General features: G+C 46.0%; 10 protein-coding genes and 3 pseudogenes across 17 annotated transcripts in view; 5 read left to right on the forward strand and 8 right to left on the reverse strand.

The window, feature by feature from the left end:
• The first annotated feature begins 1,745 nt into the window (after window positions 1-1,745).
• On the forward strand, window positions 1,746-5,320 carry LOC133891137 (tubby-like F-box protein 11). 3 transcript variants are annotated; one of them, XM_062331862.1, is made up of 6 exons: window positions 1,746-2,366; window positions 2,989-3,076; window positions 3,161-3,290; window positions 3,421-3,600; window positions 4,154-4,625; window positions 4,879-5,124. In XM_062331862.1, the coding sequence occupies exons 1-5, from the start codon at window positions 2,043-2,045 to the stop codon at window positions 4,617-4,619; spliced, it is 1,188 nt and encodes a 395-aa protein (XP_062187846.1). In that variant the 5' UTR covers window positions 1,746-2,042; the 3' UTR covers window positions 4,620-4,625; window positions 4,879-5,124. The 3 variants fall into 3 exon arrangements, with proteins under 3 accessions (XP_062187846.1, XP_062187845.1, XP_062187844.1); XM_062331861.1 differs by lacking the exon at window positions 4,879-5,124 and adding an exon at window positions 5,170-5,320 and having other exon boundaries at window positions 2,989-3,290; XM_062331860.1 differs by having other exon boundaries at window positions 2,989-3,290.
• Window positions 5,321-5,474: 154 nt separating this feature from the next.
• Window positions 5,475-7,899, reverse strand: LOC133891136 (inactive beta-amylase 9-like). Its single transcript, XM_062331859.1, has 3 exons — window positions 7,263-7,899; window positions 6,654-7,148; window positions 5,475-6,560 (listed from the first exon to the last, which is right to left on the reverse strand). Exons 1-3 carry the CDS (start codon window positions 7,479-7,481, stop codon window positions 5,670-5,672), a joined length of 1,605 nt encoding a protein of 534 aa, XP_062187843.1. The 5' UTR covers window positions 7,482-7,899; the 3' UTR covers window positions 5,475-5,669.
• A 2,031-nt stretch (window positions 7,900-9,930) lies between these two features.
• Window positions 9,931-12,300, reverse strand: LOC133891216 (zinc finger protein CONSTANS-LIKE 15-like). Its single transcript, XM_062331931.1, has 4 exons — window positions 11,449-12,300; window positions 11,138-11,359; window positions 10,481-10,797; window positions 9,931-10,284 (listed from the first exon to the last, which is right to left on the reverse strand). Exons 1-4 carry the CDS (start codon window positions 11,938-11,940, stop codon window positions 10,191-10,193), a joined length of 1,125 nt encoding a protein of 374 aa, XP_062187915.1. The 5' UTR covers window positions 11,941-12,300; the 3' UTR covers window positions 9,931-10,190.
• Window positions 12,301-13,147: 847 nt separating this feature from the next.
• LOC133891217 (uncharacterized) lies at window positions 13,148-16,027 on the reverse strand. Its single transcript, XM_062331932.1, has 2 exons — window positions 15,587-16,027; window positions 13,148-15,396 (listed from the first exon to the last, which is right to left on the reverse strand). Exons 1-2 carry the CDS (start codon window positions 15,958-15,960, stop codon window positions 14,742-14,744), a joined length of 1,029 nt encoding a protein of 342 aa, XP_062187916.1. The 5' UTR covers window positions 15,961-16,027; the 3' UTR covers window positions 13,148-14,741.
• Window positions 16,028-16,549: 522 nt separating this feature from the next.
• On the forward strand, window positions 16,550-20,379 carry LOC133891121 (probable nucleolar protein 5-2). 2 transcript variants are annotated; one of them, XM_062331839.1, is made up of 10 exons: window positions 16,550-16,612; window positions 16,799-16,884; window positions 16,988-17,029; window positions 17,583-17,762; window positions 17,841-18,005; window positions 18,195-18,395; window positions 18,494-18,790; window positions 18,959-19,159; window positions 19,239-19,373; window positions 19,738-20,379. In XM_062331839.1, the coding sequence occupies exons 2-10, from the start codon at window positions 16,807-16,809 to the stop codon at window positions 20,125-20,127; spliced, it is 1,689 nt and encodes a 562-aa protein (XP_062187823.1). In that variant the 5' UTR covers window positions 16,550-16,612; window positions 16,799-16,806; the 3' UTR covers window positions 20,128-20,379. The 2 variants fall into 2 exon arrangements, with proteins under 2 accessions (XP_062187823.1, XP_062187824.1); XM_062331840.1 differs by lacking the exon at window positions 16,550-16,612 and adding an exon at window positions 16,653-16,699.
• A 7,059-nt stretch (window positions 20,380-27,438) lies between these two features.
• Window positions 27,439-32,127, forward strand: LOC133890490 (probable serine/threonine-protein kinase At1g54610). The gene is made up of 7 exons (XM_062330874.1): window positions 27,439-27,972; window positions 28,075-28,359; window positions 28,439-28,756; window positions 29,436-29,663; window positions 30,262-30,362; window positions 31,231-31,348; window positions 31,496-32,127. The coding sequence occupies exons 1-7, from the start codon at window positions 27,589-27,591 to the stop codon at window positions 31,775-31,777; spliced, it is 1,716 nt and encodes a 571-aa protein (XP_062186858.1). The 5' UTR covers window positions 27,439-27,588; the 3' UTR covers window positions 31,778-32,127.
• A 2,344-nt stretch (window positions 32,128-34,471) lies between these two features.
• LOC133890492 (protein GAMETE EXPRESSED 1-like) lies at window positions 34,472-36,976 on the reverse strand (annotated as a pseudogene).
• Window positions 36,977-37,280: 304 nt separating this feature from the next.
• LOC133890491 (uncharacterized) lies at window positions 37,281-43,623 on the reverse strand. 2 transcript variants are annotated; one of them, XM_062330876.1, is made up of 11 exons: window positions 43,342-43,623; window positions 42,191-42,304; window positions 41,169-41,320; window positions 40,478-40,571; window positions 39,845-39,915; window positions 39,673-39,779; window positions 39,098-39,219; window positions 38,764-38,852; window positions 38,410-38,469; window positions 37,949-38,100; window positions 37,281-37,819 (listed from the first exon to the last, which is right to left on the reverse strand). In XM_062330876.1, the coding sequence occupies exons 1-10, from the start codon at window positions 43,535-43,537 to the stop codon at window positions 37,987-37,989; spliced, it is 1,119 nt and encodes a 372-aa protein (XP_062186860.1). In that variant the 5' UTR covers window positions 43,538-43,623; the 3' UTR covers window positions 37,281-37,819; window positions 37,949-37,986. The 2 variants fall into 2 exon arrangements, with proteins under 2 accessions (XP_062186860.1, XP_062186859.1); XM_062330875.1 differs by having other exon boundaries at window positions 37,996-38,100; window positions 43,342-43,620.
• A 2,979-nt stretch (window positions 43,624-46,602) lies between these two features.
• LOC133890412 (GDSL esterase/lipase At2g23540-like) lies at window positions 46,603-50,717 on the reverse strand (annotated as a pseudogene).
• Window positions 50,718-54,065: 3,348 nt separating this feature from the next.
• Window positions 54,066-57,435, reverse strand: LOC133889973 (cysteine-rich receptor-like protein kinase 19). Its single transcript, XM_062330400.1, has 7 exons — window positions 56,569-57,435; window positions 56,101-56,202; window positions 55,826-56,007; window positions 55,390-55,603; window positions 55,016-55,253; window positions 54,755-54,908; window positions 54,066-54,625 (listed from the first exon to the last, which is right to left on the reverse strand). The coding sequence occupies exons 1-7, from the start codon at window positions 57,380-57,382 to the stop codon at window positions 54,338-54,340; spliced, it is 1,992 nt and encodes a 663-aa protein (XP_062186384.1). The 5' UTR covers window positions 57,383-57,435; the 3' UTR covers window positions 54,066-54,337.
• Window positions 57,436-90,959: 33,524 nt separating this feature from the next.
• LOC133890413 (premnaspirodiene oxygenase-like) lies at window positions 90,960-97,924 on the forward strand (annotated as a pseudogene).
• A 16,795-nt stretch (window positions 97,925-114,719) lies between these two features.
• Window positions 114,720-119,425, reverse strand: LOC133890810 (probable serine/threonine-protein kinase PBL7). 2 transcript variants are annotated; one of them, XM_062331374.1, is made up of 5 exons: window positions 119,030-119,425; window positions 117,301-117,500; window positions 116,966-117,158; window positions 115,983-116,362; window positions 114,720-115,877 (listed from the first exon to the last, which is right to left on the reverse strand). In XM_062331374.1, the coding sequence occupies exons 1-5, from the start codon at window positions 119,124-119,126 to the stop codon at window positions 115,362-115,364; spliced, it is 1,386 nt and encodes a 461-aa protein (XP_062187358.1). In that variant the 5' UTR covers window positions 119,127-119,425; the 3' UTR covers window positions 114,720-115,361. The 2 variants fall into 2 exon arrangements, with proteins under 2 accessions (XP_062187358.1, XP_062187359.1); XM_062331375.1 differs by having other exon boundaries at window positions 116,966-117,155; window positions 119,030-119,421.
• A 14,688-nt stretch (window positions 119,426-134,113) lies between these two features.
• Window positions 134,114-140,375, forward strand: part of LOC133890034 (DNA polymerase zeta catalytic subunit) — a 14,165-nt gene continuing 7,903 nt past the window's right edge. For all 3 annotated transcript variants that reach the window (XR_009903985.1, XM_062330475.1, XM_062330476.1), the window contains exons 1-12: window positions 134,114-134,319; window positions 134,410-134,492; window positions 135,492-135,549; window positions 135,966-136,015; window positions 136,088-136,194; window positions 136,839-136,881; window positions 137,484-137,552; window positions 137,752-137,856; window positions 138,012-138,183; window positions 138,259-138,350; window positions 138,435-138,860; window positions 139,186-140,104. Coding sequence is in view for 2 of the 3 variants with exons in the window: in XM_062330475.1 (XP_062186459.1) it covers window positions 134,190-134,319; window positions 134,410-134,492; window positions 135,492-135,549; window positions 135,966-136,015; window positions 136,088-136,194; window positions 136,839-136,881; window positions 137,484-137,552; window positions 137,752-137,856; window positions 138,012-138,183; window positions 138,259-138,350; window positions 138,435-138,860; window positions 139,186-140,104 (2,254 nt within the window). In the remaining variant the exon portion in view is untranslated. The remainder of the gene's footprint in view (window positions 134,320-134,409; window positions 134,493-135,491; window positions 135,550-135,965; window positions 136,016-136,087; window positions 136,195-136,838; window positions 136,882-137,483; window positions 137,553-137,751; window positions 137,857-138,011; window positions 138,184-138,258; window positions 138,351-138,434; window positions 138,861-139,185; window positions 140,105-140,375) is intronic.

Genomic DNA, 140,375 nt, shown 5'->3' on the forward strand with positions numbered 1-140,375 from the left:
GAAGCAATTCTCCACTTGACTAGATCTATAGTAGTAGATACACAAAAATTCGTCTAGTTCTTAGCATTAGATCTATCTACACACCCCATTGTACTAAGTGATCCTGAGAATAATCAGTGCAAGACAGAACGTAGGGATATTATCCAACTCGAAGGCTTGAATATGTATAAATGTGTCTCTCTTTATGATACTCTTCGATGACTATGCAGGTATCCTATTTTTTTATATTCCTAACAATAGGCAGTCGTGTATAAATCCTCAATAGCTGACGCCGACTATGGGAATACGAGCAGATCAGTCGACATCAGAAGAAATCATGCTTCCCAGTACAGCTGATTCAAATCTCAGGTCCTTCAGCGACTTTGGCCCTAACATCTATGCCAGGTCGGATGAGTTACCGGAGATTAGTCGGTCTTTGAAGGCAATCTAAGGTCAGCCGACTTCCAGGTCGATTGGTCAAGGTGGTCTTTCAGTTGATCGCGCTAAGGGGCATGTTCATCCGACCTTTGTACCTATTCCAACTACCGGTGGTGAGAGTTACCGAAGAATGAAGGCTCTGATAAGAAAATCCCAGAGGATGAGCCCCGGTTTACTAAGTTCAATGCTTCTTCCTCCTCGGATTCATCCTGCGATGAGGAAAAGTATCATGAGGTAAATGCCTTCAGAGTCGAGAACCCAGGAGACGGGGATAACTCGAGAAATCCCCCCAACCCAGTTGCCAAGGACGATCTCTGATTTTTGAGGAGGCCTTCGAGGGGTCTAATCATGTCAACTCGCTTCGGAAGTCTTGTGCATCTGATCTAACATAGTGGATAGAACAGGAACCCTGAGGAGTTTCTAAAGTTTCCAACAAAAATTCAAAAGTCACAACTCGATTAAGTTGAAGACTATTCCAAGCAGACTCGTTCCATGTAGTCAAAGAATTTCCTGACTATGATGAAAGTGGTCCGAAGGAATTCCCATTAGGATGAAAGACCAACGACTCTCTTCTAAGTAGTGTTGAAGGGCTAGCTGAAGAGGATATAGAGTTAATATTATATATTCTATAAATATCGTATATCTATAAAAGGTATATGATGATCACCCATATTCTACTTGATTTGAGGTTAGTCGTAGCCGCCACGGAGTATGATACGGAGATATGATATAAGGGAATCTAATCGTGCTGAATAGGGAAGTTATCTCGTATTTGGGAAAGATTCATAGGTATTCGGGAGTCTAACGATCCGAGTAGATTACGTCTGGAGGAGTTCGAATAGGTTACCTTCAAGTTTCTCTAACTTATAAGGTGGGAAGAGGGCACGTCCAAATTAATCAATCTGATTCGAGGCCAACACAAGCAACATGCACCTTCCAATCTCTAAAATCGTGAACCTCTCAAGTCTAATCGGATACAAGATAAACACTCGTTAAAGACCCACGCTAAAAGTAATTTCCTATTCAACTAGATTTTTAATAGACATATAAAATCAGTCTAATTATAAGGATAGAAGATCAACACTTATTAAAGATCCACGCTAAAAGTAATTTCCTATTTGACTAGATTTTTAGTAGACATATAAAATCAGTCTAATTCTTATAATTAGACCGATATACAAACTATATTATACTCTATAATTTTAGGAATAATCAAGAATAAGATATGACATAATACTATTCAATCTGTCTCTCTCCTCGCGATACTCGGATGTTGGAGGAATAAAGGGAATAGTAGCAGCATCCCTTTCCTTTTGGGCAGGGAAACAGCCAAAACCCAATAGACAGGGAGTGCTCCACGTCCCTGTCTCTACCAACAAAGTCACTCGCATCCCCAATTCCCTCTCAGCTCACAACCTCTCCTCCATCCTCGCATCCATATCAACACCAGCAAAGGAAGCTTCCCATCTTCCCACCTGCACTCTGCACTCTGCAGATTACTCATGCCCTGAATCCTGTGACGGTTCATAAAGATTCCATTTTTATCGATCAACCTTGTTTCAGTTGAAAGGCGTGATATTCGGTGCTACTTCGGTTTAAAATTGGATCATACGCCTTTCAGCAGCATGATCCAGGACATGAAGGGTGAGATCGGCGCCATCTCCCGGCGCGGCCTGTGGTGCCGGTCGCACAGGCCGGGGCGCGTCCGGCGAGTGGCGGCGATGGGGCTGGACGAGGCGGCGCTGCGGCAGAGCTGCTGGGCGCAGCTCCCGCTGGAGCTCCTGCGGGAGGTTCTAGCGAGGGTCGAGGAGGCAGAGGCGCGGTGGCCGGGCCGCCGGGACGTGGTGGCGTGCGCCGGAGTCTGCCGGAGCTGGAGGGGCGTCGTGAAGGAGATCGTGCTCACCCCCGAGGCGTCAGGGAAGCTCACCTTCCCCATCTCTCTCAAGCAGGTATGGTTTCTCACGAACTCTGAACCTCTGATTGGTGGTCATGCTGTTGATTCTACGAACTGTGCTACAGTTTCATGTGATCGTGGTGTTTTCTATCAAAATTCTTTGTATCACCCAAGTTCACCTTGAATAGTAATTGATAATGACGGTGAATTGGTCATATTTGCATCCATCCATATGCTTGAAGTTGCAACAGTCAATCCTCCATGTCCCGTGTTGCGTGCGATGCGAAGGTGGTGAGCCTTCGTTGTCGCTGGAAGACATCAAACAATTTTTGGTAGACTTCGTATTTGTTTAATTTTCAGTCCTGGAGTGCAAAAAGGTTGTTCACAGTATTAGGTAGGTCGATAAATTATCCTGTATTCAGAGGAAGTCAGATTAGTTGACAATTCTTGATGACCTGTTGGTTGGGTCAATTCTGGGACAGGGTTAGCATGAAGTATCAAATGTCAAATGTTACTTTAGTGCGCGAGTTGACTTTTTATTACAGTTGGCTCTTGGCTGTGTGGAACAGTGGACAGATGACATAGAAATGACGGTTCATTTGAGTTTTTATGTACTGTAATATTTGTTGATAGATTTATTTTAATTTTAACTCACTGTTTCACCTTTGTATCTGCAGCCTGGCCCAAGGGATGCCCCTCTTAAATGTTTCATTAGGAGGAACCGGACTACTCGGTCATATTATCTCTGCATTGGACTCACTGATGGTATGGGTTTTTTTTCCCAAGCAGGCCTCTTGGGCATGTACAGTGTGAATGTATTCATTGTTGATGGAATTTGTTTTTCTGCAGCATTAGCTGATGATGGGAAATTCCTACTTGCTGCACGCAAATATCGTAGGCCCACATGCTCTGAATACCTAATTTCTCTTGATGTGAGCGATATGTCAAGGGGGAATGGTACCTATATTGGCAAGCTAAGGTTAGTCTCCAAGAAGCAAATATGGTACCTGAAAGCTACGACTTGCTCTATTTTTTCAATTCTGTGCATGAGATCAAAAGTATTGTTACGACAGAGACCTCAGTGCAACATATTTTGCTCTGTTAAACAGATCAAACTTCTTGGGAACAAAATTTACTGCCTATGATGCTCATCCACCTTGTGCTGGAGATGTGATTTCAAAGGGTTCGTCTGCACACATGATCAGTTCAGCTCAAGTTTCTCCCAGGGTGCCTGCTCGGAATTATCCAGTTTCGCACATTTCTTACGATTTGAATGTCTTAGGTTCTAGGTATGGCAAACCTTGTGTAAAACTTCTGTTCTGCCAATTTTACGTTCATGTTTCTTTCCGAAAAAATGTTCAACTATTGAGTACACCGCCATGTGAATTTATTCTTATTTCTGTATATTAGAAATCAATGGAGTATTGCAACTGCATTGGAAAGTCTGTTTGTCCCTAGTGATCATAATTGTAGAGAACTTCTGTTACTAGCTTGTGAGCTAACATAAATCAGAAGAAATGTCTGAGTTTATGACATGCTAATCAATTAAAATAATTAGATCCAAAGGCATAGTGGAACAGTTATGTTTTCAGGACTTCCTTAGGATTATACAGTGTATCTAGCATTAGCGTGCATCTTGCTTGAAGAAACATCTTGCTCTATAGTAATATGATCTTTGATATTTAGCTATAGTCTTTAAAACCAGATCTTGGTAGTTGGTAAGTAGCTACGGGTTTACTGTAATGCAACCGAAAAATAGATTAGCTGCTTATTGCTGGTTTATCACATAAGAGCCGAGGAAGTTTGACTGTCTATCCTTCGGCGTACTTTTATGTTTTGCAGAGGGCCAAGAAAGATGCAGTGTGTTATGGATTCTATCCCTGTATCAGCAATCGAAGAAGGAGGGACTGCTCCCACGCAGACTGAATTTCCATCTAGTGACAACTCTTTTGCATCAGTTCCATTCTTCAGATCCAAATCCGGTCGATTGGGTAGTTCAGCTGCTCAATTAGCCACTCAGAATGAAGATAAGATGGTGCTGAAGAACAAGTCTCCCAGGTGGCATGAACAACTTCAGTGCTGGTGCCTCAATTTCCATGGGCGGGTAACAGTTGCATCAGTAAAAAACTTTCAGTTGGTGGCTTCAGATGATAGTGATCCAACTAACCAGGAGCATGATGACGTGATACTCCAGTTTGGCAAGATAGGGAAGGACTTATTCACCATGGACTACCGTTATCCGATATCAGCATTTCAGGCATTTACCATCTGCCTGAGCAGCTTTGATACCAAAATAGCTTGCGAATGAGTCAAGGTGTGATTCTTTCTTGCTTGTTTATGTTGGGATGTGTCATTTGCTGATGGTCCACCTTGGAAGCTGCAAATTTCGAACTCTGCTGCAGACATAAGAAAAGTTGGCTTCAAGCCTGTTCTATTGTGTGTCAAAGATATCTAACCTGCACTTTAGTTTTCTTGCAATGCATTGCATCACCTACCTGACGTATACACTCATATGTTCATATCAATCTGCACCGCTTGATGTATATTTAAATGTCATTTGTCTGTAGGCACTGCATGATCGGAGCATATAGTTAGAAAGACAGCAAGACTACTCCGTGCTGCGGTTTAAGAGAGTTCAGTTATCATAGAGCTTGATACTTCTGTTTAATAATGTCATGGTGTAAATAACAATCTATCTGATCTTGGTTTGATTTTCTCCCCAAAGAAAGACAAATTCTTTATGACTGTTGGTAGATCAGCAATTTACAGTGTTCTCAAGTATTATTAATATCAAAGTTCATATAATTATTGTTCGTTCAAAAAAAAGTTTGTAAACTTATTTGGCTATAGTTATCCAGTGAGAAGAAACTTCAAGAGCCCAGTGTGTGGAACGCCGCAGTGTTGTCTTGTGGTTGTAGCTTCAAGTGACGGCTCTGGTGATTTATTTCGCTTCTGTCCAGTGTTTTAGTTCAGGTTACAATTGAAAGATCATATTTGTATCTATGTAGCTCCATTTGAAATGACCTTTTCTGAGATTTTCACGAGGTATTACATCTGAATGAAGATAAGGCTTCAAACATGATTTTCTCCCGGTTTTATTCCATGTTTTGACAATATTGTAGTAGTATACTCTCGTATTGCTTCTAAAAAATATACGGTCTCATCTGGAGACAGTATAATCATGATAAACTCTCCAAATACAACAGCATCATCAAATGAAATGCATATACAATACAACCCTGATCCACTAATACTTGGATCATCTCTTCTCAGCTAAACACTGCTACTAGTGCAGCTTCACAAGTATAATTAAGTGCACGTCAATGAAACAGATGACAGACAGAGACATATGTGGTGATCAAACTGCTCGCGCCTCCCTCGCGTTGGCACCGCCGAGCATGGCCATCTCGCTCTCCTCGTCGCCCGGCGCATCCTCCTCGTCCCACTCGCCGCACACGACGCTGCGCAGGAACTCCATGAACTGCGGGAAGTGGTCCGGCGAGAAGAACTCGGCGCCCATGCGCTGGTACGTGAAGTGGCAGGGCCGCATGCGCTCGGTGGTGAGGATGTTGCTCCGGATGCGGGAGAAGCTGCTGGTGTGCGTCATCACCAGCGACGCGTTCTCGCCAGCGATGCGCACGCAGTACCGCCGGCACGCGTTCTTGATCTGCACCAGCAGCCGGTCGGGGCTGGACCCCGTGCTGTGGTGCTGCTTGTTCATGCACACGTCCATGCCCGGCACGATCATCGTGCACCCGTGCCGCGCGAACATCTTGGCCACGGGGCTATACCCGTTCTTCTTGTTGCTCTTGTAGAACCCGGCCGCCGCCTCCGCGGGCCGCGACCGCGCGCCGTGCCACCAGTGCATGAACGGCACCTTCGCGGACAGCTCCACCGGCTTGTCGCCGAACACGGCGTTCGCCGCGCCGAGGACGCGGTCGCCGTGCCCGACCAGCTGCCCGGCGTACCACGACAGGAAGAAGTCTCCGTACGGGCTCTCCCACGAGCCGCCCTGCTCCTTGAAGAAGTTGCACGAGTCCGGCGACTCGTGGTACCGCGGCGCGTCGTGCGGCCCTGACAACCCCCACATCGCGTGCCCCGTCTCCTTGGCGTGCTGCCTCAGCTGCGCGAGCATGTACTTGTCGTAGCACTGGAACTCCCCCACCCCCGTGAACCTCCGGGCGTCGCTTCCCGGCGGGTACGATGGGTATCGGAGCACGCCGTTCGCGCCCAGCCCCACCGTCACATCCTGCAATTCACGCAAGAACAGATCACATATAAACACTAGCCAGCTAGCCGTGCCGTGCCATGGCCGCGTAATGCAACATGGTGCTGTCTTTACGGTTATGGTGGAGTCGAAGAAGTCCTCGAACGCGCCGGCGAAGCTGCGGAAGAAGGCCTCGTAGAGCTCGAGCGGGGACTTGCCGTGGATCACGGGGAGCTCGTCGACCGCGAAGGAGAGGCAGTCCTCGTGGCACCCGCCGGAACGGTCAGTGAAGAAGATGTCAGGGTCGTCGTCGGCGGCGCCGCTGACCCAGGAGGGCAGCGTGGGGAGGCCGCCGCCGGGAGAGCCGTGGGAGCCGAGCGACACGCGGAGGCTGAGGCCCTCGGCGCGGACCATGTCGGCCACGGCCTGGTACCCGGCCCAGTTGAACCTGTCCGGGGACTCGGGCTGCGCCACGGACCAGAACACCGGCAGCTCGACCCCGTCAGCGCCCAGGAGCCTGACGGCCCGTATCCCGGCCGCGATGGCCGCCGAGCTGTTCACCGTCATGCCGTCCGTGACTGAGTCGATGGGCAGGCCCACGAACAGCCTCGCCGGGGCCGTGTCGTCCACCTGAGATGACATTGCAATGAGCAGACACCAAATAATCGCAAAAAACTTTGCATCTCAATGCGCATACCAATTCGCAAGTCCTAATCGAAGCAATTTTGCACTCGACTGAACTACCTCGTGGTTGCTGTTGTGGTCGCCAGCGCCATGGCCGAAGAACCGCCCGAGCCCGGCGGCCCTCAGGTCCCTGCTGCCGCCACCTTGCCTTGCCCGTCCGAAGGCGACCCTATTCGGCGCACGTCCATCCAGCCCCCGGATGCCGTGGCGGCGCCTCGCCGGCGCCGAAGCCGTCGCCATCGCGGCCGCATGCTGCATCATCATCGGCACGGTCTCCATGGCGATCAAGTCAAGCGCCCGTCTGATCGGCCTAGGCGGCGGTGTGTCACTGTCAGGGACCGGAACGCCTGTGCATGCACGAGCGCGAAACGGCAAAAAGGATGGGGACGTGTCCCGGACTCTGGGTTACGTACGCGCATGCAGCTGCACGTCGTGTTTGCGCTGAGCATTCGTCGTTGGTCGGCGGCCGGCTCGCCTCGCTTGCTTCGCTTCCCCGGCGAGTATTTATGGGTGGGACGCGATGAGAAGGAGACGGGGGCAAGGGCAAGACAAAGGGACGGTCATGCGGCAGGCGCGTTGGCATGGCAGCCGCGGAACTCGGCGTGGACGTGCGTCCAAGGGTGAGCCCGGCCGTTTGCCTTGTTCGGCCGGCGACGCGAATCCTGTGGCGCGCCCGCTTGCTTCGGTCGGCCGACGATTCGGGGCGCTTTCGGACGGATGATCCGGGTAGGGGAAACGGAGGCGTTTCCGGTCGATCCGTGCTACATTTTGCAGGGGTGATCCACGGTTGCAAGCAAGGTCACCGACTATCAGATCAGGTCGTGTTCCAAATTATATGTCTCAAACTTGACCGACCTTTGATAATATATTTAAATTTAATCACCTTTCATCGTATATTTCACATGATCTAGTTTATCAAAATTTTATTACAAACTAGTCCCACAACATATAATCAAAGAATGATTAAATTCAGACATATTATTAAAGGTTGATCAAATTTAGAAAAAATCTGATTATTTGATTTTTTTTTTCAGTCTGGTTGCGAGGTAAAAAATCTGATTATTTGTTTGTTTGTTACCAAAAAAACATTTTTTCTTCTCTGTAAGGAAATTAATGCAAGTCATACCATCAAGGATTTTGCTCTGTGCGAACGTGCCTTCAGCACGATGGTAAGGCACCGGCGTTGTGCCGAATTCAGTCGGGCTTCAAGTCCGGCTGTCGCACGGGAGTTTCGATTTATTTCGGATTTCTCCAGTTTCTCCGGCGTGGTGCTACAGAAAGGATTGCGACGTGCTCGTCGTCTTCGGGATTCTTGGGTCCTGGTGATCTTTGGATGGACGCTTTCTTCAAGCTGTGTGTAGTTGTAGGGCTAGCATGTGCGTGCGTTAGGTGTGCGTGGAGTGGGTGCGTGTGTGAGGGGTGAGTGCGCGCGCGTTCATGTTCAGATACTACAGCTGTATTCAGTGGCGAAGAGTAAAAAAAAAAAGGATTTTGCTCTGTCCGAGGCATGAGTAGATTAGTTGTGGACTCTTTCATAGGTTGGATCATGGGTGGCTGACCTTTCACCGAAGAGCAAAGGCCCTGATGGGCCTTCGTTTTACCGTCGATGACTATTGTCTGTGGAGGGCACCTATTACACAACTAGACCGATTGTGACAACAAGATCAGTCAGCCCACTAGGCCGATGAACTAGTTATCTTTTTCTTTTTTCTTTTCTTTTATCTATAATTAAGTTCTTGAATAAAAAATTATAAATTTATGAAAAACTAGATTCTATATTTTAATAACATCAAAAAACTTAGTACGTATGAAAAAAATGTAAACGTAATTCAAGAACTTAATTATAGATAAAAGAAAAAAATCAAAAAAAGAACAAAAGAAAACTGGTTCATGGGTAAGGCTTTGTGCTCACACTGTATGGGTGCCCTTGTGACTGTGTTCATGGAAGACACCTCGTGCACCGTGAAGTCTAATATAAAATGATTGATACCCTTTTTATTCTTATAGATGTTTTTTAACTCAAACACAAAGAACAAGATTGGCATTCAATTATTCTTACTATGACATGTTTATGACTTTTTTATTTCTCTGATTTCCCAATAATAAAACATGGTTTACTACACTTATCAACTAATGAGCACCGAGGGGACGATGTCCCCTTAGTATTTCATTAAGAATATGTTGCATCTTGAACCTAGGCCGGTTCAATAAGACCGTGCTCGGTTGACCATGTATGTCCACCCCCGGTCACATGACGTTTCAGAATATGTTGAAGAAGTAAGGAATCTACAAGAGGACTTTGACAAGCTATCGGGTCCCAAATCTGTGGCACACATGATTAAACTCGAACAAGGACGACTAAAAATTCAAAATTTAACTGGTTTGGGGGAGAGAAATCTTGGATCAATTCGAACTATAATACAGATCTTTCGGATGAAATACCCCTCAGCCAAACTATTACTCTCTCGATTGAAGAATGCAAGGCGTATTTGTTTAAAAAAAAACAAAATTTATAAGTTTCAACTGACAATTAACTAAATTATATAGATATTTAGTATACAGAATTTATTCTAATATATTTATATTTAAAATGGTACTGGTTTTGTAGTATTTGATAACATATTATAAAAAATTAATGATTAAATTTACTTTTGATGATTTTTTTCTAAATAAAATACGTCTAGAATTCTTGGACGGAGAGGTTTATCCTACGAATAATAAACAAAAGGGTTGGATAGGGATCAGCTCTACAAAATACTCAACGTAGAGCAGCTAACTACCACTTATTACTGTTGCACAACGAAACGCCATGAGTGGCGGCAACAACACGCGTGAGCTGTTGTAACGCAGACAAAAGTACGAATAATGCACTGCATGCTGTCGACATCCTATTCATGAATAGAGAGGTGGCCTGTGGAGGCACGGTGACATGCACGTACGGTCCCTCTCCCTCCTCCTCCTCCGTGCCCACCCTAGTCCATCCATCGATCAGATGCAGCTCGACTTGGCGAAGCGCCCCTTGATCCGCAACCTACCATCGGCGCTGGCCTTGCGCGACTCGTACCGGATCTGCTTGTCGAATCTGCAATGCAAAACGACATGAGATCATGCAACAATCTTTATGATTTCTTCTTCTTCTTCTGCTTCTTCTTCTTTTTGTTGGTAAAAGATTGTCGTCGTCGTAGCGTGCCGGGTGCCCATGGAAGGCCGCCAGGGGTGTTACATGAAAGTTTGGTAGGCCTGGCACTCGTTGGCACGTGACACTGTCTCGCTCTCACCTTCTGTTCTTCCTCTTCTCCTTGTAGCGCGAGATCACGGTGCCGCGGTCGGGGTAGGCGACGTCGTAGCCGCCCTTCGGCGTCTTCGGTTGCGCGGGCAGGGCCTGCGGGGTTGCTGGGGCTCGCTTGCCGTTGTTGTCCACGTCGACGGTGCTGCCGTGGCTGTGGCTGATGCTGGGGCAGATCTCCGATATCTCCACGAACGAGAACAGGGATGGCTCGGTCGTCGAGCTCCCCGGCGCCGGAGCCTGCTTGTGCGCTTCCTCCTTGCACGCGTCGGTAGGCTCGTCGGTGCAGTCGGTTGCGATCAATGCTTCCTGTTGTGTGTCACCAGATGAGGGTGAGAACTGAGAAGACAGCTGATCAAGGTGTTTCTTTTCTTTTTTTCTGTGCTACTACTGAAACCTGAAATACCTTGCCATTGCGACACTGTACTGAAAAAGATTTTGCTGGCAGTTCACATAAAAAAAATCAAAGTTCATAATCCGTACAAGTTGTTGGACGCAATTAATTCGATGGTACCAGAATATATTCCTCAGCAGTGACCATTCATGTTTACTCACTTGGAATCTAGATGCCAATAATGCCTTTTTGAATTTCTAATTAACTTTCTTATGATCCGAAGTTCAGAGTTCAAGTAAAGTGACTGAATCAAACCTCACAAGAAGGCACAGCCATGCTTGCTGCCTCATGGCAAGCGTCGGTGTCGAAAGCCCCGAAATCGCCATGCCCAATGGCATACTCTGGTGACGCCCATGAAGGCAGCTGCTCACCGTCGGGTGGCTCTGCCTCCGTGTGAGGAGCCGCCGCCTCTGACTTGGCAAGCTCCCCGAGTTGCCGGATGACTTCTTCGTTCAGCTTTCCGCCGGAGCTCCGGTTCTTGCGCACGACATCAACCATAAGAGACGAGAAAAAATATTACTTTTTTCCGGACAATGAACAGTGGTTGTTGCAGTGGTGGTGCGTACCTTTGGAGACGATGGCGTGAGGAGAGGCTGGAGGCCATGGCAAGAAGTGGGCACGATCACGTCCTCCAGACAGAGCACCTGGGGCTCCTCACAGGCGGGCCACCACCCATCGCCCACCGCCTTCTCGCACCCACCTACGCCGAGGATCACGGCGAGCTCAGCGATTGAGGGGCACCCGGTGTACGTCTCCACCACGCCACGGTCATGGAGCGGCTGCGGCTCGCCGTCCCGGTGGTGCTGGTCGAAGTCGCAGTCGGCGCAGAGGAAGCAGCGCCCCGCGCGGCGGCGGAACGTGGCCGCGGCGGCGCAGCACGCGGCGCAGAGCGGTGCGCGGGCGTGGCGAGTGGAGACCGTGTTGGCGCCGTGGACGTGGCGGTCGCACGGCAGGCAGAGCCTGGCGGAGTCGGCCCGGCAGTACACCACGGCCGGCAGGCCGGTGCAGAAGTCGCACGGGGCCGGCGGCACCGCCGCGTCGGCGTCCGTGCCTGGCATGGCTTCTTTCTCGAGACGGCTCTGACGCTCGCGAGCCCGTGACGAGAGCGCGGGTGCTCAGTGCGAGCAGAAGCGACAAGACGGGGGCGGGGAAGAGGTGCGCGCTTTCTCGACGGTCTATAAGAGGAAGGCAAATGTGATTTGCAGTGAGTACAGATTTGACGGCTCGAAAGGGATAGAGAGATGACGAGGGGAGTCAGACACTCCCTACACGCTCGGCAAGCCTTTTCGCGAGCCGAGAGAAGGTTGATACGTAGGACTCACACTCACTCACATGACTTGTCAAGGCTGGAGATCGTTGTCTCGCAAAACAACAAACTCTTAAAATTAAGAGGAGAGGAGTCTCTCCATCGCGAAAAAGTTCATCTAAAAAGCGATCATTTTTTTTATTCTCACAATGTTCGAATTACCGCCGGACGCGCGCGAGACGTCCTCGCTCTAGGGGTATTCTCTTTTTTTTCCACTCCGAGAAAGTTACAATTACTCATTTACCATCATATTACATATGTATAGACTCATGACGACCCGTATATCATCCTCAATATCAATTATCACTTCTTTAAAGTAACAACTGAGCAATTATCCCTCACTCTAGCCATCTGCACACGATAGAGGACATAGTTCCGATCAAGGGTCTCTTTGGACGGCTGATTTGCGGGAACTAGCACCGAGTAACCCCAGCGGCAGAAATTTCGTCAGGCTTCGACGCAGACAGGCATCCTTCTGCTGAAGGATGTTGTCGACGTGCACGGGCTAAAGTACGTTTGGTTGGAGAACGAGTTTGGTTGAAAGAAGTTTATTTATATTTTATTAGATAGGGGGCGATTTAATTTTTTATTTAGTAGTAGGATATGGTAAATCCTATTTTGTTTTATGAGATGGATAGAACTTAGACGAGGTTAGTTAAAATTTTATAAAAACTCGTTTGTTATATATTTAGTTTTTTTTTTATCAAAAATATAATTATGTGAGATTTTGGTTGATTTAATTGTAATAAATACAATTGTATAATTGGATCGCAAACTTGATAAACGGTTTAGGAGATAATATAAACGTGCTAAAAATATATATTTACTTTAATCAACTAGAATATGCCACATCAGCAGAGATAAATCTTAAACAGAATATGAGTAGCTTCATCCGGCCAATTTTACGGGATAAGTTCATCCAACATTTGAGGAGAATATTCCATCCAGTTTATCCTCTAACCAAACACTAAAAAACTAGATGACTATATTAAATCCATCTCCTATCCAGAGATATCCCTACAACCGTCAGATAAAAAAAGTCCAACAGTAATACTGGGTACAGGACAGGTCTGAAGCACCAGAATTGCGCAAAGATTAGAAACGAAACACCTCTTAATATGAACTACTGTAACTGAACGGGCAGGTAGGAAGGGCAATGCCAGAACGCAGGAACATTCAAGGAGTCTGGTGTACGTACTCTTCAGAAGATGGACCCAATGAACAGTACTTACTAGGCCCACGATACAGGAATTAAACCAGAAATTGACAGCTTGGACCAGGCAGTCCACCTGCCAGAATCTCACTAAATCGTAACTGAAATCAAAGCAAACACATAAATCATGAAGGGAAGGCATATGCTGGGCCGAAATGATGGTTGATCCTCTCAAAATGGACAAATCATTTTCAGGTTGCAATAGCTCCCATGAATGATGATGCTTAATTAGACACGAGCATCTTTTTTTACTAATTGACTGATAAATGACTTGTTAGAAAATTGACTGATAAGCATCCGATGGTTGATCCTAAGTGCTTTTACTGTGCTTGGGAGGTACCGTTAAGTTACGCTCTACACCAAAATTTGGTACCTCTCGTGGTATAATTTAATGGTACCTCTTGATACCTTCCGAGGATGGTAAAAAGTCTCTAAATTATTACAGGAAATGGACATCTGTGAGACAGATGGACATGAATTCTAGAAAACAGAAACTTTGCAGTTTTGGCACACTATGGTATTTGGTAACAGAGTCGTGAATCCTGTGATGCACATAAGTCATCGCTCATCACTCATCAGATGCTTACACCATACATGAATATAAATTATAAATCACCATCATTGGTTGATAAAGCACGTCTTAAACCATATGGAATATCTAAATAAGAAAAATCTACGGTCTTGACCTGAGCATACGGAACTGAGCACACTGATTAAAAGTTATAGCTGAAAACACTAACGATAACTGGGTAACTGTTGAACATCACTCGACATACGATAAGGGAACCAGAGGTTCATCCTAGAATTGATTCACATTAATCTTTGTTACCAACAAGAAAGGTAAACAGGTAACTGAAATATATTGCTAACAAACACATATGAAAATCCGATGACCAGCACGAAAACTATGGTAATTGACATGTAACTGAAACTATCCTAACTTTGAGATGTAAACAACCATAATTGAAAAGCAGTGTACTTAGTCACCACACCAAGAGAAACTATCCTAGAGTTTGACGCCAGCTACCAAAAAAATTCTACCAGAAACATTGCTAAAGTTACACTACATCCAATGATTAGTGCTAACTAAAGCTGGAGCCTTCAACCACCATTCACCTAATGTAACTTGGAAGCCTTAAGCACCACAGTGTCTCTCAATCATGACTTTTGGTGCACATGCTTGAATTAATCCCAGAGCAAGCAATGGTCTCAATCTGATGTCAAGTCCCATTAGTGTACAAAAGTACAAGGCGTGACTTGCTCTGTGCTTAAAACCGCCAAAACAGCTAAAATAGAAGCCAAACCTCAGTCTATCTTCCTGTACAATCAAGCATCAAGATCTAAACTTTTGGCCTTTGGAATTCAAACCAGATCTCGTAGTGGTTAAACAACAAACTATCATGAGTGTGCTTCCCCACATATTCAAGCCCCAATTTCGCAAGCCGCCGTGTGCACTCATCACCACCGAATCTTGAGCAAAATTTAATGTTATGCGACACAAAAATCCGACCTCTCTGCGGCCTCAGCTTCCCTGCAAGCCTCTCAAGCCCAGTCCAAACAAGTTTATCTGGAATATGGAGGAACACAGCGCTTGCATAAATGAGATCATACATAACCGTATCCCCGAACTTGCTGAAATCCATATCCTCCTCTCTCACAATCATTGGCCTCTTATACAGCAAGCCCTGCGCTGGCAGTTCATACCGAAGCGCAGCCATGAGAGACAGCTCGTCACGCTCGAGGCAGTGGAACCTCCCAGCCTCGAGATACCGAATGAAATGCAGACCAACCCGAAGCGTCCCACATCCAATTTCAAGAACCTGGTGCGTGGGCGTGAGGGCGGAGGCATTAGCAAGGAACTCGAAAATATCACGGCCACCGGCCCACGGCTCACCGTAGTTGCTGTGGTGCTCTTCGACAAGGAGCTCACCCGGGCAAGGCAGCGAGGTGTGGTTGCTTGCTTCTTTGTCCGGATAGTGAGAGATCCCATGGTGCCTAAAGTGTAGTTGTAATACTAATATGTTAATTTCACTTGTTCCTGTCCTTTTACAGGAATGTAAAAGGAGCTAACTTTATCTTATCAAAACACGGTCAATCTAATCCTCCACAGGACGCAATCAACGTGCATTGGGTAATTGAAAAGCGGCGATCTGAAACTATGAGCGGCCTTGAGGTGTAGTTATACCTGTTGATGTCGAAGAGCTGCTGCTCGCGGGTGCGGGGGTTGATGCCCTTGCGCAGGCGGTGCCAAGCGTCGTGAGACGCCTCGGCGCCGTCGGCGAGGAGGGAGTTGGACGCGACCTGGGACTTGAGCCATGCGACGTCGGCGGGGGAGGTGGTGACGGGCGCGCGGAAGGCGGTGGTGGTGACGGTGGTGGTGGTGTGGGTGGTGGCGGGCGGCGAGCAGGCGCAGAGGTTCGCGGAAGTGGAGGAAGAGGAGGGGGAGAGCGAGGGGAGGACGAGGAAGATCAGCAGCGCGGCGGAGGAGAGCAGCAGGAGCAACGCCGGCAACGTGAGCAGCCGCAGCCGCGCCGAGGAGGCGCTCGACGGCAGCGCCATCGCAGGCAGGGCTTGGCTCGGAGCGGATCGCAGATTGGGCTCCCGTCTCGTGCGCTTGCTACCTGGTCTGGTTCGACCACGTCCACCGACCGAAACCAGGGGCTTATCTGCAAAAAGTTAGATCACGCCTATTTAGGGACTATTCTTTAAAATATTATTTCAATAATAATAATAATCTCTACTATATAAAACAGTTTCCGTGCCAGCCCTTCCGCTATCCTCCTCATTTTTAATAAAAATCACTAAATTTCTAATAATTTATCACTCACGTGTCGCCTGGTTCGTATCAATTACGGGCCTGTTTGCTTCAATTTTGCTAACGAATTTGTGACAAACTAATCTTAGTAGAAAATAAACGTCTACCTTAGATGTTACTGCACGCCTAACCATAATCGTGGGAACATTGAAGTTGGTGACCTAATAACAACTGTTTATTTTTATAATTTTTTATTTTCGAAATATAAAAATAAAAAAGCTATGACAACTAGCCCTAATGGGCTTCTAGTTCAGGCCCAGTATATTTTGTTCTAACCTGAGAAGTGGACTGGCCCACAATGGCAGGAGCCCAATATAAGCGGAGCCCTAAAACCCTCGCCGCTCTCTTCCCTTCCCTTCCCTCCCACTCGCGCGGCGCCTCCTGCCTCCCGATCAGGTAAAGCCCTCACGCCGCCGCCGCCGGTGTCCGCCCGCACGCCCGACCGGCGGCGTCCATAAAGGCGCGGCCTTTACGGCACGGCTGGTGCGCTATCGCACTGTGCGGGTGGGGCTTCCCTTATTTCTTCGTTCGGCTTGGTGCGCTGACGCGTGCTTGGTTGCTGGTTTTCGTGTGGGAATTCAGGTGAGGAGATGTTGGTGCTGTTCGAGACGCCCGCGGGGTTCGCCCTTTTCAAGGTGCTGGATGAGGGGAAGCTCAGCAAAGTTGAGGTGGGTGGCTGCTCTGTCTCCTCTTTATCTGTCTCAGCCCGTGTGTTCTCGATGTGTTCATATGGTTTTTGGTGTCTAACGATGTCGTGCCTTTGGATTGTAGGATCTGTGGAAGGATTTTGCCTCATCGGAGTCAGCACGGCAGGTAGAATGATCCGTGGCTTTTGCTTTGACGTTTGAGCTCTTATGGGTGTAGCGTGTTCTATTTTTGTTGACTTTACTGCCTTGTCAGTTTATTGATGTTGCAGTTTATCATTGTTGTGTGCATTAGATTATAGTTGGACATTTGGATGGTTGGAATGCTGCTCGCTTTGTGTATCTAGTTACCTGTCTTCGTCAGGTTGAGAGGCTGCAGCCGTTTCTTGTTTTTTCAAGTGTTGGCATGGCATGTTCACCGCATGGCTTCAGTTCTGTTACCATGGTCTTTCTCTGTTACTTAGACCACATATTTTTAGCTTATTAGTTGTGTGAGGCCATGCTCGAATGATTTATGGATTTGTCAAGTGCTTGGCATTACTGTCTTTGGACATGCATTCCAGTTTCCACTGAATGGTCATCACTCAAAAGTGTTACATTGTTAGACTATAATTCTCACATTTTCATGAACATTGTCTGTAGAATGCTGTCTTGCTTTATATCATGCATTTTATTTAGATCACTGATCAAATGCTCACTTGCTATGATGAATTTTATATCAGGTGGTTGAGCTTAAGGCTTTCAACAAGTTTGAGAATACATCTGATGCTCTTTCAGCTGCTACTTTGCTAATTGATAGCAAGCCTAGCAAGGGCCTGCGCAAGTTCCTGCAGAAGCACTGCGATGGTGAAACGTTGGCTGTTGCTGATTCTAAACTAGGAAATGCTATCAAAGAAAAGCTGGTTTGTTAGATGCCTTGGTTGTTTTTCTCCCCTTTCACATGCAATGATTAATCACTGATAGAGATGATGTGTTTGCAGAAAATTGACTGCCTTCACAATAGTGCTGTGATGGAATTGATGAGAGGGCTGAGGAATCAGTTAACTGAACTTATGTCTGGACTTGCTCCACATGACCTGGGTCCGATGAGCCTTGGACTGTCCCACAGTTTGTCTAGGTATAAGCTGAAGTTCAGCCCTGAAAAGGTTAGCCTGCTGCTACTACCTTCGTGCTACTTTCTCAGACCATTGTTGTGATTCATTCCTCTTTATTACAACCTGATCTGGTGTTTTCTAGCATATGCTCTGGTTATACTCATGTCAATTACTTCTTCATTTTTCCCCATGTGTGCAAGTACATATACACCAAATTTGTGACCATCTCCTGTTCTACAGGTTGATACAATGATCATTCAGGCCATTGGATTGTTGGATGATCTTGACAAGGAGCTTAATACCTATGCGATGAGGGTCCGTGAATGGTACGGTTGGCACTTTCCAGAGCTAACAAAAATTGTTGCAGATAATATTCAGTATGCAAAAGCTGTGAAGTTAATGGGCAGTCGGGCTAATGCAGCTAACCTTGATTTCTCTGAGGTAAGTTGTGTCAACATAACCATACATTTTGTTTTGTGTTTGCCTAAAGCTCTCCTATAACTGAGTCCCCCCCCCCCCCCGCCCCCTGTTTCTTTTAGATATTGCCGGAAGAGGTGGAAGCGGAGCTAAAGGAGGCAGCTGTGATATCCATGGGCACTGAAGTTAGTGATATCGACCTGTTAAACATCAGGGAGCTGTGTGATCAAGTCTTAGCTCTTTCTGAGTACAGAGCCCAGCTCTATGACTACCTAAAAAGTAGGATGAATACTATTGCCCCCAATTTGACTGCACTTGTTGGTGAACTTGTTGGTGCTCGCCTTATTGCACATGGTGGTAGTTTGCTAAATTTGGCAAAGCAGCCTGGCAGCACAATTCAGATACTGGGAGCAGAGAAGGTATGATGAATATTCTTTTCATTGTGTAAATTTACCCCTGTAATGGTTGAACTTGTATGTGCCACATGCTGTCCACTGTCATTTTTTTGTTACTATTTTAAATTTCCAAACGTTTGATTTTGATGCAATCATAAGTCCTGGGGACCTGAACATCTTATCTGTCTGCAGGCCTTGTTCAGAGCTTTAAAGACAAAGCATTCTACGCCAAAGTATGGTCTCATCTATCATGCATCATTAATAGGCCAGGCTGCTCCAAAGAACAAAGGGAAGATCTCTCGTTCACTTGCCGCTAAGACTGCGCTTGCCATAAGATATGATGCTCTTGGTGATGGCGAAGATAACTCCATTGGTCTTGAAAGCCGGGCCAAGGTACCTTTTACTGTTGTCTAGAAGCAATTTTGACACCGAATATTCCATGAGATATGCTTCATATTGAATATTTGAACAGCTTGAAACACGGCTTCGAGTCCTTGAGGGTAAAGAACTTGGGAGGTCTGCAGGTTCCACAAAAGGGAAGCCCAAGATAGAAATGTATGAAAAGGACCGTAAGAAGGGTGCTGGGGCTTTAATTACATCTGCCAAAGTAAGTTGTTTCATGACCTGCCATTTTTTTGCAAGTGAAGACCTACTGATGTATCTTTTCAAATGGAATAGCAATATTTAATTGAAAGATTACCTGGGAGCTACACTGTTTTTTTTCCTTTTTTCAAAATCTTGATAGATCTGGTTGCTAAAATAAATTGATTTAAGTGACTTTCATGTTCAAGTAGGATACTGTATAAATTTGTTAGTCAACACAAAAAAGTAATTTCACATTTTTTATGCAACATTCCAGTCAGTGCCACAGTTGCCTTCCCATTTTCTAGCAAATGATTTTCCTCAGCTACAGCTTGAAATTACTGGAGTTCAAAGCATTCATCCTGACCCTTTGTGTTTCGCATTGTCAGACTTACAATCCAGCAGCAGATTTAGTTATCCCTGAAGCAACACCAAAGAAGTCAGAAGTGGCTTCAAAGAAGAGGAAACATGAGGAGGTAGAGGCTGCACCACCAGCCGAACCTGTGGAGGCGGCTACTGAAGAGGATAGAGAGCCGGAGAACGAGAAGTCAAAGAAAAAGAAGAAGTCCAAGGACACAGGGGAGTCTCCAGCAGTTGGTGCTGATGGTGGCGAGAAGAAGAAAAAGAAGAACAAGGAGACTGAGGAACCTCCTTCAGCTGATGCAGATGGTGAGAAGAAGAAAAAGAAGAAATCCAAGGACCAGGACGCCCCGATGGAAACTGATGAGTCAAGTAAGAAGGACAAGAAGAAAAAGAAGAAAAAGCACGCCCACGAATGAGTAATTCAAAAAATGGCCAAGCTTGTGCTGTACTATCTCAAAAATTTTGGTAGCCTCGATTCGAGACTTGCTGTTATGTAGAATGGAACAACGCGTTAGGATAGGCGCAATGAGTCTACATCCCCAAAGCTTGGAAGAACATGAAGTGTTGAATCTTATGTTCTTCACATCTATAATGGCTGGGAGGTTCATTTTGTGTTAAGTATGTTTGAAGGGCATGCAATCTTAGATATCAGTGATATCTTCTCTGCATCTTGGTGTATGAAATCCCTGATAACAGCGGGGCCACGGCGCCGGCGAAAAGGTGCTTGACAATGATCGGTCACTTGAAGCCAGTTACAATCGCAAATGGATCAATGCTCCGACGGCAAGGGCTATCCTGCTCACAGCAGGTAACAAGACGTTCAGTTAACAGGCAGCAGCAGCAGCAGCAGCAAGAAAGCTCTGCACTTGCGTTGACATGTTATCGATCCTAACTTCTCCCTCTCATTTCTTCCTCAGAACGTATTAGAGAGTAAAAAATTTCTTGCGACGATGCGGTTCTATATTGCTCATCGCCACGATTTTTTCTGGAATTTCTGCACGTCCGAGTCACCGACGAAATGGGGGCAGGGAAGTGTGAGAGCGGGCGTTCCTTTTGCAAGAGCAGAACCCCTGTTTGCATTTGAAATACCGACCACCCAAGGCTGAAATTTCTCTTCTTTATTTCCCCCTACAGATCGTATTGGAGTATAAAATTCTCTAGTACGATGCAAAGTGGTATATTACTCATCTCCATTTTTTCCCCGGAATTTTGTAGGATGCTTCTATGCTCTATTCTCAATCGTCCTTATTTTTCCAGGATTTTTTCACATCTCTGCCGTGCACGCTTATCACCTGACGATGCATATCAGAAGCCGAGACGCGCCTACATACATCTGCTGTGCTACCTATACGACTATACCATCTTTGCCTCGCCATTTCTGCTCTTTGGTCGCTGCTGACAAGTTCAGTGCTGACTCCAGCAGAAAACTGATGTGCCATTAGGGTACAATCGGGCCGGGTAAGCTGGCTTGGCGAAAGAGGAGGCACATCATACAGGTAGAGATTAGAAGAGAGCAAGCAGCTGAAACAAGCCTAGCTGCCAGGGATCGACCAGGACTATGTAGCATGTATTGACATGAAATCAATCGATGTGCCTCGTTTGAATTCAACATTACCTGGTGTATATAATCAGAAACCTTCAAGTTTCACGAGCTGAGGGATTCACGTGGCAAGAAAATTCAGAGAAAAAATGGTGGGGGGTTTCATTTTGTCTGAAATATGTGTTAAGGGCAGGCTGCAGGCATTCTTAGATATGAGTGATGAATTATCTGCTCTGAATCTTAGGTGTGTGAGATCCAGCCAGCCTATTCAGCGCTTAGATGTGCTCTGTGTATGAAATGCAATCAGGAGATTCTTGGGGGATATTGTCCCAGCATGCGTGGCTCTTAATCGAAGATCCTTGGGGGATTAAAGTAGTAATGGTCAACCTGCAATCTGGTTTACTTTTAAGTTCAACCTATCCAACCTGAGATAGACCTGGTCCAAACTAGAAAAAGGTTGCTGGGTGACTGGATCCTAGCTAGCAAGTCAAAAGGGAGCATCAAGCATGACAAATACTAAAAGTCTCAGCAGTTGCAGCTCAGAAACTAATCCATGATGCAATCACACAACTAACCTTAGCAGCTACACATCACTGAGCCTGAGCAGTGATGGAGTTGTGTTCCTGCCAAGAACAAGTTAGTTTGCCAAATCCCTTTCGTTGTAGTGGTTGGCCTGAAACTGAAAGGAGGCCGAAATTTCTCCAGGAAAGTCAACTGGAGGATCTAAGATCTGGATGGCCTAAAGTGGTCAGAAATTTTATTGCTGGTGCAAATGGAGGGGGCAGAATCAGTGATAGGATATCATATGTGTGTGTTGGGCCAGAATGTCAGTCACTGTGCTGGTTCAGTTCAGTTCTTCACTCCTTGGCAGTTGCCCTGAAGGTGCCACGGAATATACCCAGGGAGAAGGAAGGGGACGAGCAGCTCCATCATTCATACGTGTCAGGGAAAAACTTAATACTGCTCATGACACTACTGAATCATCATGCACAGACACAGATGCTTGACACGGCATCATTTTAACCATTTGCTTATCGTAAAACTGAACCTTCTTCCATGCAAAAAAAATTGAACCTTCTTATTTGGGATTCTTGCGAAATTACCGTGAAATGAAATTCCTATATATGTTCCGAACAAGCAAATAAATAGATGGAGTCGCATGCATGAGCCATCAGGTCAGGACACTCCTTGGATTCGGGCTTTGTGTTCCTCCTTTGCAGATGTGGCAACGGCTTGGAATTTACACGAGGAGGCGTCGTACGGCCGAGTAGAAGATGCGGTGTTGGTGGAACAGCGATTTGTTGCTGTCCCCCGCCGTTAAGAGTGGCTCCGTACTCCAAGGCCGGAGCAAGCGAAGCTACTGGTGTGCGGTGCAGACATGTTCTTCTCTTCTAAGGCACCTCCTCTCTTCTTTCTCCTTCCTTGGGATTCACACTGACCAATTTCAGAGATGAATATTGAGACAGCGAGAGAGAGAGAATGGTGACCTTCTCCTGCTCCTTGTTTTCTCCTTTTGTTAAACAGTACCCAGTTCCAGCACAAATGCAAAATATAGTCAAGTGCACATCCATCTGATGCAAGATTAAACTGCACAGCTAACCACTGGACGATGAACAATATAATGGTGCACGTCAGAGCGTTTTTGACCCACCTTGAACTTGAAATGCATCATGGTATGTATGCATCAGGACGGCAACCAGAAACTGTTTTTTTTTTTTATAAACGAATTGGCATGGGAGCTACCCGTTATATTAAATAGGAGAAACAAAGTTTACAAAACTACTAGAACAAAAGAGGGAAAAGCCAACCAAAAACGCTAGTCAGACAAGGCAGAAAGACCTATTCTCTCGAAAAGAGGCGCTCTAGACGTTGCGCTCTTACAGATGACTAAATATCTGCCTCCTATCTGATCTTCTGGGCTAAGGTAAATATAGATTGCTCAATATTTCTAAAAATCCACCTATTGCGCTCTTTTCAAAGTTCCTAGCATGTAAAGACATTAAGAGATTTTAACCTCTTTTTGGGAATGCTTGAGCTTGATAAAAGAGATCTTCACCATTGGATCATGGAGGTTGAGTGTATCCACGATAAAGAATACAAAGTTGGTTGATCGATCCGATATGCAATGAGGTTACAAACCTTTTTTAGAGAATCTGCACTCTGTGAATAAATGGTAATGTTTTTCACGGTGCGTCTATAGAGCGGGCAGCATGACCATTCTCTAAGAGAAAGTCTGTCAGCAGTTCAAAATATGTTTCGGAGAGCCAACCAAACAAAAAGAAAATTACATTTTGGAGGAACCGAGTTCTTCCAAATGATTACTAAAGTTGAGTATCCGAGACATCATAAAAATGTGCTTTATATGCAGAAACGGCCGAGTATTCCCTGAAGAATAGAGCTTCAGGATTCGCAGACAAACCCTTATAAGCCACATGAAAAGCTGTGCCATGGAAAAGCTGGAATTCTTTGAAAAGAATTAAATCAAAAGGAAGTAAGAGATAAATCAAAAGTACTCTGCACTTCGGATACGACGGCTTCTATTCTGGACTCCACTCCAGCCTGAACAAATGTTAAAGACGTGCCCACTGCGCCACAATTGCCACTAATCCAGATAGCATGCGTTCGTCCTAGTTTATCATCAGTTCGTCAATCAGCTGGAGGCTATCATGTTCCTCTTTCTCTCCATTTTTAGTCCTCATATCAAACTTAGGGATGTTAATAGGGATTCGATCCCCGATTCCCACAGGAAATTCCTCTATTAAGAGACGGGGATGGAGAGATTTCGTCACACGCAGGGATATAAATGGTACAAATTATATCACCGTCGGGTCTAGCGGGGACGGGTATAGGGAAGCATTCTCCGTCCCCGTTTCCCCGCAGGGACCCGTTTCGGCCCAGCAGTGGTGGCCTAGGCGTGCGCGACCGGCCCAGGCGGGAGCTAGATGCGCGGTCCAGGCGGGTGCTAGCGCGCAGCCCAGCCAGGCACAACCTGGTGCCGTGGTATGGTGCGGGTCGGCCCAGTGGGTGGCCTTGGCTCAGTGGGCTGCCTCGGCCCAGGTGGGTGGGGACGGGTTCCCCGTCGGGTCCCCATTCCCCGCGCGAGGATTGGGATGAGGATGGGGAGAAAATAGTTCCCGCGAGCGGGACCGGGGACGGGAACGGAGAATTTTTCTTCATGCGGGGATGGAGATGATAAGCCATTCCCCGACGAGGAATTCCCCATTGACATCTCTAGTCAAACTCAATCAGAACATCGGAGAGCATTATAATGCCTCTCTCAGGGCCAGTCATCTCGATGATAGAACCCTGTTGCACGATGCCATGTATTGAGCCTATTGTTGATAGGAGTTCTAGCCAACCTCAATGAGAAAATCTGTATCATTGCAGATGGTGTTGATGTGAAAAAGTTGTCACGTTAAATACTGAGTAACTCGTGTGCAATATTTGGCTAGCGGCACTCAGGGCACCCTGGTTGTGGTATTGCGTCGTCGAACTTTCGTCGTCACTCATACTCGGGAGAGACCTGTCAGAGTGTGAGTGACCGACGACTTGTCCTTAGTTGTCAAGATCAAGAATATGAAGCAATATAGATGGAAAAAGAGGAGGGGATTATAGGAGCTAGACAAAAGATGAAAGCTAATTTAAATTGTGTTTGATCTATTTATTGATATCTTCAATCGACCATGACCATCTCATATTTAAAGAATAATAAGTCTTAGCCATAAGAGATCATGACTTCTAATTTAAACCGAACAAGACTAACATATATAATTCGACTATACCTACCTGATCTCCAAACTTTCTGTAACTAACAGATATTTCCTATTTGACCATGTAAAACTCTCATATATTTATCCGAATACACTTTAATGTAGTTCGGCCATCTTGGATTCGGCCAACTCTTCCATCTGTTCAGAGAACAACCACAGGAAAAAACTGTGGTCATTGATTGCCTGGTAATTGATTGTGACCACTGATCGTGGTCACGTAGGTAATGTTCATTGGTTAGAAATATTGTTCATCTGATCAGAATACTATTCATCTGGTCAGAGGTATTATTTATCTGATCACAGTACTGTTCATTTGGTCGAGATACCATTCATCTTGTCATAGTATTATTCATTTGGTCATGGTATTATTCATCTGATCATCCATTAAACTAATCGTCGCTGCACTGTAAATACCAAATCTTATCATCAATAGATGGCATATGCAATTTTCTTGACCAGGATAGCAATCTATGGCCTTCAAAAGCACCTTTATCTCCAACCAAGTCTCATTACGGTCCACAATATCAATAAGGTAACAACAATCTTTTCCGCTTTTTTCTTGTATATAGCATCATCACAGTGGCGACTATGGCGTGCAAGGGTGGGGGCACCTAAGCGTCCCCTCCTCCGCGTTCTACTTGGTACTAACTCTTTACCAAATTTGTTTCCTAGGTAGAGGGGCTTCCTCGGTCATTTATATATATATAAATATTTGTATTATTATAAAATGTGAGAAAAGAGAAGGAATAAAAAAAGAGAGCTATACCTATATTTAATGTCCTTTTATTTTTAATTGGATCTGTGTTTGTGCTTTGTTTCTCCGGAGAGACAAAGAGGAAGAGGTTTTGTTCGTTGCGAGAAACGAAGAGGGAAAGGTTCTACCGGGTGGTAACTTGAATTACAACATTAGAAAGAGTGGGGAACCGTAGTTTTCTCCTTGAATCTTTACAAAACACAGTGATGAAGCCCAATAGGGCTACCTTGGTGCACTGGCACCTGGGCCCCAAAATATTTTACTAGTTATAGGTCTATATCTTACCATTTATGTGTCATGTGTCTCAAGTGTGTGCATCAGGTATTAGTCTTTTACTCCGCAAATGCATAACAAATTCATAATATGTTGAGTGGTGTACCAAGATAAACTAGGTTCTAGCTTCGCCCCTGTCACATCAGGTAAGAAAAACATGGATAGCATATTTGTTGTCAAGTCAATTCACATCTTATTTTGTTATTGTTTAAAAATGAACACTATTTTTTTTCACATCTTATTTTGTTATTGTTTAAAAATGAACACTATTTTTTTTTTCAAGTATAGGAGAAAGCGATTGATGCGTGTTCAAAGTGAGTTACATTGTTTTGGCTCTTCCATCATTCAGGATGAATGGTGACAACAAAGTACAAAGCATTTGAAATATAATTTATATGAAAAAGGCAATTAGCCCAATTTCTCTTAAAAGGGGGGCATGTGCTTAAAGTACATAATCCTACTTATTCCCTTTGTAGTTAGATAATCCCATATTATAGGCGTCCTGTCTCCTTCCCCATGAGACAAAACCCCAAGGATCTACAACTGAAAAATATCAGGGGCCCTCCTTTGCCCTTAACTTTATTCTTTTCAGAATTGACTGTGGTCACATCCCTAGGGAAAAGAAAGAAGAAAACATCTCTCAAAAACCCTAAAAACATACACAAAAGCAATCAAACAAATCATCACTTAAAAAAGAGAGGAGGCTGGGCTTCGATACTTCATTTACCACATTCTCTTACTAGCATATATACCACATTTTCTCTTTCTTATATCTTTTTGTCCTATCTTTTATTTTCATACCACAATTTTCTCGCTAATACAGATTTGTTGCTCAAGTTGTCACCGACAACCACAATATAACCATTGCTTATGTCATACACGACAAGATATAACCACACATGGTATTTATCAATCTATAACGTTTGTAGGCTTACGCTTAATCACAAAAACAATATATATATATATATATATATATATAATTTTTAGCCGGTCTAGAAATTTCCTATCTCCCAATCGCCTCTGGGACTACAACTATATAGCTTGAAATTAGAATATCGCATATGTTCTTTAATGTATATATAATGGAAGAAGACTGAAAATAGCAATTTTTGTTCATTTGGAAATTAGACGCTGGAGAAAAACAAAAACGCCACTGAAAAGCAAGCCGTATTTTTCAGTTTTTATCCCTAGTTAATTTACTCCCCTGCCCCTGCTCAATTTCTATTCTGCGAGTGAGGGTTACGAGGTTCAGGTGCAGACCCGTCAGAGTCAAACTGCCGTTCCGTTCCGTTCCACACCCCCTTCCTCCTACCAGCCCCGTCCGTCCCGTCCCGTGCCGTTCCCCTCCCTCGCAGGCGCAGCTTTACTTTACTGACCCCCCCCCCCGCCCACCATCACCACCACCTCTCCTTCCGCTTCCCACCTTCCCCACCGCCTTCGGATCGCGTCGTCCTCCGGCGAAGCCTCTCGCGCACGCGCCCGCCTTCGTCCCAATCCATGCCCCGCCGCCGGTGATCGCCCCACCCCTGCCGCGTCCACCATGGGCTGCGTGCACGGCCGCCCCTCCACCTCCAGCCCCGCCGCCGCCGTATCCTCCTCCCGTCGCCGGAACCCCACTGCAGCGACTGTTTCCCAGCCGCAGCAGGAGGGGGTTTCTTCTTCTGCGTCGGCGGAGGCGGCGCCGGAGCGGGCGGCTGAGAAGGCCGAGAAGGCAGCGCAGGTGAAGAGGGAGCGGCGGTCGAGGTCGTCGCGCTCCGCGGCGGCAGCGGCGCATGCCGAGGTCCGCCTCGGGGGGAGCTTCGCAAACAAGGCGCGCGGCGAGCAGGTCGCCGCCGGCTGGCCCGCCTGGCTCTCCGCCGTCGCCGGCGAGGCCATCAACGGCTGGACTCCGCGCCGCGCCGACTCCTTCGAGAAGATCGACAAGGTGCGCCCCCTCCCCCAAGCTCTTCGGCCTCCCCAGCTTCGTGATCCATGTCGCGCGAGCGCCCCAGGATGAAAAATTGCATCTTTTTTTTCCCTCTCTCAGATCGGCCAAGGCACGTACAGCAATGTGTACAAGGCGCGGGACTCGCTGAGCGGCAAGATCGTGGCGCTGAAGAAGGTGCGGTTCGACAACCTGGAGCCCGAGAGCGTGCGGTTCATGGCCCGCGAGATCCTCATCCTCCGCCGCCTCGACCACCCCAATGTCGTCAAGCTCGATGGGCTCGTCACCTCCCGCATGTCCTGCAGCCTCTACCTTGTCTTCGACTACATGGTGCACGACCTCGCCGGCCTAGCTGCCAGCCCCGACATCAAGTTCACGCTACCCCAGGTCAGGATCCCGTCTTGCTGACACAGCATCGCATCCAGTTATGTGAAATGCGGCTGATTGAGATGTCTATGTGGGGCAGGTCAAGTGCTATGTGCATCAGTTGTTGTCAGGGCTGGAGCACTGCCACAACCGGGGAGTGCTGCATCGCGACATCAAGGGGTCAAATCTGCTTTTGGATAACAATGGTGTGCTCAAGATTGCGGATTTCGGTCTGGCGTCGCTCTTTGATCCCAACCATAAACAGCCAATGACGAGTCGGGTGGTGACACTGTGGTACCGGCCACCGGAGTTGCTGTTGGGTGCGACGGATTATGGACTTGGCGTCGACTTGTGGAGTGCTGGATGTATCCTTGCTGAGTTGCTGGCTGGAAAGCCTATTATGCCAGGACGGACTGAGGTTAGCTAAAGAATGCTTAACTATTGCCCTATATTGTGCTTGAAACACCTCCTGGTATCAACATACATCGTTTAAAGATTCTGTTTAGCATGGCTGTGAAATTTTTGTTATCAAGGAAATCACAGTTGATTCTGTTTAGCTGAGATCCTGCTGTAGTACTGTTCATATGTAGGCAAACCTTGAAATTTTCTACTTCTCATCCAAGTTATACTGGCTTTATAATTTTGTTAGATGAAATTGTTCGATGATAACTTAACCTATTCAAGGCTGTTGTCGTGCAAGCTGGCCTTGCTGATGAAAATGATAGTTCAGTTTTGAGCAAGTTCAAGTTCAGATTTAATAGTTATTCTACGAACGTACTGCAGAAGTATACCTGATTCATGGGAATAACGGAACATATCAGTCATCTGAAAACTTTGATCTGCTTTGAAATCAATCCTTAGTGCCATTTGCCACCTTTGTTACATGTTAAAATCCTGAATCCCATGCCTTTCTCCAGAGCTCGTCCACTTAAATATTGTTCACACCAAGCAATTCAATTAAATAATTTGGAAATGCAACTGTTTTGAACTGTTTTTATGTTATACATTTTAGTGATGGTCGAATGTTCGGCCGCAATTTATTTTCATCCATTGCTTCTCTCAATGTTTCTTCTTTCAATTTTGTCTGCATCTTTTAGGTGGAACAGCTGCATAAAATTTTTAAGCTATGTGGCTCCCCAACGGAAGAATATTGGAAAAAATCAAAGTTGCCTCATGCAACCATATTTAAGCCTCAGCAGCCATACAAAAGGCGAATAACGGATACATTCAAAGATTTTCCTCAATCAGCACTTCGACTGATTGAAACGCTACTTGCAATTGATCCAGCTGATCGTTTAACGGCAACTTCCGCATTAAAAAGTGATGTAAGTTGTCTTAGTTTTTATCATTCTGTTCCTACTTTTACATAAATGAAAACACAGACTTCACTTAATGGGTAAATTACCTTTGAGGATGACATTAACGATAGCATATTAATTCACCAGGAACATTTGTACCCAAAGGGTGACAGTAGTAATGATCTAATTTAACTTGTTGACCACTTTGGTTTCTCCAATCGATTTCAGAAGAGATTATGCAGCAGCTGGTTAACAGGTCAACGTTTAATGTTAGTCCTTCAAAAGAAAATGCTCAATGTTTCCAGATTTCCAGAGGGCAACAATCGTTTAATGCTTACTGGGCATGAAAGTATTTGAATTGTAGCCGCAACAACATGAATTGCTGCCTATTGTATTGATCAAGATATTGCCATTAACTAGTTGAGCCTCTTGATGCTAGAAAATCTTAGGCTTTCAGTTCAGAAAGTTCCAACTTTATTCTGTAAGCTTGAGTTCAAATTTTATTCTTCTTTAGCATACATATGATTGTTACAACCTATGCGACTAACTTATCTATGCTGTTGTGCATTGTTATTGCGAACAGCTCTTTTCAAAAGCAAGCCCCTTATTTTCACTATACATGCAGTTCTTTACAACAGAGCCTTATGCGTGTGATCCCTCTAGTTTGCCCCAATATCCACCGAGCAAAGAGATGGATGCGAAACGAAGAGATGAAGAAGCTAGACGGTTTGTGGCCCTAACTCTCCTTACAAAGTTATATCTATATTTTTCCCTGTCTTTTTCAATTCTCTGTATTGTCATCTAAGTGTGATGAGTGCTGAATGATGTGTGGCATTCAATTGTTTTTTCTTTCCCTGAGAAAGTGTATGATTTAGGGCCTATTTGGTACAGCTCCAACTCCGAGATACATGCTGGATTTAGAGTTTGTATGAAAAAATAAAGTGGTTTAAACTTTTATTTTTAGTTCAAAATAAAAACCAGATGGCTCAACTAAATACTCTCAATCCACTCACGGCTCCAAATCCAAGATTTCTTGGAGCTAGGTTTGACCAGCTCCAAAAAATCTTGGATCTGGAGTTGCCAAACGGGTCCTTAAAGTGGTCAACTTGAGCTAAGCTTGAGAGTACTTTGCCTACTTCTGCACCTTCGATGAGCAATGGAACTTGGGGCAACATTGCTCACATTGATGGCAGGGGAGGGCATAGCATGACAAAAAACATATTCAGCGTTTTAGAAAATTTTATTCCTTGTCTCAAAAGTAACTTTGGTGTACTGCAAGGGCATGTACTGATTTGTCTAAAGTGGAAGTCTTGGCTATTGTGCCAAGATTCCAGGATTTCTGGGAGCTTGTTGAGAATAATGCTTAGACATCATCATGAAATACTGCTTTCACATCATGATGAGTCATGCAACAATTTGTCTCCCTACTTTTCTTGTTGTATTTTGTCATTATATTTCCAATTATTCCCCAAAATGCAAATTTCTTATTTCTTAATCAACTGTTTCTTGACATTATGGTTGTTCATTGTCTGATATATCTTAGCTTTTGTGCTGTATAAAATGCTGTTTGGCTTATTCATTGCATGGTCAACAGCTTAAGAGCTGCTGGTGGTAGAGCTAATGGCAATGGAACAAGGAAGACAAGGATACGAGATCGGCCTAGAGCTGTTCCAGCGCCAGAGGCAAATGCTGAACTTCAAGCAAATATTGATGTATGTTGATTTAACTTCCTTACTGATTCCAGTTGCTCATTTGCTCATTTGCATGAGCTTGTTTGCATGTACTGTGTTGCATAGCATCTGTCTGAAGGGTGCTAAATTTTAATCTCTTGGCTAACACAATATTTTCTTTTTGTACAGAAAAGAAGGCTAATAACGCATGCAAATGCGAAGAGCAAGAGTGAAAAGTTCCCTCCACCACATCAGGATGGTGCGCTTGGATTTCCCTTGGGTTGTTCAAACCACATGGAACCTGCATTTGAGCCCCCAGATCCTTCTTCCTTCAGCACTGTATTTCCTTATGAGAAAGGCGCAATACCTACTTGGTCGGGACCATTGGTCGACTCTGCAGCAGGCAACCAGAAGCGGAAACACAAGTCTGGCCGCTCTTCAAAACAACCGGCAACTGCCCGGGCTAGATGATACATCATATCGTGCTTTGTGCAAAAGAAGTCTTCAATACTAAAAATATTCTTTACAGCGGTTCCTGCAAACTGGGAGATCTGATTTGGATTCAAGGGCTGCAACAATGAATTGTTTTTTCTCAGATCCATTCATGTAGGGATTTTTCCGAACTTCAGTGTATAGGCTGGAGAGGGAGTTCAATTAGTCGATTCTGTACATTAGGTTCTCTTTTCCATTCTTATAAGCAGTTATATGTCATGTTAGATTTATTCGAGTAAGGAATTGTTAATTAATCTTAGGATGTCACTCTGCAACTCACACTTGCTCTTCAGCCCAATGCTGACACTTTTACAACTTTTTTAGCATAACTGCTGTGATTGTGTGTGCTATCAGTGCGGTCTAAAGCGCGGCCGAAGGTTATATCTCCTTGAATTGGACGTGGTGATTGAATTATTGCCATTTTCATCCCGCACGTTGTGAGCATTTTGAAACAATAAAATAATATTTTTCCTGAAATTTGAAAGTTTTTCTAAAATTTTGTTTATAGTTTAAAAAGAATTTATTTTGTGTGACGAAAAATGTATTTATAAAATATTAGAATAGGTTAAGAAATTTTAAGGTTAGATAAATTCTTATTCTATTTTTTCTACATTATTCAAAAATACTTCATGGACAATCTCATCATGCATCATTTTAATCCAACTCAGTATGTACTGCTTTTCCTCAATATTTTTTTTTTAGCCTGTAGCTTCAAATCAGCATTAAGTCATAAACCTTACATCACGTTGGATTGCTAGCATGATAGTACACATGTGCGCTAAAACTAACCCAAACTAGCTCTCTTACATGTGCATGTACCTAATCGTTTTATCCACTTCCAAACAATGTCGTCCCTTTCGCCTGGCAGCCAAGGCCGGCAAACAAAGCTCGAGTTAGTATTTAATCAAGACGTATTGACATCCATTTATCCTCTTTCAATTACTAATAATTCAAAGTGGAAACCGCCGTTTAAATGGCCATAATGACAATTGAAGCCGGCTAACAGTTACTCCTCGTCGTCAGTCTCATCTTCTCACGCAGTTTCGGAGTTCAATACAACCTCAAATGCAAATCTTGATAATAACAAAGTTGTAGGTCTCGTCGAGAGCTTCGATTTGAACCTATGAAAGTCCTCTTTTGGATAATAGACCTAGGAGTTATGGCCCCCGAAATTAGTGTTGCGCAGATAAGTCTGAGTTCAAACAGTTTATCTTGTGGTGCATGTTTGAAAATTAAGATGGTGTTTTCAGAAGTTTCAATAAATATCAAAGTTGTAGGTCTTTTTTAGTACTGTAATTTAGAGTCCAAAAACGTCCATTTAGAGTCTAGACGATGGAGATATCATTCTCGAAACACATACCTACGAATTAGCATCGCACAATCAGATCATAACTTGGGCCTAGGCCATGGCCGGTTTGGATCTCACCTTGGCTCACCAGCCCGACGTCCCTAGCCCCATAAAAAGGGACCAGCACACCCTCCCCTGCCCTTTTCCCATGTCCACCAAACCCTAGCCGCTGCCCCTAACCTGCTAGGCACTGTTCGCCGTCGCGGACAGCCATGTCATCGTCGGTTGGTATCTGTGTTCCCGGTGATCCGTCTATCCAAATAACTTCATCTTTTGTTGAGATCTGACCCAGGTCGTTCCTCATCATGTTCCAAAACCGTTTGGCCAGAGGAACAAAGAAGCCATCGAGATCTCCGTCGCCACCGCCGCCGTGCCGCCGGTGCCATCCTCGTCTGCGCGAATTCTTCGTCACCGATCGTCGTAGCAAGGTGAGGACCGAACCAACCCCTTCCCCTCCTCTTTTCTTCTGTATGGATGCCATTTGTGAGCCTTAATCGAACCCCTAGCCTGGCCAAATCCCTCGCTACGTGGCCACGGCCGTCGCCGTCGCAGACAGCCGTGTGACCGCCGAATGGCATCTACGTTCTCCGACTGATCAGAGATCGGATCGCCACGCCCTTGAACCAGCACATACCCCTGGATGAACCACACGCCCTCACCAAACCGTTTGTCCATTAGAGCCCCGACGTCACCAGGATCACGATCGCTGTGCCCGCTGCCCAGTTTGGAATTCTGCACGTGCAAAGCGGGTTCAAATCTTGTTCCCCGGAGAACTAGCTCTCCAATCCACAAGTCCTTTGACCGAGACATGCCCCTTCTAGTCCTCTACATCCTCCCAAAATCGGTTTATCCAAAGCTGCAACAGAGCTCCCGTTCTCGACGTCGCAATCCCTGCTGCCCAATCCTGTACACGTTTTGCATACCTAGAATGTCAGCCACGTTCCCCGGTGAACCGGAGCTCCAATCATCGATCCCTTTGACAGAGACGTGTCCTTGATTATCCTCAACAATCCCTAAAAGTAGTTTAGCCAGAAGAGCACCGACGCCAACGATTTTGTGGTCGCTACGCCGCTGCCCCCTGTCGATTGCCTGTGGTGTGCCCTAAAGCTCTCGTTAGAGTTTTCTCGAGTTCTTTCGTTGCTGTTTAAAACTTTGGTATTTATTTCAATAAAATTATTTTTGTTCGATATAGAACTGTATATCACTGATAATGTCACCGCATATATGATGAAACTGATCCTGGCATACACGTAGAATGTATTTAGTTATTCTTTTGAAAAATCAGGTGCGACAAAATACGATTTTTCTGGCAAATTTGTTCCGGCACCACGAAATCTGAATCTATTTTGCTGTTCACTTCGTCCTGCAGCTCATCGAAGATCCACGAGTAGTCGCTGAGGCTTCCATCACTCCCAGAGCTATATGGATCACGCACCACGTCTCCTGGACCAGAGAGGTTTCGAAATAATGGTCAGATGTGTACTAGCATGACAGTTTATTGCAAAGGACATTGAAAAAATGCTGGAATTTTTTGGTCAGTTCTGTACTGGCACAGTGGCTGAGCTAAGCTATTGAATGCATTGTCTGTGAGTTAGCGCTCACTGCCACCGGCATTGCCTTCAGTTGCCCGGACTTTCTCAACCAATGTTTGGAGCAGGTGATGGTTCAGAACATCAGAATCCCTGGAACAAAATGGGCAATCGAATCATTCACCGTCAAATGATTTCAAGTATTATGTTTTGATGATTCAGTGATGGTGCCGTACTTGAATGTGAAGATGGAGTGCAGGATCTGAACGACGGCAGCGGCGAGGAACGCTGATCTGAGCGGCAGCACTTTGGACATGATCCAGAACTGGCACCTGAAGTCATCAGCTCCGAGTTTGATTACTCCAATCTCCAGCATGAATATTTCAGAATCCAGTAGAGTGCAAAGACCTAGCAAGAATTATCGTGTTACCAGATGAATATTTCAGAATCCAGTAAAGTGCAGATGCGTATTTCAGAACTGAAGTCTGAAGCCTGAATGATATTAAAAGAACTGTCTGAACTCTGAATCTCACCGAAATAAAGCTGGCCTCTGATGGCGAACGTCTGCTGGGCGCTGGTGAGCATGTAGATGAGGAACGCGATGCAGCAGTAGAAGAAAAAGGCCTTGACGAACCGGGACTCCACCAGGATGGCGTTGTGGAGGACGTAGAGCCTGTCCAGTGCAGTGAAGATGTTCGCCTGCTTCGCTCTGAACATTTCCTGCATATAACAAAGCAAGCCTGCATAAGAGAGCTACTAGTACACCACTGGGAAATTTTCTTTTAAATGGAGAAGTAGATAAAGAAACCTGAACTTGCGGTACTTAGTGGGAATTCTGGATGAGATGATCGTGAGCGTGCCGGATCTTCTCTTGCCGGACCAGGAGCTCCTCCTGCTGCTGTTGGCCGAAATACACGACCTTGTGAATCGTCTCCGTGCAATTGTCCAATACCCCAATAAACATCCTCCTACTTCGACCTTATACTGTTAAAACGCTCGATAGTATTGAGTTGTATGTACCAGCCAGTTCACCGAAAAGCATATTTCAATCGAAAAGATTGTAGCTATGCACAACATTACCTGCTTTATTCAAGTGCTTGTGCCTGGAAGCTGTAGAGAATTAGAGACCATTCAGCCCTCGCATTGCCTTCGCCTGGCCATCCAGAAGTTGCATCTGGTTCTCCAGCGACCTGCCGGCCACGCTCCCGATGTCGTCTGTGGTGCGCTGCAGGCCGTCCATCATCGACGACATGGCGTCGCCGACGGCCCTGATCACCCTCTCGACGCCCACGGCGTCCTCCCTGAGCTTGTCCATCCCGTCGCCGAGGCTCCGGTAGGACTCTTCCACCCGCGCCATGCCGGCCTCCACCGGCCACCGCGCCCCTCGTCTCGGGCAGCCCGGCCTTGAGCTCCGCCTGGGCGCCCGCGATCTCCCTGGACTGCTCGGAGATGGCTCTCGAGCGCTCCAGCACGTCGCCGATCTGGGCTCCGACGGCCTTGGACGCCGCAGTGAGGTGATCGGTCTGCTCGGCGATCGACGACAGCGAGCCGCGGAGATTCTCGGATTCTTGCAATATATGGCCTGACCTCTCCTCGATTACCTCCAGCTTCTCATGCGCGGACTTGGACGACCTTGACAGGTCGTTCACGAGCCTCTCCGTGCTGTGCTTGAACGCCTCAGCCCTGCACAAACAGATCATCAAGAACCAGTGATACAATTGCAACGTCACGCGGTCATTGAAACTGACATGCTAATCAGAGAGCTAATTAAAAAACAAGAACACGATAACTAGCGATCCCGAAGAAACAGGCAGGGACTTACTGAGTTACTGCAGTTGGTGGCACAGGGTGTTGGTCTCGAGGAAGACCTTGCCCTCGGAGTCGGTAAGGCGCTTGCGGCAGTGCACCGTCGCGGAGTGCTCGCCGCAGGGAGGCAGCGGCGGGCGGGCTGCCGGAGTCCTCCTGGAAGCAGCTGCTGAGGTGCCACGCGAGCCTGGGCTGCCGCTCCTTGACGGCCATGATGTCGGCACAGCTGGCGAACAGGCGCCCGTACGCCTCGTTCCAGCAAGTCGCCGGCCCGGCGATCCGGCGTCGCGCGTTCTCCAGCAGCCTCGCGCCCCTCGGGTCCTCCTTGGCGCGGCGTCCCTGCCGCGGCGCCCCCGTAGCTCGTCTTCTTGGACGACGAGAAGAAGATGCTCCAGGAGAAGGCATTCGTTGCAGAGCACAACAGCGCCATCAGGATCACAACAAGACGAAGGCCTGTGCTACTCATTCTGCCACTATCAATCTGCGTTCTTGATAATCTTCACCTGCATTATCATCACCAGTGTCATGAAGATCAATGCAGCTAGGCAACTAGTATCAGAGTTGTGCAGAGATCATAACTAGCCTTAAACCCTGATCATTACACGCAGACGATCGATCCCATTTTTCTCGTGTTAATAACGCGCTGAATCAAAAGCGCAAAGTTGTGAATGACATTTACTAACATATATGAACGCAGGATTACATCTAGTTACAGCCTAGCAGCTCGAATTGATTGTTCATATGGCTCCCGAAAAAACTAATGCATGCATCGAGAGAAGGTATCGAGCTCAACAGGAACTGCCTGAAAATGGTACTAGACAATTCTAACTGCTATTAGGACATACAAACGAAATCAAGTCCCCGACGTGTGCTATTAGTTAACTGTTCTTCCAGTACAACGCCACGACAGGATGACTTTCTCAGGAGAAGGCATCTGGGCAAATGACAATAGTTGACGAATGAGTTAACTGCAGGTTTCCAGACAAAAGCGTTCCAGCGTTGATGCAACAAACGAATCAAGGTCACGAGTCACAAATCACAACAGAGCGACCCATGTTATTATCGGCGAGGCTAGCTCTAACCGTGTCAACATATCGGATCAAAATGGCTGGGCTTCGATCTTGGTTGCCTGCTTGCATCCGTGCCAAAAAAAAGCCGTTCCTCGGGGTATCAGGTATACAGCAGCTGTTACATCATCTGGCAAGCCGTGCATCTTCTTTACTACGCTGCTTGGAGCTGAGGGGCAAGCTTTTCCAAATCCACAGGAATATCGAGGCCTGACTTTGTCAGGCAATTGATCATTGTAGGGATGTCCTTGACCAAAGCTTCCTCCATAGCCTGATAAATAGAGATATTTTGATATTAGACAAGTACATGTAAGTATAACAGATCCCCAAGAAAGTCAATTTACTTCCAAAATGTAATGTCATAAGGAGAACATAATTCTGCCGGGCATTACAAAAGTACCATATTCCTGATTGTGGAGAAATCAAACCAAAAATCATTTATCCCACCTTCCTATCATCTTTCTTCTGCCTCTTTATCACCTCTGTAGGCCATTCAGCTATCAGCTTTTGGAGTTCATCCTTGACAAATGGTTTCTTCTGATCAGGCAAATGCTACATGCAACCATAAATTTTCATCTGGTAAACGTCTTTCAAGGATTTTATATGCAAAATAAAAAACTGATTACTCAAATACTTTGGCATAAAGATTCAGTGGTGTTCGTGAAGAATATGTTCACATTCAAAATGCTGAAAATAGCATGAGTTCGAAATGCTTGAACAGCATAGCAAACAAAGGAAAACAGTAGGGCATTAAGAGTAAGGCATTATTTATCCAGAAGAAATCAGAAGATGCTGTTGGTATGAAGCAATTCCCATATTTTACTAAGAAAAGTCTGATGGCAATCAGTATTGTGTACCAACCTTATTAAGGAGTTTAATAATGCCAGCGGCACTTTCCAGCTTGCGTTCAAGCAGAAACCCCTGCAACAAAACAACTCATAATGAATCTGATATCAGGAACCTGAAGCAATGGATCAACAGCACCTATGTAGTTACGCTCAACAAATGGGCACAAGTGCTAACACAGACCCGTGGATCATGACGTAGTAATGCTACAGTAAGTGCTACTTAGTGCACTATTGCGACTTAACATGGCAGGTCGAAAAGCACAGATGTAAATCGGTCAGTTCAACTTCACAGGGGGAAAAACACTAGAAAGAGTAATACTGTAGTATAACAATTCCGTGTAATAATGTCGATTCTAGGAACAATTACCTTTGCACATGCAAAACCTGTTGCAAGAGTATAGTGTTTGACAGACTTGCCTCTTAGACTATTTATGTCCCAAATAGCTTGTGAATCTCCTGCAGAAGCAGAACTCTGTTACGAAAGTGTCCTTCACAGAACAGAACCATGTCATAACTCCAAAAGCAGTATAGGGAAACTTAGATTTGTCTAGCAAGCAACAGAAAATGACTATTTTATAAACAAAAAAACATTAACTTTGACAATAGCACCGCCCCCCTGGATTTTATCATGCAGGTAAGGTAACTGCCTCAGGATTGAGCCATGCCACTTGAAACAAGCAATGAAGAATCAAACTGCTTACCAACTTTGGCAGCAAATTCCATCCAAATGTCAAATGCAGTACGATGCAACTTGACGCCAGCCTTAACAAATCTTTCCGCGTATTTTGAGAGTAAATCCCATCTATCAGCGTTATAGCAGATGCTGCATAAGACAATATAAATCCATGAAATTAATATCGATAGGACCATGGAATCTTGAAAGCAAAAGAATGAACCAAGGAACACTGGAATAGAAATCAATCGTAACAAGCTTTCGAGGTTACCATTTCTACATAATTCACATTATTAGATATGACTCTCGGTCATTCAGTAGGACTCCTAGTTAACCTAGTTAATAGTCTACTAAGATAACATTTTCAGGATTTATATTTTTAAAGAAAACAAGGGCAAAGTGACTCAGAAGTCAGAACTACAGCGCTAATATACATGACTGATATGACACAGTCAAATGCAGGAACCAATTTAATATCTCTAAGACCTAAATATAATTTTTAACATTTATCTAAAAGCCCAGGTCTTGGTGTACAGTGTACTATAATATGAAAACAATAGATGAAACAATGGTATAAATTATTGAAAAGCAAAAATGACATACCTGAAAACTATATCAGCAGTGCCTGGTTGCAACGGCAAGGAATTTCTTCTAAGGACTTGCATTATGCTTTCCATTAGTTCAGTATCGTTGTGCTCTTTAGCATGTTGCTGCAAAAGAAGGGAATTGTAACCAAGTAACTTGGAAAGTGATAAGAGTTAATATAGTCAAATACCAGTAGATAATGAGCAGAACCAATGGTTGGTGTTATTCCATAAACATTATGCTTCCATAAAGCCTTCAACCCTGCATTGATGTCATAAAATGAATTAATGGGGGCAATAGGGCCCTGGGTTCAGTTAGACTTGATTTTGAAGGCAAAATGGGACATCGCCAGACAGAAACTGGCACATAAATGTTTAATATGTCTAGTTATGCAAGGCACACAACTTGAAAAGTGAAAAAACTTAAATGCTTCCAGGCAGTACATGAAAGTTAACATCTTCATGTATCTGAGATAATGTCATATATGCTTTAGCATGTCAACCTTGTATAATGCTTCCTAATGAATGAATTTGAGAAACTTGTGCCAAGATTATTTAAAGAAAAGTTAACATAATGTATCATGGCATGATGGCAGAACAAATAGATGGCATTTTTTTTCTTTTTGTTTGAATATCTATACATCATTCTTGTTTTCATTAGAATGCAATGCACAAGGTCTCCCCTAGGGAATCTAAAGCTGTACAAAAAAAAAAACATCAGAACCCTGATTCAACAGAAAACAAAAAAGTGGAAACAAGCACACGCCCCAACAGCCAAGGCAACAAATAAAGATGGATCCAAGACCTTTGTATAGGGTTCATACCATAGTCAAGGGTGCCTACGCGAGCACAAGCCTCGGTCACTTTCATACAGAGATGGTCATTGAAGTTTGCACTGATGCGAAGATTTGATAGTCTCTGCATCAACAATAAGTTTTAGTTTATGATAGCTTCTAGTGACGGAACAATATTTAGGAGAATAGAATGATACATCCTTGCCCATCTATGCCCAGAAACATCAGTTACATATTAAGAAAACTACTAAGCACTAACTATAAGGAACAGAAAAAGAATAGACACAGAAACTGTTACTTTTTAAAAGATCTTCCTGCATTACCAGCCTAAAAGTGTTTTCATATTTCAGTCAACATCACAATTCCAGACCATACACTCTCGTTCCATATGTATGTTTAAAATCATCTGTTGAGAATTTTTTCAATATGGCCAACATATAACAGAAACTCTATGTTAACTCAGCTGAATCAATGAGCATCTCTTTCTCATAGAAATAAAAAATAATCCTGAAAATCAATATTAGATGGTTTCTTGTAATCGTACTCTTATGAGTGGTGATGGAACCAACAAATGTGCATATGTTACAAACTTCAGATAATATAGGCATACAATGTATTAAGCTGGCTTTATGGTAAACAAAAGATACAAAGAACACAAGCATAGCCAGTCAGGGAAGCAAAAAGAAGCATTCTTAACGCATGGGAAAATTTTGGGGCTTACAAATACTCTTAACTTCTGCAAAATCTGAAAAAGAAGTTTGATGTCCTCCTCGTTGGAGCAGCTGCTGATCATTGACCACAACCAGGCATTTGGAGGCATAGTCTCAGCTTCAACAGATTTCAACATTTTTTGGTACAGCTCCTCTACAGCTTCTGCGGCCATCCATGACATTAGCAAATGGAAAAATGATACTGATTAAAGTATTCAATAATTCGAAGAAACAGGCTAATGAACAATATGAAATTCAATGCTTGATGGATAAATATATAAAGCATACAGAATCAATTAATTCATTTAGAAAGAAATACAAAGTAAATTCAATAAAAAAAACATCACAGATTGAATTATTGCTGTGTGAAATGACTGAATTTGTCTGCGAAAAAAAACACAAATTAAACATCTACAAGCAAAAAAACAAAATGTCAATTTCACAAATCTAGCAGAGCCAACTGGGATAAATTATCATATCATAACCTTCAAATAAGCATTAGAGTCATAATTGCATTAAAAAAAAGCATTAGAATCAGAAAAGAACTCTGCATTTCTGAATTATAGTCATGGATCACTTATATGAGAAAAGCTTAGAAAGACATTGCAAAGATTACTGGCGAGATAATAAAGAAGTAAAGAACATTGATGAATCCAGTTGGTACTTGGTAGATGGTTGGCTCATAAAGGAGATCCTTTCGGCTTTTGTTGCTAACTTAGTGCTTGTATAAAATAGGTTGCTACTTATCTCAGTACAGGGTCTAAATGCATCAACTCACGCATAGCAATAACTTTTAATCATCTCGTTAATATTGATTTAAACATCTAGTCAAGGTCTCAAGTATATTACAAGAAAGAAAAAAAAATGTTACGAATATAAAAAGAACTCTCTAAGTTGACTGGAACTGGGATTTCTATATGTGCATATATAAATGAAATAGTAAATTAAACAAAATGGTACAGCTTTGACTGATAAGGATCACAGGAACTAAAAGTAATGGCAAGATAAGTGCCGAACAGTGTCCTGAAATAACCTGTAGGATGATCAACATCACTTGCTTCTGTTGAGAAGTGAGCTGTTGCCATGTGATAGCGCACTGATTTCCCACTCCGCCACTGAGAAGTCATGGTTGGCAATAGCATTTTACCTAATTTATCAAAAAAAAAACATTTTAGTTAGCACAATTTAATCAATCCAAAATAATTTAATCAATAATGCAATGAATTGGTGTATACAGAACTAAAGAAGTGTTTCACTGCAACAGTTAAAGGTCACTTAGCTTGGCTGAGTTGCAAAGTGTTTGCAACACCTTTTTCATCTTGAAGAAAAAATGTAACATTAAATTCATAGCAACAAAAAGCCACGATTATGTGCAATCGTTACATGCTTCTATGTGAGTAACTGCCCACAAATGATAAAAAAGTTAAGACTGTTTAGAGATATAAATTATCTTCTAAGAATATAATGCAACTATGCGCATCACTTTGTTTCACTAGCTATCGAAACCATTCAGTGACAGTAGAGTGAACCAAGACAAGACAGATATAGCACTATGACTTGAATACTCAATTCACTATTAATCCCATTCTCTGTGATGGGGTTGAGGTTGTCAAAAAGATACAGATGAAATATTGAAGCAAACATATATGCAATAACATAGAGAAAAATAGTGCACCATAAAGCAACTGCTGAGTCGATCTCAGCTAAATCCTGCACGTGATTAATGAAATGCTCAGCAAACATGTCTTCCATCAACCCCAGAGTCTAAAGGAAAAAACCATTACGCGTCACCAAATCCCCAAGCACCCGCTAATTGATCATAGACAATGTCAAAACTATCACGCAAGTCATATGTGCTCGTAGCGATTCCGAGAGACGACCCACTGACGAACATCTCCATCGCCCTAAACCCTTAAACCCTCGTGAGCCACTGGGATCTCCTGATCCCCACCCTTCGGCTCTTGCCTGAGACCAGGAAAAGGCTTGACAACATCCAATTCGTGCGCGCTCATGCCCTCGAGACCGCACGGTTAGCACTTAGCACGGCACACGCACTGCGCATTCACCACCAGCTCGACGAAATGCCGCGCCACGCAAACCCGCAAGCAGCGCATTGGGGTCACCACGACCAGATGAGACATTGGGGTCACCGCGACCAGATGGATTCGAGATAAGAGAGCTCACCGGGAGACTGGGAGGAGAAGCCCCCGGTATGACGCGGAGAGGACGGCGAGGCGGGGAAGCCATCGAGACAGGGCAGGAGGACGCCCTCGGCGCCTGATGCGCACCCGAGGCGAGGGGCCGAGATTACGCTGGGGATCCCCGAGGCCGCCGGGGACGCTAGAAGGCGGCGGGCACGCGCGGCGGCGGCGGCCAGCATGGCTGCTGCTTCTCCGTGCGGCGGCCGGAGGGGGGGCAGTTGGGCTTGTCTAGATGGGCCGTGGACCGTTGTTGTTCAGGCTTCGGACTTCAGAGCACTTAGGATTTGGAGACTTGGAGACGTATGATTTGATCTGGGCACTTTTATTTGGTGGAATTTTTACATTTTAACTTTTTTTAAACATATTCTATCAAGAGACCTCTGTGAAAATAATTTCTAAAAATAGATCATTTTACATGACGCTGTGATATTTGGTGTCATGGTTGAATAGCATAGCGTCGTGACATTTGATGATATGGTAGCTATCACGTATGATCTTTTAAATTCAAAATAAAAGATTTCGTGACATTTGACGTCGTGCTACCGATCTTCTATTTTGGACTTGAAAGATTATATATGGTAGCTACCACGGCGTCAATTATCACGACGCCGTGCTATTCAACCACGACATTAAATATCATACCTTTATTAAAAGAGTCTATTTTTCGATATTGTTTTCTCATAGATCCATGCACATAAAAAGTTTTTAAAAAGAGCCAAATCCTAAAAATTTCACCTTTTATTTGTTCAATTGACTCACATTTATCTCGGCCGTATGATTTGATCAGACGGTACACATAGGTCCACGATCCACTTAGGATTTGGAGTAAGTACTCCCTTGTTAAAGAATATAAGACGTATTTTATTTTAAAAAACTCAAACTTTATAAGATTTAATAAAAAATTAATTAAATTGTATACATATTTAGTATACAAACTTTGTCACGATATATTTGTGTTTCAAAGTACTTTCAACATGATGTTGATTTTATAGCAATTACAAACATATTATAAGAAAAATTAACAATCAAAGTTTACTTTTTATGGGTTTTTCAAAAAAAAAATGTCTTACATTCTTGATCGGATAGAACGGAGGGAGTCACTTGGGGTGTGTTTGGTTCTCCAGATGGGGTTTCGTAGAGCTGCGTCATGGGGATTTTGGCTGAGCGGAAGCAATTTAAGCGGAGTCATATTTGTTAAAAAGAAGAGTGTTTGTTTGATTGTATCTGTCTAGACAATCTAAGGTAAGCTTCTATTTTATTGACTGAATCTAAGGTCGCATAACCAGATACAAAAGTTGAGATTATGATTGGTTGCTCATATAAAAATAATTTTGTAACACTGATAAGTGAATCCGCCTACATAAGCGGATGCAGGAGTCTTCATCTATCGGACTAGGCTATGGAATCGAGCTTCACTCTCAGGCCAGGCTGAAAGTGTATATTTGCATCCGCTAGATAAGACTAGAATAGTGGATACGGATAACCAAACATGCTTCTTATTGAGATTATATGCATTTACCGGACCAGACGGAGACAAATTCAAGCAACCAAAAACACCCTTGGTAGTATAAGGTGGCCAATATGCTCAACTGTAAACTTGGGGAGCTACCTCTGAAATATCTAGGTATCCCTGTCTCAGATTACCATCTAGGCATCACTGCATCTTCCGATGTCCTAGCAAAAATGAGCAAAAGGTTAGACCTATGGAAGAGTAAAAACCTAACATATGGGGACAAATTGACTCTGACAAATTCATGTATAACTAGTCTTCCCATGTATACTATGAGATTCTACCTTCTCCCAAAAGGGGTACACAAAAAAATGGACACCATCAGATTTATGTTCTTTTGGAGGGGGGCTGAGGATGTAAACAAATATAATTTGGCTAATTAGGAAGCTATTTGCAGGCCTAAAGACTATGGTAGTCTTGTCATTTTAAACACAATGACCATGAATGAATGCCTACTTGTCAAATAGATTGTCAAGATTTACTCAGCGAAGGAGGAGATCTGGCTCAGACTTCTCAAAGTCAAATACATGTCAGATGGTAACTTCTTCACTTACAAACAGAGAGTAACTTCACAGTTCTAGCAGAGTTTGCACAAGGTCAACATCTTTTTCAATGGAGAGCCATATATAAAGTGAATAGAGGTAATAAAGTCTTTTTCTAGAAGGATGTGTGGTTGAGAGAAACTCCACTTAAGATTCAGCTCCCTGCCTTTTTCAGTATGTGTGATAATCCAGAATCTTTAGTGTCTGACTGTTATGTAGATAATGAGTGGGAGATCCATTTTAATAGAAGTTTGACAGATAATGATCTGCTCCAATGTGAGGAGTTGATGCACAAGGTGCAAAATGTGTAACTGAATGAGTTTGAAGATGAGGTAGATTTGGTTCTAGACAAATCAAGGAGTTTCACTACTAAGTCTTTATATAGATTCCTAACTTTTTGAGGGGGTCTTCATCAAGGGGGCTAAGAAGATCTGGGCCTCTAAATTACCATTCAGAATTATGATTTTTCTTTGGTGGATGCTTCATAATAAACTCCTAGTCGCTTCCACCCTTAAGAAGAGGGGCTGAAAGGGGAGTCAGTACTGCTGCCTGTGTGGTAAAATTGAGAGTATCAACCATGTCTTTTTTGGATGTGTGCTCGCATAGTTTTCATAGAGTGCTCTGAGAGAAGCCTTTTGTTGGAATAGCTTTCCTATCTCGTAGCCGACTTATGGGCAAGCTGGCTTCCGAAGTTGTTTAACATCTCTTAAAATCTAGGGATTTTTCTCTTTGCATGTATAGCTTGGGCTCTGTGGAGGACGAGGAACACAATAGCGATCGAGAAGAAGTTCCCCAAAAGACATGATACAGTTCTGATTTTCGCTCTATCGTTCGTGTAGAAATGGGACATCCTCTTACGCGCTGATGATAAATTGAAGGTGGACGGCACCTCCGCTCACCTCTGGGAATGGCTACGGGGTTTCACGCCTAATCCTAGCCCCGTGTGATATTGGTAAGCTGTGATATGTTGTTATCGATATTTGATATAATTGGACAGTAACTTATGATCTCGGTTCAGAAATGTTAGTGTGCTTGTACACATCGCTGTTATCCCAGTTCTTTTTGTTTCTTGTTTTGATGACTGTATTTCATATGGATATGAACTTATTTATTGATTTTCAATATAAGCTGAGGTAATTTCTGGTAAAGAAAAAGGACACCCTTGGTTCTTCCCAGGAGTAGAGTGATTAGTGCTGATCGTGCTAATTCCATGACAAAAAATCGTATATGCAATTTGCCACTGGCTCATACATTACACATCACAAATTACATCCCAAAAAATGCCGAAGTTCAGCGCAACACACGGATCGACAGGCAGGTAGATACAGTTAGTTGCACGCTGAATGTAAGGCAAGCTCAACGTCGTCGACGGCCAATCGATTTGTCAGGGAGCGGAGGAGAGCTAGCTAGCTATCAGAGGGAGAAGAGCTTCCTGAGGTTCATGGGCGAGATGTACTTGCTGGCGCCGTCGACGATGTACTTGGCGAGCAACACGTTCGCCGCCTCGCTGGGGTGGTACGGGTCCCAGAACACGTGCTTGTCCCGGGCGTCGCACATGCTCGACGTCGCCCCGCACGGCACGAGGCCGTCGTACGTCCCGCCGTTGCCGCAGCACGCCATGCTCGCCGTCTCAAACCCTGCAAGAATCAAGAAAGGATTGTCGAAACCATTCTTCCGGAAGAACAATCGATCGATGCGATGCGTCTGTGCTTGCTTACCGTAGGACGGGTAATTTGTGATGAGCTCCATGACGAGGTCGTAGACGTTGGCGAGGCAGAACCTGAAGCCGGGGAGGTTGTCGTTGAGCTCGACCAGCAGCTCCCTGAGCCGGCCGTTGTACCGCGCCGCGAGCTGGTTGGGCAGCTTCACGCACTCGTCCTGGCCCACCCCGTTGATCGTCTTCTGGTACGGGATGCACCCCAGCGGCCCGGCGGCCCCACGTTCGCCACCACGAACTTCATCGCGTCCAGCGTGTACAGCCTGTGCAAGAACAGACATGTACCGGCGGCGTCCATAAAAAATCCTGTCGCTGAAAGTTAGCATGTGTTGCTATTGTTGTTGGAAATAATATTGGTTTGAATGTTTTTAGGTAAGTTAAGTATTTAATATAGACAAGTAAGATGAATATATGTAGAACACTAGGATAATTTTAGTTGACTAGTTGCCGTATACGTACTCATATAGAAGGTCTATGAGTCTGTGAAATACACGGCGGCTAATCAAGTTCGAGTCGTATACTTGCACGTGTCCAGGTCGTAGAGTTCGAGTCGGAGTCTATATGCTTGTATGACGAAGTACATGTACAGATGCACGAAGTCCAGATATAAGTCGGTTAGCTTGTATGTCTAGCGGGTTAAGTACTCATAGCCTATATAAGTAAAGACATGTAATAGGAGAGCTCAGATTTACGATCGAGGAGAAAAGCTAAAAGTATTTAGTTAGGTACTCGGAGAGCTTGGATCTCCTCGGGACGTCGAATCGTGGAAAGCTCAAGATACTTTGTTAGTTACTCGGAGAGTTCGGATCTCGGATCTAGACTTCGGAAGAAATAAAAGAAAAGAAGAGGCTAAGCTGTTGCGGCCTTAAAAATTTGTGTGTTCTTGTATTCTCTCATCGAGTTTAGATTGAGATTGTCCGTCTTGCTTCTTGCTGGGTTGTTTATGTGATCGGACGCTTACCTGGTCGAGTAGTGTGATCGAGCATGTACTCGTGTGGTCGCTGGCGAATCGCGTGGTTGTGCACGTGCTGGTCGCTCGTGTAACTGGTCGTGCTCCTAGTCGGACACGTGCTCGCTGGTTGTGTGACTGCTGGTCGTGAGCATCAGGTCGTGAGTGGTCGAGGGGTCGGGAAACCCAACAATTGTTGTGTGGTGACTGAAATTTGAAGCTACCCGACGCAGCACCAAAAAAAAAAAAGCACGAACCGTGAGCTGGTCTCGGAGGTGGATGGTGAGGTCGTTGATGAAGCCGTCGGGCGACTCTGCGGCCCGCGTGCCGACGGAGAGGAGGGGCTTGAGGTAGTTGTTGAGGAAGTCGTTGGACCCAACGGTCACGGAGAAGATGGCCTTCTTTCTGAGAAACTCATTCGCTCTTTCCCTGCCCAGCAGGTTGTCCAGCTGCTTCCTCGTGATATTGAAGTAGTCCACCTGGAGGTCCATTCCGATCCTGTTGACCTGACGCAATTCACGAGCAAATTAATGGCTGATCTGTCAGTTAACGTGTGACACGATGTAAAGAAGTTGGCGAAGAGTTGGGAAAAAATTTGTATGCAATTGTGTTGCAAACGCCTCCTCTGCAGCACTGCCTAGATGACCGTTATATGTTCTTAACATAAATATATATTAAAGTGATGGACGAGATACGCTAATCATATATGTCGAGTAATACGCATATAGGATAAATTTCTGTTTGTACGATATCCACCGCTTTAATATTTATGTTGAAAATATGTGACGGCTATTCAAACAGTGCTATATGAGAAGACATAATTTTTTCCAAGAGTTGGTGGATGCACTCATGAAAATTTTGCAAATTCCGTTCAGTATCCCTACACCTCCTGGCGCGTAGTTCACGCCGTTCAATATCGCGCCTCCGGTTGTGTTCGGAGCGAGGAACAGCAACGAGTAGTCTGCATGACCCAACATCTCCCTGAAATGGTACATGACAAGATACATTGAGGGGATGTAGTTGTTGTTCCCGGCGTCCACCAGCAAGTCCCTGAAGATGAAGGAAGCCCCTGCGCCGAACTCATTCACTGCCTCTCCTCTCACTGTCGCCGCTGCACAGAGCGCAATCACGCACGGCGGCCATTGCCACCGCCCAACCCATGATGCTAAAACAACATCATGAACTAGTTGCGCAAACGAAGCAGGGTGAGCGTGATATATAGCTAGGCAGCCGATGCTCGATGGAAGTAGGTGATTTGATGACCTCTCCGCTAGCTCTGGAGTTCTGTGGAGCGAGGAGACAGCTAGCGGATGGAGAGAGATTGCACCGTGACATCACCACTGGCACATGGAGTTCACTGAGAATTCATTCACGTATCAGTGACAGCGAGTTAGAGAAACCACGTCCCGCGGAGAGTACGCGTGCGCAGGTGTTTGGTTTGACGTTGTGGTGCGCTAGATATGGTGATTAAGCAAGCACGAGTCTTGTCAGTACGTAGTTATCACCTAGACTGGCATTCGTCGCAACTCGCAGCTCTTCCGTTCCGTGTGTGCAAAGGGAAATGTGACTGCGCAAGTCAGCATGGTTGATGTGATTTGACGTCCAAAAATAGCTGCGTCTCATTAATTTTGTCCGCGTGTTTAGTGTTTAGGTGGCCTAAAATAACCGAACTGCCTGAGGCTGGCTGGGGCCGGGCGTGCGTGATGTGGCGTGGGGGAGAGACCGAGAGAGTGGCCGGTGCGGTCTCTGTTTCCTTAGATGAGACTCTGGTCGTTCTCACGTTAGAAGATTTGCTGCAGGTGTTTTTTTTTAACATAAAGGGAGCTTTATTCCATTCCATATTGAAATAAGTTCCGCTCCCTGCATTGTGCAGTGTACATAACCACAAAATACCACATCACATTCTTTGCATATTAATATGCAAAAGCCTTTACTTATTACAAGGTACAGCTCTCAGTTGTATGCCATGAGAGGTTACAATGCCATTAAACCAAACTAAATGTTGGAGAAATCAAAGGCTAATTCTATTGTTGAGCCTCCATCCATCCCCGGCGAAGATCTCCATTAGTTGTTGTCAAATCCAATGTGTGGCTCGCCAATGTGAGAAGGTCCCGATCTTCCTCCTTTTGAAGCATAGGCCAAAACCATAACCAGTAAATACCTCTAAAGATCACCTGCATGCATATGATACTCTTTCTTTTATTAAACATAATATCATTAGGGTTTAACTATATTGACCAACATAATGCAGTAACACTAACCCAAATATTTAGTCATACTTTTAATGGTACCCTAAAAAGCCAAACCCCAAACATATCAGCAATAGAAGTAGGAGTAGTTAGATCAAAAGCAACTTGTACAGTCCACCATATAAATTTTGCAAACTGACAATCAATAAATAGATATTGTATTGTTTCCTCATTGTCACATAAACAACATTTTTTTGCTCCCATTCCAATTCCGTTTAACTAGGTCATCTTTGATCAATATAACATTTTTCTTGAGGTCCCATAAAAATAACTTTATTTTCATAAGTACCTTGATTTTCTATATGAGCCGATATGAATAAGAAAAGTCATAGTTCATTAGAGCATTATACATCGAACATACCGTAAAAGTCCAATTTTGATGTAGACTCCATTTAAACTTGTCACAGTGATATGTTAATTGTATCAAGGCCAATTTTGCAACTAGATGGTGCCAAGCAAGCAACGTGTTTCTCACTAACGCTCTACGAAAAGAAATATTAAGTGGATATGTATGCATCACATCTTGAACTGTGGCATGTTTTTTTCCGCACAATATTGAACAGTTGAGGATAGTGTTGTTTGAGGGAGGTATTTCCTAACCATTTACCTTCTCAAAATCTAACTTGAGATCTATCTCCTAATTGGAAGGACCCCAAGTTTAAGAAGTGACTCTTGACTTTCATAAGTCTCGACCAGAAATGTGAATATCTTGGTTGGTTGTGTTTTCACTCATGTTAATGTCTTACTCCCTAAGTACTTTCGCCTAAGCAACTTTTGCCACACCCCATCTTCATTTAAGAGCTTGAACATCCATTTGTTGAGCAAGCACTTATTTTTTATGTCAAGGTCCTAGATACCTAGCCCACCTTGATCCTTGAGGTGACATAGTATCCAAGGATCTAATGTAGATACCTAGAGGGGTGCTGGAGCGGATCAAGGTGTTCATGCTTAAAATTTAGCGAACCTATACTTTCTCTTGTGGTTGTCACTTTGCCAGAAAAACCTAGATCCAATGTACTCTAACCGCTTTAGCACCCCTCTGGGTATCTCAAAGAGAGAAAGCATGAACATTAGTAAGCTTGTAAGAGTTGAATTTATAAGGACAAGCATGTTGCATATGGTCAGGTGTTTGCCTTTCTAACTGATTAGTTTTTTTTCCGAATATATCCTCAGTCGCTTTCAAATCAATGTTTCTTAGTTTCTTATGATGCATCAGGATTCCGAGATATCAAAAATGATATTCTCCCATCTAGTGAGCATATAAACCCCTAATTCGATTTTTGGTGATTAATGACAATAGAATCATTGTGACTGACTTGTTTTATGAAAGATCATTAAAAGTTAGGTCACGGTGGTGCTTTTTGGGTATTCTCGGTCCCGATATTAGTTTTCATGGTGGCTATAAAAGGATATGCACAAAGATTAAGGACTATTTAGCTCTAAGTGTCATATAGAATTGAGGTTGACACTCGGTAGTAAATAGGTTCTTTGCTTTTCCTGGCCTAGCTTAACCTAGCTAGTTGGAGCTAGAGATATTTATGATCCATACTAGTTAAGTCTAGCACTAGGTAGCTCAGAAGAAGCTCAAGGAAGTGAAGATCAAAGACATAACCAAGGTTCGGCTAAAATAAACAAAGCCTTGATTTCTCTATAGTCACCGTACAATATGGTGAGGCCATCGTATAGTACAGTTAGGGAGTGAATGTATTGTACAATGGGCATCATACAGTTATACAAAGAAGTTGCATTCATGATGTTGAAGCTTGGGTCACCATATTGTACTATGGGTGGTCAACATACCTTTATATAGAGAGCCTGTTTCCAGCTTGGTGAAGCTCAAGGTCACCATATTGTATGGTCAGGTGTATGAAACAATAACAACTAACTTCATACACGTACTATACAACGAGGTCGTCATATTGTACGGTGACTTGGATTTCTATAGGTCAATGGGGTATACTGGCTATTTAGCTCTTGGGGCTATAAATGCCCCCTCACCTGCCTTCTTATGGGTCTCTTGGCTAGTTGGTGAATTCATACATTTCATTGGAGAGGCAAGAGAAAGAAGAAGTACTCAAGTGATTTGCAAATTCCTTAATCAAAGATTAAGGACATCATTAATACTAGTAACGTAGCTAATATGCATCCACCCATCTCTTTGGCTTGGATTAGGTCAAGTGAGATCTTTGGCATATTACTCTTAGTGATTAGCATCACCTAGATGGCTTGGTGGCATTTGATCTTGGTGAGCTTCATGGAGTTGATTTGTCGAAGCCCCCAAGATGATAATATGCCGGTTTGGAGTCCACCGATTCAGAGTGTAAAGGAATTACCACTAGAGAGTGTTTGGTCCTTGTGTGGACCAAGAGGGAGCTAGATTGTTGAGCAGATGCTCCAATGAGGACTAGGGAGAGTGCTAACTCCTCGATACCTCGAAAAACAATGAGGCTTTCTTGGAGCACTACCTTCTAGCATTTAATTTGTGATGTTTACATTTCGTATTTATATTTGTAGAATTGGCATGCTAGACTAGGAATGAAACTAAGTTGCAAAACTTTGTGTATTAGATAGTCTCACCTAGAAACTAGAGCACGTTTAGGCTAATATTGTTTAATTTGTTTTTGCTACTAGTTTCTAGACTTGGAAAATGTTTTAAAACCTAATTCACCCCCTCTTAGACATCTTGATCTTTCACATCTCACACCCAGAAAGGTGTATATATTGCTCTTATGCCTCCTTGGCTTACCCATAGAAGAATAATTTATTTTTATGAAAATTTATTTTAAAGCCTGAGAATTGCTCAAAAGCACATAGCAAGATCTTCATGTTCTTAACCTTTTCAATATCTTGCTCCAAAAATAAAATTGTGACATCTGCTTATTGTAGTATAGTAGTCCGTCGTCAACCAAGTGTGATACAACTCTGCTAATTTGTCCATCTTTCTTTGCTCTTGCAATTAGAATGGCCAATGCATGTATATGAAATAATATTAAAAAGAATTGGGGATAAAGGACCATCATGTTGAATTCCTTTTTGGTTTGGAAATAATGACCAATTTCATTATTTACCTTAATATCGACACTTTCTCCATTGACAAAACTTTCTACCTAAGAGCACCATTTTGAGGAGAAACATTTCATTCTTAGCGTTTGTTGTAGAAAAGATCATTCGACCTTATCATATGTCTTTTCAAAATCCAGCTTTAGAATAGTGCAATCTATTTCTTCCTATACATCTCATGAATGGTTTCATGTAAACTTACCATCACATCCATAATGTGTCAACCGGACACAAATGCCATTTGTGTTGGGCACATTAGTTTTTTCGCTAATCATGTTAGCAACTACTTTAATGAAAATTCCGAAGCTACCATTCAGAACACATGTCGACCTATAAATAGAGTTATAGTACCAAAATTGATACTATAAAGGGGTAGACTACTATTATAAAATTCATAAAATAGTGTCATTAGGGTCACTTTTTATGACATTCCAAAATTAATGGTGATGACGAACTGGTAATACAGAGATACGTCTCCAATCGATTGTATGGCAATACTAGTTTCCACAGCCAGGAGTCTAGATTCTGGATGGATGTGACGACTCCAGGAGAGCGGTTTCCAACTGGGACTTTTTTGAAGGACTGAACTGGGCCTTTAACTACGGCCCGTCTCCTAAGCATGACATCCGGTTGCCCGCGTGCATGCATCCTGTCCGAGGGGCGGAACACTGTACAGAAGATTCTGTTTACTCTTACTTGACCAGCATTTACATGCATAAACTATTTAGAAAAACATTTACAAGCATATGGACGAACACTCACTACATCAAGTCATGTAAGCATTAAAACAAGTTGCATGATCTGCATCGGCATCGACCATTTCATGCACGCCTATACAGTAGTCAACAAACCATGCATGCATGCCCCTCTTTCGTGATCCATTCCATGCAACTACGTTAGTATGTTACTTGCTACTGCAATTTGTATGCAAACACTTGTACCATGGCAGCTGCTATCTCGACAAGGTTATGCTGATGCTCATGTCGCAGGACGCCGACATCTCCGTGCCCACGGGGCGCACGTTGAAGTACGCCGGCTGCTTGGGCTCCGGGAGGACCGCGCCCTCGCTGCTGCCCAGCATCCTCAGGACTTCGTCCATGGCGGGCCGGTCGTCCGCGCTCTCCTGCACGCAGAGGAGCGCCACATGGACGCACCTCGCCATCGTGAAGTGGTGTTTCTCATTCCTTACACATCGATCCACCAACTCATGCCATTGCCCGGCTCTCCACAGCAACCAAGCCTACCAGAAAAAATAGAGCATATATATATATATATATGTGTGTGTGTGTGTGTGTGAAATAAACATGTACGTATTCGTACTGATGAATAATATAGAATGAACAAGATCGAGAACTTAATTTCTACTCACATATGCGATGAGCTTGTATAACTTTCCATCGTATCTGTAGGATCCAGCAGTCATCTTCCCGCTTACGATCTCCAGGACCAGGACGCCGAAGCTGAAGACGTCAGATTTGACCGAGCAAACTCCGTCCGAAGCATACTCCGGAGCTATGTAGCCACTTGATCATGCAAAAATTGTTGAAGTTTAGAAGATTCTACAAGTAAACTATGTAAAATTTACTGTCGACTTGAATATATAATGTCTGCAGGGATCGGAGCTGCATACTGTGTGCCCACAATTCTGGTGGTGTTTGACTCCGCCACGCTAGAGCTGAAGATCCTGGCCATCCCAAAATCTGAAATTTTAGGGTTCATCTCGCTATCCAACAGGATGTTGCTGGCTTTGAGATCCCGGTGAACGACGCAGAGACGCGAGTGTATGTGGAGGTAGAGAAGCCCCTGAGATATCCCCTCGATTATATTCATGCGTTTAGGCCAGTCTAGTGACACTCCTTTTTTGTTGTCTGCCAAATACGTACATGCAATGATAACTGTTATTATATTGAGAAACAAGGGGATTCATAAAATGCATCAGATGAAAACTGAATTATACGGTGTTTTAAGTGGAAAAAATAATGAGGTAGAGTCCTGTTGGCATACCGAAGATGATGAGATCTAGGCTTTTGTTTGGCATGTATTCGTAGACCAAAATCTTTTCATGCTCCCCCTCAATACAGCAGCCCAGCAGCTTGACTAGATTCCTGTGTTGAAGCTTTGCTATGAGCTGGATCTCGTTCTTGAACTCTAGTAAACCTTGCAACGAACATGGGCCAAGTCTTTTCACTGCTATCTCAAGCCCATCAGGCAATCGACCCTAACATAGCAAATATGGTGCTTAGAACATAGAAAAAAAAATATTGAAAGGAGAACAGAGACAAAAAAAAATTCAATGATAATGCCCAGTTTATTAATTCAGGATCACATAAAAATTAAGGAAATAAATATCGCCTTAGACAAGAGATTTGGTTTATTAGTGTCTGAAAGATCACTGAATATGACAGAGGATATATACTAGTACTACTTAATAATCAATTACCTTATAGACAGCACCAAAACCACCTTGTCCAAGTTTGTTCTCAGTCGAAAAACCATTCGTTGCAATTTTCATCTGAGAGAAGTCGTACAGCGAAAACCCGGAGTTGCCTTCTTCCATCCTCCAGAGATTTATCACACTTTTCACAGCAATAGACAACCTTCGTAATTCTGATCGTGCAAGTTCTGATCACAAGTAGAAATTCAAAGCTATATATTCTGCCAAGAAGGAAAAAAAGAACTTGCAAGTTGTTTTTGAGTAAGAGTGACATATAATACCTCTCTTTCGTCGTATTTTGATCCATCTATGGAGAAGGAGGCAAGCAACCAACAGGAATACAAAGACAACCGCTATGGTCGCCCAGATCCAAGCCTTGCTCGCTGTACATTAGTTCAGGCTCAGCGACAGTTAAAGTCAAACCAAAAATGAACTCAGGCTTGTAAAAGTATATCTAAATCTCTTTGACCTCTAGGTACTCCTTTCATTCTGGAACAGATGTCTTTTTAAGATGCATGTAGTCAAATTTAAAAAAAATTCCACTAATTTAAACAAGAGAGTTGAATTTTGTCGCGCAAGAAATGATATGGCCTGGCTGATTTTTGTCATGAAAAATACTCTGAAATAATATTATTTTCAGTAGTTTTCGCTAATGAACATTTAGAAGAAAAATGGCAATCGAAAGTGTGTTGGAGATTTTGTCAGTAACCAAAACAAGGAAGAAAAGAAAAACCTGAGAGAGTACGCACGTTTGGGCTTATGGAGGTCGACCGACAAGTTGGTGGTGTTGAAGAACGTGTCGTCCGTCTCGTACCGCACGGTGCACCGCGGCACAAGAATCCTGCCGCCATATTGCCCTCTGAGAAAAGTTTGTGGGAACTCTGAGATGCGGCGGTCGAGGCAAGCCCGGCACCGCTCCGGCGGCATGTCCACGGTGCACTGCACCAGGCCGTACACCTTCAGGCCCTTCTCCTTGAACCACGACCGCCCCGTCGCGTACCTGTCCGGCTTGTCCGCGGCGATGTCGGCGATGTTTTTCACCAGCTCTTTGACGAGCTCGTCGAAACGCTGCGCGGCCGCGGCGGGCGTCACGACGTTGGTGTTGTTCCCCGCCCACTTCGTCACGTTGCCGTCGCCGGAGAGGAAGTCGACGCTGGAGAGGCGCAGCTGGTACCGGTCGTAGTAGAGCGTCACGTCCCTGAACTGCGGGCCGCAGCCGAAGGCTTTCTCGGAGTTGTTGATGGCGCTGTACAGGGCGTCGCTGAGCCCCAGGGCGCAGACGTCCCCAGTGAAGTCCCCCCGGCAGAGCGCGACGCCGTAGGCCGCGTCGGGCGCTGCCCCTACCGCGCCGACGGCCGAACCGTTCTCCTTCGCGCCCGCGACGAGCATGGTGGCGAGGGCGTTCAGGTTCGATCTGTAAGCAGCAGCATCGCTGCTCGTGTTGCCCGCCGGCACGCTGCACTTGTGGCTCAGGATGGTGTCCTCCGCGGTGGCCGGCAACATCGCCGCGGAGGAAACCACGACGACGGCGAGGAGGAGGTGGACGACGGGAGGTAACAACATGCCGCCGCACGCGTGTTGAAAACGTCTGGTTGGCTAGCTTAGTAGTAGCTCAAGTAATTGGCGTGGAAGTGAGATTTTATAAGCACGTATGTACTTTGCTGTTCCCTGTTGCACTTGATCACCGGGCAATCCAGCATCAGAGTGGACCTAGGCATAGTTGACTAAGATGCTTAGCTACAGGGTCGACCCCGTCTAGATTGATGCAAACGGTGGGTACATTATTATTTGTATCACAAGTTAGTAGTACAGGAAATTGCGAAGTATCTGCATGCATAGGTACCAGCAGAATGAGTCTGGACAATACATTCTTGCACGCATGCATGCCGTTCTCCCTTGGAGGCAGCGGTTGATGTCAAGATGATCACGTCGTTGACAAGTTGAGCGTGGTATTTGACTTCAACCGTATCGGTTCGAATTGTCGAGATTTGAAATCTGCTAATGGAAGCGTCTACATCAGCGGAGAGTCGCGAACTGAGCATAGCGTCGAGATTAATTTGATTAGGGTTCTTGCAGTGGAGCATGTCCACTAGGTTCGAATCCTAGACTAGGTACCAGTGCTTATATTTTTTTTTATTAAATTTTGAAAGTAATAGAACATGCACACGTAGATACGTTTAGTTATCGAAACGTGTGCCCGTACTACATGAGGTTATGTCTTTAATTTTATTTAGATGTGTGTTAAGACGTACTACTGGGTGTATGAGCGTGAGTGCATGTGTGCGAGGTTATGTTTTCAATTTTATTTAGACATGTGCTACAACGCAACCACATAAGTGCGTCTTACTTGTACTTAAAAAAAATCAGTAGGAGAGTCGCTGGCATTTCATGTTGAAGTGTAGTAGTTAAGAGTGCGCCGTGTGGAGCTCACAATCGAGGACATAGTACGTCTTGGTCCAATACTACATATGCAGTGGACCAAGATGATGGCGAGGAGGAGGTGGATGATGGAAGGCAACATGTGTTAGGGGTTGCCATCAGGGACCCCGACGCGCCTAGGCTCCGTCTGCCTGGATCCAAAGGTCGTTTGGCTTCGGAGCCTCTCCGGAGCCTACGGGCTCTAGACTCTCTACGAAGCCCCAAGCCTTCGGAGGATTAGGGACATTTGGAAGGCACTAACTCTCAGAGGCTTTGGTGAGGCGGTTGGACCCCCCAAAAAGATCAGCAGGAATGGGACCCATCAGCCATCATCCGCCAGCTACGAAATGACAGGAGTTTAATGCCGGTCTAATCGACGGTCGGTCTAACACCCTGTGCAGGGCAGACGTCGCAATCGGCGACCGACCGCGCATGGCAGCCACCTGCTACCACTGTAGTGCCACTGTTAGATGATGTCATCAGAGTAAGTAAAGAATTACCTGGACCGGAGTAATGTTTTACCAGGCTGGCCCTAGGTCCCGGTTGTATAGCAACAACTTGTATCTCAGCCCCTCCCATAGGGGTATACATACACACTTATCCTCTGTAAGGTACCATAAATACAAATTGTGGATACACGGTGAAAGAGGACCTTAGCTCAGAAAATCATTCGTGGTGTTTCGTTCATCTCTACTTCTCCTCCAAGCTTGAGCCATCCCTATGGGTTGGCTCTCGCTGTACTTTGTTCGTGGAAGACATATATTCTTTGACCAATAGCTGGTGTCGTTCGTGGGAAGAGAATACGTGTAGAAGCACTATGAGAGTAGGATACCAACAAAGAAGAAAACCACCAAGGCGGCGGCCCAAGCGACTGGCTCCACGGCCACATATGTGCGAAAATCCATACGGAAATTGTGACCAAGCGCGTGCTACACCGACAGCAGCCCCACAACTGGGCGTAACAAGGGCTCGACCGGAGGAACTATTGGCAGCCCTACAGGCCACACAACAACCCGCAAATATGACCATTGTTGCTTCCGCGATGATCAACACTATGCTGGACCAAGCTCTAGGGGCTGGCAAGGGCTTTGACATTGTGACTCATAGTCCTCAACCATCGTCAATGGTTAATCTATAGGCAACAGAGCCTAGGGCCCGTTGACGCGAGGTTTCACTCATAGACCTAGACTCTCCCCTTAGGCCGATTTGCAAGTTGTGCCCTTCCTTTGAGGGTATGATATGAAGAAAAGTTGTAGGGGATTTAGAGATGTATATGCTCGTGAAATTTCATGATTTTATCCCAAGTGGATTAGGAATTATGGATTTTTGAAGTTGGATGTTGTGTTTTGCTGATAGAAAATTCAATCGAGGTTCACTTATGCTTTATGCCATCTTAATGACCTTTCCTGCGAACATTTATTATACCGAGAATGTAGAGGATGCATAGTTCTATGTCCTGATGAATTTTGATTTTTTTGGATCTATGGTGTGGAAGATATAAAAATGTGAAGCTTGCTGTGTGAAATTCTAGATAGATTATGAATTCTATTTTTAGTTGCAGTTTGGGCCACCTTAGTAGTAGTATATGAATAAGGTTTCTTTACGGAAATTGTAGGTCTTGTTCTTTAGATTTTGAAAATGTATATTTTTTCTATCATATCTTGTGCGGATGAAAAGATAAAAAAAATGAAGCAGCATCGCTGCAGTTAGCCGAGAGCGGCATTCGCCGTATTCGCTTGATTGTTGGGTTGGGCCGTAGGAGAGGTTAATGTTCTATATGTGTATGTTTGTTTACATTGTATTCTGAGCTTGTGTTGTTAAAGCAGGTGGTAGTGCTCCAGATTGCGCCTAGAGCGGTTGTTGTCGTCGTTGGAGGCAAGGAAACATAGCGGTGGTTTTGCTATACGCTTTAACTTGTTATTTATTCTATCTCCATTTTAATTGCAGTACTTTAACCAACTCAACATGAGCCGTTGAAATGAAGCTCTAATTTAATTGAAAGATTGAAATAAATTCTTTCTTTGGTTGAAGTATTTCTATGTGTGGCTTTATGTTATCTCCTATGAAGAATATCATATGTGATATACTATGTGAAGATCATGTTCTATGCGATGCTCATTGCTATTGCATCATGGAATTTGCATTGCATTGCATTTGCACTTGAAGTGATGTCATGAACCTATAGTTGCGACCGTACCGGTACAACATTATATATTTTTGTAATACGATGCAACTTCATACTTTATTGGGTATCAAGACAATGGACATGTCATTTGCATTGCATAAGCAATCATGAATATTGTTGGAATTGAGGCACTGAGTTATTGGATGTTGGCATGGTTTGGAACAAGGGAAGTGAGGCTTCACTGTGGCTTTATGCAGTGGTGATTAAACTTTCCTTGTATGAGATTCTATTACTTTAAATCTTATTGCTCATGTTTTTTTTGGAATTGGACTATTAACATGTTATCAATTTTCTTTATTTGCGGTCTTAATACCTCTCATGCTTAAATCGTTGCTTAAAAAACTTGTAGATTGAATAACTTGTTAAAACAGTTTGCTTGCTGAGATTTTATATCTCACCCCTCTTTCTTTATTTTCTCTATCAGGTGTTTGAGAGGTGTGTTTGGCTTGAGGGTTGGGAGTAGCTGCATGTCTTGCACTCTTTTGCCACTAACTCTATATGTTGTGTTGTAATAATAGAAACCTAGACTTAAAGTTTCCTGCGTTGTTTGTGTATTTTGGAATGATAGCTTGGTTTATATCCCTATCATGCTAGGATGTTTAGTTATGTGCTAGCGTTCTTGTTTAGTCATGTTTATATATCTATTTGCTTCCGTGTTGTCGCTGTTTACGAGGAGGTGCTGCCAAAATGTTTTCTTAGTTTCAGCTAGTTTTGAAGGGTAGTTGGTGGCATCCCAGGTGTTTGGGGGACTTAGGGTGTTATAGTCCTACTCTTATCTTATGCTGCAATTAGCTATTTGCAGACAACAGTAAACATCAAACCTTAAGTTATATCTCTCTTCAAAATACTCCACACCTCGAAGGCATCAACCTCGGTCATGTCGAGGTCCAAACCCTCCGCCACCTTGAAAGCATCAGTCTCGATCGCATCGGGGTCTACCCTATGCAACCTCGAAGGCATTAGTCTCGGTCGCATCGAGGACCACCCTCCTCACCTTGAAGACATCAACCTCAGTCATGTTGGGGCCTACCCTCCGCTCCTCAAAGGCATCAGCCTCGGTCGCATCGAGGTCTACCCTTCGCACCTCGAAGGCATCAACCTCGGTCGTGTCGAGGTCCAAACCCTCCGTACCTCGAAGGCATCAGCCTCGGTCGCATCAAGGCCTACCGTCTGCACCTCCAAGGCATCATCCTCGGTCGTGTCGAGATCCAAACCCTCCACTACCTCGAAGGCATCAGCCTCGATCGTCTCAAGGTCTACCCTCTGCCACCTCGAAGGCATCAGCTTCGATGGTGTCGAGGAACACCCTCTGCACCTAGAAGGCATCAACATCGGCCGCGTCAAGGTCTACCCTCCGCACCTAAAAGACATTAGCCTTGGTACCATCGAGGTCTAAATCATCTGCCACCTAGAAGGCATTAGCCTCGGTTGCGTCGAGGTCTACCCTCCACACCTCGAAGGTATCAAGATCACCAGTGTGAGGCTTCATCACCCTAGTTGCACCTAAGACACTGAAAAGTACCTCTAATCGCACCCTTCGGTCGCTAGAAATTGTAGTATGCGAGGGGGCCCGGGAGAGGGGAAGCTTTCGGAGCATAGGTTCGACCAAAAATAAAAGGCAATAAGCAAAGTCAACACATCATGATCTTATTCATATATGTACGTGCCTTACAACCAATCTAGTTCTAATAGACGAGCTAGGCCATCACACCTTCTAGAAGTGTCGAGACACGCGGAGGGCTGGCTCCTCTTGGAAGAGCCACCACCCCCATACCCAGATTGACGTATGAGGCGGTGTCATGTGGACCCTCAACATAAAGGCCTCCTACCAAAGCCCCCTCAAGCCTGAGAGGTTGAGGCTTCGACCTAGAGGAGATCCACCTGGATGGGGTAGGAATCGACGGCCAAGAAATCCATCTCCATTGATAGTGACAGGTCCTCCACAACCTCCACATCCTCTACCTTAATCTAGGCCATGACGTCCTTAAGGATATTCGATGGCATCTTTGCATCGGGATTCTGAGGGAGAACAAAACACCGAGAGTCATGTGGGCCAGCAGCTGCATAAGCATCCCACTACTCGCCTACCCCTACGAAACCGAAGCCAGCCTTCGAAGCTGGAGAGGAAGGGTCCTCCGGGTCCTCCTTAACCAAGATGTCAGAGGCCACCTCCGAGTCTACACATCCTTGAGGATCACACGGATCACCCCGAGCGATTGGGGTGCGCTGGGCCTTCCATTGGAAGATTCCTTTTGCCACCAGTTGCTGAACCTGTATGCGCAAATCCTACTCAAGGGTTAGCCACGCGGCTCACTCCTCCCAGCACAACACATAGATGAATGGACAAAACACAAGAGAAACATAGCCCCACAAAAGGGTGGCAAACAAGCCAAGGTACTTGAAGCAGGAGAGCCAAGTTAACATGCTAGGTCTCTAGCCCAATTTGTGCGAGATTAAAAAAAGAAGAGAAACAAAAAGATAAAGACCACTCAGAGCTACACCTCTGGCCGTGGATCCTGTGGAGTGTCACCCGCTCAAGGAGGTTCTTCCCACGGACAGTGTCCAAACAAGGAGCCATCCAAGATGAGCCGATGTCCTAAGGTGGTGGAGGCACGTGCAAAAAGGCCACCGAGTGCAAAGCCCGACAAGCCTGACATCCCACGGAAAGGCCCGAGCGAGGAGCTCCTTGAGCACTTGACTTCATGCAATCTGCCATAAAATGCAGGGTCACGGGTCGGCCATGCTTCACCCATACCCCCGGTGGAAGCCGTCCAAGGCTGCATGGATCTTTGCCGGTGGCGCCTCAGGCCAGATCTCCTCGGCCACAAAGTCCATGGGTGGGTACTCTAGCACTTCGAAATGTTTGCACCCTGCATGGTGCAGCAGCGCTAATTGAAGCGCCGAGGCCACACAGATCTGGAGTTCGCATAGGCCTCGACTGTGTTGGCCGTCACCCCTGCTGCGGACCAGAGCTAGCGGAGTATCTGGGACAGGATCTCTGAGATGGAGGGCAAGGGTGGGCCCTTTGCCCCCAAGACCGCCTAGGGCATTCTCAATGGCATGCGCCGCCTCCATCACCTGCTCAGCCAGCCTCTAGCGCTCTGTATGCAAGGCTTCCTCAGCTGCTAAGGCTGCTGTCGGAGGATGAACTCCTGTCGCAGGGATCCCGAGAGACCCATTTTTAAAGATTTGGCCGGGGGGATGATCCTGAACGAGCTCGTCGGGGAAATAAATGGAAACGGAAACAAATGCAACGGCTGGTGGTGGTGGGGGATGGTCGACCTAGTGCAAAAAAAAGAGATAGATGCACCGGGGTTTAGACAGGTTCGGATCGCACGGGGGCGTAACACCCTACTCCTGTGTGAGTGCAATATCTTTCCTTGAGGGGAATTCTTCAAGGATGTGTCTGGTTACAAGGGTGTATTGTCTACAGAGAGCTTGAGGCTCCCGTGTTCTAGCTCTGCTCGAGCTTGTTTGTGATGTTCTTCGTTTCTTGATCTGGGCTTGGCTTAGTTGAACTGGACTTGGTTCTGCTTAGGATCAGTTGTCGACTTCGGTTGAACTTAGTCTTCTGCTAGACTTCGCGTGTCTTCATGTGTTCTCCATCCTTTCCTTTTATACACACGCCGACCTCGACTTATCCTGAATGGGAAAGAGGGGGCGCGAGTGCCAAGGCGCCACGGAAAAAAGGCGTCATCATTCTGTCTTGGCGAAGTGACAGGGGCGGTGGAAAAATGCGGCGCGCATCCGACCACCCGCCACTGTGGACGTCCTCCGGCGCCATTGAGAGGGCCCATCGGGCGGTCACAGAGGCGCCCGGTGCGCCCACCCTGTCTTGTTCTTCTGTCAGGGCAGGGTGGCAGGCGGAATGCTTTGATCCTAGCAACGTTATCCCGAGGCACCCGGATGATACGGGACGGGACCCGTGCAATTAATGGACCCACGCCCCCCTGCCAAAGCATGACAGGGACTGACACTAGGGCGTGGGCAGCTGAGAATGTCAGGATATCAGGATGTCAGGCCGCGCGTGCCTATTAAATGCGGCATTGGACCTTTGACTGGCTGACACCCTGCCGACGGGACCCTTAGGGTCGTCGGGCGATCTTGCGCGAACCTTCGGGGAACCAAGTCCTCGGGGGCTGCCACGTGCAGCCACGAGCACTCTCTCCCGAGCACTTCGATAGGACCCTCGGGGAACTGAGTCCTCGGGGGTTGCCACGTGCAGCCCCGAGCACTCTCTCCCGAGTACTTCGGTAAGACCTTCGGGGAACTGAGTCCTCGGGGGCTGCCACGTGCAGCCCCGAGCACTCTCTCCCGAGTACTTGGGCAGATCCTTCGGGGAACCGAGTCCTCGGGGGCTGCCACGTGCAGCCCCGAGCACTCTCTCCCGAGCACTTGGCTGTTCGAACCATCGGGGGACTATGGTACTCGGGGGTGAGTAGAAACCCTTCCGAGCACTTCCTATGGTACTCGGGGGTGAGTGGGAACCCTTCCGAGCACTTTCTTCCCGGTACTTGGACTCTGCGGGTCATCGGGAAACTGGGGTGCTCGGGGACCAGAGGCTGTGGCCCCGAGCACCTTCTCCCGGAACTTAGATTCTCCTCATCCTGCAGGGGGACCTCGCGGGATGGTGACACGTGGCGGACGGCCGACCTGGTCTCGGGACTCAGGGACCCCTGGTTCCCGATACACCGACAGTAGCCCCCGGGCTTATTGGTAGGCGATGGCACGGAGACTGCGGATGGGCCCTTCATCACGGCCGAGGCCGAGGCTGGTGTGGACGCCACATGGCAGGCTTTCGAGAGGTGGCCCTTGCGGACCCAGGCCTCAGGTACGACCCAGCGGGGAAACGAGTGGACGCGTGTCCACACAACTTCCGAAGGGTATGATGACCGTACAGGCGGCACGCGCGGCCACCGTGCAGATCGAGGAAAATACGCCTGGCAGCCGCTGACGCCGCACGATCGGCGGGAGATTCGCCTGGCGGTTGCGTCGATCGAGGCGACGCTTCGCCGAGCGAACCGTTTGGGCGGCAATTTTTGAACTTTGAGATATAAAAGGGGGGAGGGGATCGGTCCGTTCCCCTCTTTACGCCTTCTAGCACTCCTGCTCTTGCCTTCTTCGTGCTCCGAAGCCCTTAGGAAATTTTCAGGCGACCGGAGCACTTTTCCTTCCCTTCCTCCACCACCAAAACACCTCCACTCTTGCCGAGATGACGAGGGTCGGAGGAGGCCGTCGGGACAAGGCTCCGGACAGCATTCTGCCGGAGTCTCGTCTGAGGAACGAAGAGGCGGCGGACAAGATCAGGAAGTTGCTGGTGCCCGAGGGGCAAGAGGTAGCTGTGGTGGTGACGCCGGCGAGCCTGACGTCGGCGACGACTGTCCCCTGGCGGATTGTTCTCTTCACGTCTTTCGTGGCGGCGGGGTTGGTGCCGCCGTTCTCCACTTTCTTCCTTCAAGTGCTCGAGACCTACGGCATCCAATTGGTGCACCTGAGTCCCAACTCCATCGTGGTGTTGGCGATCTTCGCGCACCTCTGCGAGATGTTCATGGGGGTGGCGCCTTCGGTGACACTGCTTCGACACTTCTTCGTCCTTCGGCCGGTGGGGAAGAAGAGAGGGCACTCCACAGCGGATGTCGCGGGGTGCTGCAACCTTCGGCTTCGGGACGGCCTGGGGGAGCACTACATCCCCCAGGTACTGCGCAGCAAGTGGGAGGAGTGGCGACGGGACTGGTTCTTCGTCGACATCGACCCCCACGAGCGCCTCGAACTGCCAGAGGCAGCGGCGGAACCTCGGAGGTTGACGTGGGAGGCGCCGCCGCCAGAAGACGCGAGGCTGGAGCCGGTGCTGGAGCGCATCCGGTTTCTGCGCGACTCCGGGCTGACTTTCGTCATGGTGGTGGTGGATTTCCTGCGCCGTCGCCTGGTGCCTCTACGGGAGCGGGTCCGGCCGAGTTGGTTCTACACCGGGCCGGAGGACATCACCCGGACCCAGATCGGCGCAAGCTGGGATCTGGGCCCGGCGGAGTTGAGGGGCATGACGCAGGTGATCACCGGAGTAGAAGACATGGGCCGGGCGGAACTCCCGTGGCCGGAGATGGCGCTCTGCGCCAACCCCGACCGGGTGGTAATCATGACGCGGCTGCCGGAGTTCGACGCCCAGGGGCCCGTGGATCGGCCGAGGAGCCGGAGCCCCGAGGCCTCCAAGCTCCCTAGATTGGACGAGCTACTCGGCGAGGAGGCCACAAACAGCTCGGCGCGGGCTGGCGACGGGGCCGCTGCAGGCAGCAGCCGCCGCGCCAGAGAGGAGGGCGTCTCTGATACCGCCGTGGTGGTGGCGCCGGGGGACCGGGGAAAGCGTCCCCGAGCCCTCATCTTGGTGTCGAATTCTCCGCTGTCGCTGCCGGCAGCGGCAGCATTCCCGGTGCTGGAGCCGCGGCTTGTGCGGATGGGGCCTGCGCCGGTGCCTGAGAGTCGCGCAACAGCCCCGCCGAGCCCCCAGCGGAAGAGGCGGCGGGAGGACTCCGGGCCGGCGCCGCCGGACCCGGACTTCAGGCTTCCAGCGGCCAAATGGCAGTACCGGTAAGTTTCTTTCTTTGCTCTTTTTTGGGCGTTTCTTGCCCGAACTGAGCCTTGACCCTGATCTTCACCCATCTCCCGCAGGCCGGCCGCGGGCGTCACCGCAACTGAAGGGGTGCGGGCGCCGAGGCCAGAGCCGAGCCTGCCGGCCGCGTCGACGCAGGCGGACGCAGGGACGGCGGAGGCGCCAATAGTCGTGGCGGCCACTGGGAGAGCGGCGGAGGCGGCGGCCGAGAAGAGGACAGAGAAGCCGTCCGAGTCCTCGGCACCGGCAGAACCTACCCCGGGCGTGCAGAGCCCGGGGCGGATGACGGTGGAGGTAGAGGTCTTGCCAGGGCCGGCGGACGTGGCGGCCGATGCGGGAACGCGGCCGCCGTCCGAGTCTTCGGCGCCGGCGGAGCCTACCCCGGGCGGGCAGATCCCGAGGCGGATGGTGGTGTGGGGTCCTGCGGAGACCTCGGACCCCCCCGGAGGCGATCTGCGGGGAGGCTGATGCCCCACCGGCGCCCGGCCAGCCCGCCGACCCCTTCCTGGCCGCGATCGAAGGCGTCCAGGTGGCGGTCGAGCGGCTGGGCGCGGCAGTGGGCGCCAAGGAGGAGGAGCTCGAAGCCGAGCGCGCCCGCCTGGCTTCGGAGAGGGCGCAGCTGGCGGGCGCCCAGGAGGAGGCCCGCGCGGCGGCCGCGCGGGAACAGAAGCTCCTAGAAGACACCCGCGCGGAGGTCGCGCGGGAGCAAGAAATTTTGAAGGCCACGCGGGCGGAAGCCGCGCGGGAACGAGAAGACACCGCCCGCCTGGCTGAGGCGTCGAGGCAGCAGGTTGCCGAGGCCCTTGCCAGGATGGGGCAGGCGCAGGAGAGGGAGGCGGCGGTCGCAGCTCGCGAGAAGGCGGCAGAGGAGCTGCGGGCCGAGCTGACCCGCCGGGAGGGTGCGGCCGAGAAGACGCGCGCCGACCTCCAACATTGGGAAGACGACCTCCGGAAAATCAGAGAAGACATCCGCCGCTGGGAGGAGGACATCTCCCTTCGGGAGGTGGACAATGAGATGTCAGCGATGGAACTTGGTGCCCGGGAGGATTCCGTGACCCAATAGGAGGACGCACTGGCCCGACGGGAGGGCGAGCTGAGTTGTCGAGAGGGCGAGGCTGCCGCGGCGGCAGCGGCCGCTGCTACCAGGGCGGAGGAGAACGCCAAGCACGAGGCGGAATTAACCGCCCGTGAACGCGCCTTGTCCGAGATGGTGGCTAAGACGAAGCAGGCTGCCAGCCCCGCAGCCGTTGGCGGTTCTTCTGGCCCAGCCGGGGACCAGGGACTCGAGGCGCAGCTGCGGGCTGCCAAGGAGAAGCTCGAGACCGCGTTCGTCTCGCGGGTCAATCTGCAGCACATGCTGGAGGATATACTCCGGCGGATGCGGCGGGCCATGGAGAAGGGCGGTCTCGGACGGCTCGTTGAAGACCAGAAGAGCGACAGCCCTGCACGACAAGTGTTAGGGCTTCAGCAGGTTTGCGAGCGTCTCGAGGCCCTGCCTTGGGCTGTCCAAGAACTCGCCGCCCGGGAGGGACGCGGCTTGGCACATGCAGTGGCCGAGCACGTCCTGGCCTGCTACCGAAGCAGAGACCCGAACTTCCCACTGGAGCCATCGCGGGAAGGAGTGGTTGAAGCTGAGGGAGAGGCTGCCCGGGAAGCGGTTCGGAGTACCGCTGCCGAAGTGGCGGCCGGCTTCAGGCGGGAAGTGCCGCCGCCGCCAGCCCCCGGGGACGACTCAGAAGACTCAGCTGCCGCCTCCGCTGCCGACTAGACCTTTTATAGTTGTTTCTTTCTTTTGTTGTTGTCTTGATGGATGTAAATATGGGAGTGATCCCTCAGAAACGCTTATATGTGCCTTGTGAATATAATGGCAGCTTTTCTTTGGGCTCGCAACTCCAGTTTTCTTGAGTGCTTGATGTTCCTTCTGATATTTTGCCTTGAAGCCCCGGGGAGTACTCAGTCGGACCGTTCCCGACCTTCCCATCCCCGAGAACGAAGTTGTCCCGATTGCTGTTTGTTGGCGCAGTCAGCCCTCCAGCTCTCGCGAGTTCGCATCGTCTAAGTTTGAAAGACAAAGACACGAACTTCCTTGCTCGGGAGATAGATCGATCCAGCACGGAACACGCCGTGACCGATGAACACTTTTTCACCTCGCGACCACTCAGTTAGTAGACGGGAGACGCGTGCGGGCGGAACTGTGACCAAGAGTCCTCGTGGTCCGGTGGTGCCCGGGCTTAAGACGGACCAGACCGAGCACTGACAGCCCGCCCCTGAGGCCTGAGCTCCGGACTACTCGAGCAGCTCGAGCGATAGGATTACCGAGGGCACCCAAGGACTCGGTAGTGCTCGGGGTCCTTAAAAGCGGACCGAACACCACGACCACCACGAAGGGCTTCGGTCAGACATTACCGTACGCGCGGTACTCCTTTCTACGATCCGCTCTGTCGTTCCAGGAAAAAGTAGACACACGGTAGGGTTTTGTGCGCGAGGAGATCATCTCGCCGAACAGATTAAAATGCGAGAGCCCCCGAGGATGACTCGGGAACATAAAATTATTGAACGCAGACTTGTCTGAATGTAACCACTCACCGGACAGCTGTCGGCCTTCCGGCCAACCGATCCAGGAGGGGTGTGCTTCCGAGCTCGGGGTGCCCGGGGACTTGGTTCCTTCAGCGGAGTGCCCGAGCGCCCAGAGGCACACGAGGATCCCGGGGTCGGGTGATCTCGACCACTCATGCCTAAGTGGTAGGACCACCCGAGGACCCTTGGGGCCGACCAGAGACCGGGGCATTGAAGCCCTCGCGGTCGAGCTGTTCTTGATTGTCGGCCTATGACTTAAGAGAGAATAGGGAATTTCTTTGCCTGGTGCGCTCTGTTAGTGCGGTACTTGTTATAGACTGTTCTTGTTTTCGACCCGAGACCTCTTGAATACCCAAACCGGTGGATGAGAGCGGACAGAGGCATAACCCAGAGGTCCTATGGTTCGGTGGCGCCCGGGTATGACAGACCAGACCGAGCACTGACAGCCCGCTCCGGGGGCCTGAGCTCCAGACTACTCGAGCAGCTCGAGCGATAGGATTACCCAGAGCGCCCCGGAACTCGGTAGTGCCCGGGAGCCTGCCACGACACCGAACACCACAGCCTACCATGCCGAACGTAAGTCAGCGGCAACTGGCCGCATGCATACCGATTGGGATTCCTTAATCAGCGGGGAAAATGAGAGAGCGAACTTTTTCTCGCACAACCGAGCACCTCACCAGACAGATTAAACATACGGAATTCCGAAAAATGAATTTGACACAGCGATTGCCTATTGAGATATTGAATTTACAATGTTTACAAGGTTGGGCGACGATGACTTACCCACCGGGTGGAGCCCTCGGTCAGCTTGGGCGGGGGGAAGGCCCCGGCCTGGTTGGCCTGAGCCGCGAGCACGGCCATTTACGGGTAGAACCTGTGGAGGTGCTCGATGTTCCACGGGTTCGGGAGTGGCTGCCCTTCCTCTGTCGCCAACCTGAAAGAACCTTCTCGCGGGACCCCGATCACGGTGAAAGGACCTTCCCACACAGGGGATAGCTTATTCATTCCTTCGCGCGACTGGACGCGTCGGAGAACTAGGTCCCCCACCTTGAGAGATCGGGCCCGGACATGGCGCAGATGATATCGCCGCAGACTCTGCTGGTACCGAGCCGCCCGAACGGCGGCACGCCGCCGGCGCTCTTCCAGGTAGTCAACGTCGTCGTGCCTTTACTGCTCTTGCTCACCCTCAGAATACGCATGCACCCGAGGGGAGCCCAGAGTGAGCTCGGAGGGGAGGACCGCCTCGGCGCCGTAGACGAGGAAGAATGGAGTCTCCCCGGTGGCGCGGCTTGGCGTAGTCCGATTAGCCCATAGCACGGCGGGCAGCTCGTCCACCCATCCCTTCCCGTGCTTGGCGAGCACGTTATAGGTACGGGTTTTGAGGCCCTTCAGTATCTCCGCGTTGGCGCGCTCGACTTGCCCGTTACTCTGAGGATGAGCGACGGAGGCGAAGCAGAGCTTGATGCCGAGGTCTTCGCAATAGTCCCCGAACAGGGCACTCGTGAACTGGGTGCCGTTGTCGGTGATGATCCGGTTCGGGACGCCAAAGCGACTGGTGATGCCGCGGATAAACTGGAGCGCCGTGTTTTTGGTCACCTTGATGACTGGGACCGCCTCCGGCCACTTGGTGAATTTGTCGACGTCGACATATAGGTATGCATAGCCCCCGATTGCTCGGGGGAATAGACCCAGAATGTCCAACCCCCAGACCGCGAAAGGCCATGACAGGGGGATGGTATGAAGAGCCTAAGCTGGCTGGTGAATCTGCTTTGCATGGAACTGGCACGCCCTGCAGCACCGAACCAGCTCGGAAACATCCTGGAGAGCTGTAGGCCAGTAGAAACCTTGCCGGAAGGCCTTCCCGACCAGCGTGCGGAACGATGAATGGCCACCGCACTCGCCCTCGTGGACCTCAGCGAGAAGATCGCCGCCTTCTGCCCGGGAGATGCATTTCAGGAGGACACCTCCTGCGCTACGCCGGTAGAGATCCCCATCTACTATAGCATAGCGTCTGGATTGCCGAGCAACTCTTTCGGCAGACGCCTCATCCCCGGGAAGGAACTTTTCCTTCAAGTACCCTCGGATGTTAGACATCCATGAGGCATCTTGAGAACATTTGGCGAGCACAGCGCACTCGCCGGACGGCGGCACCCTGACGGGGCTTCCCACTGAGGGCACCGCCGGGGTCCCCGGAATTGAGTTCGAGGTTTCCCCTTCATCCTGTTCGGCAGGCAGGACGGAAGGCCGTGCGAGCCTTTCTTCAAAGACTCCGGCAGGGACGCGCGCACGGGAGGAGGCTAGGCGGGAGAGCTCGTCGGCCAGAGTGTTGTCGCGGCGAGGGATGTGCCGCAACTCCAGGCCATCGAAGCGCCTCTCTAGCTTCCTGACCGCAGCCACGTACGCCGCCATTTGAGGATCCGTGCACTGGTACTCCTTGGATACCTGGTTGACGACCAGTTGGGAGTCCCCTTTGACCAGGAGGTGACGAATCCCGAGCCCCACCGCAGCCCGGAGGCCGGCGATGAGACCTTCATATTCCGCCATGTTGTTGGATGCGTGGAACTGCAACTGCACGACGTACTGGAGCTCTTCACCCGTTGGGGAGGTGAGAACCACTCCGGCTCCTGCGCCTTTCAGCGAGAGGGAGCTGTTGAAGTGGATGACCCAGTACCCAGGCGCGTCGTGCCCGGGATAGGCAGAGATCTCTTCTGGGACGATGTAGGGGACGGGTGTCCACTCTGCCACGAAGTCGGAGAGCGCCTAGCTTTTGTTCGCCTGGCGACTGACGAAGTGCAGGTCAAATTCCGCCAGCTCCACTGCCCACTTGACAACGCGACCGGTGCCTTCCCAGTTTCGGAGAATGGGTCCCAGTGGATACGTGGTAACCACCGAGATCTTGTGCGCCTGGAAGTAGTGGCGCAGCTTGCGGGAAGCAACGAGCACGGCATAGAGCAGCTTCTGAGCCTGGGGATATCTTGTCTTAGCTTCCCGGAGGACTTCACTGACGAAGTACACCGGTCGCTGTACCCGGCAAGCCCGGACGGTGGCTCTACCCGGGGGGCTGCTGCAGCCCCCAGGCTCGGCGGCATGGTCGGGGCTGGCCGGGCACTCGGGCTCGACTCCCTGATTGGGAGGAGCAGCGTGCTCGGGCTTGACCCCTTGCTCAAGGGGAGCCGCGAGGACGGGTGAGTGCTCGGGGGCCTCTGGGAGCTGGGACCCAGCACCTGGCCCCAGACACTCGTCGCGCTCCACCACCAGCACCATGCTCACGACCTGAGGAGTGGCCGAAACGTAAAGCAGCAGGGGCTCACCTTCGGCGGGAGCCACCAGCACGGGTGGCGAAGTGAGGTACTTCTTTAGATCGCGGAAGGCCTGCTCGGCCTCCGGCGTCCAGTCGAAACGACCGGACTTCTTCAGAAGCTTGAAGAGGGGGAGCCCTCGCTCCCCGAGCTTGGAGATGAAGCGCCCGAGGGCTGCCATGCAGCCGGCGAGACGCTGGACCTCCTTGAGTCGAGCCGGGGGTCGCATCTGCTCGATGGCCCGGATCTTCTCTGGATTGACCTCGATTCCTCGGTCAGAAACCAAGAAACCAAGGAGCTTGCCCGCCGGCACCCCAAAGACACACTTCTCCGGGTTAAGCTTGAGGCGGGTAGTGCGTAGACTGTTGAAAGTCTCGGCAAGGTCCTCGAGCAGGGTGGCGCGGTCTCGGGTTTTGACCACGAGATCATCGATGTAAGCTTCGACGTTGCGGCCAACCTGCGAATCAAGGGTAATACGAATAGCGCGCTGGAAGGAGGATCCAGCGTTGCGCAGGCCAAAAGGCATTGACATATAGCAATAAGTCCCCACCGGAGTGGTAAAAGCAGTTTTTTCCTCGTCCCCTACGGCCATGCGAATCTGGTGATACCCAGAGTTTGCATCTAAAAAGTATAAAAGATCGCATCCCGCAGTTGCATCTACAATTTGATCAATGCGGGGTAAGGGGAAGGGATCTTTAGGGCAAGCCTTATTCAGGTCGGTGTAGTCCACGCACATGCGGAGCTTGCCGTTGGCCTTCGGGACGATGACTGGGTTTGCCAGCCAGTCGGGGTGGAGGACTTCTCGGATAAATCCAGCGTCGAGGAGCTTGCTGACCTGCTCGCGGATAAACTCCTGGCGCTCAGGCGCCTGCCGCCGAACCTTCTGCTTCACCGGGCGGGCGTCCGGACGCACCGCCAAGTGATGCTCGATCACCTCCCTAGGGATCCCGGGCATGTCGGACGGTTGCCAGGCAAACACGTCTGCGTTAGCCCGGAGGAAGGCGACGAGCGCGCTTTCCTATTTGCTGCCCAGGTCACCGCCGATCCGGACGACCTGGGTAGCGCCTTCGCCCACCACGACCTCCTTCGTCGGAACAGAGGCGTCGACGGCGAGTCGGGGTTTGGATGAAGAGGGTCCCGGGCCCCCTGTAGAGCCATCGACCTCGGCCTGCGCTGAGACCAGAGCCATGTATGACTACTCAGCGCAGGAGACGGCGCCGCCGGAGTCGGCGATCACGGAGATGGGGTCCGCGGGGCCCGGCATCTTAACCGTGAGGTATGTGTAGTGCACGGCCATCATGAACTTGGCGAGCGCCGGATACCCGAGGATGGCGTTGTAGGGGAGAGGGAGCTCCGCGACGTCGAAGAGGACGCACTCCGTGCGGAAGTTGTCCCGGCTCCCGAATGTCACGGGCAACTCGACCTGCCCGAGGGGCAGGGAGTGCCCGGGGGTCACTCCGCAGAAGGGGAGCGACGGCCTTAGGCGCCTGGAGGACACCTGCAGCTTCTCAAAAGCCTCCTTGGAGAGGAGGTTGAGGCCTGCACCACCGTCGATCAGCACTCTGCCGACCTTAACATTGCAGATAGTGGGGGACACCACCAGGGGTAGTCGCCCCACGGCTGCAGTACTTGCGGGGTGATCAGCCATGCTGAATGTGATCGGAGCGTCCGACCACCTCAGGGGCCTAGCGTCCTCCTCGCTCGGGGTTGCCGAGCACACCTCGCGTTGCATGACCTTGATGCCACGGCGCGAGGAAGGCGTGTACGCGCCTCCGTCGATGAAGGCGACGGCATGCTCGGGCTCCTGGAAATCGAGCTCGGTGTTGTCGGGGCGACCTCAGCATCACCTCCTCCGCGGGACTCGTCGCGCTCCCTCTGGCGCTGCTCGATGAGTCCTTTGACCGTACGACACTCCGTGAGGTCGTGCCATCTGGTCTGATGTATGGGGCACCATTTGCCTGGCTCGGGTCCCGCGGGAGCGGGGACCCTCGCTGGAGCAGGAGCCCGACCGGGGGCCGGGGCTCTTGCGGGAGCCGGTGCCCTAGCTGGTGCCGGGGCCCTCGTGGGCACGGGGGCCTGAGGAGGGGCCCTAGCAGGGGCCCTTGCGGGACGTCGGTCGGCGCCCGACCGGCGCTCTTGCCGGCGGTCGGGCTCTTGCGCCGCCCTATGGGCGGGGCCCTGGGTCGGCTCGACGGGAGCGGCCTCGCGCTTCCTTCTCTTCTTCTTTTCCCGCTTGTCGGAGCGGGAAGAACTTGGCTGGTCGGTGGCGGGCCGGGGAGCATGCCACGCCCTGGCCTCCGCAGCCTTGGCGCACTTATCGGCCAGTGCGAAGAGCTCCGCAGTGGTCTCGATCTCGTGCGTACCTAGCTTTTCGAGCATCCGCTCGTCGCGGACGCCCTGCCGGAAAGCAATAATAACAGCATGGGGGGCCACTCGCGGGATAGTGTTGCGAACCTGGCTGAAACGCTGTATAAAGCGCCGCAGCGTCTCCCCTTCCTGCTGTTGGACGGCGTGGAGGTCGCACTCCAAGCCGGGGCGCGTGAATGTGCCCTGAAAGTTGGCCATAAACTGGTGGCAAAGGTCATCCCAGGAGCTAATAGACCCTGGGGGTAAGTTCATAAGCCAAGAGCGGGCAGAGCCCCTCAAGGCAACATGAAAATAATTTGCCATCACCTTTTCGCTGCCTCCGGCCGTTTGAACGGCCGTTGTGTAGATCTGGAGGAACTCGACGGGGTCAATGGACCCATCGTACTTCTCCGGCAGCTCGGGGCGGAACTTGAAAGGCCACCTGACCCGGCGGAGCTCAGCGGTGAAGGAACGGCAACCGGTGCCATACCCCGCAGTGCGAGCGGGGGTCCTCGGTGGCGAGTGGCGGCGAGCCGGGGATTCCCGGTGATTGTGGGCCGGGAAAGAGGAAGCCTGGTCCTCCGCCCCGACCTCCTGCCGGGTTTCCCGCTGGCGCTCGAGAGTAACCCGGGCGTCCTCGTGGCCCCTCCGCTCGTTAAGACGCAAGCGGAGGTCCCGGGCTTCGGACACGGCCAGGGGGACGGCACTCCACCTGGAGGCCCCTCGGCCCGTGCGGACGTTGCCCGTTGAGGAGCCGGCTCTGGCGGCGCCACGCTGAGAGGTGGTGCGAGGACTCCCGACCTGCACCTGGCGGCGAGCAGTGCCAACCAAAGCGACGACATCTTGGATCCACCGGCCTTCCGGAGTATTCGGCGTAGCCTGAACGGGCGGGTGCCTAAGGAGAGCATGCGCTGCAAGCAGCGCGCTCCCCGGGCTGGCCTCGCTGAACGCGAGCCTGCGCCGAAGTGGCACCCGACGCTGTCCAGAGGCGGACCTAGCGGCCGGGGTCCCAACCTCCTGCTGGGGGTCGGAAAGTGCATCAACGGCGGCGGCGGTGGCCCCGCTGGGCCCAGCGCCTTGATCCCCTTGGGAGGGAAAAACCGCACACGTGGATAGCGGCTGCTGCTGGAACGCAGCAGCGACTGGGCTCTCCCGGGCGTTGGGCAGCACTCCGTCACTGGAAGTGGAGCCGGAAAGCTGGAGACGGTGCCCACCAGCCACCTTTTCCTGTGGAAAAAAGCAAACGAACAAATCCAGGGATATTCCCCCCTACCTGGCGCGCCAGCTGTCGGAGGATGAACTCCTGTCGCAGGGATCCCGAGAGACCCCTTTTTAAAGATTCGGTCGGGGGGATGATCCTGAACGATCTCGTCGGGGAAATAAATGGAAACGGAAACAAATACAACGGCTGGTGGTGGTGGGGGATGATCGACCTAGTGCAAAAAAAAAGAGATAGATGCACCGGGGTTTAGACAGGTTCGGGCCGCACGGGGGCGTAACCCTCTACTCCTGTGTGAGTGCAATATCTTTCCTTGAGGGGAATTCTTCAAGGATGTGTCTGGTTACAAGGGTGTATTGTCTACAGAGAGCTTGAGGCTCCCGTGTTCAAGCTCTGCTCGAGCTTGTTTGTGATGTTCTTCGTTTCTTGATCTGGGCTTGGCTTAGTTGAACTGGACTTGGTTCTGCTTGGGATCAGTTGTCAACTTCGGTTGAACTTAGTCTTTTGCTAGACTTCGCGTGTCTTCATGTGTTCTCCATCCTTTCCTTTTATACACAAGCCGACCTCGACTTATCCTGAATGGGAAAGAGGGGGCGCGAGTGCCAAGGCGCCACGGAAAAAGGCGTTATCATTCTGTCTTGGCGAAGTGACAGGGGCGGTGGAAAAATGCGGCGCGCATCCGACCACCCGCCACTGTGGACGTCCTCCGGCGCCATTGAGAGGGCCCACCGGGCGGTCACAGAGGCGTCCGGTGCGCCCACCCTGTCTTGTTCTTCTGTCAGGGCAGGGTGGCAGGCGGAATGCTTTGATCCTAGCAACGTTATCCCGAGGCACCCGGATGATATGGGACGGGACCCGTGCAATTAATGGACCCACGCCCCCCTGCCAAAGCATGGCAGGGACTGACACTAGGGCGTGGGCAGCTGAGAATGTCAGGATGTCAGGATGTCAGGCCGCGCGTGCCTATTAAATGCGGCATTGGACCTTTGACTAGCTGACACCCTGCCGACGGGACCCTTCGGGTCGTCGGGCGATCTTGCGCGAACCTTCGGGGAACCAAGTCCTCGGGGGCTGCCACGTGCAGCCCCGAGCACTCTCTCCCGAGCACTTCGATAGGACCCTCGGGGAACCGAGTCCTCGGGGGCTGCCACGTGCAGCCCCGAGCACTCTCTCCCGAGTACTTCGGTAAGACCTTCGGGGAACCGAGTCCTCGGGGGCTGCCACGTGCAGCCCCGAGCACTCTCTCCCGAGCACTTGGCTGTTCGAACCATCGGGGGACTATGGTACTCGAAGGTGAGTGGGAACCCTTCCGAGCACTTTCTTCCCGGTACTTGGACTCTGCGGGTCATTGGGAAACTGGGGTGCTCGGGGACCAGAGGCTGTGGCCCCGAGCACCTTCTCCCAGAACTTAGATTCTCCTCATCCTGCAGGGGGGACCTCGCGGGTTGGTGACACGTGGCGGACGGCCGGCCTGGTCTCGGGACTCAGGGACCCCTGGTTCCCGATACACCGACAGCTGCCCATGCTCTTGCTGGGCTAAGGCCACCACAATCCGGAGGTCCCGGGCTTCGCCTTCTGCAGCGACGCGACTGGCGATGGACTAAGTGATAGACTCCTCCGCTGTCTGACGGGCTTCGGTGGCCTCCCGAGCTGCAACCTCTGTCACATGGTGGGTTTTGACAGCCTCCTGGGCCGCAGCCTACATGAGCTCTTGTGCCGCGTCTCCTCCTATAGATGCCCCTTCGCAACCTCTGCATGCTTCTCGGCCGCCTCCATGGATCATTGGAGCCCAACCATTTCCTCACGAGCCATGTCTTGGGCCACCACAAAAGCCCGCCGCTACGAATGGCCTAGCACCCTCACTAAGAATAGTTACTGCAACACATGACAAAGGAGAGATGAGGTTAGCCACCCCAAGGTCGAAACCAAGAGGACTTGATCCAACAACAAACCTTCTAGGCCACAGCCTCTAGAAACACCCTAACCTCATTCGAGGGCCTTTGAGCCATAGACAGCTTGGTCTCCCCACTCCTAAGGAGAGACGAGGCAGAGGCAATGGTGCTTAACGCCTCTGGGGTATGAGCCTTGAAGTTTAAACCTTGCTCTAAGAGGGCTGAGGCAGCTGCCCCTAAGGGTCCGGCTCCCCTAGCTCTGGCCGCAAGGGCCAGGTCATAATCAACAGAGGTACTCCGAGGCGGTAATGTCTCCACCTCTAGAGCATCCGCCTCTGGTGCCTCTGTAGGAGTTAGATGGTTGTCGAAGGGAGCCAGCACCTTTGGACCAGAGGCCAAAAATGGGCCCACTCCAACTACCCCTGTAAACAGAAAACACGTCTAAGTCAGGATCCTTAGGAGCAAGCGAAGTGGGGTAGAGTAGAAAACAACGCCTCACCCCTGCTAGCGGGTGTAATATTGGAGGGGCCCATGACATCCTCGCCATCGGAGGGGTCAATAATCTCACACGTTGCATAGTCACCAAGGGAGGCCTCATGAACCCCTCCGCCTTGTTCGTGGCCAGCTGGATCCGGAAGGGTTGAGCCCTTCCCACGATCATTTTCCCTGAGATGGGCCTCGTCTCTAGTCGCACCACTGTTGGCCTCGGGGCCCTTGGCCAGTCTCCGATGCTTCGTTCTGTCTGACTCAACCTCAGAAGATTCGATTTAAGAGCTGGCACAGGAGGCTACGGGGGCAGTCGGGGTCCATGTTTGGAGTGGGATTGCGGGAATCATGGAGGCCGTAGCATCAGGAGCCATGTGCCCTCGCTTCCCTATGGCCCGAGGCTCCGCTGGGTCTGGCTATGTAGGAGCCGCCAGTCCAAGGTAGTAACAGATGCGGTTGCGCCACTCCTAGCTCCAAACCAGCTCCAAACACTAGTCTCGCTCCACAACGGAAGGCTGGCCTAGGAATGTCTCCACAATCTCGGCCGCTTGGTCCAGCGTAAGGCAACTCTCTTAAAGAAAAATGTGTTTACCCTCTGCGGACTTGAAGCTGGACAATGGAGATGACTCAACCGAACTAACGGTGGGCCTAGAGTACTCATTCGGCTAGCCTCCCTCACCTTGCTCGAAGGAGTGGTCCCAGCCCGCCTGAAGGGGCCGGGCGCGAAGCATTGTGAACTCCTTCGTGAGATCACGCATGCCCATTATCCAAGCAACCCTCCAGAGGAGCGCCACCCTCGAGACAAGATGTGCCTCGGAGGTGTCCACCACTGAGGTCCTGACATAACGGATATCCCAGTTTATGGCGTGAAGGGGGGAACCCTAAGCCTACGTCATAGTAAAACCACCCCTTCGACCACCTGGTGTACCACCTGTTGTTGATGGCCTTCGTTGGCAACGCGTCCTAGTATTCCTGCCGGAGCTGGATGTTCACGCTACTGAAGCTGAGGACCTTCGTATCCTTGTCCTCCGTCCAGATCTTCGGCTGGCAGCTTGCTTTGTGGATAGCGGCAAAGAACTTCGTTCGTCCCTCACAGCCCTCCGCCCGCATGGCCCATTCAAATATGGCCAGATGGGCGATGGCGTTGGTGGAAAGCGGGGGAGCTCCACATAGAAGAAGCACCCCTTCGAGGAGTGGCACGGCCAGAGAACGAAGGTGAACGTCGAAGAAGACATCGAAGACCACCTTCTGATGGCCCTGCGGTGTTGGGATCTCCTCTTCCCTCGAGATGCGGACAACAGATCTAGAGGGAATTTTCCCCTCCTCGACCATTTGACCGAGCTTGGCCTCGGTGACTGTTGACTCCTCCAGCGTGTGCATCTGCAAGGGGTACTTCTTGCTAGCGCGACAAAGCTCCATGCCTAGCAGTGGTCCGAGCAGCGGTAGAGGGATCACTGCAGCCATGGTTCCCGTCGGCCTGCGCACATCGGCTGCCCCACTCGCTGTTGGTTCATCGCTGCCAACCACCGATGCAGTGGCAAGCACCCCAGAGATCGCGCAGCCCCTCGTCGGGGAACCAACCTTGCAGCGGGCACCCGAGCGAGTCATGGTGTCCCTAGGATATGTCAAGAAGGACTTGCTGGCGATGGAGGTTGGATGTGCCGAGGATGGCGGGCGCAAGCGCAAGAACAAGGATGACAAATAGCAAGGATGCCACATAAGGACATCGTTCGGCCAAGACCCCTGCTTTATTGACTCGACGAGGCATGCTGCCCCCTTTGGGGCACATGCACACACCTTGTCCAGTCCATTCCCCCATGGTCACGGGGAATTTGAACCATTCTCCACGACCCTCTAGTGTTAGGGCGCCACATGTCCCACTACTACCTAACAAGGCATAACCGTACCACTAACCACAGGATGCATTTAATGCCCTCCTGTGTAGGTGACGTTAAAATATTTGGTCCAGCTGCTCGACCAGCCCTTCAAAAAGACTCAAGGCAATTGGAGGATCCAAGGGCCGCCCAACAGCAGAGCCAAGGACCGCCAGAGGCCCTGCTCAGAAAAAACCACAGGGCTAGCCACACTGCTGACCATCCACACGAGGGGCTACTGTTGGGGGGTCACCATCAGGGACCCCCGACACGCCTAAGCTCTGCTAGCTTGGATCCGAAGGTCACCAGCTTCAGAGCCCTGAGCCCGTCCGAAGCCTACAGGCTCCGAACTCTCTACGGATCCCCAAACCTTCGGAGGGTTAGGGACCTCCAAGGGCACTAACTCCCGGAGGCTTTGGTGAGGCACTTGAACCCCACCCTCCCTCCCCCCCTCCCCCCCCCCCCCCTAAAAAAAGATAAGGAGGAAGGGCCCCATCAGCCATCATCAGTCTGCATCGGTTTTTAATGCCTGTCTAATCGACGGACGGTCTAATACCCTGTGCAGGGTGAGCGTTGCAATCGGCGACTGACCGTGCACAACAGCTACCTGCCGCCGCTGTAGTGCCACGGTTCTATGATGTCATCGGAGTAGTAAAGAATTACATGGGCCTAAGCAATGTTTTAACAGGCTGATCCTAAATTCCGGTTATATAGCAACAACTTGTATCTCAGTCCCTCTCATAGAAATATGTATGTACACTTATTCTCTATAAGCCACTATAAAAACATATCGTGGATACATCATCAAAGAGGACCTTAGCCAGAAAATTATTCGGAGTGTTACTTTCCGCCTCATTTCTCCTTTAAGTTAGAGCAATTTCTGTGAGTTGATATGAGTACCTGTGCTTGTCGGTTGTCACCTTCATCGCCGGGCAATCTAGCATCAGCTAGCGTAGACGCAGGCATATTTGACCACGACAATCAGCTAAACGAGGCTAGATTGATGCAAACCATGGTCTAGTTATTCCATTTCCACAGTAAGAAGTTAATACTACGAGAAATTACGTACCAGAATCAGTCACGCATGCATCGAGATCAAGGCGTTCTTGTACGCATGTATGCCGTACTCCGTCGGAGGCAGCGGTTGTCATTTGTCAAGACGAGCACGTCGTTGACAAGTTGAGAGAGGTATTTGGCGTCACCCGTATCGGTTCGAATCGTCGAGGTATGAAATACACCAAAATGGTTTGGTCCCCTGCAGGCAACGTCTGCATCAGCAGGAGTAACTGGCGTTGCACAGTCTTTTAGGATTTTTTTATCTAAATAGATTTAAATAAAAAAATATTCAACTATAAAATTTAGATCTTATTGATATGTACAATTTTTTTATAAAGACATCTTTATCAAGATCATAAAAAAAAATATAAATTTCTTTTGAGTATCGTCTACGAAAAATTTATAATTTTTTTTATAAAAACATCTTTATCCAAGACAACTATAATATTATTTTTTAAAAAAAATCTGGAATCGAGCGCATAGCACGTCTTGGTCCAACTACACCGGTTGACCATGATAACCTGCTGAACTGAAAGTCATTCACGCTAATGAGGTAATAGCTGCAAGAAATTTCGCAGAAAAAAATATATGTGCAGCTAGCGACGCATCGACCATGCTACATGGCCATTGCTAAAAACCAACAGTCCCTCTAGACGGATAAAATTATCGTCTGGTTCGGTAGACAAGTGGTTTTTCTTTTGGCGATTAGTGACCAAGTGGATGTGGATATACGTGGACCGGTTCACTGGTCGATACAACCGATTGCTGTTTGCAAGGCAGAAATCCAAAATAGAAAACATATATACTTAATCATATTTATCGAAATAGATAATATATAATCATATTTATAAATTTAACATACGTATTCAACATATCATTTACCGAAAATGGTGAACATTACTATATTCGATACCCGAGGTGCGTGCCAAATATGGTATTATTTACCATTTTCAACACCTGAGATACCGAATATCAAATTTCGGCATATGAGGTGTCGAGTATGATGAACAGTTTCATATTCAGCACCTTAGTTACCGAATACAGTCCAGCTCTCCGTCTGCTCCTGTACATGAACAGTAGCCGCGTTGATTAAATTTCGTTTTCACTCTTCTTCTAAACGGTGGTCTTCTGTTAATCTAAATTTTTTAAAACTTTTTATACCCATTTTAATTGGATCCACCAAAAATCCTTTGTATATTTTAAACTAAAATTCGTCAAAAAAGCTACTTTTATAACTTATAATAATTGTTAGTGCATCAAATAAATTTTAAAAAATCCTAAAAAATTCACTAATATTATTCTTATGTGATGGAATAATTTATAAAATTATTTTCATCCCTAGGTTATGTGATGAAAAAATAAGTTTATTTGTAATGCTCAATTTATATACATTTTTATCATTACATGTGATATTCTTCTTTTAATTCAATTTGAATTCAAACAAAATTCAACTATCTCATTATATTTATACCATTGATATGCTAACCTTTTAACTATATTTCTGAAGAACGGTGGGTGAGCTTGCGCGTCTTTTGAACGGTGCAAACTAGGGGATAAAAATAATGAGATAGTTCAAGAGACGTGCCAGCTCGTCGACCATTCTTCAGAAATGTAGTTAAAAGGTTAGCATGTCAACGGGATAAAAATAATGAGATAGTTGAATTTTGTTTGAATTCAAATTGAATTAAAAGAAGAATATCACATGTAATGATAAAAATGGATATAAATGGAGTATTACAAAGGAACTCATTTTTCATCATATAACCTAAGGCTGAAAATAATTTTAGAAATTAGTCCATCATATAAGAAGAATATTAGTGAATTTTTCCAGATTTTTGAGAATTTATTTGAGGCACTAACAATTGTTAGAAGTTATAAAAGTAGCCTTTTTTGATAATTTTAGTTTAAAATATGCAAAGGATTTTTGGGTGAATCCAATTAAAATGGGTTGCACATATATTATAGAAAACGTTTATTTTTTTTGGAGTAATAGAAGACCAGCGTTTCGAAGGAGAGTGAAAACGAAATTTAATAAACCTGGCTATTGTTCATGCACGGGAGTAGACTTAGAGCTGGACCATATTTGGCAACTCATGTGCCGAAAATAATGAACAATGCTATATTCGGAGGTGCCGAATATAGCATTGTTCACTATTTTTGGTAAATAAAGTGTTGAATACGCATGCTAAATTTATAAATACGATGATATATTATCTATTTTAATAAATACGATCGAGTATGTTAACTACTTTTGAATTTTTTCTTGTTTGCAATGGGCAAGGTCACTGTCGTCGGAAATTAGGGCTCCTGCATGATGCGCCCAGAGCCAGAGTGCACGCATGCTAGGCCATATTGCTAATTATTTTTTCTTTTTCTATTCCTCATAATTGTTACATGATACCTATGTTTATATTCTTTTTACCTATTCATATGTGCTTAGCAATTTAAAAGAGTTGATGCAACAATTTGCAAAACCTGATTTGACAATCCAAGGGTAGCACTGAACCTTTTTTAGCCTATGTAATATTTTGAAAAGATTTTGCACAACAATTTGTTAAAACTAGTCTAATAATTATTTACAAATGCTTATTCAACATTTAAATGTGATTTGTTGGTATGGTATCTATGAAATGTTGTCTTTTTGAAGAAAAAACCCGAAACATATGCAATATAAATCTTATTTGATATGATTAATTGTGAGGAACATCACATTTCAAAGAATTTTCAAGTCAGATGCATAGTTTGGGGAAAAAATGCTAAAAAGTTTATCAAATTCCTTCCCACTGATCAATAGGGATGGCAATGAACCCACTGGGTGCGGTTCCCGGGCGGGTTCTATTGCTCGGTGGGAGCGGGTTTGGATGTAAAATTGCACCCATGGGTCTGATGGGTTGGGGCCCAATAAGGTGCGAGTCGGGGTGGGTTTAAGTTTTCACCAACTTGCAATTCTAGCCCAACAGCGCACTCTCCACCCTTGGAATATTAGCCCGCAATGATGCACTCGATGACTCAATCCCCAATCCCTGTCCTTGCCTCGTCTTCCACTCGAGCCGTCGAGCGCTCGTCCTCACCCCTCAGAAGCAGTGCCATGGCCGCATCGCGATTCGGGAAGTAGCCGCATGCTCACGTCGGGCCAGCCACGTGCCCATGTCAAGCTAGCTGGTGCTTCCTTTCTCTCTCCCCATCGCTCGAGGTCGGCGAGGTCATCCCCATCGCCATGGCCAAGGACAGCAAGGACGAGGGCACCACGCGAGGATGAGGTTTTCCGATTTCTTCGTTTGTTGGGCAGATCTACTTGTTGTGTTGCTTGTAGGATGGATTTACTTGGTTGTCCAGCTCCTGCCATTGCTAGACCCAGTGGGCGCCTGCCGGTTCTTAGGTGCCCATCGGGTGCGGGTGCAGTTTTTCGCCCGCTAAGCATTTCAGGAGCGGTTCAGGCTATGTGTCTCAGGTTTCATCGCGGATGGGTTTTCGTTCAACCCGTCTCGAACCTGACCCGTTGCCATCCCTCATGATCAAGTTGGCCTATCTGGTCTAGCACACCTTACAGCTGGTTTCTATCCATCTATTGGCCGATGGGAGCACGGGCATGGGTCAACTGACATGACGTACCCAAGGTTCAAAAATGCGAGGTCGGGTCAAATTGCGAGGGTGGTCACCCTGACGAATATCATGAATATCGAGAAATGCGACCCAAAATTTGAAAAATTCGAATGAATTGGTGTGGTCAAACTCGATTGACAAAGGCAAAATCCACTCGAGTTGAGCTCCCAAAATGCAATCAGTTTCATCGATAATTCGATCGATTTACTTGATATTTGACCGAATTATTCGAAATATGATGAAATCGAAAACTGACCCCGTAGAACCGAAATGCAACCAAATTTGGTGGAAAAACGCTTGGTAAAACCCGCATGCGAGGAATTTTGAAAAAGGGAAAATATGGGAGAAATGTGAAAAAAAATCAGAAAATAATTTGGCATGACCTTTGCTATATTTTAGACATTGATAAATAGAGAAAGACATATTAATAGTAATATGACCTTTCCCTATGACAATACTTGCACTTAAATCCTAGATATAAGTTCTCGTTATGCTCCCATACCACGCCTTTGCTCGTCATCAATTAGTACAAAACAACATATAAAATTATGTCAACAGGTGCCTGATTAAGGGCACGCTGTTGGTCCTGACATTAGGACAGAACCTACTGTGCACTATTATTTGTTCTGGTGATGCCCAGTCATTACTTCCAATTTGATCTGCCAGTGTAAAATAAGAGAGCATATATGTTTTGCCACCATCCTGTTAAACAATGCCTTGAAGTCTTATGTTTTAATAAACTACATTATTGGACCATTTATTAATTGAAATACCATTTGCTTCACTACTGCTAGGATCTATATGCACCACCAGTGTTTACGGAACACAATAGATGTTATACGAGCAAATATGACCATTCACTCAAAAAGAGAATGTGTATCAGGTGAGATAGACTTTTGTCGTGAGGAATATCGACCACAATAGAATGAATATTGACTGCATTCCTCCACTAATCGACAGAGTTCATCCATAAATCAAGCGATTACCTTGATATTCGGTTGCTACACTAAACCCGACGGTGCCCACTCCATGTGCTTGATATTCAACACAATTCGGTCGAATATCGACGTATTTGCCCGCTTATCGACGTTCCTTGTGTGGTTTCTGCGTCAGCGACAACGGATCTGCTGCCAACACTTCGTCGCTGCTTGGAGAGGAGGGGAAATGAATATGCACTGTGTTGAGAGCATGCTCAAAGCCTTAGATGCAACTCTACCTTATCCACTCTAGCTAGGCCAAAATGGGCCAAATGCACTATACATTTGGCCCATTTCAGCCTTCCTTTTTTCTTGTTATTTTTTAATTTTCAAACCTCCCGCCCATAAAATTTGATGCAAATGGTATTTTTTTTTTAAATTCACAGAAGGTCTTATAATCGTCATTAGTGGTTTTAGGATTCTTTTTATTTTTTTCTATTCATATTTGAAAATTTTGAATTCAATTTTTGAAATTTGCTCAGTTTAGGAATTTGATGCGGCTCGAATTGATCGCATTTCACGCATATCTACCGATACTCCTCGCAATTGTGAACTCTGGACGCACCCACTGGCCGGCTGGTGGGGTAGGAGGGGTTGGTGGGATGGGTATATGTATTTTTTAAACTTTGAACGCACTTTTCTCTCAAACTGCTTTGTCTATTTTAGAGATATTTTGAATCGTAGTGTTGTTCACAATTAATGTAACAAAACAAGATCCAACATGACCATTTTTGATATTTTTTAGAGGAAATTCATCGATTTAAATATATTATTTCAATAATTCAGATACATTGCTTCAACTATTTACATACAAATGTTGAAATAGGTCTCACAAATTGTTAAACATACATTTTTAAAATGTTCAATTTAGTCTTCACAATTGTAGAATTAAGTTTCACACATTGTTGAATCAATTATATTGAGTTGTTGAATGCATTAAAAGACAAAGAAGTTATAGGTCTAAATAACATGGATTAAATTATACATGAAACTTAAAAATTCGGAATGAAAAAATATATAGAAAACAAAAAAGATTTTCTTTATGGGCCTTGGGCTGTCCGATCTTCCGTCCCGACTCAGTCATCCGACGGCCCTTGCCGTACGTCCGAACACTTTGGGTTCACGTGGCCACATGCAAAATATAGTATTTCAATCTCTTAAAATTCAAAAAAACTATTAAAATAGTCATATAAAATTCTGAAAATAATGTATGGTGTAGAGGATGCTATAATATAGCTTTCCAAAATTTTGAACTCAAACAATTATTTTTACACAATAAAATTTATCTTTTTTGTTTCTCATGGTACAAATCATATTTTTGTTTGAATATTTTTAAAGAGTTAGATCATATTATCCTCTACACCACCAAAAAATATTATGATTATTTTAATAGTGTTTTAAATTTTGAGAGCAATGGAAACTATTTTTATTTTTTTAAATTGCCGCCAGTTGGAAGGACGACGAGTTTATTTTTTAAAATCTATTGCCTGTTGGATGGGCACAGGTGACAATTGCCTATTTTTATAATTGTTTAAATGGATGCCTACTTTTATAATTTTTTATTTTGAAATATAAAACTAAAAAAAGCTCGATTCCACAAAGGCAGACAAACACTTGTAGTCTCCACCAACTTTGTCACAAAATTAGCCCCAATAGGTGGGCCAGTTAGGTGTCCTAGCCTAACCCAATTCGTCGTGGTAATTGATCTGGTGAACATATAAAACTCGCCCGAGGTAAACGGACCAAAATTTTGGCCCACCACACCCTCTGCATATCGCAGCAAGTCGATCACTACCGCTCTCCCACAGCCCAGAGTTAGAACTTAAATGATAGTGGTACCAAATATACAATCTAAAGATAGTATTGTTATCAGAACTTAATTTACCCTGGTATACATATGGTAAATATAAGACAATTGCTACTAAATTTTTTATTTACCCGAGTGCCAATGCGCAACCCTAACTCTACCTAGCTCTGGCCCTAGCCACCAGATATATTGCCGGTGACGTACCTCACATGGAATCAATAGCGTGTTCTGCACCAGTTAGGTCAGCCTCCGACAAGCACCAATGTGGTCAGCCGTGCCTCATACTCTGTGTGGCCATTCCTCCTCATTTCCCTAAGCCTACGCTTGAGGAGCCTGCATGTGATCGATACCAATAGATTAAGTGAACACAATTATCTTTTTTTAACCGAATCGGCAGGAGAACTGCACATTGTATTAATAAGAAGAAAAGCCTGACGGGTTAGGTTGCTCGGTTGATTAAGGGAAAACCGAGCTAAAACCATAACATAACGGGCAAAGGCTGTCTAGCTAAACTAGAGCAAGTGCACCGCAACAACAACCCAAAACCCTTGACCAACTACCTAGCTAAACTAGGCCGGAGATGGTCCATATCTCCATAGAGCAAATGATAACCAGAGCAAAGCCGCCTACCACCCGCGGACGTGGAGGAGGCAACGCCCAGGCGACGCCTCCAAAGACGGAACGCCGTAAAAAATGCCATCGTTTCCTTTCCAATAACTAGAAAAGGGTTTTCACCCGGAGAGCCTCCTGGGGTGAACAAGGAGCACCATAGCAACACCTCCATGGAGGGAACAACGCTCGAGGGCATTGTCGACGCCGACATCGACAGGAAGACAAACAGGGCTTTCACCCGGTGCTCCTTCACCCATCAAGGTCGAAGAGGGCCCAAAATATGGTTGTGCCACCAGCATAGTCGCCAAAGACACACCTCAAGCACGCTAGAAGGACCGATGCACCATTGCCGCCAGCCTATCCAATGCCAGCCTGAAGCCATCTGACACATTGAAGCTTTGAGATTGGAGGAAGGCTAGACACTACAGAGGATCACCATCGCACGAAGCTTGAGAGAGAAGAATAGAAGTAGTAGCATGATGAATCACAAGCTACACCATGGTCAGAAGAAACCACAACGAGCACACACTGCTAGGTCCTCTAATCATCGACCTCAGCATGTCATAAGCGAGGAAAGCTGACATACAAGCAAAGGGAGGCGATGATGTGTCCAAAAATGTTGTGAATCAGGCCACCAGACCTAAGCCATTTGATACACTGATGCTTCAAGCTCGGAAGTGGGCTAGGCATTGCGGAGGATCACCATTGCACAAAGTTTGAGAGAGAAGAATGGAAGCAGTGGCACGATGAATCACAAGCTACGCCATGGTCAGAATGAACCAAGGCAAGCACACACTGTTAGGCCCTCCAAACCTCAACATTAGAATGGCATGACTCATGATGATGGCACAAGACAGTAGCATCACAGCGAAACCACGATTGGCGCAAGGAAAAAAACATGCCTTAAATCCAAGTCTTATTCACTTCTTGCCGGCGACTGGCACTACAATGGAGAACGGTAGAATATTGCAAGGCGTGTCGACGCATCAATCTTCATAACAGCGGTTGCCCACATTAGGTGGCCATCAAGTAGGTGGAGCGTGGACACCCGACCGCAGCCGCCGCCTCCACCCAAGAAAAGGTCATCCAGGCACCCACTTCATGCGGAACCACCACACCGACCACACCAGAGGTGCGGTCATATTGGGCGAGAAGCTGCAGCACCCGCTTCATTGATGGCCACGACAGCGCGTTATCCTCATGTGCACGTCACCCCGAGCAGGAGCATGTCCGCGACATCCTCCACGAACAAGGGCCTCCCTCGGATGCACCCATCAAATGAATGCAACACCAAGCATGGATGCATCCCCAACCACTGCAACTACAAAAGCTGTAATTTGCGCACGACCGATAGGAAGTTGACCGCGTCAGTGGCACTTTGTGACTGAAAGCACGCCGCATCACGACCAGCGACCGACACTGCTACCTCAACCTCAGCAACCATGTTCGCCTCCTTGATACGCACCTCGATCTCGGCATCCATGTACTCGTGCTCCTCAAGGGCATCCCACAACACAGGAAGTAGTAGCTCTACCAACCGCGCTCGGTCATGCTTAAGGATCTCCTTGTTAGGCTTCCACATATCGCCGAGCCCCCCACGTACCGTTGCGGGTGAGGGAGCCTAGCCACCCATGCATGCCACCAGACAGAACCAGGTAGCGACACGTAGAAGCTAGCCTCCCACGCGGGTCGTCCCATCGTAGGTCAAGACAAGTAGATTCAGATGTCACCACGCGAATCCAGGAGCAACGGAGAGGTGGAGCAGAAGATCCATATGCCGTCGCTCAGATCTGCATTCTCTCGTGCAGATCCAGGCACGAACTTAATGATGTGTACATCCGGCCACCCACGCATCGATCTGGTCAGCGCCAAGCCAAAGAGGAGCCTGCCACCGCACGACCGCTGCCTTTGGAACCTAGATGAAAAGAAAGGAAGGAAGGAAGGTCGTGGTAGAGGCCACTTGACTCCGCCGCTGACAGCCACCGCCACCGTCAGAAGGAAATGGCGAGGTCGTATCCCCCGAGTCGCCCTAGCTGTGCAACGTGAGGGCCCTAAGGATTGCCCTGTGAACACAGTTATCGATCTCAAGTAGTATAAAGATCAGATTATAATACTGCACCAGTGCACCGTTGTAGTGCAAATACAAGACACTCCAAGTACAAACTAAATGTACACTTGAATCTCTAAAGCTAACCACATGCAAATCGCCATGGCTGACCTTCCACTCTACATGCTCTTGCTTCCTCTATTCATCCGCTTCCCATTCCTCTACTTCCAACGTTCGTCGCACGTGCATGCTAGCGGCAAGCTCCCTCCATCGCCGTGGGCGCTCCCGGTCATCAGCCACATCCACCACCTCGTGAATGCGCTCCCACATCGCGCAATGCGCGACCTCGCACAACACCATGACCCGCTCTTGCTGCTCTGGCTCGACAAGCTCCCGGTCGTTGTCGTCTCCTTGGCCGACATGGTGTGCGAGGTTATGAGGACCCATGACCTCGCCTTTGCTACGTGGCCTGTTGTTAGCACACGCTCATGTGGGCTCTTGAACTAGAGGCATGGACAAAGAAGAGAGAACAACTTGGAGAAGAAGAAGAATAGAAGGAGACGGAACAGAGCTGGAGGGAGGACAAAGGTATGATTAGATAATAGAGGTCATTACGATAATCATCATGACTCGTTCAACATAGTTCTCTAGTATTTATAGATGACTCATACCTAAACTCACTCTGGCCCACACAGTTTGCTGTTGGGCTTGGCCACACGCAAGCTGATCCTTGCTTGTCTCAAGAAGTGGTGTCGTCTTCTCGGCGTCCCTGACAATCCCCTCTCTTGAAATCTTGCTTGTCTCCAAGCAGGAGCATCAGGCAATTGTTGCTTCAATGCTTCTAGATTCTCCCAAGTAGCAAAAGACCTCGGCAAATTGGACCACTTGATCAGTACTTGAGTCACCCACTGGACTCCTTTAGTGATCATCCTCTTTTGCAGAATTTGCTTAGGCACTTGCAACACATCCAGATGAGGAGGAATGGCAGGAGTGACTTGTTAGTGCAGCCCCACAGTTTCTTCAATTGAGATACATGAAAGATTAGATGAATAGAGCTTGAAGCATGTAGCATTAACTTGTAAGCCACTGATCCAATGCGACCAGTCACTTGAAAGGGACCAAAGAACTTGCAAGCAAGCTTTTGATTAGCTCGAGGTGCTAAAGAAGATTGGACATAAGGTTGCAGTTTGAGAAAGACATAATCTCCTACTGCAAAGGTCCTTTCGGAACGATTCTTATCAGCCTGCTTCTTCATTCACAGTTGAGCCCTTTGGAGATGTTGCTGGATCAATCTAGTCGTAACAGACCTATCTTCAAGCAAATTATCCAGATGAGATACATGACAAGAATCTGCAGGTGTGATGCCAAAATGTCTAGGGTTATAGCCATATAATACTTCAAACGGTGATCTACCTAAAGCTAAGTGAAAACAGGTATTATACCAGTATTCGGCCAATGCTAAACAGTGAATCCAGTGCTTAGGACATGCATGAACAAAGCAACAAAGAAAAGTCTCCAAACACTGATTAACTCTTTCGGTCTACCCATTAGATTGGAGATGGTATGAAGAAGACATTCTCAATTGCACATCAGCCAATCTAAATAATTCTTTCCAGAAATGGCTAGTAAAAACTCTATCTCAATCAGATATGATAGACATAGGCATACCATGAAGCTTGTATATGTTGTTGAGAAATATTTTTTTGTCACAGATGCAGTTGTGAATGGATGACATAATGGTAGGAAATGTGCATACTTAGAGAAATTATCCACAACCACAAGAATAGTGTTAGCAGTATCGGACCTAGGTAGTCCATCCAAAATCCAACAAAATGATCTACCATGATGCAGTAGGAACAGGCAAGTGTTGTAATAACCCAGGCAGTTTGCATCTGTCAGGCTTAGCTTATTGACAAGTAAAGCAAGAGGACACAAAAGCATGAACATCGAATTTCATAGCTCTCCATGCAAACAACTGTTTCAGCTTCCTATATGTGACACGAACACCAGAATAGCCTCCCAAAGCACTTGAGTGAAAATCTACAATAAGTATTGGATCCTACCTAAATTCTGTCCTTGTGCCTCATGAGTCCATTATTATAGGTGAAATGAGGAACAACTATAGAAGATACTACCAATTTAGAGATCATCTATTTTGCATGATCATCAATTTGATAACTGTCAATCACGTGGTGCAACAATTGAGGTGCACAGGAAGAAATAGATAAATAAGCTAGCTGCTCAGAAGGTCTTCGAGACAAACCATCAGCCACTCTATTATTTGACCCCTTCTTGTACACTATTTTATATTGAAGACCCAAGAGCTTAGTGAATACTTTCTTTTGCCAAGGTGTATTCAACCTTTGACCAAAGGTGGACCAAGCTTTTCTGATCAGTATGGATGATAAATTCAGCATGTTGTAAGCATGCTCTCTAATGGTCTATAGCAATCAAGATAGCTAAATATTCTTTTTCATAAGTTGATAATCCAGCAGTTTTGGGCCCCAAAGCCTTGCTAATATAAGCTAGAGGATATCCATTCTACATCAAAATAGCACCCACTCCATTTGCATAAGCATCAGTTTCAATACAAAAACACTTGAAGAAATTTGGAAGGGCTAAAACTGGGGCTTGGGTCGGAGCATTTTCAAGGTCTGAAATGCCATAGCATGCTCTCGTGTCCAAATGAACATCACATTCTTATTTAACAAAATTTTCAATGGCTTACTAATGATGCCAAAATGTTTAACAACTTTCTATAGTAGCCTGCCAATCCTAAAAAACTTCTAACTTCCTTAACATTGGTAGGAATTAGCCAATCTACTATTACAGCAATTTTGGTGGATCAGTAGCTACACCCTGAGCACTGATAATGTGTCCTAAATATGCAATAGATCTTTTGGCAAAAGAGCATTTAGAAAATTTCGCCTTCCAATGATCTTGGGCCAAAATTTGTAAGACCAGCTTCAAATGTAGGATATGTTCTTCATATATGTTACCATAAACCAAAATATCATCAAAGAAAACCAAGACACTTTTTCAGAGGAGAGTAGCTAGTGAATCATTCATAGCTTTTTGAAATGTGGCAAGGGCTCCAGTCAACCCAAAAGCCATCACCCTAAATTCATAATTCCCACCATGAGTTTGAAAGACAGTTTTGAATTCCTCTCCAGGTTGCAGCCTGATCTGATGATACGCAGCTCACAAATTAAGACCGGAAAACCAACTAGCATGATCTAATTCATCCAATAGTCCTCAATAATGGGGATAGGGTATTTGCCTTTAACAGTAAGAGCATTCAAATGCCTATAATCAACACAAAATCGTCAAGTCTTATCCCTCTTCTTGACTAATAGGGCAAGAGAAGAAAATGTGTTGTTTCTATGCTGAATCACTCCATTATGCAACATTTCAGACACCTATTTGTCAATTTCATCTTTGATGGCTGGTGCATACATATAGGGTCGAATAGACACAGGTCTAGCTCCTAGTATCAATGGAATAGTATGATAAAAGACCTACGAGGTGGCAACTCAAATGGTGGAGCAAAAACTTCAGGAAATTCAGTGAGTAAGGACTCAATCTTAGGTGGCAATTGGTATGTAGTAGTGGTAGACTCTACTGAGTCGACATGACACAACTGCACTAGAGTACCTTCAGATAATTCAGGAAGAATGCCTTGCAAGAGCACTGTATGACCTTGGTAAGGAATGGCCATCCATTTAAGACCCCAATGAGCCTTCATAGGACTATATGATTCTAACCAACCCATACCTAGGATTAAGTCATAGCAGGGTAGTGCCAGAATCTTTAAATTGGACTAGAAAGTATATTGCTGCACATACCAGGTAGCATTGCAGTATTGAGAATCACACATAAGTATATCACCATTAACCACTCTAACCTGAATTGTACTCGGCAGTGGAGAAGTACCAGAGAGTTGAGCAGCCACTTTAAAATTGAGAAAGGTATGAGAACTCCCAAAATCAACCAAAATGAGTATGTCCAGTAGCTGAATCTTGCTCATAAAACGCATTGTGCTTGGACCTTCACCCCTTATAGAGCCTCCTTCGAGATAGCCATAAAGATTTGATCCTCAAACTGCAAGCCCACTGGTGTAAAAGAATGTTCAGCATCTTCCAATTGAAACAATTCTCATAATTTCTGCACTACATGCAACTGCACAGCATTGGAACACTTATGGTCTATATTCCACTTATCTCCACAAGTATGGCATAACCCCTTGGCACGGTGATAATTTCTCAATACGATCAACTTCTCATTAGCATTAGCACCTCTAGCAATCTCAGGATTAGTAGTATCAGGTGGTGAAGGTAGAGGAAACTGCTTATCATACCGTGGAGGAGGAGGTAGTGGTACGGGATTCTTGGAAAACTGCTTGGTTGGCTCATAAGGATTCAGTTTCCTAAAATCACAACGCCTGCCTTGATCTGCGACCTCTTCCTGCAACAAGGCAAGAGTGCAAGTAGTGTCCAAATCGGAAGGGCGTTGAACTGCTACTAATCTTTGATTTCATCCTTCAAGCCATTAACAAAACGCATAGTATAATGAAGGGGATCAGTAACAGAATAATAAGCTTCTAACTGATCAACCAACTGAGAAAACTTATCAACATATTCTGTTACTGAAGCTGTCTGCTTAATGTGAAACATCTGCCAAATTAAGGATTCATGCTAATGTTTACCAAGCGTTCATGGATCATGGTACACAAGTCATGCCAAGTAGCCGCCAAAATGTGAGGCTCTGCTGACTGCAACCACCTAGCAATTGTACCCGTAAAGTGAATAGTGGCAAGTTTAATCCATAACGAAGGATCAACATAATAGAGCACAAAATAAACTCACATCTACTCTACCATAATTTGGGATTCTCACCGTCAAATTGAGGAAAATGAACTTTAGGCAATTTGCCCCCAACACTCACAGATTGGAAAAATGGATGACCAACTTATTGCGAGTGCAGCATAGAATTGAATCGAGGTGGAAGAGGAGATGGAGATTCGGACACACCCTTGACCATGAGGTGTGAGAGGGTAATCACAGACCCAAACACATGCTCCCAGTGGAATTTCTCATCGCGGTGCCCATCGGGGCCATCGGTTGGTTTCCCGGCAGGTGAGGTAGCCGCAACCGACTCAGAGAGCCTGAGAAGACCGGTGGAATCCATAACAAGTTCGCTCACTAGAAACTCATAGTACTTGTTGAGTTTACCAACCTCCAACTTCCCATCACTGATGACGGACTCGATCTAGGGCTTACACGTTTCCAGAGAGGCCATCATGACTTCGAGGTCACCAACGCGCTCATCCTTCTTCTGCTTCATCTCGGTCAAGCGCTTGTCCCACTTGGCGTCAATGTCCTTGATGCGCTTGTAAAGTTCATCGAGGAGGAGCTTCATCATCGATCCATGGTGTCGTGCTTGCGTTGGTGGTCATGGGGCTCTAGGATCACGAATCTGATACCAGTTGTTAGCACACGCTCACACGGGCTCTCGAACCAGAGGCATGGACAGAGAAGAGAGAACAACTTGGAGAAGAAGAAGAACAGAATGAGACAGAACAGATCTGGAGGGACGATAGAGGTATGATTAGATAATAGAGGTCATTACAATAATCGTCATGACTCCCTCAACACAGTTCTCTAGTATTTATAGATGACTAACACCTAAACCCACTCTGGCCCACACAGCTTGCTGTTGGGCTTGGCCACACATGAGCTTCTCCTTGGCCATTTCGCCTCCATCTGATCCTTGCTTGTCTTAAGAAGTGGCATTGTGTCGCTGTCTTCCTGGCATCCCTGCACCCATCTGCCTGATGGGCAAGATCCTGCTCGGCGAGGAAAGCTACAACCTCGTGTTTGCACCCTACGGCGAAGGGTGGAGGCAGTTCCGCAGGATCTACACCATAGAGCTATTCTGCGCGCGCCGTGTTCGGTTGTTCAGGGCCGTACGCGAGGAGGAGGTCTGCTGGCTCCTTCAGTCTGTGGCGTCGGCCTCGCCGGGGCAGACGGTGAACCTGACCAAGATGATATCCGTGTACGTGGCAGATGCATCGATGCGTGCAATCATCGGTAGTAGGTTTAGGGGTAGGGAGACATTCTTGCAGCTGCTAGAGCAGCGGCTAAAGATGCCCATGCATAGCTTGTCGGACCTCTTCCCCTCCTCATGCTTGGCGATTATCATCAGCCAGACACTGCACCTGATGAAGCGCCAGCACCAAGACATGATGGCGTTCATCGGCGCTATCATTCAGGAGCACCAAATAGCAGAGGCACTCCCGGTAACAAGGAGGACTTGCTCCAAGTGCTCTTGAGGATACAGAGGGACGATGAGCTGGATCCACCCCTCACCATGGACAACATCAAGGTTGTGATCATTATAAGATTTCTCTTCAACAAAAAATCATGAGAAAAAAATACATATTTGTGCAAACTGCGGTTCATCTTTTCTGAGTCCTAAAGGATATCTTAGGGGGAAGCAGCGAGACGTCGGCGACCATGCTCTAGTGGATCATGGCAAAGCTCATGAGGAACTTGACAGTGATACGTAAGGCGCAGGATGAGGTACTGCGTGTCCTCGAAGGGCAAGAGATCATCACGGAGAATATCCTGAGTGATCTACATTACAAGCCGCTTGTCATCAAGGAGGCGCTCCAGCTGCACCCTCTGGTGTCGTTGCTGGTTCCTCTGGAACATCGGAGCCAATGCTGAGTCCTCAAATTCAATGTCCCGATGGGGGCGATGGTACTTGTCAATGTGAGGGCCATCGGTAGGGACCCGAGGCACTGGGACTCATAGGAGGAATTCACGCTGGAGCGGTTCGAGAATAGCAGTGTTGACTACAAAGGGATGGACTTCAAGTTCATCCTTTTTGGCGCGGATAGACGGATGTGCCTTGACATAGCATTTGGGTTGGTGAACATAGACCTCGCGCTCGCTTGCCTTCTGTACCACTTTGATTGGATGTTACCGGACGGGATGGAGCCCGATGAACTGGACATGACGAAGATGCTGGGAATCACGACCCGTCGACTCTCTAACCTCTTGCTCATCCCTACGATCCGTGTGCCGTTGGGAGGGGAATAGATGGACTTGTATTTGTTGGCTTGTTCTTTTTCTTCAGGTCTCCATTACTGTCTTGTCCATGTAATCGAGCATGTGCATCATCACGTTGTTGTGATTTGATTAGCCGCATGTGCATGATCACACTGTTGTGATTTAATTAACCGTTACTTTGCTTCCAACTTGTTCAGTGAAATTGATAAGAACTTACACGACACAAACAACTACAAGTATCATTGGAGCTAGCTGTAGAATAACAACACTCATGAAAGTATATATCATGAAACAAAACACCAACCTCACCCCAGACAAAACAAGAAGATGCTCTTGGATAGGGGCTAGAACTGCAAGATCTAGGAATAGGCCAGCTAATGGATTGGATTAAAAATGAGTTTCTTAGTTGGGCTGACTATTGGGTTTATTTTGGATGGGTGGAAGCGGGTTGATAAACCTAATAAGTTTGGTTGGATTGGATTTATGTTGGGGAAAATGCCCTAGACAACGGGCATTACTAGGGAGTCACTATCAGGAGCTCTTTTAAAGCCGTAGGGCTCCAGACTCTCTGCCAAGACTCAAGCTTCTAGAGATCATGAGGCTCCTTAGGTCACTGCCTCTCAAGACGGGGGAAGCAGCTGGCCTTTGCAGAGAATCTCAATAGGAGTAGAACACTCACTGCAATTGGTCTAGCACAAAGTGACCGGCAGTTGATTGCAATACAAGTGCCACAATTGACAACCGGCTTAGTATCGCGCCCTTTGCTGGCATTAGCTCATGGGCCCCAGACCTACGAGGCCCTCAGAGCTCTTAGACTCTGGAGTTACCCTGGAGCCTGCCAGCCCTCGAAGCATGGAAGGAAGAGAAGTCATCAAGTCCCCATGAAGATTAGCCAACGGGAGTCTATCGATCATCATTCTCCTGCTATGAAGTAACCAACATTAAATATCGGTCACTTTGGCAACCAGTTTGACACATAGGATAGGGTCGGCACCGCATTCAGAGATTGACCAAGTATACTACCACTTGATATCCTTACCCTACCATAGTAGATAATATTTTCTAGACAGGGTTAAAAGTATTTCACCTAGGCCCAGACCATGTAACCCGGTCAGTCCTAAGTCCTTGTTACATAGTAACAACTTCTATGCCACGCCTCAGATAGCACGATAAATACCCGACCATGGCTATCATGCCAAGGGAGAGATGTCTTTTTACGATCAATACATTTGGTTTTATCCTGCCTCTCGACATCTTCTCCAAGCTTGAATCTCCTCTCTAGACGAGGCTCTCGCCGCACCTTGTTTGCAAAAGACGTTTCGTCTTCCGCCAACAGTTTACTAGTAAAATCTCCCGCCTGAAATCATGCAAGAGGTTCATAGTATCCTTGATGTTCAAAGAGTTGATTTTGAGCCTAAGTACCTGGGTTTGCCTACTCCAAATGGCCACATGAAAGAGAAGTGTTCCAACCCTTTGAAGATCGATTACTGAAAAGAGTTGCAACATGGAAAGAGAGAGAGTTGTCAGCTAGTGCCAAAGAGGTCTTCATCAACTCAATTACTCAAGATCTCCCTATGTACTGCATGAGTGTTTTTAAAGTACCTCTGTCTATGTGTGACTCACTCATGAAGCGCATTCGTGCCTTTTGGTGTTGAGCAGAAAAAGGACGGCGCAAGGTCTACTAGGTGGCCTGGGAGAAAATGATCCTGCCAAAGTCAACCGGTGGACTAGGATTCAAGGACCTCATGCTATTTAACCAGGCTCTTTTAGCTCGTCAAGTTTGGAGGCTGCTTATCTACCCTAACAATCTGCGTACACAAATTCCGAAAGCAAAATACTTCCCTCAAGGAAACCTTCTTGATACAGTCTTTGTCGAGGATGCGTCGGCCACTCGGCGAACGATTGAATTTGGCCTTGATCTCTTGAAATTTGGGTGTTGTATCGAGGATTAGGAATGGTGCTAGCACGTCCATCTGGAGACACAATTGGATTTCTTGACCTTTGCTATGAGGCCTATTGGAACTATAGCGAGATGCAGACTATAGCAGGTTGAACACCTCATCAGCTCAAGGACAAATAGTTGGGATGAAACTACTTTGAGAAGGTATTTCTATGCTTCTAATGTTTTTGAAATACTAAAGATCGAACTTCTTGAAGTTGGACAACACGATGGTTTCTTCTCTGTTCGTAGTGCATACAAACTGGCCCTCATTAAGGAACATATGATGGGTCTTCCGACTACCAGTTCTGACCCAAATGGAGATACAAAGTTGTGGAAGTCAGTTTGGCAGGCTGAAGTCTCTCCAAAAGTATGTGTGTTTCTCTGGAAGCTCATCAACAATGGTTTACCAACAAGGCAAAAAAAAAGGCACATATGACACTTGGAACCTTTATAGAATCGCATGATTTGTGGCTTCCCAATTGAAGAATAATTACATGCTGTAATTGAATGCCCACATGCAAAGGCCCTGAGAGAAGCAATGCGCATACATTGGCTTATGCCATTGGAGACAGATCTGAACAGCAGGTCTCATGAATGGATGTTGATGTTGATCCATAAATATCCAAAATAGGTACTGCAAAACCTCTTCATGGTTTGCTGGAGGGCCTGGACTACTCGGAAAGGAGTGCTTATGGCAGGCAAGACAATCAGTATTGATGGGTCAATTGCTTTTCTGACGAAATACTTGGAGGCCCTTTCCACTGCCCGGTAATGCAAAGTTTCAGGGGAATGCAAAGGTAGATCGCAAATGTTTAAATCGGTACAGACCATGAGTGACAATGCTAGACCACCTTATGTGTATGAGGGGTCCTGGGCTTCTCCTTCAGTTGGGCACTTAAAAATCAATGCTGATGGTACTTTCTCGCCGGTTTCAAGAGCTATCGGGATTAGAGTGATCATTCGTGATTCAGAGGGCCAGCCGAAACTAATGTCCTAGCTTGTGCTTTTCAATCGTAGGGAAGCCAAAGAAGCATAGGCGATTGCATGTCATGAAGGCATTCACACGGCTGCCCAATGGTTCGATGTGCTAATCATCCTTGAATCAGACTGCTCAAACGTGGTCGCCAAGATCTGCTATCTCTTGCCGAATCAGTCGCTGGTGGCTCATATTATTGCTGAAGCACGAAGTGAGGGCAATGCTCTTGTGAACTTTGATGTCAAGAAAATAGGGAGGTCTAGTAACAAAATTGCTCATGAACTTGCTCATCGAGCCAAGAGTTGTAAGGAGTGTGTCGTGTCTTTATACAATGTTTCGGATTTCATCAAACCTTTTATTTGTAAGGATATTATGCCTTAATCAATAAAATCCTCCCTTCCTAAATATGTGGATACCAATAGAGAAATTACTACTACTGTGATGTTGATCGGCAAGGAGTCAAGGTTGTTATTAGATATTATCAACCGGTCTTGTGATCAAGACAACTAGTGTCTAGGTGAGGAGACCAATCTCCCAAGATGAACGACTCCTAGAGTAAACTAGTACCGCTTACAAGCCCGCCCGCTCACACCGTCGATGTTCACGCCCACAAAGTCACAGCTGCGAAGGTATTCGGCTCGCCTTACCATTAGATCGGCATGTGGTGAGTAAGGTTAGTGCTAAAGCCAACGGTACCGACGGACGGCCTTAAACGATTCAAGCGGTCTATGGTGCTCGGGTTTCCTCTCCTGACCTGCCCCCTGGACTTTCCACCGAGGCAGATGACACCCCTAACACCGCTCACATCTCGTCTCATACTCATCACTCACCAACCACCTCACCAACAGCATGTATTTGTAATCAATAGTAATCCCTATACTCACGAACAACAGAAAACACCGTCGTTCGACTTCTACCGAAAGACCTAAGCATTGCTAAGCATGTATATCGTACTTGTACCTAGACATAACACAATCTTTAGGCTACAAAGAAATTACTTGAATAATTGACCAAGGTAGAAAGATGCAATCGGCATAGGTTCTACCCAAGGGTACCCGACACATGCATACATACATAAGCATATTCATCAATTGAGACTTCCAAATTTGACATGGGTGAAATATGTTAGTTGCTTGTCTTGATGCACTGGTTCACAAAGGTGCGGCACCTCGGGATCGACCTCGGTCTCCAGGATCGACGGATCGGCGTGTTCTAAGAAACATAACGTGTGCAATGATAAGCATAAATGAAATGCAACAATATAAGCCACAAGGTGCAAATGATGAAATACCATGAAAATATACTTTAAATGTAGGAAAACATTTTTCCTAGCTAGAACAAGTCATAAGAAGACTAGAAAAATTGGTTTTATCCATTTTGGACTTGTAAACAATTAATGGTGAATTAATGAAGCTTAAGCCTAATTAATTAGCCTTCAAAATTTAATTATATATTTAATGGCTGGGGATATTGTTAGTAGATAGAGAAGTTTATTCTGAAACCAACAAAATTAGTTTCATAATTTTTAGAGTTCATATGAATTAATTATGAATTTTACAAGTTATCAGCAGATGCTGATGAACAGTGAACCCGGATACTCCGGTGAAGGCCGGATACTCCGGGGTACCGGAGACTCCGGGAGACTCTCCGGCAGTACCCTCTCTGTTAGTTTCAGCTGGGGCTCACCCGGAGACTCCGGGGAAGGCCGGATACTCCAGGGAAGCTCCAAAACTCGACTGTTTTGAGGGGAAAAATGTCCGGAACGAATTGCGATCTTCTCCAAACCAAAAATGGAACATGTTTGAGCTAGTTCAAGGGTTCTAGAACTCATTTAACAACCTAGAAACTCCATTCCTAACTCAAATTCATCTAATTCCTCAAATTAGATCTAAAACATCTAAAAATGCCCAAACTTCACCACCTAGCTCCAAATTCGGATTTCGATCAACCAAATGCGTATCCAAGCCATGGGAAGTCTAGAAGACTTACCCAAGGTGCTTTGTCGAGGTTGGGGACCGCTGGGAGAAGGAGAAAATGGTAGGAAATTGAAGAACCCCGGTGTTCTTCACTTTTTAACCCTACCACCAAAATATATCCAAATCGGCTCAAATCCTTCGGGAATGAGCAAACAAATTGGAGGAATGGAATGCTTGTGAGCTTGTGATCACAATGGTACCACATGCATACCTTGATTCGGCTCCTAGAGCGCGAATTTGAGGGTGAAGGGAGAGAGGGAGTGAGAGGGATAGTGAGGGGGAGCTCCCTTGCTTTGGCTGGTTGGGAGAGAAGAGAGGCACGTGAGTGGGAGTGAGGGAGCAGGTGGGGCTGCTGCCCAAGTCGAGGGAGAGATGGTGGGGTCAGGTGGGTCCCACATGTTAGAGAGAAAGAGATATATTTTAACTGCGAATTTAATTCTTTTCTCTCCCGAATTTCTTTCTCTCATCTAATTGATTTCAAACAAAGTGCTCTAGTACGCCAAAATAATTTACCTCAAAAATAATTATGACGCTAATGATACATGATTAAGCTTAATCACGTGATTATGGAATTTGGGACGTGACAAACGTCACCCCCTTAAAAGGAATCTCGCCCCGAGATTCGGTACGAGTCGGGGAAGAGCACGATGAGTCTAGGAACCACGCTGTGAGAGATATAATACAATGAATATTTCCATTTAACAAGGCAATGAACACATACATGCGAAATGTTCCAACTGTGCAAAGTTTACAACGACTTTTCCAAGCCTACAAAGAGCTCAGGATACTCGGAGCGGATCTTATCCTCATGCTCCCAAGTTACCTCATCTTCCGAGTGGTTGCTCTATTGGACTTTGATGAATTTGATGGAACTTCACCGTGTTTGGCGTTCGGCTTTGTCCAAGATATGGAGTGGCCGCTCACAATATGTCAAGTCTGGTTGCAACTCTTGGGGTGCAACATCGACAACTTCCGTTGGGACTCGGAGACATTTCTTCAATTGTGACACATGGAACACATTGTGCACGGTGGAGAGAGACGAAGGCAAGTCCAGTGGATATGCCACCTCTCCATGTCGAGCAACAATCTGGAATGGTCCCACGTATTGAGGCGCTAACTTGCCTCGGACTTGGAATCGGCGAACACCCTTGAGAGGCGACACCTTGAGGTATACATGGTCTCCGACTTCAAATGCGAGCTCTCAGCGGCGGCGATCCGCATAGCTCTTCTACCGTGACTGTGCCGTGAGAAGGCTCTTGCGGATATTCAGGACATGATCTTCCGCCTCCTTGACTAGATCTAGACCCCCTGTAGTGGCGAGAAAGGGGAGAGATTTCCCTCTAGAACTATCGTACATAGGACGGGTGGGACATGGATACAGGAGGCATGCACAGCTCAGTTTCGTCAGTAGGTGAGTCCATGGCATCATCAAGCTCGCACTCCAGCTAGGTATCTGCTTCAACCACGGCTAGAGGGGTGTGCTTCGAGGGGAAGGGCTTGCCAGTGCCATACAGAGTTGCTCCTCTTGCTTATGAGCCTGCAGTGTTGTGCCAGTGCTAGAGGAAGGTGTTGTGCTGGACTTAGTGGAGCAACAACAACCCTGGTAGGAGGTACTACAGGTGCCCTGCAGCACGAATAAGAAAATGTTGCAATTTCAGTTTTATTTTAGTTTGATTTGATTTGCTTTGCTCAAATCTTGCAATTTCCTTGATTTCCAATGTGTGAAGATGGCCGGAGATTGTGGTTTTTATCATTGGATTTATCGTGAGCACATCCCATTTTTGAAAGATTTGCTTTTGGATATTTGCGACGGTATTTGGAACTTGAGGAGGGAGAACACTGAGCTGAGACAAGAGAAGGAGCAGCTGGAGAGGGAGCATGAGGATGAAATTGTGCAATTGAAGGCAAAGAACAAGGAGGAGTTGTAGGAGAAGGAAGCTGTTATGCAAGTCATGGCTATGGACCAGAAAGCTGCTGGTAGATGTAGGTCTCTAAGTCGTGTTGTTGTAATGTTTCTGGTTGGCTTTATGATTGGCTTGATGTTAGGTGCCAAGTAAGTTAGGCAATGCAATGTGGAATGGTATGTAATGTATCTTTGGAAATGATTATCCAATTCAGTGCATTCTGATAGATATCACATATCCATTTGAATCTAGGATACAACATATCAATTTGTCACATGTTTGCATCCATCAACATTTACAAAACAAGAAATAAAAGGCCATATACAAACGACCACCTATTACATATCAATTTGCCACATGTTTGCATCCATCAACCTTTACAAACCTGGAAACAAAAAGACAATATTCAAAAGACCATCTATTACAAAAGTCTTTCACAAAAGCATATTCCTTCAGTAGTTCGATCCAAACAGCAAGTGGGCAAGCCTAGAGGTACCTTGTCTGGTACTCCGATGCCTTTGCTACTGATGTTGAACTAGTGCAGGTCCTGGTGCCTGAGAACCAGTAGAAGATGATGTGTTCTTGGTCCTGGTGCCTTGCCTAGCTGAACTCTACTGTGTGCACACCTCATCCTACAAGAAAATTAGCAGTACATAGTAAATTATGAATTTAAATGGAGTAGGAAAACATAGAAGTATCAAGCAGTACATATGACAAGTTACCACCGGAGTTGATGTTGCAACAGCTGATGTAGATGCCTCCATGTTCTTTCTCTTTCTATTAGAACTTGATGTTGCAGCAGTGGATGTAGATGCCTTACTTTGCTTCCTTTTTCTTGTAGCATCCATCCTAATGTATGCATTCCTCTTCTTGCCTCCTTTATTTATAGGGCATGTTCTTGAGTTGTGAGTAGTTTTTTGCCACGATGAGCATCTCATCTTAATGCCAACTTTACTCAACTTGGTTCCTTTTGGTGGTTCAGTTGCCTCCCTTCTTCTATGAGTCTTTAGCCTCCCAAGTAGTTTAACAAAAGCAGGAGGAAGTGGCCTTGGCACGTCAGAAGCAGGCCACTTCTCTTGACCTTCCACTGGCTCAAGATAGTGCTGATGTATTCTCTTGTACTCATTGATGGATAAACATGGATGGATTAAGTCATCCAACTTCATTGATGCCTTGAATATAGAACTGATGGCATGACAACATGTTAGACCTGATAGCTACCAGTACCTGCAACTACATCTCTTCTCCTCCAAGTTGACAGTGTATCTCATCTTGTCCTTCTCTGTCACCTCAAACACATCCTTCCCATTCCACAGAACAAAGCATTGGCCTGAGCTCTCAACGTTGAGCTTCAACTTCTTAAATATGTTTGGGCATATTGTACCCTCCCATTTCTCTGTCTGGCTTCTGTTTTCGTAGATTCTCACCATGACCTTGCATCTTATAGCCTCATTCATCAAAATGACCGGAAAGAACCTAGAATCCATGATTGAGTTATTGAAACTCTCACACATATTGTTATCAATAGAGTCACAGTTGGATCCTAGCTTGAAATAAGCCCTGCTCCAGTCTTCTAGTGAGGTGGTCATCATGTCTCTAGCTCCTTGGGGAGTTTTCTGAGCCAGCTTTGCTCTGATGTAGTTGAAAATTTCCCTGCATGATGACTTTGCACATATCTAGAACATCTTATGCAGCTTCTGATGAGTGTGCTTCTTCCTCCAGTTGGTATAGATGTGCCTTGCACACATCCTATGCTCTGCTCTAGGAACAAGTTCAGCAACAACTCCCAAGAGTCCCTACAGAACAAGTCAAATTTGAGTGAATGCATACATGAAACATTGAAACATGCAACACTGAATGTAGTTACCTTCTGCTGGTCAGAAATCAATACCCATCCTTCACCTCCTTCATTGATGTTGAGATCTTTCTACAGAAAGCCAAGAATCCAGTACCAGGAGTCATATGTTTCCTTCTTCATAGATGCTCGAGCAATAAGGTACATCTGATAGCATCCCTTCTTATGGCACATAACAACTCTCTGTTGTTTGCCCCCCTTGAACCAGCAACCATCTAGGACAATAACTCTTTTGCAACCAATAAGGAAGCATTTTCTACATGCATCAAAGCAGACATAGAACCTCTCAAACACATGCTTGTCCTCTATCTTTGGGTTCAGTGTGACCACTTCAGTACTCCCAGGGTTGCTTCTCTGTAGCTCTAGCTGATAGTCATAAACATTGGAGTACTCTCCCCTTGTAACTTCCAATGCCTTTTCAGGCACTAAGGCCTTTGCTCTCGCGCACTTTGAAAGTGAGACATCAGTAAGCATGTCTTGAAGTATTGACTTCTTTATGTGTTCCACCTTCTATGTTGGATTATCCCTGATCACATTGAAGTACTTCTTAGCAATCACCCTAGATGTCACTAACTTGTTGTCTCTCCTAGGTGGGCAAGAATGCTCATCCACAAAAGTGACTACCTTGAACTATTTTGATCTGCTTGTCTTGGAACCATATAAATTATGGCCAAGAACAAGTTGCTCTAACCTTCAACTTCTCATCCTTTGAGAACAAATACCTGTGTGTTGCCAAATCATACTTCACTAGAGCTTTCTTGAACTGCTTGCTTGATCTAGAACCCATCCCAAGTGAGAAAATCAAATCTGCTATCAGTGCTTTTCCACCTAATTGTACCACCATCATTATCCTCCTCTTAAGAGTAGTCATCACTTGAATCAAACTATGGATTTCCAGCATCATCTAAGCCCCTAATTTCAGGTATCCAAACATCAACAGGATTTTGGGCAGGCTCTCCTACCTTTTTTGCCCTGTTGTTCCTCTTCATGTCCTTGGCAAATTTCCTTAGCCGGTCTGCTTCTTCATCCTCTCCAGAGCTATTCTCTTCTATAGGCTGGTAGTCAGCATCACTTTCATCATCACTATCAAATTGAACTCATATATATATTTCTAGTCCAAACTGACAAATAACTACCAAATTTCAGGGGGAAAACTCTGGAATCGAGTAGGGGAGCTCACCTCCAACTCTTTGTGCGCTCAGATCAACAGGAACTCGTCGCCATCATCGCCTTGCAGTCTGCCTCACCAGAGAAAAAGGGGAGGGGATTAGGGAGCCACAGAGAGAACGAGAGAAGCCAAAGAGACAATACCTCCAAGGGTTTAATGAGGCGCGACTCTCTGGTCCTATATACCATAGTTCTTGAGGGAAATCTCTCCCCTTTCCCACCACTACAGAAGGGGTTTAATGGGGCACGACGCTGATAGTAGGATAAAACCACCCTTAAAACCAGCATAGAGGGTTAAATAGACGAGATTCAAATTGTAAAAGTATTGTTTACCTGATTTTATAGAACATGGTGCACAATAGATGACCACCGATAGTCCGACGTCGTATAGACTTATTCCAAAAAAATTTAAACTTGCATGGCTGCCATATTTCGTTAAGAGTGTATAATAATAACATTATCTAACATGCATAAAGATCATTTATTTATCATGTACATGTACCGATTACAAAGACATAGGTCACATACACATTTACGGATCGATATTGGATCATTGTCAACCTTTCATCTCATATGTTCATAATGGACACGTCACTTCACAAGCTAGTAGAATATATGACAGACAGAGACAATTGAATACGGTACGGTATATCTGGGCACGGGTCTTGAGGCACTGACGTCCCTCTCACGACCTGGTCGGACCACCTCCACCTGGCGCGGCGCCGATCCATCCAAATGCACGCATGGACGCCATGCACTGCATGAGTGACAAGTGAAAAAAAAAATAACGTGTAACGTAGCTCGTACTTACACGCACACAGCAGAAACGTATAGTGTAGAAAACGCATGCACAGACACTCGCGCGGTAATTAATTCCTTACCTGGAGTAGCTCTCTAGCTCATCACCATGTCCATGATGAGATCGAAATGCGGGTAGTCACTGATCACAGAGTCTTCGTCAGCGCAGCGGCCGCTCTTGCCGCCGGAATCCTCGTCGTACGGCGAGGCCGGCGCCGGCGCCGTGGCGACAGCGGCAGCAGCAGGGGAAGAAGTTCCGGCGCCACCGTACAGGCGAAGGTTGCCCGGCATGGCCTGCACGAAGAGATCAACCTGACGAGGGAAAGAGAGGGACGCGGTAGGGGCCGGGGCGCACGGGACGCGAGGCGGAGGCGGGGGCAGTCCGACGAGCGGCACGACGTCGTCCTCGCTCCTGCGCTCGGCGGGGCAGTGCGCAAAGAAGCATATCCGGCGCGGGCACCGCGCCCCGGCCTCGCACATGCGCGTGCGGAAGCGCCCCGGGTGCAGCCACAGCTCGAAGACGCCGTGCGCGTAGCGGCACCGCAGGCCGCGCACGCAGGCGGGCGCCGCGCCCGTGCCGCCCAGCAGCTGCTGCTGCTGCTGCGACGCGCGGTAGTCCGGGCAGGCGACAGCCAGGTACGTGAAGCGGCGCGGGTCGCGGCGGCGCGCGCGCTCCCCCTTGTGCGCGTACGGGCACGACGTCCAGTCGTGGCTGCTCGGCTGCGGGCACCGCTGCACCTTGTACACGTACACCCAAAACGCCTCCGACATGGACGCCCACAGCCGGTGCCCCTGGTGCGCCCACGCGCCCCACGTCGCGGGGTCGCTCAGGTACGCGCCGTCGCTCGCCGACGTCCGTCCTAACCCAGACGTAGCCATGGCCATGTCCATCAAGAACTCCTTATGCCAACCCACTAGCTAGTACACTACACCGCTAGCTGGATCTCGCTAGATTAGACTAACTGCTGGCCATGGCCATGCCGATGGGCATGCATGCAGAGGAAGAGGGAATCAGGAAGCTATGGTGCTGGTGCTGAGGTTAATTCACTTGTGTTTTGTGGTGTGAGTATAGTGATCGCCACTTGTCTATTTTGCTCGTCGACTTATAGTTTCTTGAAAGGGAGGGACGGTGATTCTTCTACTTGTACCATGGCTACCTGGTAAATGTACATGTAAATATTTCTCTGTGTGCTTGATAATTTCTGGGTGCAAACAATGCATGTATATATAGGCCGGGGATGCAGTGCTTGGCAGTACGCGAGTCGGCTGTTTTGTCTCGTACCCATGTAGCTTCAAGATGGAGTAGACTTTTGGCTTTTTGGGTGTTGGATATCCTTAGCTGACATGCATCTGGAACCTTTCCTCTGCAGGAGACTTGGTGTGAGGGACTGTATATCCATGTCATTGTGGTGGGTAGTAAGGGGTGGCCAGGTAAGAGCGATTTGTCTTGTGCCAATGTGATAAGGATCAGCCACGGGAATGGTGTGTGTGTGTGCTGTGAAGTGTCACCCCTGGTGCCTCATGGGTAAAGCAACCCAAATTGGCTTGATCATATACGTGCTATGGAGTGTTCTTGTTAATCTGACGTGTAAAAAACATAGATCCAAATGAAGAGTTTCGCTGATGTGGGCAAAGCCCGTTGGTTTTTCTCGTTTCCTTTTCGAGAGGATGAGAGCGCGAATGTCGCCGGCGAATGTTTAGAGGGGCAGAAACAAACCTATCTGATACTATGATAGTAAAATGGATCACACGATCTTTGTTAATTGGATACTAAGGGTTATAACTTATAAATATATTGCACTCAAGCTATCACGTAAAATAGTGTGAACACGTCGTGCATGCATTCATGCATACATGAGAAGATGTAAAAGAGAGAAGTCAAAAAGATGCTCATGTGAATAGGTACGAAGAGTGTGAACACACCAACATGCATGCATGAAAAGATATAAAAGAGGGGAGTCAAAGAGATGCTCCTGTGAACGAGAAAAAGTCTAACAGTAATCAACAAACAATGAGCATTTATTTTAGAAAACTTATTATATAGAATATGCAGACCAAAATGGTGGTTATGTTTATATAGTAAATATATGTAACAAACGCAAAACGTTTTCATCATACACTATAGCATAACAGTATAATAATGCATGTTGATCTAAATATAAAGCTAAACCAGAAAAAACTGAAGCAGTAAACTAGATATCTATGTCACAATTGACATGATATTTTATCTTCACATCCTTCACATGTGTTGGCCGCTCTTTGTTTGGACGATGTTACATGTGCCATGTGTATCATAAATAAGAATTTTCACTTATATAACAACAATTCTAAAGCAATCCATGTGTATAATATAGTATAATACAAGAATATTCAAAGCATGAATTTTTTTTATGATTCTATGCAAACAATTTGCAGTTACCATACTTGAACATGAATTTTTTTTATGATTCTTTTTTTTTTGATGGAATAGTAGGATCGGCCCTACTGATTATATATTAAATAAAGATAAAGGAAGCTACAACCTTTGACCAAGAGTTTTTGAGTGATTTGATAAACTTATAACTGAGCACTCTAATATATCTTTTTCATCATTTTAGTTCCATGCATATACAGCACCACTGTGCCAGCACTTGGATGCGTGTGACTTTTGTTTGTGCCGCGCGCGCGGGGGCACGGTTGGGAGGGTCGCTATTCCTCGTGTCATCCACGTAGGATTGTTTCCGAAAACCCGTGTGAAAAGCAGAGCGCCTTTGTTACCCTAAAGAGACTTTTCCATCATCCCAGACGACAAACGAACTGTCGTGCATCGCATTGCTAAAATAGGAAGCTAACCTGCTTTCCACATCACGTTGTGCTTGCTTATCGAACACTAGGAAGCTAACCTGCGTGTCTTTCTAACAAAAGAAAAGTTTACTTGCTTGTCTAGATTAAGCTGTTACGTTTGGGTGAAGCAGCAGGAATCGGCAAGGAAGTAAAAAGGCAGCGTCGTCCATGGATGCGACGCAGCGGCAGGGACAAATGGCTGGCGCGTCCGTCAGGCCTCGCTCGCCCCAGGACGAAAAGGCCATCAGCCTCGTCGCCGCCGCTTTCCGTTGGGCAAGCCGACAGATCTCACCAGAACTTCCGCGCGCGTGTAGGTGGCCAGGCCTCCCGATCGGCAGCCGTGTGCACCGGCACCATGCGCGGGGCCACCGAGGCACCGATACACAGGACACGATACGCCTTGCTTCGGCAAAAGCTGCTTTTAGCTTCTCAACCTAAAAAAAAGTCGACTCAAGGGAAGGAAAGAGATATCCCAAAACATTGTATTAAGTATCTTCAATGATCATATATAGCTGCTATCTCTTACTAAAAGAACATATTTTAAAATTATATGGATCCTATTGTTTATAATTCTCCATACTCATTGAAGAGGCCGAAGAATTGTGCTGAGATAATTTGTAAATACTAGTTTTTTATTTTTTATTTTTAAAAACTAGTATTTATTCTCCTTTATCCTCTGTGAACTAGCTAGTCATAATATTAGAAAATTAACTATTTTATATAAGAGATAGCAGCTATCTCCAACCATTTTAGATGCCCTTAAGATCAAGAAAAATTACTAATAATCGGTTACAACTCGCAGACTATCGTACACAGCGAGGGGATTTTTTACGAGAATCAGAATTCGAACTTTGTTGATAGTCTTATACTAAAAATCTTATCATCGTACCATTCGCACGTTCTCTTGGACTATGTTTTGTTTCTTGTACGAGTCCGTCCTTGGATGAGTTGATCCTGCATTGGAGAGCACGTGTATTTGGTTCCGTGAACTGAACCAGCTCGTCCTAGATAAGTGAATCCCAATTCCTAAAATATTCTCCAAATATACTGCACCGGTCCGTACGACGGAATCGGCCGAACGATTCCGTCAGGATCGCTCGTCCCACGTCAACAGTATTAGTCACGTACTAACAGTTCCACGTATTGTCTTCAGTTGCTCAAAAATTTTAAATTTTTTGGTATTCCATAATTCATATGCAATTTATTTTAATTAGATTCATCTAAAAATTCTTGTATATAATTGAACTAAAATTTAAAAAACTAATTTTATAATTTCTAAAAATTGTTAGTCTTAAATAAATTCTCAAAAGTCTTGAAAAAATCACTAATATTTTTCCTATATGACAGACTAATTTCTAAAATTATTTTTAGTCCTAGGTTATATAGTAAAAAAGTGAGTTCCTTTACCATACAATTCATCCAGCATCAATCTATTTAGACAACCAAACAGAATCTTGTATCAAGTCGTCTCATTCTATACAGCCAACCAAACACATTTTTATATCATCTCATACATCTAACCAAATAACCTATTTGTACCACCTCATCTAGAAACATCTCGTCCAGTCCTATCCTATCTAGGACTCTTGGGCGTGGAGGAAGGATGCGGAAGGTTGGCTCGGCGTTAAGGCCGGCGGCATGAAGGAAGGCAACAAAACTGGGATATTTGTTTAGTCTTTCAGCTTCTATGGGTAAGAAGCTTGCTGGAAGCCCAACCAAATAGAGCCCAAGCTCTCGCCGTCATCAGCGGCAGGCCATCTCCATGGCACAAACGCTTCTGGCAACGAAGCATCATCTCGGGGGCATTGGGCCACGTTGCACCCAAAGATGCCCAGACTCCAAACAGACGAAGGTATATTAGTGACGCGTTCAATAAGTACGCATCATTATTATCATCAGTGATGGGTCAATAAGAACGCGTCACTGATGTATTGAGCAGTAGTAACTAATGTGGTGTCTTCTTTGCTAGTTTTTTTTACATAGTGCGTATTGTTTCTTTTTTGTTGAATGTTTTTTTATATTATATATTGTCTGCAGTCAATACTTGCATTCTTGAACACTACAACGAGGCAACAATTTTCGTCATAACAGAGCTGCGTGTCAAGAATAGTGAGCAGAGTTCTGTCTACAATGGTACCCTTGCAAGGGCTCTTGTCGAATATGCTTCAGCGGTAGGTTGAAACTTTTTCTTTTTTCACAGCCTTTGTTTTCAACTGAATATTGTCTTTGGTATTGCACAGTTTCCAATTGTACCCCACGCACGTTTGCCACTAAACAGGTCGCTCTACAGTCTCAAGCAGCACCTCACGCCTGGTTCAACCGTATCGCCATCTCCCTCACGTTTGTCGGCTTTCATGCATCCAGGGCTGATCTGTCGTTGTTTATCTATCGACGGGACGTGGACACGGTATACTTGCTTCTATACGTTGACAATATCGTCCTCACGACCTTCTCCATGACTCTTTTCCGCCAGGTGATTGAGTCCCTCTACCATGAGTTCTCCCTCAAGGACCTCGACGACCTACACTACTTTCTCGGTGTTTTCCGTCCAGCGTACCAGCACCAGCCTCTTCCTCTTGCAGGGGCAGTACACCGAGGAGGTCCTTGCTCGTGCTGGCATGAGCAACTGTAACCGCAGCGGCAGTACACCGAGGACTGCCCTCGCGACGCTGTCACCACCGCCGAGCATTCTCTCCGCGTCCCTCTCCCTCGTCGTGCTGAGGCGACGTAAGGATACGGAGAACTATCGGGTCTCTTTAGTAAAGGGCCTCGGGTATCTTAATCCTGGCCGCAGAAGCGCGATCGGATGGCGGTCATAAACCCATGGGTGGTTCGCCGAGTTCCTCGTCCAGTCGCGCGCGCGCCGTGGCCACCAACCACCTCCGGCGTCGTCCTCACAGCACAGGCACTATGGGTGAGCCGGAGCAGGATCCGTGGGCGGCGGGATTCGACGCTGGCGAGGTAGTTTCATCGGCTCGACGTCATCCCCGCGGAGCCCGTGGTAGTGACGCCGCGCTACTGGACCCCTCGCCGGCGACGACGGCCTCATCCGTCCTCGTTCTTCGGGACGCGCCCCCGCCTCGTTCGTTATTCCACCTGGAGGCTGGAGTTCCGTTGGTATTGACGGGACACGTCGTGCCGGGCTGGCGCGCGGCGCTGACCTCTGGCTGTCCGCGCCGCCGGTGGCCGGGCGCCCGCGGGTGCCTTCCGCCGTTTGGTGGCGGTACGGTCTTTTTTTATCTCGGTTCTTTTCTCCCTTCTGAACTAAGTTCTTCCAATTTACTCCACTTAAATCAAAGACAAGAAGCATCCATGCACAAGGATTCTTGAAGCAGTGTTTTTTTCCAGTAGAACAATATATATGAGTGTAGCATAGCAATCAAATAAAATGAAACGACTTTTTTCTGTACAGAATATGTATGTCATGTCTGCAAATCACTGCATTACAACTGTATGGATAAATACCCTCTAAGAACAGCCTACACACAAATACAACTCCTTTACATGTACAAACATACAAGCCAGGCTGCAACTCTGCACACCATTCTCACACCAAACGTGCTATCTACAAAAAATAAAACAAGAAAACTCATCCTGATTCCTCAATGATGCATACTGCGGGGCCTAATTACAAAGGGAGATAAATCTGTTACAGGCGGAATATAGCTGATACTGAACAAAATACATACTTGAAATCTGAAACTCAGCGACAGAATGGTTCTTCCTTTCATCAGATCGTGTCTTCATGTATACCTGGAAGAATTTTGGGAACTGTTCCATGGAAACAACTAAAAACCAACCATGGAGCATGTGGCTATCCGGGTCTGCAAAAGCAAGCCTGTGGCAGTGTGGCCGTAATAGTACTCAACTCTCGATAATAGTTCCGTCAGGAATTATTGGCACCAATAGCAAATAGCAATGGTGAAGCTTCCTGGCAAAATTGATAGGAAACATGGAAATAATGGTATAATGCATTGATCATATGTACTATCAAAGATGCCTGCAGCATTTGCCTGCCTCTGCTATCTATTTCTCACGAGCATCAACCTTAACAGCAGACTTGTGATTGCTATCAGCTTCCCTGTAATCTTTTCCATTATGAACAGTCAGCAGTTCTGGAATATCCAGGCCATCATTCCTTCCAGAGCTACTACCACTGCCGTAACCTTCAGTACGATCCTGCTCAAATTCCTCTCCTCTAATAGTCTCCTTCCTCGAGTCTGGGAAGTTCAAAATAAGTGAATCAGCAGCATGTTGAGCATCAGGAACACTGGTTGTTCGTCGGTGTTTATTTTCCCTTGGGGTAGATGGACAGGTCCTGGAATCTTTTGCGGTTGGTGCATTTGGATCATAAGGATGTGAAGCCAGATAAGATAGTGCAGTGACAACATCCCCTATGAGGGGACGAGATATTGCTTGTTCCTGCAAACACATAGCTGCAACAGCTAAAGCCTGGTACAAACCCCTTTTGGGATAGCGGCCTTGCAGCAATGGATCAGCCAGTTGGCAGAACTTCCTTCGGTCTCTGAAGAGCGGGCGAGCCTGCAAATTTTATGGAGATCAGACACTTGGCACATATGAATAAATAAAAAGGCATTCGCCTCCCTAACACAAATAAATGGAATAACTTAGTGCAGTCAAACCTACCCATGCGACAAGATTCTGCTCCCCTGAAGGCTGGGTGTGATCAATTGCTTTGCGACCAGTAATAAGTTCAAGGAAGACAACACCAAAGCTGTAAACATCAGATTTTACTGTCAACTGTCCTGTCATGGCATATTCAGGAGCGCAATATCCATATGTTCCCATAACTCTTGTTGATACGTGAGTTTTGTCACCAACTGGACCAAGTTTTGCAAGCCCAAAGTCAGACAGCTTAGGGTAGTAGTCTTCACCCAGAAGAATATTTGATGATTTGAAATCTCTGTATATGACAGGTGGATTTGCCTTATCATGAAGATACTCCAGACCCCTCGCTGCACCGACAGCAATCTTCATCCTTGTATTCCAATCAAGAGGTTCCTTGTCTGGTGGACAATATATCAAGAAAGTGATGTCATGAGTTACAAAATAATAAATATGGATGATAGTGTCTAGAAAATGCGGTGTCAGTAGTAACAAAACAGTGAGATGGTGAAGAATAACTAGGACCTTTTCGCTTATGAATGTAGCAGGTTATAAATCAATTTAACAAAATGTTCAAACTGAAGCCGAGGAAAATCTTGTAATTTTGGACCCATAAGGAGGTCACCGGATCCTTATCTATTTGTTGTGTATTGACACTTGAGAAGGTATGATTTAGTATTTCTACATTTAACTATTATTTTTCATATTGTGTTATCTTAGTGCAAAAGCTGAATCTTAAATCTTCTTTTATACGTTCTTTAGGAAGCTCAAGTCAACTAACTGTCAGGCTGTAGGTAACATGTAAACTGAAACAATAACAATCAAGGTTCTAAAAATCAGTAACCCGTATTCGACCGGTCACCCACCTAGTAGCAATTATACAATATATTCAGACCGATTATGCGGCCTAACTGGTGATTATGTGACATAATCAGTCTAACAGGTAGAGGCACCCGTTCTTTGGACACGGCCGAGTAAATGGCCTAGTAGAGTGAAGTGCTTACCATGCAGATGATTTTCTAGTGATCCCAACAACATGTATTCATAGACTAGGAGGCGCTGGTCACCATCTGCACAATAGCCAATTAATCTGACCAGGTTAGGATGGTGCAAGAGACTTAACATGAGAACCTCCACAAGAAATTCACGATTTCCTTGAAAACCGTTTCTATCAAGCTGCTTCACAGCAATGACCTGCTAGATGACATGGGCAAAATTGAACATGAAAAGAGAAGGTGTCAACCACTAAACCAATTAGAAAAATCAGGGCAATTAATGAGACTATCTCCAAGATTGCGGGCTACAAAAACTAGAACACAGTAAGCAAATGTTAGCAAACCTGTCCATTCTCCATGTGCCCTTTATACACACGACCAAAGCCACCTTCTCCCAACAGGCAATCTTTTCTGAAATTCTTGGTAGCAACAGCTAACTCCCGGAAAGTGAAAATCTGTGCTGGGCCATGTGCAATGTTTCCTCCTCTGCGGACAGGTACAGAATCTTCCTTCCTGGACCCCGAAGCACGTGAATTTGATCGAACTTGATCCATTGAAAAGATAAAAGTTAGCATATAATTCTTCAATACTGGTGCTTATGCTTTCATGAATGCAGATAAATCACACAGCTCAGACATAGAAAACCAGGGATAAAGAAATGGATCACGATGCAACTTGCAAGATCACTAGACCTATTGGAACATTCAATCTGCTACTGGAAACTCCACTGTTGCACCCACGCATTCAGCACTGCATTAACACTCTGTATAGTGCAGTTGGTGGAGAAGGCATGATACTACTATCTTGAGTTGCTGAAATGACATAAGGAACACATTCCAAGTATCCTACCTAGCTTTACAATTGCTAAATATTTCAACCTGACAAGGAATTATCAGGCAACTGAGTCAAATCCTTCAGGAGCAGGAGTATTCCATGAAACTAGGATTTTTTTTTTTTACAGAATAAACAAGCATATCAGCAGCACTTTGTTGTCTTATGCCTTGATTCTAAATATAAATACCAAATAGAAATTTATAATAAAAAATAAAAATTAACAATATAACACTTCAAGAGGAATTTGACTAGCACTTTTACTAGTTCTGCATTTCAATGCTATTGAGAGAAAATTAACCCAAGTGGGCCATCATGTATCCTCTTGTCATTAAACAACTTATCCACCAATTTTGTCAATGGTTGTGTAATGTAAAAAGATATTTCCGGCTGCAAATGGATAAAAAAAAATGCAGCAGCCACACAACAAACAAATGAACAATAGCTTGCCTTCAAATCAAGGATCAGATTTGCGTGCCCAGCAGCTAAAAACTAAATTGGGATACTTGCGTCAAACTCCCCATTCGCTCCAACAACCACGCAAAGAGTGAACCCTACTTCAAGCAAACTCAAAGCAAGTAAATGTCCACACCAGGGAATCAGTGAGACAACACGAGTATAGCATGAAACAATTTGTTGTTTGGTTGCTTGAGACAGAAAGTCAGTAAACGAAATTATTGTAACACGTTTTACTTCAGATATTTCCTTCCCTTCCACTCCACCTTTAGAGAAAAGTCAAATACAAGTTTACGACAAGAAGTAGTTTTGTGTTCCCTTCACCGCTATCCCGGCAAGAAATCAGACTAACGTTTGCATATATAAAGCCAGGAATTAATTACCACGATCAATTAACCAGCACATCTATATGCAAGGAAAACTTATCAATAAACAATCAAAACTAACGCAGTGAATCCTCACTGCTACGCTTGATAAATATAAGTACCAAACTGCAAGAGACAACTATTACTTAAGCATTTTATCCCATGTTTAAATTCACTGAATCAACTGCCCCAGTTGCCAATTAGTAAGCTGAATCAACTACACCTCTTCTACCGTCCAAAGATACTTAAATTACAGCCTTTATCCTACACCAATGCACGCCTATCACAATGAATCAATCACTGCAAGTAGCAAACATCTGTAGCTGACTGAACACGACAAGAAGCGGATTCACCAAAAGATCAAAACTTTGCAGTTTTCGCCACAATCGGACAAGCGCACAGCCCAAGATACGGGTTTTACCTGGTGCCGCCTTCGCCGCAGGCCGCGGGGACGGCGAGAGCGCCGCCATGCCCTTCGCCTCCTTCCCCGACGAGCCTGAACACGGTAAGCAGCTCATCTCCCCGTTCCTGAACACAATCCTACAAATGCCAGCCAGTCCTCCAAGAAATTTCAGCTCGAAGACTCGTTCTTTCCCCCTTGCCTGCTGATCTCTTGGGTGAAACCAGCTGAATTTGGGGAGATTTCGGGGCGCCGGAGAGGGGGAGGGAGAGAGAGAGAAAGAGAGACTGAGGAGGAGGGGAAGTCGAAGACTGGAGAGGCGTAATAAACAAAAGCGCGACCTGACATCCTAGCGAAGGTCCAAGCTATTGGTTGGCAAATTTGGGTGTTTTATAGTGCGGTTGAAATGTTCCTCTGGGAAGAATTTCGTTTGCTGGTGTGATGCCCAGTTGAATTGAGGTGGGTGTGCTGCCAAAGTGCCAATCGAAGGAGATGGGTTAAAGAAGACAACAAATATATTCTGGCTTTTTCTAAGCAGAAAGTGAATTTGAAGTCACATCAAGGAGTTCTTCTGTATTTCGTTTGCAAAACAAAAAAAAAAAAGATTTCTGTATTTTGACCTTTTAATTTATATATTAGTAAAATGCATTACTATATAGAGTACATACGTGGATTGCTAGCAAAGATGAAAAAAAATGCATGTATATTAGTTTATGTTAACAATATAAGCTACATTATTATAGGATCTGGTTCTCAATTATGGTGCCATTTACTACAAATTAGCAACAAATTTTAGGCGACATGCAGATGCTTAAAGATTCTTGTAGATTATTTATTTGATTTGACTCAAAAGTTTTTCTATGTTAGCATCAGATAACACACTACTACAGAACCGGTCATAGATGGTTACTCATCACTACTGGTTGTATAAGAACCGGCAATAAAGATGTATCAATATCAGTTTTTAATCTCCTACACCCAAACCATGATTGAGTCGTTAAGAACTAGCACTGAAACTGACTATCAGTGCCGATTCGTGTTACAAACCAGCATTGATAATCGGTTTCAGCGCCGATTCTAGCCATGAACTACCACTGATGATTGCTGCAGTATAAAGCTAATAGATCGGACCCAAAATTTCCCTTAAATGGTGTTTTGGTTCACTCTCGCGTTGGCTCGGCTCAAATCTGTTAAATTTTAAGTCATCACACGCGCTCTACTCCTTGTCTCTTTGTCCCCTCCCTCTCTCTCTACCTTATCTCTTTCTTTCTCTCCCTCCTTCACTCCTGCCTCCAAGTTGTTGCTTCTCTTCGCTGCTCCTCCTCTGACCGCTCCTACAACGTGCCGCACTCGTCGCTGTAGTCGAGGGGGGACATCAGGCTGCCCCACGCACTGCACCTCCCCTTCGCCACCGTTGAGGTTGAGCACAACCACTTCCCACGTGCGAGGGGAGCGGACGACGAGGGGGCGATGACAGCGGCGACGAGGAGAGCGATGGCCCCAAGAGCGGACGACGAGGAGAGCGGTGGCCCCGGGAGCGGACGGCGAAGGGAGCAACGTCTCTTCTAGATGGGTTTGCAGATTTCTAGTGGTGTCTCTAGTGAATATGTCATCGTGTTGGTTGTGTCCCATGTCGTGTATTCTGGCCTTAGTTTCTACTGTGATCATTAGAGTCATGTCTTGTGTGTTGCAAACTTCTATTGCGGTATAGCAGCATGATTTATCTTATAGATGAGTGAACTTGGTTTGCCTATTTCCCTGAGATGGTTGCCTGATGTTAGTATGAAATTTGCTTGTTCTTCTTGGTTTGATGGATCTGGAATTACCCTAATTCATATTATGGCATGCTCTTCTTGAAGTGAAGATAGCATATTAATGGAATGAGTTTCCATATGTTGATTTTTCTTGGAAGGAAATGGGGTCACTTCATTTCTGGCTGTTAGATGCAGATTTGGTGTTTCGCCAGACAGGAGGTTGTAGGAGGCATGGGGGTCGAGTGAACACGATGACGGCGGCAGCCGTGTCGGCTTGTTTTTTTTTCTTCTGGGAACCACTTTCATTGCCAGTTGGAGACACAAACTAATAGTGGTAGTTCGTAACTATCAGTGTCGAGTATTCAGAAGCGGTTCAATAACAGTCATTGATAGCAATTTTGAATCACCACTGATGACATATTCTATAGTAGTGCAAAAAGAAGTATATATCACACTTCTTCTTTGAACTCCGAAAGGATGCATGATTCAGGACACATGAAACTTAAAGATCAAACAAAAGTATGGTTGTTTGAATGTAATTAGTTCGAGATTGAATGTTCAATTACTGAGATAATTTTTTTCACATTTCTTAACCTTTAATTGCATGGAAATTGAGTCGATTATAGTTGACACCTACACAATGGCTGCCAGTGAATTCCCTTCGAGATTTAGTGCTTCGTTGACGGATTTTTGAGGTGTTCCTGAACTTAGAAGCAAGGCTTTAGGCTAGCCGATGAAGGCAGCGGCTGGTGGGCAGGTTGATGAGGTTGCGTGGGCGTCATCGACTATAGTGGCAGAAGACTGGCGGTGAGTGGTGCTTGCGGCGAGGGAGGCAAAGCAATAACACGGGGCCGAGGCAACAATTGCGGATCTGACAGCAGAAGATATTAGAGACTGTGAGGTGAGGCGGTGCGTGTGTCCACTGTATTGGGATGATGAATCAGTCGGTTGAAGTATAGTTGCATCTTTTTTTCAATTTTCTTTTGTACAATTAACGTGGCGGTCTTATTTGAAAATAGGAAGAATCAAGCGGCAATCTTTTAAAAGAAATGCTAGAGGCCATTAATTTGAGATTTGAAAAGAGTTTGAGGTCGCTTTCGGGAGATGACATGACCAGCTCGATTCCGTCCGTCCGTCCGTCCCCTTTGACCTCGCCTCCTGTACTATTTTGGCTGGCTCATCACTCATGTGCCTTCCCTGCCTCCCAGGATTTTTAATTGAGGGCCCAATCGAGCTGACCTGCTAATCACGACGCCTTGATTATACTTTTCATTATTATGTACAGCTTGAAGAAGGCTTCCTGCTGTGCACAGAGATCGATGGTTCCAGAAGAAACATGCTATCATGCACTCATGATAGTAAAAGTTAATTACTGTATATTTTTTAATATTTATTATTTTTAATTAAACACGTATATCAAGATATATCAAAATTAGTACTAATTTTAAATGAGAAAGAACAAAAATACTTAAAAACTATTCTAGATATTCTAGAATCTAACTTAAATAGATGGGTAAGAGATATTTTATATGAATAAAATTAAAAACTACGTTTAAAAAAAACATGAAATGGCAAGTATTTAAAACAAATAAAATGATATTAAAAAACCGAGGAAGTAGCTCCTAATTCTATGCATGCATACTTCCATCCTTGAAAAACAAAGCCCAAACCAGATATATATTTTGCCTAGGGAGATGCAACTACAACCGATAGGCAAGAACACGCGTCACTGCGATGTTAATTTGAACCCAGGGCCGGTTCGAAGGGGAGGGTCGAGTGATGCGATCGCTTCGGGCTTCCAAAATTCAAAGGTCCCACACACACACACACATATATATATATACATATATATATATATATACATATATACATATATATATACATATACATATATACATATATACATATATATATACATATATACATATATATATATACATATATATACATACATACATACATACATACATATACATACATACATATATACATACATACATACATACATACATACATACATATACATACATATATATATCGGTTTAAAAGCAAACTGAAAAAATTAAATTTAAGCGATTTATATTTAATAATAAAATCTTATTTTTAATTTCACTCTAGGCTACCAAAATATCAGCATTGGACCTGATTGACCCAATAAACAACTAATCCAAGACAAGATGCATGCACTGATCGATGCACGTAGGACATGGTACGCCTACGTGGACATCCTCGCTCATTGGACACTACCGCCTGATCTGCCTGCAGAATCATCGACGGTGCTATTGTACGCGGAGGCATAGGAGGATGGCCACCTCATCTTTTCTACGTGTCCACGCGAGGTGCAACAATTGCCGGGGAGGGGACTCAAAGCCGCACCACCCGGATGTATTTGGAGCCCCACGTAGGTCTGTCCAAAAAAGGTTTCATACTTACAAGCTATTCGAACTCGATTTAGTATAAATTCAATTTGAATTCGGTTCAAGATCTTAACAAATTAAACTCAAATCTAACCATACGCTCGCGAGTATATTGAGTTTGAGCTCGAATAGGTCGTTAAAAACTCACTCTAACTACTTTTTCACTTTAGCCAAGTTCATTTCTTTAACCTCACTATACAATCTAAAGTTCAATCATCTAACTTTAAGGCTTAAGCTCAAGCTTGAGATAACGGCCTCGCTCAAACTCAGCTCATTAAAAGTCCTACCCAAGCTTTAATTTTTAGCATGGAAAAGAAAAAAAAAAGAAAAAACAAAGATAAGAAGAAATAAGAAGAGAAAAATATTAGATATGATCTCAGTCACGTAACTAACGTGCACCCTAACTAACTGAGAAATAAGGGGGAGATCGATCCTCACATGCGCTTTGATTAGAGCATAACCAACTCTTGGTTGCGGTCACATTCCATGATGCGCAACATAAATAGATGGAGTTGATGACGCCTAAGCTAAGGGTGTACGTGCTAGTTTCGACACCCCCATATTCGTAACCCGATCTTGACGTGCGCAACAGCAGGGTGAAAGCCGCCGCCGCATCAACGTCGTGGTCAGCAACTCCATCACTCCTGCATTGCATCGACTACTATAAGCATCACCGACAGACTACATGACATCAACATCTCAACACTGATGATTTAGCTCGTTATGCCTCTGATTAATGCAATTCAAGTGCACATGTTCATGTTTTAAGATAATTAGGTCTGGATTAGTTGAGTTTATGCATTTACATGTGTGTTTATGTGTTCATGGGGCTTGGGTTTGATCTTTTTTAGGCCCGGGTTAGGTAGTTTTAAGGATCGGATGGGATTAATCTGGCTCGGGTTTAGCATGATAGAAGGAGTGGATTAAGAAATTTCGCAAAACACTAAGAATCCTCTATCCACCTGTAACACTAATCCCCTTTTTTTTGCACCCAATTTCCAAATCCGAAACACAAAATCCCAAATCAAGAACCGATGTGGACATTGATGTGGCACACTTACCTAAGAGGAGGCACACTTACGTTTTATTCGCCAATGTGGACGTCGGACCTTCTGCGATCCGCTTCTCTGGTGGTTCTCCACTCGGGTTCTATCGTGCGCACAAATCCTTAGCCACCGGCACCTTCTGGTCGTCGTTGTTGCCCTTCTCCTTTCGGGCGCTACTATAGCTCCACTGACAGCTGTGCACACAACCAAAGTCATGCGCGCTCGCTGGCGGGTAGAGCCTCGGTAGCGTCGCCTTGTCTTCTCCGCTACTCTCTCTCTCTCTCTCTCTCTCTCTCTCTCTCTCTCTCTCTCTCTCTCTCTCTCTCTCTGTGTGTGTGTGTGTGTGTGTGTGTGTGTGTGTAAGGCCGGCGATGATGCATCGCTAGAATCTGCCGCCGCTCTCATACGGCGCAACCGAAGTGGAGGGAGGAGGCCGAAATGTTTTAGGTTTAGAGTTTGGGCCGGCCATCAGCATTTTTGATCCAGCGAAAACCCCAGAGAGCCGTCCGGTGCGATCTAACGGCCAGAGATCGACTGACATGTGGTGTCGGGACGGAGCATAGAATTGGGCCAGCGTGGGGTTTAGTTGGGCGGCACTCCGCGCATCTGGGCCGCGTGCGGAGGTGGACACCCACATGCTAGTTGAGGCTGGTCGGACCATTTTGGTCTGAGCTGTCTTTAATGTTTTAGGCTGTAATAATTTATAGGATTTTTAGTGATTTCGTGATGTTTCTCTTTTAAGCACCAAAATCTTTGATGAACATAGTCCAATTAATTGGTGTTTAATGTATAAAATTTATGAACTTTTCTCTAGATAAATTGGAACCAACTGAAAAATTTATTTAGAGAATTTTGATCTCCTTTTGGCCGTGGTTGCATACTGGCCAATATTGTTTGTGATCATGCGCTGAAATTTTACAGTTGATTTACTCAGGTTTATAATTATTTTCTGACCAACGTTGACTGTAATTATGCATGATTTATGTATTCATTAAATTCTTTTTCGTTGTTTGCCCAACGGTGATACGGATTGGAATTGAGCTTTGCATATTTTAATCAGACCAATGTATTGTTAATTTCGTGTAAATATTATTTCATGATGATTTTCTAATCTTGTCAAATATTTTCTCAGCTTTTAACGCTTCCTCTGTTGCTATCACAATTGACGGCATAAAGCAACATATGGAGAATAACTTTCTCGCTTGGAAAGCTAGGATGATGGTTGTTCTTAGAGTTTTGGATCTTTATTGTACACTCATGGTTGATGCTCCTACTACTCCCACCCTTGGTGTGGAAAATTACGATGAACTAAAGAAAACTTATGATACATTTTTTGAGAAGTTAGAGCGGCACAACCGCATGTAATTAATTATTATGAGAAATTCGATCTCAGAAGCTATAAGGGGAGCAATCCCAACCTCAGAAAAAGCTAAAATATACTTGGCATCTGTCGGAGGATTAACTCCTGTCGCAGGGATCCCGAGAGACCCCTTTTAAAAGATTCGGCCCGGGGATGATCCTGAATAAGTTCGTCGGAGAAATAAATGGAAGTGAAAGTAAATGCAATGGCCGGTGATGGGGGATGATCGACCTAGTGCAAAGGGAAGTAAATGCACCGGAGTTTAGACAGGTTCGGGCCGCACGGGGGCGTAATAACCTACTCCTGTATGGATGCAATAACTTATCCTGAGGGGGATCCCTCAGGGATATATCCGGTTACAAGAATATAGTGTCTAACTAAGAGTTTGAGGCTCCTTGTTCTTCGGCAGGAGCTCTGCTCAAGCTTGCTTGTAATATTTTCGTCTGAGTGTGGCACAGTCGACTGCTTGGGCTTGTCTTTTTTCCAATTGTTCTCTGATTCTCTTGGTATGCCGATCCTTTTATGCACTCGCCGGCCGCGACATACCCCGAACGGGAAGGAAGGGGCACAAGTTCCAAGACGCCACGACTGAGAAAGGCGTCATCATTTCCTCTGGGCGAAGTGACAGGGGCGGTGGAAAAACGCGGCGCGCGTCCGGTCACTCGTCACTGTGGATGCCCTGGCGACGGGCACCGTTGAGAGGGCCCACCGGGCAGCCACAGAGGCACCCGGCGTGCCCGCCCTGTCTTGGTCCTCTGCCACGGCAGGGCGGCAGGCGGAACGCCTTGATCCTGACGATGTTATCCCGAGACACACCTGTTGATACGGGACGGGACCCGTGCAATTAATGGCCCCACGCCTCTCTGCCAAAGCATGGCAGGGACTGACACTGCGGCGGGAGCAGTTGGGGATGTCAGGCCGCGCACGCCTATTAAATGCGGCCTCGGACCTCTGACTAGTTGACACCTCATCGGCGGGCCCCTCGGGGGCCCTTCTGGGTCATCGGGGCACCGGGTGCTTGGGGGTACTGTTCACCTCCCCGAGCACTCTCTCACGAGCACTCTCGCACGAACCTTCGGGGAACCGAGTGCTCGGGGGCTGCCACGTGCAACCCCGAGCACTCTCTCCCGAGCACTTTTGCACTGACCCTCGGGGAACCGGGCGCTCGGGGGCTTCCATACGCAGCCCCCCGAGCACTCTCTCCTGGAACTTAGCTCTTTTGATCGTCGGGGGACTAGTGTGCTCGGGGGTGACCGGGCACCTCCCCGAGCACTTTCTTCCCGGTACTTGGACTCTGCGGGTCATCGGGGAACTGGGGTACTCGGGGACCAGAGGCTGTGGCCCCGAGCATCTTCTCCCGGAACTTAGATTTTCCTTATCCCGCAGGAGGGACCTCGCGGGATGGTGACACGTGGCGGACGGCTGGCCTGGCCTCGGGACTCAGGGACCCCCGGTTCCTGATACACCGACAGCATCCGTGGATGAGAAATTCAAAAGCACCTCTAAGATTTATGCTAGTACACTAATTCAGAAGCTTCTCAATATTAAATACAATTATGGATCCAACGGTATAAGAGAACACATCATGATGATAGCAGTTATGACTGCCAAACTCAAGAGTATGAAAATAGAATTTTCTAATGATTTTTTTATCCACTTCACTATGACCTATCTCCCTTCTAATTTTTCTCCCTGCAAGATCAACTACAATACTCAGAAGGATAAATGGACCATGAGCGGCTTGATTGCGATGTGTGTCCAAGAGAAAGAGAGACTGAGGGCTGAAAATAAAGATTCTATTAATCAAGTAAGAAATCCAAAAACAAAAGAAAATTTCAATCAGATTATAAATCTTAGATAAAGTTGTTTTTCATAGCTAAACATGACAAGACAACGTAAAGGGCGCCTCAGGCACCTGCTCCTTCTATCCTTGACACTGAAGAAACTGAGGATGATGGTCGTCACTTCTGCAACAAGAAATGACATTAACAGAAAGATTGGATTGTCCTGGTTTCCTGAAGTGGCTTGCGAGAAAGGGTAATAATATAATAACGTTTATTAATGAATCTTCTTATGTTAATTTCTCCCGTATTTCATTAACTCAGGTGTTATTGTGCATATTGCCAATTCATTACAGACATTTCATACCGTAAGAACCATAAAATAGGAGGAGTAAAGTCTTAGAATTATCAATAGAAGAAAGATGAAGTTGAAGCCGTCATATCACTTTCATTAGTATTAGATAACGGCTTCATTCTTCAACTTAATAATGTTTTTTATGCTACTTCTATCAGGAGGAACCTTACGTTAGTTTCTTCATCGGACGATTATGATTATTTATTAATGTAATTTCAAAGGCAATATGTGTATCATTAAGTTAAATTCAGAAATTGTTAGTCTTGTTTCCTCTGAATGAATTCTTGATATCTCTGAATGTATGTGATGGAAATAATGAGAGTTGTTCGAAACTGTAGTATTGTCTTTTAGGCCATATTTCGAGGGAGAGAATAGAACGTCTCATTAAGGAAGTGATTCTCCACCCTTTAGACATCTCTGATTCCAACTATTGCATAATTTGAAGGGGAGTTGTTGAGATTTATAAAATTCCTAATAATACATCTAACGATGAGCCTTAGTAGTCTCATAAAATCCCAACTCATATAAATAACATTCGCCTGAGTGACTTACTATCATCAAGAATCACTTAAAGTTTATGAGCGATAATGATGAATGTGACTTAGTAGAAACTCCTGACAGAGCCAAAATAGTAGGCTATTAATGGGTCTACAAAACAAAGCATGACTCTAAGGGAAAACATTGAACGGTTCAAAGCAATGCTCAAAGAGAAAGGATTGATAATAATAAAGCTCAACTAATGATTCATTTCGTTTTGGTCCAAATCTAAGGAACTTGGCAACTACATTTAAGTAAAGTTTAGAAGAGAAAATTTGCCATCTTAGTCATAAGAAGAATCTCGATGAAGCTTTTACGTCCTTTATAATGATATTCACCAAGATAGGTCCAAAGGCATGCATTGATAGAGTACTAAAGAAATATAATATGTATAAATACTCTGTCTCGCCTGCTCCTATTATAAAAGGCAATAAGTTTGGGATATTTTAATATACGATGTCTAAGAAACCATTATGAAACTGATCAGATGAAGTCAGTTCCTTATGTTTCAGCTGTAAGAAGCATTATGTACATGCTCTAATTTAGTTTTCATAACTAGGATAGTTGGCGGATATTAATAAAATCCATGAATGAACCACCGGAAAGTTGTTGAGAAATCCTTTCACTTTTTAAAAGATAGTAAGCACTACATGCTCATGTTTCAGAATCTGTTTGTGAGGTGTGTGGATACTAAGAAAATCCTTGATATATTTTATCCTTGCCCTCATCATAGGAGCTATCTTATGAAAAAGCTCTAAATAGACATTTACGGCATCATCAATGATGCAAACTGAGTTTGTAGCATGTTATGAGACTACCAGGCAGGTTGTATGACTAAAGAACTTGTGTTATCTTGGAATTAAGAATGTAAGACATCATTTTAAACCACTTATGTTGCTCAGTTTTCTATACGAGTAATAACAAGTCAAGGAGTGCTGCAAAACACATCGACATCAAGCATTATATTGTGAAAGATATAATCCAGAATCAAACCATCAGTGTCAAGCATATAAATATTGAATTAATGCTTCCGGTGCGGCTCACTAAAGACTTACCACCCTATATTTTTCATGATTATGTTATCGACATGGGGTTATAAGAAAGCCTAAGATTCTGAATTAAGATGATCTTAAAGTAAATCAACTCTCGTTAAGCATAACGAATATCTATTTCGAGATAGAGTGGTGCGTTATAGGTATTTGAGTCTCACTGGCATTTCAATAGCTGCTGTAATATTTTACCTTGGTGTGTTGTTTCATTGAGAGTGGGCTTATGTTGTTAGTTTTACGATCAAGGGGGAAAATATTAGATTTGATCTCGGTCACGTAACTAACGTGCACCCCAACTGACCGAGAAATAAGGAGGAGATCGATCCCCACACGCGCTCTGATAGAAAGCACAACTGACCCTTGGTTGCGGTCACATCCCACATTGTGCAACATAAATATAAGGGGGTGATGACGTCTAGGCTAAGGGTGTACGTGCTAGTTTTGGCATCCCCATATTCATAACCCGATCTTGACATGTGCAGCAGCAGGGTGAAGGTCGCCGATGCATCACCGTCGTGGTCAGCGACTCCATCACGCTGGCATTGCGTCGACTACTATGAGCATTACACGACATCAACATTTTGACACCGAACAACCACATCGACACACACATCTACTTGTTGATCTGCCCCGAGATATCTCCAATTGGCTAATGGCTTCATTAGGCACCGATAAGCCTAACGCTTCCACCGCGATGATATGATTCGTATTCAACTTAGGGCTAGACATGATGATCTAGATAAGCATAATTTTTTTAAAATCCATATTACTTGGGTAACCTTAGATCTGTCAAGGTTGACAAGGTGCGCAGGGAATACATGAACCGCTCGATTGCGAGGGTGAGAGAATGCATCATCGGCAGCACGCACACGGTGAGATCGATGAGTCAGTTGAATGGAGTGGCAGGCAGCACGCACGCGGCTGTACACCGTTGAAACGCGAGAGGAGCTGCGGCCCCGGCCGGTAGTCAGTCGTCTTCTCGCCTCGACCCGTCCGCGTGCGGTGGTCGTGTCGCACACGTGTTCCTCATCCGACGTCGGCGACAGGTAACTAGCTAGTAGACGTGTACATACATGCATTGTCGCGTCGTCAATTCGCCATTGGGATGACAATTCAGTGGGTCATAGCTCGAAGATAATTGTCTCCTCTAGTCGCCTCAAAGGGTTAATTATCACCAGAGAAATAGATTATTAGCACGGTGACGCGTTACAACTCGTGTCGGTGTAACATGCGTATGTTGTTATTTTAAACGAGAGGCATGCCTATTATATTAATAAGAAGAGTAGTTTTGCGGGTTAACAAACCGTACAACACTTGATTTGTTAGGGAAAACCAAGCCTAAAATCATAACACAACAAGCGAACTACGTAGCTAATTTAGATCCAGAGCACCATATCAACTGATTATCTACCTAGCTAAATTAAGTTTGAGAATGTCAACATCGTTGCATAAATAGCCCAAAGCCGGATCCAAATCGGTAGCCCCTCAAAAAATACACGAAATGAGCTCCCATATGACACATCCAAGAATGGCACTGCGCTAAAGACACCATCGTCGTTCATCTAGAAAATTGAATTGAGTATTGTCGATGTATACAATAGGAGGTCTTTTGTTCTAAGGGCCCACACCAACAAATACCAGTTAGCGGAAAAGTCTTTTCGGACCAAGGTCTCACCGCGTGATCAGTCTGCATCTTGGTGACCATGATCCTTACCACATAAGGGATTTCCGCAACCAGCCTTCGCTGGTCGCGGGATAAGTACATATCAAAACAATCTATTTTCATTAAATGTATTTCATTTAAGTGTTTTTCTTCCCTAGGCACTCCTCCCCAGCGGATAGGTCATAACCGGTGCAGTGGTGTCATGCCTCGTCCCGTAGCATTAAACTTTACGGGATGGGTTGCAAGCATGTCAGACTGCTTCACAAGTACGTGTGCGAGACCGGTGATGGGACGGGTCGAACCAGTTGATCGAGGTGACGTAGGCGTGGAGGTGTCCAACGGATGGGATGAGCTTAGCTGCTTCATCAGAACAAAAAGGGGCACATACGCCGCCCATTTTAAATAGCCTAGGGCTGAAAGGTTTACCTAAGGTATGAGTCAGTAAAAAAGGGTCCACTTGTAAGGTCTCATTCTCTCTGATATATAAAGAGAGAAGGACCCGATTTGTAAGGAGAGAGATGGATAGCCAATTCACAAACACTAATAACAAAATACACATCACGTATGGCTGTTATCCTTCGGGAGGCCTAAACCTGGATAACCCTCATGTTCTTTAGTTCATCACAAACACACGCACATTGCAAGTGTCGTTCACGCATCTATCGAACAGTATACCCTGGAATCATTGTCAAGAATTAACCTTCGACAAGTATTCACCCGAAGAATCTCCTAGAGAAGGCAATAAACACCACAACATCGTCTCTCTAAAGAGGGAACGACGCTCGAGGACGTCGCAAGTGCCAGCATTGACAGAAAGTTGAAAGGTTTTTTGCTAGGTGCTCCCGCACCCAACCATATAGAAGGGGGGCCAAAATGCGGTCAAACTACAAGCACATCGCAGCCCCAGAGAAGCGTCGCCAACGACACAACCATCAGCCCCTCGAGCGCGCGCAATCCAAAGAGCCATCACCATGATAAAGACAGATCTGGTAAGAGGAGAAGTCCGCAAAGCACTGGAGGGCAGGATGTGGATGAGCGTAGTAAAAAGAAGTCCGAAGCACCAATGCTATCAAGGTTTCACGAAGGGAAGCCGACATCTCGTACACACACCACCCACGTAGCCAACACTAAATTATCAAACTCCTCACTATTCAAATACGAGGGAATAGACCGATTTGATAAGGGGAGGGACCAAAGCAGCCTAGCGAGATCGAAATTCTGGCAAGTGCCATGAGCCTTGGCATCCGACACGAAGCTAGATGGCAACAACGGAGACCCGCACAATTCATTGCACCGCACTATGATATTTGGGAGCCCGTGATAGCTCATGGGTATCAAGCTGGTGGTGCGCAGCCACCCGCCACCGCCGCTGCCCAAAAAGGGTCGTCCAGGCATTCTTCTTTCTGTGCAACCACCGCACTGTGCTTTACTTATTGATGTGGTTGAGTCCAAAGGTGAGCTGCGCCATCCAGATACGTTGAGCACATCTCACTGAACAGGGCTGTCGCGTCGTCATAGGAGTGCGATAGGCACACCGCCCGCATCCAGCAGCTGCACGAGGAGGGGTGGCGAGGCTGTGTCACTGTCGAGTCGCCCTAGCGAGAGACGTGAGGGCTAGTTTGAGGAGAAACTCTTCTTATCTCTATTATATAAAACACGAGTTGATTCTCACATTAATTCATTCCTTACTCTCCTCTTATCTAATAAAAAAATCTAAAATTCGAATAATTTACTTAATTTTGTTATTCATTCTGGTTCTCTACCCTCCTAGTTTCGTTACAAGCTACAGATATGTGACATATTTTATTAAAAAAAATAAATAAATTAATTAAAAAATAATAAATAATATTTTTTATTTTATTTAAAATTAAACTATAATATCACTTCCGACTATTAGTTGACTAGGAATACAACAGAGAAAGCGAGCGATTCAGCTGTGTATGAATGAAAGTTGACACGTGCGTTAGCTAATGGGCCTCAGGCCCAAGATTTTAATCATCTTGGAGACGTGGGCCATAAAACTGATGTATTTCATGGCCCACTAAGGAAATCGCGATGATGACGAAAGGACTGCAGCCCACCAGCCCACACAGAAGCTCGCGAGGCTGGATTTTTTTATTTTTTAAATAAATTGCAAATATATCCATTAGATTTGAAAATTTGCATCTAGACTCCTATCGCCTATTAAAAAAACGATATTGACCTGTTTTTTAAGAGTTAGATGATATCATCATCTACATCATATACTCGTTTAGATATTTTTTTGATAATTTAGATATTATTTTGAATTTTAAGAGAAATAAAATGTAATATTTTTTATTTTTAAACATATCCTCAGTTGAAATGGCAATAATTACCTAATTTCAAAACCAACACATATATTTATAAATTTTTAATTAAAAAACACGATGCTGACCGAGTCCAATCAGTAGCGGATTATTTTTATTTATATATTTTTATTTTTTAATATTTATAAAAATACACAATTATTTTAAAATATTACATATTTAGGCTACCATTGCCCTTGAGGAGCGAGACTAAGGTATTATCCATCTAACGGGGTGACACTTATGGATCTATAATATAATAGTTAGAAATTAAATACTTTAGTCGATATGGTATCCACATTAATATATTACCTAACTAACAGACGATACATGTACTGTCACCTATTGAAAGACGACAAAACTATACAAGTGATATCTTTTCACACACCCTTTATGTATATATGCTTTTGGATACACATACAGAGCAACATCATGCATGCATACTTTTACCTTTTTTAAGTTTAAAAGCACATGTATGTACGGCCGACTTGCATGTTTTTAGTTCAAATGTATACACCAACGGGTGACATTTTTTCAATAGGTCTAGCACAATATTGTAATCATTTCAATAGGCGATAACTAATACGTTATTTGTTGATTGGGTGACATGTTAATATAGACGTTACGTCGGCCAACGTATTTAATTTTTCACCTATTACATGATGACCCTCGTAATATGTCGTCTCTCGGATGTACTACATCTTTATGTGTAATAATTTTTGAAATCGTTAGATATTTTTATAAATTGGAAAATAAAAATATACAAATAAAAAAATTCGTCAGTAGCGTGCTCTCGAAGGATCTGCGGCTCACACCGTCACTTGAACCTCCCAAGTCCCAAAGCCCCAAGGCACGACCGCACCAACACGCGCACCCGACCCGGCCAGCGACCATGTCGTCCTCGCCGGAGCCCTCGACGCCGGGGACCCCCTCCCCGGTCCTCAGCGTCCGCATCGTCTCGCTAGACTACTACATGGCGCCGCCCCTCCACGGCTTCGACTTCTCCCGCAGCCCCTTCCACGGTGCGCTCCCTCTGCACCTCCACTTCTCCCCCTCCTCCATCCCCAACCTATCTCGCGCTGAACTGAACTCGCTGCGTGTATGGCTCGCAGGCGAGGACGTGGAGGAGGTACCGGTGATCAGGATCTACGGCTCCACCCCTGCGGGGCAGAAGACTTGCCTCCACATCCACCGGGTGCGCACCAGCCAGTTTCTCTGTGAACCTACTGTCTATGCAATTTTCTCTGTTCAGATGGGTCACGAGGTAGTTTCAGCTGTCAATTTTGGCTGTAGCTGTGATGGGACTTAGCGGTAGCGAGTGTGACTGTGTGGCACAGTGACAGTGTAACTCATTCGCATTTGAATGTGCTTTGAAGTTTGATTGCCGTAGTCCGAGCCTTTCGGTGTTCGACATGTATCATAGGGTGTGTGTAGCACAGCCGGGGCACATGATTTTCCTGCTTGGATTTGAATTTGAAAATTTGGAGGGAATGTGCTCTGTGTGGCGCACAGAATCTGAAGTTTGGAGGTTCATTCATACAGTCAGGTTCAGGGATGTTGTTGCTTTGGTATGATCAGTAGTTTAAGTTCATTCTGTTTCTTGATTTCGATTGGAGGTTTGTTCATTTTTTGTAGTAGCTTTACATGCACTTATACAGTTATACTTGTACCCGGTGCTCTGCAGTGGTATATTATGTTTAGAGTGCCTGTTCTTAATGGAACTGTAGGTGAATTTTATTTATTGAGTGCTTCCTCCGTATGTTGAAATAGTGTGCAAATGGAAATTTTCGAAAAATATATATTTTTTTCTGGGACACTAGTTACGCTTAAGATTTCCACCTCACAAGCTCTGTACTCATTTCTTCTGCCCTTGGTAATTTTTTCACTGAATGGACTGAACTAAAATTCAGCTATGCTTCAGTTTTATTCTCCGAAGTTCATGTGTACACAGTATTTTCTTTATATTTTATATTTCTTGTATGGAATAGTTACTGTTTTTTGCGATCAATTTTTCTTGATTGTAGATATACAGATATTGATTAGCAACTGCTTGTCTTGTGCTCACCACATTTATTTTGGAATATCTAATAGTAAAGTATACTTCATTTGTTCACCTACCTTTTCCCAGTGATTTTTTTTCTAAACTATTCCCATCAGTCTCTGATTGCTTTAGTCTTTTCTCTTTTATATTTAGGTCCTGCCATATTTGTATGTACCTTGTCCAGAGGAGCTGCACCAGAATATAGAAAAAGGTGATTTGTAGCTTATAATTTTTAATGTTCCTTTTTGTGTCATTTGCATATTATTATTTCTTCTTTTGTTTTACATAGTGTTTATAAATTTAGTAGACACTCTACCTGAAACTTGAAATAGTATCCATGCATGCAAATTCTTAATGAGTTTCTTATTACTTATCTCGTGAGCTTTTAGATAATGCTTTCTCATATATTTGGTGGTTGCAAGTGTGGCCTGGCTGCCTGTAAATCACCTGCGAGATTGCTTGCTGGCCAAAAAGGCAACCGTGCCTAGCAATCAAGTAGCCCTTTGTTTGTTCTATCAAAAACCTACATGTTAGTTCTGATGTGCTGTGATTAGCTGTTGCCTGTAGTGTCAAGGAATGCACTTCTTGATCAATCGGACTAATACATCTTTTCTGTCTATGCTCTAGGTGGTTCATATATCACTGGTCTCTTGAGTAACCTTGAGAAAGCTTTGCAGGTATTCTAGAGTCCACTTGTTTTATATGTTGTTTATTTTCTCTTTTTTGTGGGCATCATCGTTTTCTTGCAGATCCATGGTCCATCAAAAAGGAGGCATGTGCATGGATGTAACCTTGTTAGAGCAAAGAAGTTATATGGCTATCATTCACCTGAGGATCTTTTTATGAAGATCTACCTGTATCCACAATTTAGTCATTTTCCCAAATCCAATTTTGCTGCTACAAATGCATATACTATTGTACATCACTTGTCACATCCTTTTCTGTTCAGAGTCGAGGAAAGTTGGGAAATATGAATACAGTTCGTCCGACTGTTTCAATACCAAACTATTGACTTCTGAAAGCACAGAATTTTGGATTTGTGCTGCTATAAATGTGTATACTAGTGTACATCACTTGTCACATCTTTTCCTATTCAGTGTTGAGAAAAGTTGGAAAATATGAATATAGTTCGTCCGACTGTTTCAGCACCAAACTAATTGACTTCTGAAACCACAAATTTTCCCTATCATCGTGTATAGGTATTCCCACCAGAAAAATATCATTTGTTTATGTGTAGCATATGCTTGAGGCGAACTATATAGGCCTCGTTTTTCTTGTAAGCTGAATGAGTTAATGTTTTGTTCATCTTGATCCAACTATCGAATAGTGATAAGTGCCTTGCTTGTCTGGACCAAAACGATGTCACAGAAATCTTGTACTACTGAAGTGATTTTTGGGGTGTTGCCTTCTAGAATGAATGCATTCATGCATTTTGTTTGCCACTAAATTTTGATTATAATAGTTTTTTATGCAATTGACTGCCCTTGATTTAATCTAAAGATATTATCCTCATGAGGTTACTCGAGCTGCGACTCTTCTATTGGTAAGTTGTAATGTTGGAAAAATCATTTATTTCCAGATAACTAAACACATCCAAAGTGAGTGGATATGTATTTCATTTTACTATTTTTTGAAACAGTACTTTGTTTCGCTATTTAGTATTTACTGAAGGAGATATATGTGATCAATTTTTACGTACTATTGTTCTTTCCTGTTCAATGGATCTTTTCTCGTTAGCTATGCACTAGCAGTTATTACTCCACTTGCCACTTGTAGGGTTGTAGTGGAAACTTGTAATCTTCATGTTGAACAATCACATCACATGTCTTCATCATTTCACCTGAAAATGTGCATTGTTTCTCAGTGCTGCATATTTTCTAGCTATCTTTTCATGGTGTGAAACCGTGAATTTATCTAACCTTTCATGGTGTGAAGCCGTGATTTTGTTCTCCAACAATCTGATACTTGGCTAATGGCTACCAAAGAATATTGTATAACAATATTTCCTCTTGTACAAAACTACTGGATGTTTATTAGTTTGAACATGCCAGCATTTTTCTGTGGCCTTCCATGGAAAACGTAATCTAATTTATTGAAAGTTTGAAATATTCTCTCTGGGACTGATTTCTAGCTATTTGATTTCAGGGTGGTGCTGTTCTAAATAGAGTATTCCAGCCTTATGAATCTCATATTCCATATCTTCTTCATTTTTTGGTGAGCACAATGTTTTCTTGTTTTGTCTTTTTAGATAATGTCGATTGCAAAACAATATTACCATTTTGCCTCTTTTTCACAAGCATACAATCTGCATGAGATTAGTGTGCTCACGTGATGCTACCGAGTCTATTTGATACATATATGATATATCTTCTGAGCGATTTAGATGGTCATTTCCATTGTATTTATTTTTTAGGTTGACAACAACTTGTATGGAATGGGCCATGTACATGTCAAAGACTTCAAATTTCGTCCTCCATTGCCAGATGATTTTCATCCTAAGTCATCTGTTCGGAGGAAGGTGGATTGTCTTACTGAATTAGAGTACAAACAAGTTCTATATATCTGTCTATGTTCATATCTAATGTTTTTCATTTGAATGTTCATTTTTTTATAGTTCAGGCTTTATTCTTTGTTTCCTAACAAAGAGTTTCTTTGTTTCTGAAAAAATTACAGGCACATACAGATAATTCGGAAATAAAAAATCCAACAGTCTGGATATCTTCAACAGTGTCATGTTCTTCAATACTGAGCAGCTCTGCCGCTTCCGATTGCTTGGGAGGAACCAATTTGAACTTCGCCAATCGACAGAGTTCTTTGATGCTCGAAGTTGATTCAAGAGTAGAATGTCTGGTTACCACATTCAAACAGCTATTGTTTGGATATCCTTAACTTGCATTATAAATTTCAGTTTCACCTGCAGGTATCCTAAATGAAAAGTATAAGATGTACACTTCTCTTTCGCAAACAACGGCAGATACGAAAATGGTTCAGTCACTTGTAGCAATTTGGGAGGTATTTTTTCTGCTTTGTTTGTGCACATGTGCTACAATATGTTAATAATTGCTAAAGCTCTCTGTTACCATCTATCTTGCTCAGGAACTTGAACGCTTAAGACTGTTGGAGGAAACAGAACATTCCAATCTGGGTAAACCTTTGCGGGAAGAAGCTCTTAAAAGTTTTCTTCATGGTATTAAGTATGAGAGTGCCCTTTCTATGTTGTTTTCACAAGAAGGGTCACATCACAAAGTTTCTGCCATAGAAGAGTCTGAAAGGCTAGAAAGGTGCTTCAAATCATTGACTGATATTATTGGAACTGTTACATTCTCACAGGATGACTGCTGTGATAATATTGGTGGTGGTAATTCTGTGGGTACGAAAGATGAGAAACAAAATGCAAGTCTATGCTCGGGGTCATCAAAACGAAATGTGCAGACTATATCTCCTGAGAGAAACAGTCAATTTTTCGTGTCCGCATCTGTAGCTCAGAGAACACTATCTCAGTTATATGATGAAGGTGAAAAGGTAGTCCACAGGTCTTAGCTATCTTTTTATGATTTGCTTCAAATCACAGGCAGTTGTTGAGTCAGTTTGTTTTGTAAGCAACAAATAGTAAACAAGGTCGAATAATTTCCCTATAAACCTATAAAGGGCACATATAATATAAGTTGAAGATTTGCAAGTTTTGGTTGCTGGTTCTGCTTCTTGCTCCAATATTAGTGTTTTAATTGGCCTGAGATTTTCGTTTATGGAATCACATGTGTATTTTTCATATGTCTTCATTTGCTTTTGTTATTTATTAACTGAAAACTTCAGTGCTCCTTGTCTCCTTGGAATTGTTCTTTTGTAGCGTGTGGATGCTGAAGCCCTTGGACTTTTAAGTTGGCTGGCCTCCTCGCAAGCTGCAGAGGAACCAACAACTGATGATGAATTGATCAATGAAGCCATCCTCAGCCCTTTGTTTGCAAAGAAGTCCATTGAAGTTGCTTTAGAGTCTGCTCACCTAGATTTCGATAGCGCTTCTCAGCAGGAGTGCCAGGATATTCTTGACTCAGTTGACCCTGTCAGTGCAGCAGAAGAACCAAATATGCATACATCTTACCTTGGTTCTGTGAGGCCTGATTCTAATGCTTCTCTGAGCAGTATTATTCCTCAGGTTGATGGGTCATCTGATGAGAAACCAAAAGACCCCCGAGAATATGATAAGAGCAAGATCATTAGGAAAATTGTTGGGTCGCCTAGTTACACATCTACTAAGAATTCTTCAAAATCAGCCGGTAAGCGTGCAGGAACTGAACATCCCTGGGGTTCTTTGCCTCTTTCCATCAAAAAGCGTCCACACGGAAATGCTGATGATTCAGCAAGTGCAATGCCATCTCAGAAGGACTTAAGTTCATCTTGCAAGAGTACAATTGAGAAGAACTCGCATGGTACCACATGCAGCACTGTCAGGGAATCTTCCAGTTTTGTAGGTGAACATGATTCAGTCTGTCATTCTGTGAGGGACTTGATGAGAAGGAAGAGATATTTTCGGCCTGAGCAGTTGGAGTTTGGTAGTTCTGGGGCTGTAACATGCACCATGGATAAAGAGAATAAGATTGTGAATTTTGGGGCATTAGAATTTCATGATTTCACAAGTGATATTTCAAACTCAGAAACACCTTATTCTCGTGATGAATATTTACATATGACGTTTGCACAGAAGCCTCCATTGAAAAATCAAGTTTGTTCTAGTTTGGAAAGTCCTTCAGGCTGTGAGCAACGTGAATGTAAGTTTCACAAGTAATCTTTATGTTATCATGGTAGATATAATTTACTTCATGCATAGTAATAGATATAATTTACTTCATGCATAGTAATAGATATAATTTACTTCATGCATAGCAATACTGATTTATAAAACTTGGTGTGTTAGAGCTCAAGCACTGCTGTTATTTTTACCCATCAAATTTATAGACGTAATTGTGTTAAACCGCAATGGCTATGGTATTATTACACAACAACCTCATTGTTTCATTGCAGTTATTTAAGTGCTAGGTC

This window comes from Phragmites australis, chromosome 14 (assembly GCF_958298935.1).
Source record: "Phragmites australis chromosome 14, lpPhrAust1.1, whole genome shotgun sequence".
Classification (NCBI taxonomy): domain Eukaryota; kingdom Viridiplantae; phylum Streptophyta; class Magnoliopsida; order Poales; family Poaceae; genus Phragmites; species Phragmites australis.

Excerpts from the sequence above, each read along its gene's own strand:
- LOC133891137 (XM_062331861.1), top strand. The coding sequence starts at position 2,043 with ATGATCCAGGACATGAAGGGTGAGATCGGCGCCATCTCCCGGCGCGGC. Across the intron at positions 3,291-3,420 it reads ACCTATATTGGCAAGCTAAG|ATCAAACTTCTTGGGAACAA; the intron begins GTTAGTCTCCAA and ends TCTGTTAAACAG. Across the intron at positions 3,601-4,153 it reads TTGAATGTCTTAGGTTCTAG|AGGGCCAAGAAAGATGCAGT; the intron begins GTATGGCAAACC and ends TATGTTTTGCAG.
- LOC133891121 (XM_062331839.1), top strand. The coding sequence starts at position 16,807 with ATGTTGGTGCTGTTCGAGACGCCCGCGGGGTTCGCCCTTTTCAAGGTG. Across the intron at positions 17,030-17,582 it reads CATCGGAGTCAGCACGGCAG|GTGGTTGAGCTTAAGGCTTT; the intron begins GTAGAATGATCC and ends ATTTTATATCAG. Across the intron at positions 18,791-18,958 it reads AGATACTGGGAGCAGAGAAG|GCCTTGTTCAGAGCTTTAAA; the intron begins GTATGATGAATA and ends ATCTGTCTGCAG.
- LOC133890490 (XM_062330874.1), top strand. The coding sequence starts at position 27,589 with ATGGGCTGCGTGCACGGCCGCCCCTCCACCTCCAGCCCCGCCGCCGCC. Across the intron at positions 28,360-28,438 it reads TCAAGTTCACGCTACCCCAG|GTCAAGTGCTATGTGCATCA; the intron begins GTCAGGATCCCG and ends TATGTGGGGCAG. Across the intron at positions 31,349-31,495 it reads AACTTCAAGCAAATATTGAT|AAAAGAAGGCTAATAACGCA; the intron begins GTATGTTGATTT and ends CTTTTTGTACAG.
- LOC133891216 (XM_062331931.1), bottom strand. The coding sequence starts at position 11,940 with ATGCCAGGCACGGACGCCGACGCGGCGGTGCCGCCGGCCCCGTGCGAC. Across the intron at positions 11,360-11,448 it reads TCACGCCATCGTCTCCAAAG|AACCGGAGCTCCGGCGGAAA; the intron begins GTACGCACCACC and ends GTCGTGCGCAAG. Across the intron at positions 10,798-11,137 it reads TGGCTGTGCCTTCTTGTGAG|GAAGCATTGATCGCAACCGA; the intron begins GTTTGATTCAGT and ends GACACACAACAG.
- LOC133889973 (XM_062330400.1), bottom strand. The coding sequence starts at position 57,382 with ATGTTGTTACCTCCCGTCGTCCACCTCCTCCTCGCCGTCGTCGTGGTT. Across the intron at positions 55,604-55,825 it reads GTTTTGGTGCTGTCTATAAG|GGTCGATTGCCTGATGGGCT; the intron begins GTAATTGATTAT and ends TTGCTATGTTAG. Across the intron at positions 54,626-54,754 it reads TATACAAGCTCATCGCATAT|GCTTGGTTGCTGTGGAGAGC; the intron begins GTGAGTAGAAAT and ends TTTTTCTGGTAG.
- LOC133891217 (XM_062331932.1), bottom strand. The coding sequence starts at position 15,960 with ATGGCGCTGCCGTCGAGCGCCTCCTCGGCGCGGCTGCGGCTGCTCACG. Across the intron at positions 15,397-15,586 it reads CAGCTCTTCGACATCAACAG|GCACCATGGGATCTCTCACT; the intron begins GTATAACTACAC and ends ACTACACTTTAG.
- LOC133890810 (XM_062331374.1), bottom strand. The coding sequence starts at position 119,126 with ATGAGCTGCTTACCGTGTTCAGGCTCGTCGGGGAAGGAGGCGAAGGGC. Across the intron at positions 117,501-119,029 it reads TGCGGCGAAGGCGGCACCAG|TTCGATCAAATTCACGTGCT; the intron begins GTAAAACCCGTA and ends CAATGGATCAAG. Across the intron at positions 115,878-115,982 it reads AGCAGAATCTTGTCGCATGG|GCTCGCCCGCTCTTCAGAGA; the intron begins GTAGGTTTGACT and ends TAAAATTTGCAG.
- LOC133890491 (XM_062330875.1), bottom strand. The coding sequence starts at position 43,537 with ATGCTGGCCGCCGCCGCCGCGCGTGCCCGCCGCCTTCTAGCGTCCCCG. Across the intron at positions 39,916-40,477 it reads CGTAGGCACCCTTGACTATG|GGTTGAAGGCTTTATGGAAG; the intron begins GTATGAACCCTA and ends ACATCAATGCAG. Across the intron at positions 38,853-39,097 it reads GGAATTTGCTGCCAAAGTTG|GAGATTCACAAGCTATTTGG; the intron begins GTAAGCAGTTTG and ends CTGCTTCTGCAG.
- LOC133891136 (XM_062331859.1), bottom strand. The coding sequence starts at position 7,481 with ATGGAGACCGTGCCGATGATGATGCAGCATGCGGCCGCGATGGCGACG. Across the intron at positions 7,149-7,262 it reads ACCACAACAGCAACCACGAG|GTGGACGACACGGCCCCGGC; the intron begins GTAGTTCAGTCG and ends ATGTCATCTCAG. Across the intron at positions 6,561-6,653 it reads TCTTCGACTCCACCATAACC|GATGTGACGGTGGGGCTGGG; the intron begins GTAAAGACAGCA and ends CGTGAATTGCAG.